Raw genomic sequence first — 121,896 nt, 5'->3', positions numbered from 1 at the left:
AGGAGATCAGGTAAGGTTTCTTGTAAAAGGTGAGGTTGTAGATGGAGTTGGAAGAAAACCAGAAAAGTCAAGAGGCAGAGATGATGAAGAAAAACATTTCAGGTGTGGCGAACCTTTGGCCTCAAGACCACATATGGCCCTTTTGGTCCTCAAGTGTAGCCTTTTGACTGAATCTGTAAATTCTGTGAAGTTTGTACTCAGTGACCTTGAGGCTGCAGGTTCCCCACCATTGGGCAATGGAATACCACCTGGTAAAAATATCTAGAGTCAGCGGATGAAGTATCTTTTTTGAGTAAGAACAAGGAGACCAGCATCACTGAATTGTAGAAGATGTTGTAAGGAGTAAGTTATAAGAATATTGAATGCCAAATGGAGAATTTTGTATTTGATCCTGAAGATTACTGTAGCTCATTGTCATTTACTGAATACAAGGTGACATGGTCATATCTGTATTAAGGGAGATTAATTTGACAGCTGAATGGAGGATGGAGTGGATTTAAGTGACAGTTAAGGCAGAGAATTTAAGAATAGGACTATTATAAAAGTCCAGGTGTAAGGTGCTGAAGGCCTGTACCACTATGACAGCAGTGTCAGAGGAGAGAAGGAAGCAAATACAAGAGATACTAGAAGGTAAAATTGACAGAACTTGGTAAAAGATTGGATACAGGTAGTGAAAGAGGGAAGCTTAGAATGGGGGGAGTGTTTGGAGGACAAGGTAGTGATTTTAATTTTGGAAATGTTGAACTTTATATGCCTACAGGACATCCATTTCAAGATGTCTACTAGGTAGTTAGAAATTAGAGAGTGGAGGCCAGAGAGACTATGGCTGAATAAGTACATCAGAATTATCAGCACAGAGATAATAATTGAATTCATGGAAGTTGATGAGATAATGAAGTAAAATAATATGGAAGGAGAAGAGAAGAGGACACAGAACAGAGGCCTGTGGAATGTTCACGGTTAGGGTATATGACCGGCATGAAGATCGGACATAGTAGATTGAGATGGAGCTGTTAGACATATAGGAGAAGACTGAGAGAGAGTGATGTCATGAAAACCTAGAGAGAGAAAAATATCACAAAAGAGTAATCAGCAGTGTCAAAGTCTGATGAAAAGTCAAGTAGGACACGAACTGAGAAAATATCATCACAATGGGCAACTGAGAGACCATTCGTGACTTTGGGGAGAGCAGTTTCAGTTGAATACTGAAGTCCAAAATTGGATCGTAGAGTGACAGGATTGTCACAGTGTGGATGAAGACAAAGGTTTGATTAACGAGGCCTAAAGAATGGTGAAAAAACAATAGACTGATCAGATGAGAGCATTTCTGAGTTTATAAACGTGGAAATGGAACATTGGGAGTGATGGAAAAATCAAGAGGATGAGCATTTCTAAGTGTGGTTGAGATGGGGTGTGGGAGTAGGTCATGAAAAGTTGAGGAACTGGGAAGCAGGACTGTTTGAAGAAGTCATAATGTGTATGGTGAAGTCTTCTAGTTAAGAAGAAAAAACTATGAGCCAGGCACTAAATTCTGATGAAAGGAAAAAATGTCTTGGAGGTTGATAGACAACAACTACCATGATTTTTATGGGATAGTAGGTATGGATTCGGTTAACCTGAAAGAAAGAGAGGTGACTGAGTGATGATGGTAGAAAGTGAGTTTGGAAGTGGCAATGGGATCAAGGATTCCAATTCCCACACCTGGACCAGTAATCAGGGGAGTCAAGGAAAGTGCAACCAGTGCTGAAAAGGGTGGCTAGAAACTGTTTATCAGGAGGGGAGTCATTTCAGAGTGAGAATCAGAAGAAATAAGTGGGAAAGAAAAAGATTAAAATGAAAGTCAATTTGGAACCTACGGAGGACATTATTTCACTGAACACAGTGGAAAGGGTGAGCACCTTTAGAATGTGACAGTGGGAAGGTAGTGCTGAGGGGGATGAAGCTAGGGAATGGGCACTGGGGGATGGAGAATAGGATTTCTATAGCATCCAGAGCATCAGCATCTGAGATTTTGGCTGGGAGCGTTTTAATTATTGCTGAATAAAATCAGGAATGTTATTAACATCACTAGGGGTTCAGTCTCAAGGTGGTGTCCTCCCTTTATGTTTGGAAGTTCAGACAATGAGATGAGTACTGGATAGAGGAAATGAAATAGGATTTCTCTCCCATCCTTGCAGGTAGCCCAGACCAGGCCAGAAGACAGGCAGAGAAAGAAGGAAGGAATAACATCTCTCTGATCATCTGCTGGCAGGAAGAGGTCAGACTAACACAATAAAGTTCAGTCAGAACTAAACAGTGAAAACCAAGTGAATGAAAATGTTTTTACAGTACAAGACCCTTGAATGATAGTGTGTCCTTAATGAAGAAATACAACACATTTACCTAAATGAAAATTCCATGAAGTGTTCAACCAGTATACTGCTACCATGGTGAATGCATGGTGCCTGTGATATAGTAGACAGACAGCTGACCTCCAAGTGGGGAAAGGTTGGTGTAAAGTTGTTCCTTTGATCTAGACTGGTTTTGTGAGCCTGGACAAGGCTCTGCAGTGTTCTGAGAACTATGTGTTGCAGAAACAAGGCCCATTTGCATGAAGAGAGGTACTCTCCTCATCTGGGAATTCCGTATAGTAACATTATCCCGGGTCCAGTTCCTATTACTGCTAATTATGGCAATAAAGCCTAGAGCTAATATACAAGAGAGAGATTTATTTTAAAGTTCAATTGTTCCCAACTACTTGTAGAGATTCAATGACTTCAATCTTTATCGTTTCCTACATAGAATAACTATGAAGCACAGTTCTTCCCAATTTTGTAAAGTTATTTGGTATTGGCCATGCCCAGCTATTCGCAATGATGTATTCCAATGGTATAAGAATACATCTGTTTGTATGTATGGGTAGTGAACTGAATAAAGGAATCTAACCTTTTGCCATTTCACAGGGATGCCATGAAATTTTCACTTATGAGATCATAGATTTAGAGCAGGAAGTACATGAAGGAATGAATAGATGACTGGATAAATAAATGGATAGATAGATGGATAGTTGGATGAATAAATGACTGGAACAGCATTTATTAAATCTTTTTATGTGCCAGATATTGTGGTAAGCCCTAGGGATTCAAATAGGAGTTTGCATTCTAAAAAGGGAGACAATATTATAAGTTTCAGAATCAAGTTATGTGGAAGGGCCCCATAGTCTTTAGTGTGAACTTAGTCCCCTCATATAATTATTTCCCCATTTTAAAGATGAGAGAAGTGAGCCTAAGAGAATTTAAATGACTTGCCTATAATTACAAAGTTAGTATGAGAGGCAGGATTTGCAACTGAGACTTCTGATTCTGTCAATTACTATATGCACTGTGCCATGTTGTCTCCCAGTCAAATTAACACTGTTATTGATTTTTTAAGGTTGATTGACCAGTCAAATGAGTGAAAACAGTCAAATACATTTTGTGTCTATACAAAATAACTGGTAGCAAAGACCACTGGGGGGCTAACCTATGTTGTAGTAGTTAGATGTTGGGCATCGGGTCAGGAAGACCTGAGTTCAAATTCTGCCTTAGACATTTATTGTGTGACCCAAAGCAAGTCACATCCCTTTTATGCCTCTCAGAGAGGCTGGAAGTCATTCAGAGTCTCTCTTAGTGTCCTTATCTGTAAAGTGGGTATAGTAATAACAACTATTTTACAGGGTTATTGTGGAGATCAAGTAAGATAATAGATATAAAGTGCTGTGCAAACCTTAAAGAACTATATTAATTCCTAATGTTGTTTTTACATTGATTCTGCAAATGGATTCTCTGCTCCATTATCATGGAGTGAGGACTGGGGGCTTGAGTTTCATTAGAAAACTATATCATAAACTCATGTTTACAGTGTATATCAGTGAAGGGAAGCAATGGAGTAAACGGGGATAACCCACTTTAAACCTAAGGAGAAATATTGACTATTGGACTAAAGCATATGACCAATGGGAACCAGACTCCCCCAGGTAGTGCCTGCTCTTTTATATTATGCACGCACATGAATAACTATGTTGTGTTGTTCCAGTTCACCATTACTTGGTTAGGATAAAGACCCCAAGCAAGATCTGCAGTCTTCTTCCATTCCAAGTATTCACCAATTTGTAGCCTTCTTATTCCTATATTTAAGTAAGACACTTTGGTTTCCCTCTTCTTGGAATGTTCTTTCTTTTTCCTTTTACCTTGGGGATTTTGATTTGAGCATTAAAGAAACTCTTTTAATGCGTACATTCTTCTTATGTTTCCTGAGTTATCAGAATTTACTATTTACATTTGTCTGTCTGCTTACACAATTCCTTGTGGAATCAGGTGCTCTGTTCGAACAGGTGGGCTTTTGCATATTCATATTGCAAGAAAATATGGTGCTAAGTTAAATATACTTTCCTGTTTTGTTTATTTTTTTCATATAAAATGATTAGGCTGAGTATATGACCATTGCCTAAAACATTTTTGTTCTTATCAATCAAGAGAAATGCCATGATATTTTAAAGCAATATATTATAAATGTGAGTATATATGAATATATAGTTATATATGTATAGACATGTAATGTATACATACATGTGTTCTTACATGTACATACATGTGAGTAGTGTATATACATATGTACATACATATGCATTCATATATATAAATATAAATATATATATATAAAATCAAAGTGATGGCATGATCAAGTATCAGATGGAAGTCTAGACAATGATAGTTCAAATCCTTCCTCAGAAATTTACTTATATTGCAAGTGCAACTCATAAACCCTCTGTCAATGAGCTTTATCATCTGTAAAATGAGGGGGTAATAATATCTATAGCAAGTATATCACAGGGTTGTGTGACAGTCCCATGAGATAATGTATATAAAGTGCTTTTAGAAACTTTTAAGTGCTATGCCAATAAATTATTTACATGTGTTTATACAGATGAACATTTACACATATTTAAATATACATGGTACATATATACATATACATATATACATACATTCATATATACTTTCTATATATATATATACATATATACATGTATTTCACATGACCCAACTGTGTACATGGGGAGGAAAACTTTAGGTTAAATAAGCATCACCTTATTTTTATGAAAATTTCTTGTGTTTTAAATATTAAGTTCACGTGATCTAGATTTTCAATTTCTATTTTATTCAATATGGTATAACATGGGAAGCCTGGGAAAGATACAAATGAGTATATGGTGTTTTTATCTATAAGAAAAAAAATTATTCAAAACTATTATATTTCCCACACCATTTGGCTCCAATTAAGAAATTATCTCATCCAATGTAGCAATTGGTGCTTTAGTGCCAGTCAGAATTAATGTACTCCCCAAAGTGAGTAATAATGCCGCGTTCCAGACACAATCAACATTCAGTGAATGCTAATGAGTTGACTTTCTCAGACGCAGTGATAGACTCAACTGGTGTAGATGGACTATTTAAACACAAAAATCAAGAATTTAGTAGCCCCAACTGATGAATACCATATTTGTAGGAATTTGGAACCACATAAAAATATAAGAATTGTATTTCTATTTTTCCTGCATGTTTAAGTGAAAGATGCAATGAAGTCTGAGGAATTAAAAAAAACAAACAAACATCTTTCAGGAATTAGAAATTACAATAAATTGTCATGATGTGTTTATGAAATCTAAACGTACATTAATACCATAATCTTCAAAAAATCTGTGTAACAATATTATTTTCATAGAATAAATCATTTCCATTTTTAGCACTTCTCTTTCTAGAGTCATAGGATAATAGAATCACACATTTAGAACTAAAAAGGAACTAAGAAATCATCTAGTCCAACACCTTCATTTTATAAATGGCAAAACTGAAGCCTAGGGAAGTTCATTGACTTGCCTAACGTCACCCAAATACTAAGTGGCAGAACTGGATCCAAACCCAGTTCTCCTGACTTCAGATCCACTAGACTTTAGAGTTTTCATTTCACTCTGGAAAAAAAGAAGAAAGTGAACCACTTAAACAGGAAACACTTTTCCATCTCCAAAGCTCTTTCACATTTGAGGCTCTTTTTTAAAGTTGTGGTGCTATCCAGATTCGGCATGCTTTCTTTTAGTGGATATAATTAGTCTACTCCCCATCAACCCTCACCCTCAAAGAAATATTCCCCAGAGGATCACTAAAGTGCCATGTAATTTGAAAGCCTAATGAATTTCCCCTTCAGATTCCCTGGGTCAGGTGACAGACTGGAAAGCAATTCTTTAGTCAAAACAGGACCTATAGATAGATGATTGGAGAGACAGTTTGGGACTTCTGCATAGTACTCTTCTCACACTGTGTATTTGGCCTACAGCTGTGCAACTGGTTGTAATATTTTATTTTTAAAGAATAAACTGATTATCCAACAATTCAACATGGGGAGTGGAATAAGTTCTGAGAGTAAGGAATCAGCCAAAAGATCAAAGGAACTTGAGAAAAAACTTCAGGAAGATGCAGAGCGAGATGCCCGAACTGTAAAGCTTCTCCTATTGGGTAATATTTCTCTTAATTCATATTAAGAATAATTTCCATGTTTTAAACTTAGTCTCAAAGGTAAACATTTTGCAAAGTTTTATATAAAATATTAATGCAGATCTTCAACTATATATCACATGCTTTGTGAAATATGAAAAATCATATTTTCTATTATTTTATTTATGGGACTTTATCAAAATACAGCCTAAATTGTCTAGAAAGCTAAAATAGTAAAGCTAGAATAGCTTAAATGTTTTTCTCATGTCTCTTTAAGGTCTTTAGATGGCATATGTGAGTTTTTATTTTTGAACAAATATTAACAGACCAACAATAAACGCAGCCAGAGTTAAGAGTATCTATCCACTGAATAACATACTGTCACAATTTTCACTTTGAGAATTTCCCCTCATTCACCTCATTCTCTATTGGTCAGATTTTAGAAGTTGAAAATTAAATGAACAAACATATTGCGTTATGGGGTGTGTGTGTGTGTGTGTGTGTGTGTGTGTGTGTGTGTGTGTGTTCATAATACTCTAATAATTCAAATGTTGATCTTTTTAAAGATATTATTGAACACGTAGACATGAAAAACAAAAGACATAAAAAACAAACATTTATTAGGACTATGTACTTCCTTAGTGAAAACTGAATTTTGTAGGGAAAATATAGTGTTACCTAACTATTCTCTCTAATAATTAATAATAGCATTAATATTGTACTTCAAGATTTGAAAAACAGTGTATGTTATCTTATTTGATCATTTCAATCTATGATGCTCTATAAGTAATAATATATCTTTTAAATTCATTTTTGTTACATTCAAAATGTCTTTAATTAAATGCCATAAATAGAATGTGTAATTTAATGGAAGTTTGAACCAAAATTCTTGCAGAGAACGAGCTAAGAAGCATCAAAATGAACGCATTTTAAATTCATCTCTTCTCACAGATATCCTGGGTTAATTGTCTTACAAAATAACAAAGTCATTTTATTACTCTTTATTTACTACCCAGGCCTTGAAAGAAAGAACAAATAAGAAAGTCTTACATGTATGAGCTATATGCTGTTTAACTTTTTGCCTGAATCTTGCACTTTTCACTTCAATGGTCACTTGTGACAAATGCTTGGTATTAAACATGTATGATGAAAAGATTTCCAAAATTGGAATTCTGATGTAAGAAGTGGATTTGATTCATCCCTTTTCAAGACATGTATTAAAAGAAGCAGGGGGCATGGGGGCAGGAAGGCAATAGAGATGGAAAGGAGTAAAATACTACTTCTTGGTGAGATTTTAGGAAATAGAACATTGGATTTTTCATTTAAATTTAAGAATTGGGATGTTTCACACTAAAAATGCTATATGTATATGTGTATGTATGTATGTGAGTGTGTGTATATATATATATATAAATATTTTATTTGTGCATATTTATATACAACATTCACGAATGTATACCCCCCCATATATATATGTCTATACCAGTATAAAAATCATGTGTGTATATTTATAATTATGACCAGTTTTATCCCTGACTAATGAGGCTACTTTTTAAACTCACCTTGGGATCCACAAAAACTGTGGTTTGTAAAGTCAAAGAAATCATTTTCTTTTTCTCTCAATGTAGATTCTTTGATTGTGAGCATGATCACAACACTCCTCTGTATTCGCGCCTTCATTTAATCAATATTTATGAAAGGCCTGTTTTGTTCAAGGCTGCAGTATTTTTTAATAGTCTACTATGAAGTCCCATCTGGACTGGTGGAGAGAAAGCTGGCCCAAGAAGAAGGAAAACCTATGTCTAAGCTCCCCTTTCATCACCCGTTGACCATACATACATACATACATATGTACACACACAGAGCTAACTATACATACATACACACATACACATACACACACAAATATCAGAGTAGAATAGAAGACCAGTCATCTCATGCTCACCAGGGTATTTTTAGAGGTAGCTCTGCCTCAATTTTTACAGCTATAGGATGGGGGTAATAATACCTACCTTCCAGGGTTCTTCTGATTATCACATTAAATATGATTGAAAAAGGCTTAGTATAGTGCCTGACACATAGTAGGTGCTTAACAAATGTTTTTCCTTTCTTGTGCTTTTCTTTCACACTGAACAAATAATATGCACGAAACCTATATTTATAATTATTTCTAAAAGCTAAATCTCTGCTATTCCTTTTGTAGCCATAATTCTTCTCACCTGTGAAAAATCTTACCAAAGAGCTGAATTAATCAGGACAAAATCCAATTCTTTTAAAGAAAGTGGACAAATGAAAATTCTACAGAGCTAAATAATCTCTCCTCTTTCTGTGTGTGTGTGTGTGTGTGTGTGTGTGTGTGTGTGTGTGTGTGTGTGTGTGTGACTAGAGCTCAGGGCTTGGATTCAGAAAGATCTGAGTTTGAATCTAGCCTCAGACACTTACTAGCTTGGCAAATTGTTAAACTCTCTGGTTCTCAAATTTTCTCATCCACAAAAGGATAGGACTGGACTCAATTGCATTTAAGGTCGTGCATAGCTCTAAATTTATGATCCTATTTTTAAAAGCCTCTGCTCAATATTCTCCTTTCTAAAAATCAAACAGTCCAAGTGCTTGCTGTGTGCAAAGTAGTATGTTTGGGGCTATGGAACAAACAAAAATAAATCAGATATAGTTCTTGCCTACTGAACTAAATGAACCCAGTTCCTTTATTCATAGTGGCTCTTCACCCTAACACAATGGATTGTAATGTATTATATTGCTCTCCTCTGGATCCGATCTGGGTTCTTTTTGTCATGCTTCTGTAGTCAAGAGCAAATTAGCAAAGTATTCTAAGAAAGTTCTTAAGTGATGTCAAGTACGGACAGAGAATTATCTTTGTTTCACATGTACAAGTACTATGATTCCTATTCTACATTGTCCATTTGTGTGTGTGTGTGTGTGTGTGTGTGTGTGTGTGTGTGTGCTCTTGGGGGGCAGGGGTGGGCTAAAGTGATGAGAGGAGTGTGGAGGTAGGACACAAATATTACTCAAGATGGTTTGTCCTTCTTGCCAATCTTATTCTACCAAAGGCATAGTTGTGCAACTGATTTATATCACTTAATTAAGTTGAACTGAATGTTTATATCCATATACTTTACATTCTTGGACTGTTCATTTTGAATTGGGTTCTAATTCTTCGTGATCTAACTGTTCCACATGATTTGGGGTAAGCATTCAATGTTAGGTGTCTTCTCTCTATAATGATCAAATACATCATGTAAACATGACACGTTTACAATGCACCCTTATGGGGATCTGTTCAACTTGCCCCCATCATGCTTATGCTGAATCATGAACAGTGAATGAGCACTCTTATGTGACCTAGACCCCTTCCTTCAGGTTTCTGATTGTATCACGAGGAATGGATGGTCAGACTTACTCATGTTGAAAGACATTATTCTGTCCTTTCTGCTCATAGCTACGAATCATATGAACTTTTGCAAGAGTGTATTTTTCCCAGCACTATGTCTACACAAAGTCCTCAGACATTTAAAAATCTTCATCTGCTGACTCTTCCCTTTCTCTCTGCTCTTCCTGCACTCTACCTGCCTCTTATGCATTCAGTGATGATCCAAGTAGAGCGGTCTCTTTTCTGTTTCTTGCATGTGCTACCCCATCTTCAGTCCCTGTGCCTTTTAACAGTTTGCCTCCCCTGCCTGGAAAACTCTCTCCTCCCCACCACCTCATAGTTTCCTTGGCTTCTTTAGAGTCTCACCTTCAACAGGAGGCCTCTCCTGGGCCCCATAGGCAATAATGCTTTTCCTCTGAGATCATGTCTCTTCCATTTACTCTTGTACGTACATATGAGTATATACACATACATGTATGTAAGTAAACACACATATACACACACTGTCACTTACATATATTATGTACTCAATAAATATGTGAACTCTTTAGAGGCAGGGACTTTTTTATTTTGTTTTGTTTTATTTTTTTGGTATCTCCAATTCTTACCACAGTATCTGATACAAAATATGCTCTTAATAAATTTGGTTTTATTCATATTATCCTAAGTAGCTTACGATCATCTAGGTGTTTAAATTATAGGGTATGTCCAACACTTCACTTATAACAGACACCGAGATATGTAGCTATTGCTTCAAGGACATGTACCATTCAGCAATATTGAACACCATCTTCATGTTTGCCATAAAATTTTATTATTATAAATTATCTTGCATACAGGTACTTGTTTATCTCTTTTATAGATTGTCTACAGTATTATGAAAGATGTCACTTTCTTCAGTAAAAGATAGTTTGCTAGTAAATGCTAAACAAGAAATTGATATTTTTATAGCACTTTATAACTGCCATTAAATCTCTAATGTCACTTGATTAAAAATTCACCTACAGCATGCCATGAGCAAAGATATATTTGAGGAATATACGTGATGTCAAATACACAAGTTGTTCCAAATGTGGTTTGGGGAAGAAGGTGATTGTCAAATTTAAAAGAATTCATGCATTTCCTTTTTTGTTTGCTTGAAGTTCTATCTACTAACAAATTACTTACATTGTTTATCCAAGGGTTATTTGGATGAGTTTCACTGTACCTATAGATTTTGCATAAGGCCCATCTTTTTGCTTATCCTGCTTTGAATTTCATATAGAAGCTGGTCCCATCCCTATCCAGCTAGTCATTCTTTGTAATACAGAACAGCAACAATAATAATGAAAAAAAAGCAGTTCAAGAAAACCAATGAATATATCCATTAAAGCTGATGGCCTATTCAGTATTCCCAATGTAGCATCCTACCTCTGTAAAGAAGGAAGGGAAGTGCATTCCTTCATTTTTTTATTTGAGACCAACTTTACTCATTATAATGATACAAAGTTCTCTCCACCCTGCCTTCCTCCCTCCCCTCATCCTCTCTCATTCTTTCAATATACATTATTGCACTCACTGAGTATATTGTTTTTCTGAATTCTGCTTGCTTTGTGCCAATTCATATGTCTTTTCAGGTATTGATTTTCAATAAGATCATAGGACCCTCATCGATGGTATTCTGGTTCTCTTTTTCTGTAAATTATGAGGGGTTTTTATCCTATTTTGTCATTTTATGAAGCTGAAGTTGCAGAGATAGAAAATAAAGGAAGACCCTTAGAGTTCTGGAATAATTTGAACTGATTTCTTTAAAGATTTGGTTCTAGTTATTTAGAAAATAGAGTCATGATTCAGTGTATTTTATAAGAATGAAAAAAAACCATATGTGATCAATCCTTTGTTACTTTAAACATCTGTGATTTTTATCAGTATGGATATTACCTTTTTTGAAATAGGTCACAATCCATCTGTGTCAATTGTCATTGAGAGATACTTTGGAAAGATGTTTTGTCATGTTATAACTTACCTGGTTGGTGAACTTCTCCATGCTTAGCTACTGCCCCTTGGACAGTAGACCACAGTTTATAACTGTACCTATGCCCAAAGTGTTTCCATAAAATAGGTGCTACCTCAAGTTGAGGTCCAACAGCATTGCTTTTAAGACATTTAAGTAATATTTTAGTGGAAGACATGATAAATAGATTTATTGAATTAGAATCATAAAAGACACCAAAAGTCATCAAATCCAACCCTCTCATTTTGTAGTTGAGAAAATGAAATCCTAAAGGGATTCAATGACTCACCCAAGATCACACAGGCAGTAATTGGCAGAGTTGAAATTAGAACCCAGATCCTTTGTCTCAGAATTCCATGCTCTTTCCAATGTACCTACCACTCAAATATATTATCAAATCTATATCTTATCATCATTTTAAATTTTCTAAACTATTCCTTTGGAAATAATCTCTCTAAATCTGATTATAAATATTCAGAAGTATATGAATGTTCATTCAAGTGCCAAAGTATATGTTTCTACCTGTCAGCTGAGATTATACAGAGAAGTACCTTCTTACTCATAGTATATTTCAGCATCCAACGGTTACCTGTCCAACATTGTAGGTTGGTACCTTCAGAGGGGATACAAAACTAAGGTGAACCACAAAAATGCACTAGCCCGTGGTTTTGCCCTCAAGTATACTTTGGAATTATGCAAGGAAAGTTACAAAATTCTTCTTACCCTTTCGCCCAGGCTGCCTCTATGTATCTGATCTTTATCCCTGAAGGGGATAATTGAAAACAAGAAAAGAACCATCTACATTCACATGTTTATAGCAACACTAATTGAAATAGCAAAAAGTTGGAAAGGAACTATGCCAAATGATTGAAAAAAACATGGAATATGAATTGTTATGTCTTAAGGAACAATGAATATGATGAATTCAGAAAAATAGGGGAAGATTTGTAAAATGTGATGCAGGGTGAACAAAGCAGAACCAAATGAACTATGTACATGATTATAAAAATAATATTAACAAAGAATTTTTAATGGTTAACAAAATTATATAAAAATATTAGATGATGCCTGCATTGACTTAGAACAGTGCCTGGCACATAGACAGTACTTGATAAATGTTGACTTCATGACTTTAACTTAGCTGTTTTCAGGGATTCAATCATTGTACTTGAGTTTTTGAATGAAATGTCAGAAAAAAATTCCAGTGAAAAGAAATATTTAATAGATGGGGAGAATATCATTTTGGCTCTAAAAGTCCAAGATACTATCAAATTAAAAAATATTTCCCAGAATCCCTTGTAGTACACCTAGAGAGAGGCAGAGTCTCTCTCTCATATCACCTTTCCAAGAATACTGAAGTTTCAGCTGAGATCCAAAACTTCAGATATTCCCAAACTAGACTTTCTAACCTGGAGTTTAAACCCTTGAAGGGGGTAAAGAATGAGAGCAAACATGAAAGACACCTGTGTAAAAACAATGACACAAAATATCATTTGTAGCTTGTGAAAATGAATCTAAATACAATGTTTCTAGATAGTTCAAATGTCAAAAATATAATTTAAAATCATTGCTAGATTTTACAATGCCAATTAGAATTTTTGTGGTTTTATCCTTCCCCAGATACCATAATCCATATTAAAAGTAAAATAAAATAAATGCCCTTCACCTCTAATTCAAGTGCTAATTTATAAGTAAATAATTTATAAGTAAATAAATTTATTAATCTAATTTATAAGTAAATAAATTAACAGATTTCTAGTTTGACAACAATTAATAGATTCAGTCATTTATTGGAAAAATATTTATGTTGAGCGTCTTATATAGATAGATGAAACGTTCTCTGGGCTCAAAGTGTTTGTAGAAAAAAGTACAGATCCTGGCACTTGGTAAGTGCTTAATAAATGTTAATTGATTAAAATAATATATTTTAATATATTTATCTCGATACACAAATTATAAATTAATGCTTTCAAATATTAAATAATTTAAATAACATTTTATAAAAAACATTAATGTATGACTATTAAAGAAAGCTTAAATTCTAATACTATTTATTGTTTATTGTGATAACTTCCATCCAAGCAGATCTATACATGGAATTCTACACAAATGGAACTCCAGAAATAGATATGACACATGAAAATGCAATTGGGAATGTGGGACATGGGAACTAGGCCTAGAAAGGTTCAAATGGATAATGCCCTGAAAAGGTCTAAAATTAAGGCCTAATTGACTGCCAAAGACTAATCGCAGTAAAACTGAAAAGAAGTGTTTGGGCCAAATAGTGGAGGAAGTGGAAAAGAAATGATATCTTACCCCTCTGGCACTTACTCAAAGATGCATAGAAATGAGCTTGACAGCAAAAAAAAAAAAACAAAATTAAACAAAAAATCTAGATATGAAAGTCCACTGATAATAGGAGCTGTACTCACGATAGTCACATGATACAGACACAGAGCATCATTGCTCCCATTTTAAAGATGAAAAAACTGTTATTCACAGAGGTTAAGGGCTTTACCTGGGATTACACAGCTTTTAAGTGTCAGAGGCCTAGATTTCATTTTATTCCAAGCATAGCACTAATTCCATTCTATTGCCTCAATGCCCCTAGAAACATAGTTAAAATCTTCATTTATTTCTTCTTGCTTTCTGGTCTTACAGGGAACATAGAATGTTTGCATGGGGCATTGGACACAGTGAGAAAATAGTGGAGTGACTGATAATACTCCTCTTTCCCCTATCTCGAAAATTTTATTCTTAATCATTATATCTATCTCTAAGTAATATAATTTTTGCTTCTGACTCTGATTGTGACAAATATTTGATGAAATAATCCCCTCAATGCTAGAGAACACATATTCCTGAGGGGGAGAAGGAAAAAGAGCTTCCTCAGCTCTCTCCTTGGAATTATCCACCTGGATAATATTGATAATCTTCTTTATGTTCCAGCATTTGTGAATTAGTGCCTGGCACATTGTCACTATTTAATAAATGTTTGTTGAATTAACTTGAATGGTACCCAGCCTGCTGGTACAAGCAATCAGGGAGGATAATCCAAAGAATCAAGAGCTCCTATAATCTCTAGCCCAGGTCCTGCTATTCCTATCCACGTTACTTTTGACTGATGCAGTCTGAGACAGCATTGCCTTGATTTGTATCTTCTTGGTAGGGGAGGAGGAAAGATTATGAATTGAATTCAACAAGCACTGGTTGAAATCCTGCTGTGAACAAGTTGCTGAGCTAGATTCTGGGAATACCAAGGGAAAAAGGAATGTTTAGTTCCTGACCTCAGTGAGCTTACAAGCACAAGAAAGTAGATATGACACACATACAAAAAATTATGATACAAAATAGAATGTGAAAAGGCAAAGGATTGACTCAGACCAAATAAATGCCTTAAAAATATTTGAGGAGGAGAAATTATTTTCAGTTGTGGGGTGAGTAGGTGGAAAGGTTCTTAGAGGAGATGGGACTTGGTTCAGGCCTTGAAATTTGAAAAACATCTTAACATCTAGGTAACAATAAGTTGAAAAAATGTGCTTAGTTATCTGCAGAATATTATGTACTGTATTGTGAAAAATGTAAATTTCTTTTTAAGTTGTGAAATATAATTTCCATGCTTTTCAATTAACGCCAACAATCTCTGAATCAAAAATTTGCATTTCATGATCTGTTGGAGTATATTTTATTTGAAAAGTTTTGTTAAAAGTATCCTTTACAACAAATCAGACTGTCTTGGAGAGTTAAATGATGTGATTTGTCATACTTATAAGGGATACTACTTGTATTTTTGCATTGCTATTATGAGATTACTTTAAAAATCACCTAAGGAATTGAGTTTTTCCCTCTGGATATAGGTTTTTCCCAAGGGTATTTCCTCCTCCTTCTCATCTCACTCTTTATTCTCTCTCCTGGTAATCTCATCAACTTCTATGGATTTAAAGAGGGGCTACCCCTTGCAGATGACTCCCTAATCTATACATCCAATCCTTGTCTTTCTCTTAAACTTCACTTTTGAATCACCAAGTGCTTATCAGATGGTTCAAAATGGATGTCCCAAAGACATCTTAACCTCCACGTCTAAAACTGAACTCATCATCATTCTTCCTGAACCACCCTCTCTTCCATATTTGCCCATTTCTTTTAAACATCGCCGTTCTTATTTGTACATCTTGGCAATATCCTTGACCCTCTCTATGTCTCTCTCCACACATCTGCTCAGTTGACAAATCTTGTTATTTCTACGTTCATAAAGTGTCTTACATCTCACCCCTTCTCTAGTCTCACTTTCTGCCATTTACGTTCAGGCTCATTACTTCTTGCCTAGATTATTTCAACATCCTTCTGTTTTGTCTTCTGCCTCAAGTCTCTCCCTCCTCCAGTCCATCCTACACACTGCTGCTAAAATAATTTTCCTTAAGGGCAGATTTAACCACATGATTCTTACTCAAATAACTTCCATTAGTTTCCTGTTCTCTCTGGGTTACCATATAAACTACTATGTGTAACTTTTAAGGCTCTACAGAACCTGGCTGCAACCTATCTTTCCAGCCTCATTGAACATTCCTCTTCTTCCCACACTTAATTCAGGTAAAGTGACCATCTTACTTTTCCTGACCTAGGATACTCCATCCCTGTCTCCATAACTTTGCACTGGGTACTCTGGCCCTGGAATGCTCAGAATTCTCTTCCTTAAAGATGCAGTTCACTTTTGTCCATGTTAATTAACTTATCATAATTTCTAGATTAAAAAGTCATTTAAATCAGCTGCTTGATCTTATCTAGTACATGGTGCTATTGCCTACTTATCTAAACTATCATCTCATTAAGGAAGATAACTTTCAAAATCATGTTACATGAAGCCAAATACCTCCACTGGACTGTATTTTCTTTTTTACTTTTTCTCACCTACATGCTTTACTGCAAAATGAGAACAGTATATTAGATAAACTCTGACATCTCTTACAATTAGAGATTTATATTCTTTTCACTCCCTTTTGAAGGAATTGCAATTGTGATTCTCTAGTTTCATAACTTAAAGCCATCTAGCATTAACAGGAAAATAATGGTAACAAGACATATTTTAATGATAGAGGTAAAGATGGAATCATTAAAAGCACTGCACAATTTCTCAAACACAATTCAGTCAACTCACCTCCTTTTATTCAATATGGGGCCCAGAGATTATCTATCTGCAGTCTATATTACAAAAGATAATATGTCACAATATGAGCAGTTTGCATTCTTCACCCATACTTCCCCCTACCCTTTATTTGGACAGCTAGGCTGTTATTTTTTTTTTCAGTGACCATTGGTCTCATGGAGGAATGCTATAACATCCTTACCTGAAAGTATGTGCATATGGAGAATCTCATCATCTATCTATTAAGAAACATTCTTCCATTTTAACTTTCATAACAGTGTCAAAACATGTTTGATAATCATATGTCCCTAATCTATGCCTTAGTTAATAATGTTCATCAGAAGATCACTGAACAAATTCATATCTGTTGTTGCAGCTACTAATAACAATGCTTTAATGACTAAAGTGAAAATATATTTAATATGAATGTATAAGTAAAACCTATATCAGATCTTGGGGACGAGGGAGAAGAGGAAGGGGGAGAAAATTTGAAACTCAAAATCTTATGGAAGTGAATGTTGAAATCTAAAAATAAATAAATTATATTTTTAAAAAATAACAGGCTTTTTTGATTCTGAGTGACATGAAAAGTATCTTCTTAGCAACATGAACATTCATCATAACGACACCAACATTCATCAACCTTCTTGCTTGTTTTTCAGAATTTCAAAGGAATATTTTCTTTTAAAATTATTCTTTCTTCTAGTATCATAAATGTTTCAGCCTTTTGCCAAATTCTTGGCAGTCGATTTCTTTTTAATACAAATAGCTTTATTTAAACTGTTCTTTGTTTTAGAGTAAGACAGATGCAGATAATAGCACTGAGAGCCAACTACTTGCAGAATTTCACACTATCCCGTAGTGTCATGGCAGTATTTGCAACATACTCATTTGCAAGTTCCAGATGCAAAACTAATTATTTACAAAGTTGCAATTATTTACAAAGGATACCAGATGGCAGCATCAAATAGCTTTGCATAATGTCTGGTATTTTTTTTAACCTAAACTGGTAAAGGCATAATGTTTTCTAAAACTAACATAATGGAATTCAGAGAACTGTTTTGCATAAATTTTGGTGTTTGTTTTGATTCATTTGTTTAAATTAATCAGTGCCACTTACATAATATTAGCTTAACAAAATGCATTCTGAGCTGAGGTGGAATCCATGGATTATGGTAAATATCATGCCTACTTCAATAGGTCCTATTAAGGTTTGCCATGTTAAAAGACTGCAATTTTATAGAGTAATTTACATATTTTCAGTGAAAATGTTTATGTTCCTCTGTTCACCCCAAAGACAGAAGTAAGTTGGTTGTGATTTGCCACTTTACAGATTTACAATTTCTTACTGTATATACAAACCATAGGTATAAGTGGATATCGCCAACTTTTTAAGAAAATTAAGAGGGAGGAAGTAGAGTGAGGAGGTTTGGGGGGGAAGAACCTAGAGAAGAGTGTTGTTGCTGTTGAGTTGTTTCAGTCATGTCCAGTTTTTTTGTGACCCTATTTTGGGTTTCATTGAGGAAAACACTGAAAGTGTTTTGCCATTTCCTTCCCTAGCTTCTTTTACAAATGAGGAAACTGAGACAAACAGGATGAAATAATTTGCTCAGGGTCTGAGGTTAGATTTGAACACAGGAAGAGAAATATTTCTGACTCCAGGCCCAACACCCCATTCACTGTACCACCTAGTTGTTCCTCCAGGGGATATTAATTGATGTAATTACTAAATAGTAATTATTTCTCTTTCACCCAGGAACACTGAGGGTCTTTCCTTCCCAGTTTGATTTTTTTTTTTTTATTAAAGGGGACATCTCATGAGTAACTACTTAAAAAAACCTATTCATTTAATGGGTGTGTCTCACTCAAAGTGAGAATGTGATAAGACAGTAGCCTGAGAAGGCCAGGGTCTCCCATTGTATCCTGGGCCATCTCCAGTCCTGATAAATATCAGGCCAGTGGACCCAGATGACTCAGGAGAAGATAGTGAGGTTGGTGACCTTGCAAAGCCCTCCCTCACTCAAATCAAAGTCAACTGCAAGTCATATCATCATTTGATGTCATGTCCCTCTTTGAGAACAAAGGACAAACATACATAACAACACAGGGAAGAATATTAACACATTCATATGTTTGAATGGATCTCTGATCTCTGATTCCATCAATATAGGCAGCTCTTAGAATGATAGAAATTTAAACTCATCTATGCCTCCCAATTTTGTACAACTCTTCCCAAGTCTTCCCAAAGCCATAGATTATGATGAGAGGTTGACATTAAGAAAATACCAATAAAACACATTGGCAGTCATCCCTGTCTCTTCTGACATGTTAAGTCCATGCAATAAATGAAAGAAAGAAAAAAATAATAATAAATAAATAAATAATTAAAAGATGAAATTTAAAAATACTAATAACCATTGACATTTATTTAATGATTTACAATTTTCAGATTGCTTTTATATACAATTCATGTGATCCTCATGACATTCCTGTGAATTAAGCAAGACCTCGTAGAATACACCAGCTTTTGGCCATGGTCAAAGTTTAAATTTGATCTTATGATTCCAAAGGTGTATTTTATTATCCTCCAAATATTGACATATATATATATATATATATATATATATATATATATATATATATATATATATATATATATATATATATATATATATATATATATATATATATATATATATATACACATACACACACATACATATATACATATATATTGTGTGTCTTATACCTGTATAATTATTGTTTATGAATGCCATCTGAACACAAATTCTGGTAGGTTCTACCAAGCACACAGATTTGAATATGGATGTAGCGATTGGTTGCGTATATTGTCCAATGATTATCCTCTATATATTTAGAAAGGCTCATGAGGAGTTTTGTAGCCAGAATACAGATGAATTTATTTGGGTGAAAGTAGTTTATAAAACTGTATATTAGTAGATAAAAAAAGATGCAGTCTGCATGATAAAGTACCAGGCCTAGAATCATATGATCAAGAATCATAGCTTTGGGTTTATATATGTGTGTGTGTCTATGTGTGTGTGTGTGTGTGTGTGTGTGTGTATGAGAGACTGACTTATTTCAAAAATATATTTGAACTCTAGATCTTCATGAACCGTATTCTAGTTCATTTAATTGTTGGCATTTCAAGTTCTTTAAAATACCCAATGTATATTACATATGTGTACATTCATGGCATTTTATTTAGAATATATATATATATATATACATATATATATATATAATGTCATGATATACCTCATAATATATATACACACCAGGATGATTCACTTTTTAAAGGCTTCTCACAGATAATTTTGTTTGTTTCCTTTTAACATAGTGTCATTACTTGAAGTTTTCTCAGAAAATACCAAAATTTGGTTGGTTTCTAGGTGTTCAAAGATGAAAAGGGGTCTCAGGTCTATTTAGAGGTTTTTTACTGGATAGAATGTAGGAAGACCTAAGTTCAAATCTAGCTTCAGCTACTAATTGTAACCTCGTTTGTCTCAATTTCCTCATCTGCAAAATGAGGTGAAGAAGGATATAGCAAACCACTTCACTATCTTTACCAAACAAACAAACAAAATGTGGTCACGAAGACTCAGACACAACTGCAGTGACCCAACAACAACTAAATCCATCATCACCTTGTGCTGGGATTGAGAGGCAGCTGTATTGTACCTTGTATTTGCATCTTATATATCCTGGATTTATGACCTATGGTCTAAGAAAGTCATGTCACTACCTTAAATTTTCCCTGAAAAATGAGAGATTAAGACCAGGTTACTTCAAAAATGTATTTGAACCCTAGATCTTCATGAACCTTATTCTATCATTTAATTGTTGGTGTGTCAAGTTCTTTAAAATACCCAATGTATATTACATATGTGTACATTCATGACATTTTATTTATAATATATACATATATTTATAATAATGTCATGATATTCTTTATAATATATAATCATTTTAGCCTGTAAAATCAATTTCCATTCATCAGCACTCATTACATAATTACAAATATCTAAGGATGTGCCTTTAAAAGATTAAAATAGAGTCTGATAGCTACATAAAGACAACATGTAACAACAGAGAATTTACTAAGATCAAAGAGACCAATATACTTTCTCAGCACTGCCTTCTTTTGGACTATTCTAGTTCTCTCTCTTTTCTTTGCTCCCTCTCTATCTTTTCCTTCCTTTTTTTTTTCCTTCCTTCTTTCCTTTCCAAATATTTATTGAACAATTATTATGAGTAGAATGAAATAACTATAACACGCTCTAAATTCTATTTAGGCTTTGTTTCTAATGACAAAACAAAGAGTTGGGTCATTAATACCAATAATAAAGTGACCATTAACTAGAGAATATGAGAGGCTTGAGCCTAGAATGACTCATTTTGGCTTTTTGCCTAGATCAGACTCACAAGATGATTGCTCAACTCTTTCCTATACTTTGCTCTTTTGGACGTCTATGACAACATGCTAACAAATGAACATTGGAAGATGAAAATACCCAAGTCAAATTTCACTTGTCTGACATAAAAACCAATTCTATACTTTATTTTCATCTGATCAAAATAGTGCTAGTTCACCCAACTGAGTGATTATCCAGCTTTGTCAATAACAGCCCCTCAAAGGGAGCAGAAACCTATCTGGCCACTTTTGCTCTCAAAGTCATTTGTTCCAGTTATTGACTTAAAGGCAGCAGTGTGATAAAAATCATTCCTGCTGGAAGCTGGTTTATCGCTCTTTGCTTTTGTGGGGTTTATTTGATTTTAGCTGGAGGGAAGAATGCTTTCCCCCTCTGGATTTATTTGTTTTGAAGTCAATGCTTCAAAGAGAGATAGGATACTGATTATTTATTGATTTGCCTGGCTTGGACATATAAGTAGATCGTCTTTCACCATCCTTTAGGGAAAAAAAAATGAGAATTTGTTTATCAATTAGGCATGGTGCCATGCGTTGCTAAATCCTCAGAGAAGGGATCTAAAACACCAGGAATAGTTCCATCTGTCTGTCCTGCATCAGTTTGAAAGCTCACACAGTGGCTCACTTGTTTTCATTTTCATTGTTGTACAGTCATTTCAGTTGTGTCCAACTCTTTGTGACCTGATTTGGGCTTTTCTTGGCAAGGATACTAGAGTAGTTTGCCATTTCCTTCTCTAACTTATTTTACAGATGAGGAAACTGACACAAATTGGCTTAAATGGCTTGCCCAAGGTCACAAAGTTAGTGCCTAAGACTAGATTTGAACTTAAGAAGATGAGTCTTCATGACTCCAGGCCTAGCACTCTATCCACTGTGCCATCTAGCTTGGAACTTGGACAATTTAATTTTAAAAAGTGCCAACTCTATATCTGTCAGCATTCTGCCAAGATCCAAATTAGGTGCCATCTCCATGAAATTTTAAATAATTATTCATACCTTTTGAAAGTAATATCATTTTCAAATTTATCATATCACTTTCACTGGACCTCTTAGCATATATTCTATGTTATTAGTATTATTTGTGCATATATGTTTCTCTCAACTAGACTGCAATCTTCCTTATATTACTTAGCATAAATGTTTATTGACTTAATTGAAAATTCAAAGTAAATTTAAAAAAAACCTATGAAGTCTGTTCATATTTTTTGTGGATAGTTATATCAGCCTATTGAAAAGATTAGCAGCCATGCCACCAGTTGAACAAAAAATGCTCATCATAGATTTGTTACCAATATGGTGAGATGTATTTAGTGCTATGGGGGTTGGGAGAGGAGAGTCTTTTTGTGGCCCTGTCCAGTTCAACATTTTTATTGCAAACACTGGATGACATGGAATAAGCCACAAAAAATATAAATTAAATTTGTAGGTAGGCCTAAGGCTATTGAGGATAGATAATGTCAGTAAATCGAATTTATATTTATCTCCTCAGACTAGCAATTCATGAAGTGAAAAAGATCTGGGAATTTAAGCATATCAAATTAGTATAATTTGAAAGAAATGGGAATATTTAATGTAAAAAAAAGAGAGGAATTGTAGAGGGCAGAAGAGATGTCTCCAGATATCTAAAGAATTTACATTTGAAAGAGTACATAGATTTACACTGTGTGGCTCCATAAGAGAACTAGGACCATTGAGTTTAAGTCACAGGAAGACTGCTAACTGATCGATGTATTTAGATAACAATGGATTTGCCTTATGAGGTATTCTCATTGCCACAGCAGTGGTATGACTATTTATAGCCAAACAAAGTCTCAGTTTAAAAAGGAGGTGAGATTAGACAGGTTCTAAGGTCATTGTCAATTCTAAAAATATGTTATTTACACAGGAAATCTGAATAATCTGTTCATCTTTCAAATAATTCAATCAATCCCTTTGCCCTTTGAAAAAAGAGAAAAAAAAAGAAAACAACCCTATATGATGAAAATGTCTTGGGAAAAATCAAAGATTATTCATGATGGTCTATAATTATTGTTGATAAAAAATATTAAAACTAATTATTTCTTTATTTTAAAGGGAGACTTTATATTCTCAAAAATTTAAAACAAATTATCCAACTGGTAAAATGATATTTAAAATTATTAAATATTTCAAATATTGAAAACTTGTGGATATTTTAATAGTATGAGGCACAAGCCATACATATATAGCCTATGACACATATTAGCTATGTGACCCTAAATGAATCACTTGCACTTAGTCTTAATGAACCTCTAAGACTGAAAGTACTGCACTGATTGAGGAAGTTCCTGATGTCAGAGTTTTCCAAAAAGAAGATGCTAGTCTCTGCATAAGCAATTAAGTATAATGGCCTGAAAGCCTTAATTATTTTAATTGGAAAAGAACCCCAAAAAATGTAAATAGACCACAAATCATTGGATTGCATAAATTCTAATTTATTGTTTTTTGAAACTTGAGTATTTTGTCTGAGATCCTCATAAATTTTCCATAGTATTTTGGATCTAGAAGAGACCATTGAGAGCATCTGGTGCAATGCAGATGAGGAAAGTAGGAACCTGAAATGTTAGATGGCCTGCTACTGAAAGGAACAGAGCTAAATAGTAGCAGATTCAGGAAAAAGAAACCAGTCCTCCTGATTCCCAATCTGGTTGTCTTTCTACTACAGCATATTGAAGGATGTTTTGATTCACCCTCCTGCCCATGTTAAAGAAGGATTGAAATTTAAGAACACTCCCAAGACCAAGCTACATAAATTGACACAGTGATTTTTTTTTTCCTAAGGGAAAGAAAATAGAGATAGCATAATGATTTTTTTTTATTTCAGTGTAAAATTATATCTCCTTGTAATTATTTGTAACATTTGCACAAAAGGAGAAACTCCAGTGACATAGTAAAATTATTATTTAAAAATTTGTGTCAACTGATATGTCTGGTCTTTCCAGTACTTACGTGCCAAATAAGAACTGAATACTGAATTATATAGATATATAGATACATATTTTTGTTGGTTTTTTAGTTGTTCTAATTGTGTCTGACTCTCCGTGACCCCATTTGGGATTTACTTGGCAAAGACACTTGAGTGGTTTGCCATTTCCTTTTCCAGTTGATTTTATAGATAAGGAAATTGAAGCAAACTAGGTGAAGTGACTTGCCCAGGATCACACAGCTAGTTAAGTGTTTGAGGTCAGCTTTGACCTCAGAAAGATAAGTCTTCCTGATTCTAGGTCTGGCACACTATCTCTGTATCACCTAACTGCCCATATACATACATGAGTATATACGCATGAATCTGTATAATCATGTACAACATAAAGGTATGTATATATACCTATTGTGTAGTCACAGTCATGCGTGTATGTATATACATATATATATATATATATATATGGAGACAGACTGACAGAATTAGAGACAGAGGTTCTGAGACAGATACAATAGAAAGAGATAGAGACAGAAACACAAAGAAGATATATCAAGCTACTTTAGAAGTAATTTTCTGTTTCTCCACATGGAAATTGGAATGAAAATTCCTGTCTTGCAGCTATGTAAATATATAACAATACAGGAGAGATCTTTTGAGTTCTTTAAAAAAATGAATTCATGATATAATATATAATAGTTGGCAAAAATCACATAAATGAACATGATAAGTGGATGCAATGCTAAAATATTCCATGTTCTCTGACCCAGAAAATTTTTTTTAGCAAGGAATTCATAATTTGACAGGGCAGGGGGTATCTCAGGACATTCTTGTGTACATGTGATCACACCGCTTAGCAGCTATATTTGACCTAGTAACATGATCTAATGCTTCAAGAATGGAACTGTCCCTGTGAACTAAGCCCTATGGTTACTGAAGAAAGGCAGTCATTTTCACTCTCAAATCTATTCAAAATGGAATTCCAGACTACAAACTAATCTGTCTTTTAGAAACATGATTTTGCTTTTCTTCAGGGTTTGTCTTTTGATGACATTATTGAACACCTTACTTATTCAAATAGAAAATTAATGTAATTTATTTTAAGCAAGTTCCCTCTGTATGGCTTTTATTTTTTTTCCCCTAAAGAGAATTTCACATACAATAAATTCCATATCATTATCTAGCAGGATTATTCGATTGTGTTAAGGGTAAATGAGAAATATTTGTACCATTCAGGAAGATTTATTTTCAAAGAATTGTAGTGCCAAAAAATAGGATTAACACTCAGTCCACACTGAGTGTGATTTCTACTTCCATGCCTCATAAGGCATTTTAGGATTTTGCCTTTCTTTAAGTTTTCAGTATCACTATTCATCTCCGGCTACCACCTCACACTTAGCAGGGCTGTCTGGATCTTTATATTCACTCTTTCCCAATTCCAATACACTGATTATACTGCCCCCAATTTAATTGTCTCAAGTCACAGATCTAACCCATTCCTCAATATTTACCCTCTATATCTGTCTCTATTGATAGAAAAATGATATACAAACATGCTTATGTATACACATATATTTACGTCTATACATGTGTATAACATCGTACTTTTCTTCAGTTGTCCCATATTCTAACCCAACTAGACTACTTTCATAGAGGGTGAAGTGCTGCACCTGGGCTCAGGAAGAAATAGATTACTGTCATGCCACCACTACCACCATGCCCCAACACTCGAGAGATTATGGGCAAATCACTTAGAGCTTCAGTTTTTCTCTACTTTAAAAATGAAGATAACACATAATGAAACTACTTGACAGAATTGTTATCTCTATTGCAATAGAGATAATGTATTATCATACATTTTATGCTGTAAAATCATTACATCAGTAGTTAATATATAACTTCCTATACCCAACATGCTTATCCTCTTTTAATCACATCTTGGCGCACACTATTCCTCTGACTCCTAGTAAATGATATGTGGACATTCAAGTTTCTCTGAAGCTCCAATAAACCTCACACTGGAAGGGGAGTGGCCAAAGGTAAGGGACTCAATTAGAATTAAAGTTCTTATAGGAAGGTCCAAGGCCTCCTTCCATAAATTCATATGCACATAAAAAGAGCACATCTTTAGAATATCATTGAAATCTTTCCCATTCAAAATGACTGCACCAGGGATTACGCTAATAACACAGTTATTCAATGTCCAAAAAAAAGCTGAATATGGTACAGATTTCACTGATTTGTCTTTTTCAGCTCTCACAATAATCATATCACTCTGCCATTCACAAGAATAGTTAGTTGCTCTTTGGAAATGAGCAAAATAGTATTCCATTTGTTTGAGGAGCATTTCATACTTAGAACTTGGCATCTTCTTGTATGTTGGTTTTGACAGTGAAATAATGAGATGGAGAAGTTGTCATTGGCCCATTATGAAACAAAAGCTCAGGGCTGATTTTACTTTTAAAAATTAAATATGGTGCAGCATATTGAGGAGTTTTATATCTTCTTACCCTATCCAGGGATATGCTGTTGTTGTTGAGGCATTTCATTCGTGTCTGATTCTTTGTGATTTCACTTGGGGTTTTCTTGGCAAAGATGTCATTTCTTTCTCTAGCTTTTCTTACAGGTGAGAAACTAAGCAAACAGGAGTAAATGACTTGCCCAGAGTGGCGCAGCTAGTAAATGTCTGAGGCTAGATTTGAACTCAAGAAGGGTCTTCCTAATGTCAGGTCCAATACCCAATCCACTGAGCCACTATATACAATAGGCAATTATAAACTTGGAGTCCCTAGTATTTCAGGAAGAAAAAGAGATTACTTATCACCTCCAGGCAGAAGCAAAGCATCTCTCTTCAGAGCTGTCCTACTCACAGTACAGTTCATAGAAGGATTCTTATTTCACAGAATTCTAAAATATGAGCTTCAAGAGGTCTGTAGGATCATCTAGTCAGGAACCTGGGGTAAGTCTAGTAAGTGTTTCTGAGTAGGGAGGTGTAAAGGCAACTGCACTGGCATTCCTAGGATGGCTGTTAGTACAGGTTCTTAGTTCTGCTTTACTAGGGAAGATATCTTTTGAAGAGGTCAATAATCTTTTTTAATCACATTCACTGATTCAGGGGAAAAGTCAGCACCCCGAACTTCAGAGAAAATATAAGTAGAGAAATAAAAACCAACAGACAGACCTCTACTGCCTGAATCCAAGCAACATTGCTATACACTTTGCATACATCCATGGATCGAGAGAACCTTTATATCTGAACAGTCAGGGGGAGGGGAGCTCTGACCATATGGCTACTCAGTCTTAACCAGGGAACCTCAAGGTCATTCTCATGAGTGAGCCCCAAAGCAAAACACCAACTCAATCTCTCAGAGCCAGAAGGCATCAGGACCCTCATGACTCAGTGTCTAATTAGAAATTAGCAAAAGGTGTGAAAGCCTTCCTACAAGCAAGCCTCTCCTAAGCAAGTTGCCCTTAATAGGCTCCATTGAGCCAATAAGGCTGGGTGGAGAAGATCTTTAACATTACAGGAGGCCACATTATACCTGGGCCTCATAAGAACCCACCACTGTAATGATCATATTAAGGGTAGGAGGATGGGTTGGTAGAGTTGTTCCTTCTTTTATCCTCAATCTAATTTTTTAAATGAAATCATATGGTATCATAAATACTATTGTTCTCCAGAAAGAGGATAATCTGTCATTTAAGGAAAGTAAATAAAATTTCTCTTTCCTTCTCCAGCTCATTTTATAGATGAGGAATTGAGACAAACAGAGTTAAATGACTTTAGCTAGTAAGTGTCTGAGACTGGATTTGAAGTCACAAAGATGATTCCACGTCCAGCACTCCATCCACTGCACCATTTAGCTCCCTTAGGATAGGTGTTGAAGCACCTCTTAGTCCAAAGTCCAACAATTTATCTTTTGGGAGACTGAGGCAATTGCCTTAAACATAACTTATACTTAAATGTTTGTCTTATTTGAAAGTTCATTATTCCTTTTCCTCTTACATACATTAAAAATACTCAAAGTATATGACAAATAAATCTAAGGTTTATGTGATGTCCTAATGGAAAATCATGCAAAGGTAATGAGTTGTATGTTACTGTCTTTCCCCTTGAGAGTCCCAAGAGATGACAAGTCATCTCCCATTTACTGCATTAAAAGCAAGTGATGCATTTATGGCTCTTCCATTCTTTAGTATGAACATAGCATGAAAGTCTTCAGTTTTATTATTTAGGGCAGCTAGATGGTGCAGTGGATAGAGCACCAGTGCAGGAGTCAGGAGGACCTGAGTTCAAATCTCACCTCAGACACTTGACACTCACTAGCTGTGTGACCTTGGACAAGTCACTTAACCCCAACTGCCTCATCCTGGGTCATCTCCAATCATCCTGATGAATGTCTGGTCACTGGATTCAGGTGGCTCTGGAGCAGTGAGGCTGGTGACCTGCACAGCCCTCCCTCACTCAAAACAAAGTCAAGTGCAAGTCATTATTTCTCTGATGGCATGGTCTTCTTTGGCAATGAAGGACAAACACACACACACACACACACACACACACACACACACACACACACGGTTTTATTACTTATCTGGAGATCATGTTCAGAAAGAAGGAAAAAATGTTTTCTAATGATGTTGATAGCAAACAACCTTTATTTTCTAAAGTATCTAAAATTAAATTTCTGAGCTCTTTTTGAATAGATTTGCTCCTACATATAATGGGGGAAAAAACATCACCTAGTTAAACATTTCCTTTTGCTGATGAGGAAATTGAAGCTTAGGGTAAAAATTGCCTAAAATCCTGTCGTTTGCAAATCAAGACAATTGTCAAAGATGAGCTAGTGAGGGCGTAGCCTGCTCTCAAACCCAGATCCATGTCTGAGTGGGTCCTTTCCCAATCCTGATCAGCACAGAAGCTTTAAGTTGCACTGTTTTACCAAGGCAGGCAGATTTGCCCCTCTTAGGTATTGTGGTGGTGCTCTGCTCACAGAGGCTCATCATATTGAAACTGAAGTTGGTGGGGACTCCCAATCACCTTTATCCCTGATGCATCTCCTTAGGCTGGAATTACACTGAGGCTCCTTCCACTGATTGGTGCTATTCTAAGAACGTTCACTTTCTCTCCCACGTCATAAGAGCTTCCTCACCCTGGAAGTTCGCTTCATGCCTGGTCTTCTCACCCAGGAATTAAACTCCACGATTCTGCCTCCTTGCTCTAATAGTTCAATTCCTTTTAAAGGAAAATGCCCAGGCCAACCATGCCTTCATTTCTCTCCAGGCTCCATTCCTGACTCTCTGAGCTATCTCCACCACCCCTGCTTACATTTCACTTTCTTATGTGCCTTCTTCCTAATATTAATGGTAGTATGTAAGCTTCATGAAGGCAGGAAATCTCATTCTGCTTGCATTTGTATTCCAGCACATAACAGTATGCCTGTGATTTAGTAAATAATACTTACTGATTTGGCTTGACAATGGCTCAGAATTCCCAAACTCCTGATCCACCAAACTATGAATAGCACTTCCAGACCTGTATTCTTTCTGAAAAATCTAGAAAGTAGCTCTATTTAGACAAGTCTGATAAAATCAGAATTTCCTATAAAAAGTGCTGAAATTAGCCATACCTAGATATGTCCACTTAAATTTTAAAAATATATCACAAGATATTCAATAAAACAATGTTGAGGGATTTCCTGACAAGATAACTATGTGAATAGTAAGGAGCTGGCCCATATCTACTTAAGCAAAATATTGAGGTGCAAACCAGACCAAATGATGATTAAGAAATCCAGTGAAAATTTACAATGACTTCGTTCACCCCAGAATCATACCAAGAGTCAGCCACAAATTCCTGGGCCATAAGAAAGGGGTGCCTTAAGCAAAGCAGATACCAGAGTGACCAGAAAAAAGTCACATGTAGCTTTCAAGGATCTTTGTGCTCAAGCAGAAAGAGTGATGAGCTCCTTTGAGAAATCTCTAGGGTATTCATAATGCTCCACGATGATAAGAAGGTTATATAGGAAGCAACTTGCAACCCATGCAGTGTCAGCAAATAATGACCATATTTACTATCCAACAAGTGCTGGCCAGCTCAGTGACACAGATCTCAGACTGAGTCAGCCCAGGCCTGTAATTTTCTGTCCTGAAATAGCACAGAGAGCCCTGAAGATCCAGTGCTCTGGAACTCAAAGATCCAAGGAGTTCTAATCCCTGGAGAAGGAGGACAGTACAAGAACCCATGAAACTCAGGGTGAGACCAAAGAGTGTTGGCCATTTCACTCAAAAAGTGAAGAAAATAGAGCTTGGCGCTAATAGAGCCCTAATTCAGGAACTGAAGCTGGAGAGATGAGTAAATCAAAGAAAAAAATTGACCAGTATAAAAAATTTATTGTAATATAGGAATAACTGAAAAACAAGTAGAAAAGAAAAATTGGTTTACCCTACATGACTATATAAATACCTGGGGAAAAAAATGAAGCAAGAGATTAAAAAGAAATGAAAACTCTGGAAGAAATAAATAGAAGAAGAATAAACACCTTATGCAAGAAATGAAATCTAAAAACTCAAATAGGCTACATAGAAATCTGCAAGTCCACAAGGACAACAGTAAACATAGGATAGCAAAAGTAAGTGACCAAGAAAATTAGGAAAAAAGAGATTACTTAAAAATTATTGGACTCTCTGACAAGTATGATTTAAAAAAAATACTGGACATAGCAGTTCTATTTTTTTTCCTTCTTTTTATTTTTTAATTTTATTTATCTTATTCTGAACTTAAGAAATGAAACATATTTCTGAGCAAGAAATAAAACGGTAGAATAGAAAAAAGATTGCCCATGAAACTGCAAATCTATTTGATACACAACTTGTTATTCCTTTTTAAAATATGTTATCTTGTAACTTTTTTCTTTTTTCCTTCTTTTTCTTCCCCCAAAACCTAGAGATGGCTACCATTAGATACAAATATGTTCATGGATATGTGTGTGTGTATATATGTGTATATATATATATATGTCTGTACACACACAATCACTCTACATACACTTCTCTTTGTCAGTTCTTTCTCTGAATACAGATAGCAAATCCCTTCATATATCCTTTATAGCTAAATTGAGTATTTATCTTAGTCAAAATGACTTCGTCACAAGAAATTAAATGAAAATTTCCCAGACCTATTAGAATAAGAGAGTGAAGTAATGATAGAATGAATCTACCAATCACCCATTAAAAGAAACTGCAAAAGGAAAAGTTCTAACAATTGCGTAGCCCAAATTCAAAGTTCCCACACTGAAGAAAAAAAGGTGCTACTTGCATCTAGAAAGAGGCAGCTGCTGGGTATCAAGGAAACAGTCAGAATCATACAGGAAATGACATCTTCTATATAAATGAGAGGAGATAGTTTAATATAATATCCAAAAGCATAAAGGGTTGACTTTCAATGAAAAAACTTATTGTACAAAGTTGAGTATGATCTGACAAAAGGGTGGGGACTTTAAAGCAATATTTTTTAAATTTTATAAAATCATAAAACAAATGGGACAAAGCATTCTTTAACATCATGTAGGATAACTATTGGATTGAGAGTGAGAAAAATATGTTCTAGTCCTTTTTTGCTAGTAGTAGTTACCTGGTCTTAGGCCAGCTAAAACTAAAAACTAAAAACTAAACTAAAAACCTCTGAATCACATTTTCCTTATTGGTGAAATAGGGCAGCTAGGCAGTGTAATGAATAGAGCACCAGTGCAGGAGTTAGGAGGACCTGAGTTCAAATCTCACCTCAGACACTTGACACTCTCTAGCTGTGTGACCTTGGGTAAGTCACTTAACCCCAATTGCCTCATCCTGAGTCATCTCCAGTCATCCTGATGAATATCTGGTCACTGGATTCAGGTGGCTCTGGAGGAGAAGTGAGGCTGGTGACCTGCACAGCCCTCCCTCACTCAAAACAAAGTCAAGTGCAAGTCATGTCATTATTTCTCTAACGGCATGATCTTCTTCAGCGACGAAGGATGAACATACATACAAGGTTGATCTATAGGGACTTCAGCTCAAGAAATCTATTATTCTAAACAAAATGTGTCTTTTGGGAACCCAATGTTTTACCAAAACCTTGATGGACTAAAAAAATAGGTAAAATTATTTAAGAAAATTCCTATATTCAATTATTTTTTTTAAAAAAATCAACCACTTTAAAAAAGCTTAGATTTGCCTTAAGTCATATCTTCTACAAAATCAAGACAATTGTTATTTTTTTAAATTACTTTTATAGTATTGGTAAGTTAAGATCCTGAGTTAAAGTGAGGATTTCTCAATGCATCTGAATTTAATTGAACACATAAATCTTCCTAGTCAAAATCATTGCTTTAAATAGAATTTATCAAAAATGAATGTTCACATCTAAATTTGCAGGGGGCCATCATATGTCTGAAATTCTGGATTTTTTTTCTAGCAACATATATATTTATCTAAATGTAATATCTAAAAATTTATCTAAAAATAATCAACAGAATAAATTGGCATTTTGTAGAGTTTCTGATATTCTTTCCTCTGAGAAAAAGAATCACACAATGGATAGAGTACCAACCTTAGGGTAAGGAAGACTTTAATTCAAATTTCTGCTTCTCACATACTAAGTGTGTCACCTTGGACAGTCAATTAACCTCTCAGTATCTCAGCTGATTCTGTAAGACTTCAAATTACATATAAATTGATAATCTATAATACAGCAGAGATTCCCTACTCAGATGATATCACAAATTGAGAATCCAACTCACTTCCCCCAGCCAAAAATAATTAAATGCTTATAGAGCTTCACCAAAAGATATTTTATGGGTTCTCTTCCTTGATATTTTTCCTAAATGACCCATTAGAAAATAATCTAAGACCTTATGACAAATTATTTTATACAATTTAGTATATTAGGACACAAGATTTAGAGTTGAGAAAGATCTTTAAAGACCAATTAATCCAATCTCCCTATTTTTTGTGGAAGAAGAAATGGGCCAAATTAATTCTTACTTTGTAGTTGCTGAGTTATTTTTCAGTCCTGCCTGACTTCATGAACCCATTAGCAATTTTTGTGGCGACAGATACTGAAGTGGCTCACCATTTCCTTCTCCAGCTCATTTTACAGATGAGCAACTAAAGCAAACAGGGTAAATGATTAGACCAGGGTCACATGAGTGGTAAGTGTCTGAGGCCAGATTTGAACTCAAGAAGATGAGTCTTCCTAACTCCAGACCTGGTAGTCTATGCACTACAGCTTCACCTAGAGACCCTTCAGTTCTCACTATAGATGTCAAGTTTAAGTTAAACAGAGGGATTATATTTTATTTTAGAAACCATAGGAAGCCACTTGAGTTTTCTGAGTAGGGAAGTCACCTACTGAGGGCTGAAAATCATTCAGGCAGTAAGGTGTAGAATGGACCATACTGGTAAAGGCTTGAGGAAGAAGGATCAATGAAAAGACTGATGCACCAATCTAGAGGAAATATGCTGAGAATCTGAACTGAAGTGGTACTGGCGCAAGTGCAGAGTCGTGCAATAATACAAAATGTTGCAAATGATGAAATGGCAAGATCTGGCAATTGATTAAATTTAAGGATGAGGAGGGAACAATGCCAAGGTTAATAACCTGGGAGACTGGAAGGATAGTAGTCCTTTTGATAAAAACAGGGAATTTTGAAAGAAGCCAGGGTATGGGGGGAAGATAACAAAGCAGTTCAATTTTGGATCTATTGATTTTGAGTTATCTCTAGGACATCTAGTCTGAAATGTCCATGGACAATTCAATTAGTTTCTCTTCATCACAGCACCTCATAATAAAACATATTGCATTTTATAATGTACTTGCATTAACTCCTCTATGCCCCACTTTGTTTTTTGTTACCCCTGAGACCTGGCACAGTTCCTTGAAAGAATTGTGTTCATTACATTTTTGTTGAATTATCTTTTAACTTAATACTTTAATGTCTGTGATCTCACTGATAGTGAAATTATCTGCAAAGCAATCGCAACTCAAGAAAATCCTTTCACATTGTGAAAAGCTTTATAATATCTTCCTGTAAACAACAGGATCATAGATTTAGAATGGTAACCAACTTTAGAGCCAATCTAGCTTAACCCTTCCATTTTTAATAGGAGGGAACTGAGTCAGAATCATAAACTTTTCATTAATCACTTTCTATGTGCCAAATATATACGTACATGTGTGTATGTATAAATATGCATGTGTGTACATACACATACAGATATACACATAACGTGTTTCACCATATAATCATCACACCCTGTTTTTTCAGTGCAAAATTGGTTTATAACCTTTCATTCTGTAATCATCGCATGATGTAATTCTGTTTATCAAGTCACTTAAAAGGTAAACAAACCAGAAAATGTATTCACCGGGGGCAGATAGGCATGCATTTATCTTGTGAGCATTGTGATCCTCAAGTCATGAATTCTTAGCTCATACACATTGTCAGTATATTTCTGAAAGGCGAATTCCGTGGTTTGTTTAGAGGGATGCAGTACTAATGGTACTAATGGGGAGCTGCCGGGCAGGAACAGCTGCCATGAGTAAGTTATCTGATGTGATAAGACTTGCATCTTTCCAATGGCAAGATATATTCATGAGTATTCTGGGCATCCTAATCTTTCACCAAAGATAGCTTAGTAATAAATGATTTTTAAGTAATACCAGCACATTTTTTTAAAAAGCTTCATATAATGTTTGCACCACATTTTTTACAAAAAAAATCTAGCATAAAATCAGTGATGATTATGTAGTAAAATATAGTAATACACTTAAATGTATGTTTTTATGTACACACACACATACACACATATACACACACAAAATAAATACATGCTAAATTTATGGGTAGGGGTGGAGGCAATAGTTCATGGGCAGCTAGGTGGCACAGTGGATAGAGTTCGGCGTCTGAAGTCAGGAAGACTCATCTTTCTGAGTTCAAATCTGGCCTCAGATACTTACTAGCTGTGTGACCCTGGAAAAGTTACTTCACCCTGTATGCCTCAGTTTCCTCATCTGTAAAATGTGTTGGAGAAGAAAATGGCAAACCACTTCAGTATCTTAGACAAGAAAACCCTTAATAGCCTCATGAAGAGTTGGACATGCCTGAAATGATTGAACAACAGGCTGCTGAAAGGACTGGGAAAAGCATCACATAAAGGTTATCACTGAAGCAGATTTTTGAACAAAATAAAGGATTCACATAGTGTCAATCTGCTGTTTTCCTGGGTTGCCCACAATTCTGGTTCTTTTAAGACTCTGATGTCCCATTCCATGCAACCTTTAAAGAGTACAGGAAATTTTTTTTTTCTCAATTCTCCAGGGCCAAGCTTCATCATAATAACTATATAATGTTGTTTCTTTTTATTGCTTCTGTCTTTGTGTTGATGTAGTTTTTAAGTATATAATTTTTATGATTCTGCTTCCTTGATTCTACATCAGTCTTTATAAATCTTTCCATATTTCTTTGCATTCTTACTATTTCTGGGGTGTTTCTTATAGAAAAGTAATTTTCACTATATATACATACTTAAATTTATTTAGCCAGTCACCAAGCTGACAACTTTGTTTCCAGTTCTTTGCTACTATAAAAAAGGACTAACATCCGGACATATGTGAGAATTTTGTTTTCTTTTAAGAAAAATCTTGATTTTATTGATTGATATCTTTTCATTTTTTTCAACATCTGTATTATTACAATAAATCTCTCCTCCATTCAGAAGGCCATCTCTTCTGACAAAAATGGGAGGGGTGGCCAAATGGCAGAGTAAAAGCAGGGACTTCCTTGAGTTCTCCCCCAAAATTTTCCAAATACCTGTAAATATGACTCTAAACAAATTCTAGAGCTACAAAACCTACAAAATGGCAGTGAAACAAATCCCCAGGTCAAGATAGCCTGGAAAATTGACAGGTAGGGTCTTTTGCACTGGGAGTGGAGTACAAGTTGGCATGGGCCTCACCAGCACAGAAAGATCAGAGCAGGGCACTAAATCATTGGCAGCTGTGGCAGTTTCCAGACTTCTTAATTCACAAACACTAAAAAAAATCAGTGGGAAAACTGTGGAACCTGGGTGAAAGAGGAGCATGTGGTCTGGCCAGCATGGTGGGCAGTACCAGCAGCATCAGGGGCTGCTTTTATAGCTCTGGTCCTACAGACAGTGGGGGATCAAGCTGCTGATACAAAATCCCTGAAGCCTGGGATGGTATACCCACCCCCACCCTTACCCCCAGTGGAAGCAGGGAAGAGTTAGAAAGTCAAGTGGTTGGCTGGGAAGGTCAATAAACATGAGAAAAGGACTCAGAGTATAAAATCTTACTTTGGTGACAAGGAAGAACAGGGCATACAACCAAAGGATAGAAGAGTCAAAGCTCCTACATCAAGAGCATCCAAGAGGATTATGAATTGATCACAGATCATGGAGGAGCTCAAAAGGGATTTTTGAAAATCAAGTAAGAGAAGTAGAGGAAAAATTGGAAAGAGAAATGAGAACACTGCAAGAAAATAATAAAAAATGAGTCAACAGCTTGCTAAAGGAGACCCTAAAAAATACTGAAGAAAATAACACCTTAAAAAATAGACTAACTCAAATGGCAAAAGAAATCCAAAAAAATACTGAGGAGAAGAATTTTTTAAAAAGCAGGAGTGGCCAAATGGAAAAGGAGGTTCAAAAACTCACTGAAGAAAATAATTCCTTCAAAATTAGAATGGAGCAAATGGAAGCTAGTAACTTTATGAGAAATCAAGATATTATCAAACAGAACCATGAGAATGAAAAAAAAACAGAAGACAATGTGAAATATCTCATTAGAAAAACCACTGACCTGGAAAATAGATCCACGGCAGATCATTTAAAAATTATTGGACTTCCTGAAAGCCATGATCTAAAAAAGAGTTTAAACATCATCTTTCAAGAAATTATCAAGGAAAACTGTCCTGATATTCTAGAAACAGAGTGTAAAATTGAAATTGAAAGAATCCCCAGATTGCCTCTGGAAAGAGATCCCAAAAGAAAAACTCCTAGGAATATTGTAGTCAAATTCCACAGTTACCAGGTCAAGGAGTAAATAATGGAAATAAAATCAGGATAGCACAAGATTTAGCAGCTTCTGCATTAAGGTATTGAAGGGTTTGGAATATGACATCAGAGGAATTAGAATTAAAATCAATAATGACCTACCCAGTAAAACTGAGTACAATCCTTCAAGGGAAAAAATGAAAATGGAAAAATAGAGGACTTTCAAGCATTCCTGATGAAAAGACCAGAGCTGAATAGAAAACTTGACTTTCAAATACAAGAATCAAGAGAAGCATGAAAAGGTATACACTAAAGAAAAATCATTAGAGTCTTATCAAAGTTGAACTGTTTACATTCCTACACGGAAAGATGATATTTGTAAATTATGAGACCTTTCTCTGTATTAGGGTAGTTGGAGGAAATAGACAGATACATAGATATATAGAGCATATAGGGTAAGTTGAATATAAAGGGATGATATCTAAAAAATAAAATTAAGGGGTAAGAGATGGATATTTTGGGAGAGTGGGAAAGTGAGAGAGATGGAATGGGGCAAACTATCTCACATAAAAGAGGCAAGAAAAAGATTTCACAATGGAGGAGAAGAGGGGGGAGGTGAGAAGAAATGAGTAAACCTTACTCCAATTGGACTTGGTTTAAGGAGGGAATAAAATACACACTCAATTGAGTACCTTATCCTACAGGAATATAGGGAAGAAGGAGAGAAGGGGAGGGGAGAAATATAGAAGGGAGGGCAGATTGGGGGGGGCATAGTCAGAAGCAAACACTTTAGAAAAGGGACAAGGTCAAAGGAGAAAACAAAATAACTGTGAGGTGGGATAGGATGGAGGTAAATATAGTCTTTCACTATGTTATTATTATGATGGTGTCTTACATAACTACACATGCATAACCTATATTGAATTGCTTGCCTTCTTAATGTGGTGGGGGGGAAGCAGGGAGAGAATTTGGAACTCAAAGTTTTAAAAACAAATATTAAAAAATTGATTTTACATGCAACTGGGAAATAAGACATACAGGCATTGGGGTATAGAAATCTATCTTGCCTTTCAAGAAAGTAAAGGGGAGAGAGATAAAAGGGGGGATTATAAAAGGGAGGGCAGATTAGGGGAAAGGGGGTAATCAGAATCTATGCCATTTTACGGTGGGGGGAGGAGGGAGATGGGGAGAAAATTTGGAACACAAAATCTTGTGGAAATGAATGTTGAAAACTAAAAATAAATTTAAATCTTAACAAAAAAGAATACAATTCTGACAGCATTAGCACAGATAATCCCAGGGAGGAAGAAAAAGGGAAACACTTTACTGACTTCTTAAGTCACCAGACCAGGGTGAATGACATCTCACAGCACTAATAGGACTGATTAGTGAATGGGGTTGCTGAGTGATCTCTGAAAAGTCATGAAGAATAGATGGGTCATTATCCCGGGAAACATTAAGACTTTCAGGAAAGAGAGGAGGTTTTGTCAGACTATAAGACAGTGACCTTTTCTGGCAAATTTTTTATAATGTTTTATCAAGGGATTGTTAATAAACTTTTAGAAAGGGAACCAATGCTTATTATGAGACAGTATAAGTTCTTCAAGAACTGGTCACACTAGGCTAACCTAATTTCCTTTTCTGTCAGGATTAATAGACTAATCTGGGGAATGCCAGGGACATATCATACTTGAATTTTAGTGATTCATTTGACACAAGAATCTCAGGATATCCTTCCTGAAAAGACAGAGAAATGTATGGAAGATGACAGTACTATTAAGGAAACTGAGAACTTGTTAAGTGAAGGGTAGTCATTAATGGACTTATGTCCATTTAGAGACATGTTTTTCTGTAGAAGCATCCTAGAGAATATTTCTATGAATATGTGCTTTTCAACATTTGATCACCTTAGATGAAGGTATAGATAGATAGAGAGATAGATAAAGCATTTATTATTTACTGTGTTCCAGGCTCTATGTTATCACTAGGAATACAAATACAAACCAGATATCCTTTGCCCTCATGTTACTTACCTTCTAAGAGAGCAAGGAAATACATAAGGAGGGGAGTGGAGGAGAGGGAAGCACAATGGCATGGCTAAGGTTCAGGCCGAAGTCATGGGAAAGCTGGGGTCCTGAAAGATAAGGTAAAACTTCCTAAATCAGAACTGAGAGTCCCAGCCTAGGATACTGGTACAGAAGAGGAAAAGGTGATAGGATGGCATACTTAATGAATTTTCAGAAAATGGAAAGCTAATGTTTTGGACCACAACATTGGGATTCATATAAAAAAACTGACATGACAAAATGATGAGGTGAATCTAATAAAGATTTTTTTAAAAATAAGGTAATATATAGTAAAATTAACCAATACATTAAAATTATCTGAAATTAACAGCGGTCTTCTAAACTCAAAGTCTGCCATCTCTGTAAAGAAGGCAGGGAAGTAGCTTCTTATATCTATTTTGGGGGCCAAATAGTCAATATAATTTTGCAGTATTTGAGGTTTTTTTAATGGTTTTGCAGTTTTTAAACTCTACATTGTTGTCATTGGGCACGTTGTCTTCCTAGTTCTGCTAATATCACTTTGCATCATTTCACATACTCTTCCCATACTTCTCTACATTCATGATATTCATCATTTCTTATAGTATAATAATATTTCATTAAATCTGTGTACTGCCATTTGGTCAGCTATTCCACAATTAAAGGATCTCTACTTTGTAATTCTTTGCTATTGCAAAAGTGCAGCTCAGTATTTTGGTGTAAAAAGGACTTTCATTTTTTCAATGACATAGCTGGGCTCTAGCAGTTGGATCTCAAGGTCCCAAGGTATGGATACTAAAGATGGTTTCTGAGCATAATTCTAAATTATTTTACAGAACGCCTGGGTCATTTCACTATTCTACTAATAATGCATTAGTATGCCTAACTCCCTACTACCTTTCCTACTGTATTTCTACTTTATGTCATCTTTGCCAATTTATTGGATATGTGGTAAAATGTATGAGTTATCTTAACATTCCTTTCCTTTGTTACGAGTGATATGGGACAATATGTCACATGACTGTTCAAGAATTGCAATTGTTGCTTTGAAAACAGTTTCTTCTCCATTCTGTATTAACAAATGGCAAACAGAACTTCAAATAGCAAACTAGGTAGACTCACACCTTGATTTTGTATGAGAGTGAAGAACCATTTTCTACTTTACTTCTATTAATTGGTCTCCTGATATTTTGTTGGCTTTTTTAGTCATGGTGCAAGTTCTACAAGTGAATCTACAAACCAAGACATTTTCTACAAGTGAATTTTGGGTTCCTTTCCAATGTTACAATGGATATTTTGGAGCCTACCTTCTTGCAATCTCTCTCCAACACTTTACTATCCAGAATTACTTAATTGCAAAGGCAAACAGAAATTTCATCACAGTCATCACAAGAACATTTCCTCATACATAAACAGATATAGACAATGAAATTAAACTTAGAGCTTGGGATAGGCTGTGGGATAAAATCAAGAAGACAAATAAAGTTTCTCTCTTATTTTTTCAGGGAATTAATTTTTCTTTCAGGGTAGATTTGAATCACACTTGAATTTTTTGGTCCACTCATTCTAAAGCATCTGGAATAAGAATTTTGATTACTCATTAATTTTGTATTTGAAGAAGTAACATGCTTTTTTCAGTGGTAATTGTCTTGGACTTCTGGTCAAGGAGGTGAGGGGTGTGCATGCGTGTGCATGTGTGTGTGCGTGCGTGCGTGCGTGCGTGCGTGTGTGTGTGTGTGTGTGTGTAGAGTTCCAGGCCTAGAGTCAGGAAGACCTGAGTTCATATCTAGACTCAGACGTACTTAGTAGTTGTGTGACCCTTAATGCTATTTCCTTCAGTTTCCTTATTTGTATAATTCGAGAAGGAAACGGAAAACCACTCCAATATCTTTGCCAAGAAAATCACAAATGAGGTAACAGAGAGGTCAGAAACGACTAAAACAACTGAACAGTAGAGAACAGAAGAAGGGCAAATTCCTTTCCCAAATATCCAGGAGAGCAAATACCAGGAAATTTTTCAAACTTGTAGAAGTGAATCTTCTTCATTAATAATAGAACATGTTTATTAAATTATGAAAAACATATTTTTTTTCTTTTAGCTCTTTTAATACTTACAGGCATCTATATTTCCAAATTGTTAACTATGAGTGGTCTGGTCTTCTTTTCAGGTGCTGGCGAATCTGGAAAAAGCACAATTGTTAAACAGATGAAGTAAGTACCTCTCTCTCTTAGAGAAGCCTGTGCACATCTTTGATTGCTGGTCAAGATAAAGAGCTAGAGAAAAAATAATGACTAAACTAGAACTTCATTTTTTTGTTGCTTCATACTGTTTTGGCCTGTAGCAGAAACTTTTATAGTTCCTTTACAAATATGCTGATCCACAAATGTAATGGATAAGTAATCATTCTTAAAAAAAAAAAAAAAAAGGAAGCCAATAGATGCAAATGGAATGTTATCTGGGTACAGAGCCTGATGGTTCAGGTGAGGAGATATGCACATTTGTAATGAGGTATTATAATAATATTATTATTTTATATTACTTGCAGGGCTACAAAACATTTTAACATTTGTTATCTCACTTCATCTCCAAATAACCCTGTGAAGCAGGTAGCCTGGGAGGTGTTCACTAACTTTTCCTTGATCAAAGCTAATCAATGTCCAAAGCAGGATTTGCACTCAGTTCTCCCTACATCCAGGTAGTACACCTCCTGAACCACCCATCTGTCTCTGATTCATCCTGATCTCAATTAATTTCCAGCAGGAGAATGTATTTTATAATACTAAGATAATAGCTTTAATACCATAAGGAACTTTAAGATTATCTAATGCAATATATTAATTTTTTAGATAAGGAATCTGAGGCCAAGAAAAGTTAAGCAATAGAACCAAGCCCAGGTCCCAGGGTATCAAATTCAAATCTCTTTTCAGTATATCATAGTACTGCCTCTCCTACATTATAAATGTAGTTTAGGAGAGTTACACAACAAAGTAGAGAGTATTTCATTGCAGAGTTTGGGGATTTAGGGTGTAGCATGTTGTATATGCTGTTAGACTGGTTGTACAGGTTAATTTTACTTTCTTTCCCCCTTTGCTACTAGGAAGAGGTGTGTAGTAGTATATAGTGATAATGATAATAGTAAATAATGCATCTAGCGTTCATATAGCTCTTAAAGGTTTGAAAAGCATTCTACCATTATTATCTCACTTGACACTCACAGATCAGATAGATGGTAGGTATAACCCCAGGTACCTGGGGTGGGAGGTATAACTACTATCTCCATTTTATAGATGAGGAAACTGAAGCCAAAAGAGGTTAAATGACTTGTCTAAGGTCACATAGTGTATAAGTATATAATGCTGAATTTTGAACTCAGGTATTCCTGACTCTAGATATAGCCTCCATCCAATGGATCACATGGGAAAATGACTATTACGTAAAAATGATGGAAATTCTTTTTTTTTTTTTAAGATTTAGTTCATAGAAGGAAAATAACTACATTTTCAACACAAGGCAATCAGGGAAAAGATGCCACCTCTGTAAGTCTTTAAAGTATGAGTAGGAACTCAACAGGCCAAACCAGAGATGGGGGACATACCAGTCTGTAGCAGCAAACACCCAGACACATTCAGGATGGTCTGCTAGTACAGGTTCTTAGATCTGTTTTTCTAAAAGTAAAACAACTTTTGAGGAGTTTCCTTAACAGCTACCCAAAGTCTCATCTGGCACATGAACCTTCTTCCAAACCCCCAAAGCAAAACCAGAGCTCAGGGTATATGTGTGTTTGTCCTTTGTTGCAGAAGAAGACCATGCCATCAGAGAAATGATGACATGACTTGCACTTGACTTTTTTTGTTTTTTTGAGTGAGGGAGGGCTGTACAGGTTACCAGCCTCACTTCTCCTCCAGAGCCATCTGAATCCAGGGACCAGATATTCATCAGGATGACTGGAGGTGACCCAGGATGAGGCAGTTGGGGTTAAGTGACTTGCCCAAGGTCATACAGCTAGTGAATATCAAGTATCAGAGGTGAGATTTGAACTCAGGTCCTCTTGACTCCTGCACTGTTGCTCTATCCACTGCACCACCTAGCTGCCACTCTGGACCCAGTGCTTCATTAGAAATTAGTAAAAGGTGTGGGCCTTTCTACAAAGCAAGCCTTCTCTAATTAAATTTGCCTTAATGGGCCCCACCTAAGGCCTATTAGTGGGTGGGGAAGAAGTTTCATGAACATAAATCTCATTAACATTACTCAGGTGTAGGGAGTCTATTATGCAAAGAGGTGAAAATGGAAAAAAAAAACATTATAAATTTTTGGGTTTTGTTTGTTTTGTTCTTGTGTTGGAGAGACAAGTGCAAAGAGTTGTCTGATTTGACTGGAGAGCAAAGAATAAGCAGTTGAGTAAAAAACAGATGATAAAAGGTAGGGAGGGACCAAGTAGCAAGTATTTACCTTTACTTCTTATGTAACAGAGAGAGCCACTAAAGATTTTTTGACAATTGTGGTGGCATAACCTGATCTGCGTATTTGGAAACATATTCTTGCAGCAGAACAATGGATTACAGTAGGGAGAGAAGAAGAGATAGCATCTTTCAAAAGGCTTTAATAGTCAGATGCGTGTGTAGTAATCAGGACACATGTGAGGCTGGTAAGTGTTTAGAAAGGAGGGAAGCAGTTTCAAAGATATTACAGAGATGACCAGGACAGGTTTCAAGAGAGAGGTAAATGAAAGTTTAGAACTGAGATGAAGTCAATTTCTTAAAATTAAGAAAGGTTCTCCTTTCTTTGTGTTTAGAAATAAACCCTCACTTTTGATTACTTTGTTCAGTCAGTGAATCTACAAATATTTAGGAATACCTACTGCTTATAAAGTATTACCCTACATTTTACGGAGCATAAAAGAAGATGCCAAACAATTTTGAGACTTGAAGATGCTTACTATTTAATTTAGGCGACCGTGTGTGTGTGTGTGTGTGTGTGTGTGTGTATGTGTGTGTGTGTGTGTGTGTGTGTATGTATACGTATATACACACATATGTGTATGTATGCATATATATACAATTAAAATACAAAAATATACATAAACATTTAACTAACAATGCAAAACAGCTCAAAGGAAACTTGGGTTTGGAATCAAAAAATAAGACTCTCACTTATTAGCAGTGTGGAAAGTCGGTTAATCTTTCTAAACCTTAGTTTCTTTATATGTAAAATGGGGATAAAAATATACTATTTTCACTGTGGAATTATTATAAAAGAAAAGCGTTATGTAAGCCATAATGTCTTGGGGTGATTCAATTGAACAGATATTGACTATGGACAAAGCACATTGATTGACGCTAAAAGAACAAAGGTTCCTGTACTTGCTGTCAAGAATCTTCCCTTATATATGATAAAACCCAAGTATACAAATAAGAATGACAAAAAAGACAGTAAAACAAAGGCAAAAGTCTAGGCAAAGTGTTAGGAGAAATTTGACAAAGGAGGGATCATTTCCAGCTTTGGAAGTCAGGGAAGATATCAGGTAATGGTAACTGATTTGGACCTTGATGAAAGAGAAGGGGTTTTTGATGAGTAGAGAGGAAGGCCCTCATGGCAGGGGGCATGAACAAAAGCACTTGGATAGGTAGGAGAGAGTAGCCAAAAAATAAAGAGAGAATACCTTGTCTGGCTGAGACAGAGCAATCATGAAAGGGAGTGATTAAAAATTCAGCCATCTGCCATTATTGTTATTATAATGTTATTATTCTGGTACTCATAGAGTGCTATGTAAGTGTCAGTTATTATCATCATCATATTATTGTGTATGACAAAAGAGTGGGACCAAATAAGCTCATTATAAGCAATGAGGAGGAAAAATAAACTAGGAGCTTTGGTGGCCAAAGAATAACTCTTGGCAGATATGTTGCCAGAATACAATCTTGAAGGATGAATGTTATATCAACGGATAGGGAAGCCTGCTGGATAGAGAGATCATGTGAGTTAATCTACTATTTTAGATATTTATTTTTCAGCTATATTCAATTATTGATCATTAACATGATTAATATGGCTGTCAATGCAAGTCAGATTTTGTAATGGTATCAAATATCAAACTAACTGATCTTGATCTGATGGTTTTCATTGGATAACTGCAACTTCAATCTTACAGGAAACTCACAACTGCTGTCTGATTTATGGTATGCTCATAATTACAAGGGAGCAGGCAGGGGTTTAATTTCTACTTGTAATATGTATAAATGCTCATGGAAATACACTGTACTATCTTTGCCCAAATACACTTAAAATCATTGCACCTTTGTGTTGCAAAGCAACCTTTTTTGCTGCAGCTTAATTTGGTTCAGATTGGTTCAGAAATGACACAGAGTCTCAAGTTTGATATATATACTACATTATAATATTTATTAAGGAAACACTAATAATAATAAAGGTCTTAATCAGTAAGTAAACAATAATATAGGTCTCAATCAATAAATCCCAATACTTATTTAACGATCAGAAATCCCAAGTTATGTCACAATCAGTAAGTCTCAACAGGTATCCAATATTACCATAATTGATCAGCACCGATGGGGGAATTATCTACATCTGGATCACTCATCTGGGGAGTCCTGGGTCAGCTTCCATAGTTCCAACTGGAAGGTCCCAGTCTACACGTCTGTAGTACAGTCCTGAAGATGGCTCAGGACTATCCGCCTTTAGTAGTTCTAAGTAAGAAGGGATTTTGCCAATTAAATGTGTGATTGATGGAAAAGGAGTCGTTCTCAAAACATCTTGGAGAGCATTTCAGTTTAGGAATGTCTGATTCCAAGATTCCCATAGCAGACATCATGAACAGCCCTTCAGCTTCTAGCTAGGAATAAGATTAGTTAGAGTCAGATTGCAGGCATATTGAGTGAGGTCAGAATGTCCTAATGAATTCATGCATCGTAACCTCCCTACTGGCACAGCATTTGGATATGAGTTTGTTGTTGTTATGTTATAGGTTTACTATATGTCTCAGGGCACTGACTTCTACGAAGTCCAGAAATACTGTGGTTGTAATTTTATTATTATCAATTTAAAACACATTACTCTGATAAATCTTTTAAACTGGTCATTAGTTTCCCACATTCCAATAAATGTTACTGTAAATCTGTCCCATCTTTACAGAATATCATTTTAATATCAATGCTGCTTTTATAGAATGAAAGTGAAATTAGGAATTGACGGTTTTAATTTTGTCTGTTGCCTGGACAGTGCCTCTGCAAATTTCTGCAAGCTAAATCATGCTTTGAATATATTAGCTTTCTTTAATGAATTGCTTTCATAGGATTATGAGAACTTTAGGGGTCAAAGGAAGGTCTTCTCATCCAACCCCCCTCACTTTGCACACAAGGAAACTGGAGTAAAGAAAAGTTAAATCACTTAGTCCAAGGTCTTATAGGTAGTAAATGACATAGGTAAGCCATGTGACTACAAATCCATTACACTTTCCAGTGAACCACGCTGCTCTTCCCTTTAAATACAGGCCACACATCATGATAAAAAACATCACCATAACATCCACTTTGCTATAGCACTCTATGTCTATGTGATCTATTGCAGAGTGGTATAAAAGCTGAAGTATCCTAGGATGCCTTTTGCTGCATCACCCCTGTGCCCCTGGAGAAAATTCCAGGGTCTTAGCTGAATATGAAGCATTTGCAACATGCTATCAATGACAATGAGTGACAGTAGCCTATCATCTCAACAAGTTTTGAATTAGAGCAACACCCAAAATATCTCAGTTTTTTAAAAGCTAGGTTGATCTTTTCTAGAGTCTGTCTAGGGGTATTTCAGTAGGTTTCAGCAATTTGTCTTGGAAACAAAAAGTAACAAAGTACTCAGGACAACCTCTTAAAATCAATATCACATTACACTACATTTCTATGACCAGAGACTAGTCCTTCTTTGTTCCTTAAATGACTTCTCTCTTCTATATAACTTTTGCTCTGTGATCAATGCATAAAGAGTATCAATTATGACGAACTACAGACTAGTATTAGGAGGCAAATTTGACTTTGTGGACACCCTATGACTTGATGAGATGCTACTCATGACTAAAACATATTCTCATGACAGGAATATGACTCCAGAAAGGCATATTTTATTTTAAAGAAAAAAAAAGAAACAAAGATGATAGATTAAGAACCAGTCAGTAAATAAACCTTTACTAAGCATCATGTGTCTGTCAGGCACTGAGGATACAATAGAAAAGTAAAGCATTATTTTCTCCTCAAAAAGCATAAATTGTATCAGTAATATATGCATGTGTGTATGTATATTATGCACATGTGTATATATATGCATATGTATATATATGTGTGTGTATGCACAAGCATAGATATGATATGTGAATTTATGCACGTCTATAAGTATAGATTAAATGAATGCGAAATAAATTCACAGTAATTTAGGTGGGGGGAAAGAATGAAAGAATTAGTAGTTAAAGGGGAGAGATCAAGAAAGGCCTCATAAAGAAGGTGAATGAGCTCAGTCTTAAAATAAACTGTGCATTATAAGAAGTAGAAGTGAGGAAAAACATTCCAGGCATCAGAGATAGATGATACAAAGACATTATGACAGATGGGAGATAGAACGTTGCATGTGAAGAATATGTAGGTCAACTTGGCAGGACCAAAGGATAGTAATGTGGAATAAGGCCAAAAAGGTAGACTGGGGTCAGATTGTGAAGAGCTTTAACTGACAAAGAGTGAAGCTGATTTTTGATCCTAGGAATTACAGGGATCCACTGGAGTTTATTGAGTCAAGAAGTACCTTAGTTAGATCTACTCTTTAAAACACCACTTTGGCTTCTGTGTAAGGATGAATTAGAGTGGAGAGAGATTAGAGGCATAGAGAACCATCAGGAGTCTATTGCAATAGTTCTGATATAAGGGTACGAGAGTTACGCTTGTGTGAGTAGAGAGAAAAGTGCAAGTATCATTGCACATTGAAAAGATATACTTACCTGAGGAAATTTAGGAACCAGAATGGGGAGCTACAATATTTGAGTGTGTCTGGATGTGGACAGAAAAAAACCAATCTTATCATTCGGAATCTATTACAGACAATCTGGGGCGGAGGTGAAGGAGTAAATTCAGAAAGAGTTTGGGAAACAGGCCACAAGAAAGGCCAAGTGGTATGATGGAATAGTGAGTAGGAAATTCACTTATCTAGACTTCTGCTGGAGCTCTCTCTTCCAAAAGCAGAACAGCTAAGACTTTTCTTGATTTGCTCTAATGGTAAATTTAACATTCAAAAGACAGAAAAAGTCATGAGGGGGGCAATTATTCTGGTCATGATCCTTACCAATAAGAAGGTTGGTGGGATGAAAATTTCTTTGGAGAAAGATCACTACAAATTTAGAGTTTGTAGGAAAGCTGGTTATCATCTCATACATATCAAACAGTTCAAAGAAGGAAAAATTACATACTGTGGATGAAAATTCTACAGAAATTCCCAAGGAATTAAATTCTGAAGCGTGTAAAGGGGGAATATGGGAGATTCCTAAAGAGATGGATGTGGATGCACAGGGAACTCATACATGACAAAGGACTTTACAAAGACATGAAAGCATGTAAAAATAGTATCTAGTATCAAGTTTAAAATGAACTGCAAATGTCAAGCAAAGTTCAGGACAAACAAAAGCTGGGTAATGAGGGGGAATTAAAGAAGAGATAGGACTACTGCTACAATAGGTATCTGAGGTGGAATACTAATCATAGATGGGGCAACTACATGACTCAGTGGATAGAGCAATAGACCTGGGGTCATAATGACCCGAGTTCAAAACTGGGCTCAGACACTTAGTAGCTGTGTGATCTTGGACAAATCACTAAATATTGTTTGCCTCAGTTTCCTCATCTGTAATATGAACTGGAGAAGGAAAGGGAAAGCCATTTCATTATCTTTGCCAAGAAAACCCCAAATGGAGTCATGAAGGGTTGGACACAACTAAAACGACTGAACAAAACAAAAAATAACAATAGATACCAGGAAGAAAGTAGAACCACAAAATTTGGCAAGAGGATTCTAGATAAATTTAAAAGGGACTTCAGAATCATCTGGCACAGTCATCTAATTGTATAGATGAGTAAACTGAGAACATTAACTGATTTGATCATTTTTTTTTTATTATTATCTCTAACAAGGAAAATGGCAGAGAACTATGAAGGGTAGAGGAAAAATGACTGGTAGGGACCTGAATCTTATTGTAAATAAAAAGATAGTAAAAGATAACCTTGAGCCCCAGACTTGGAGTCAGAAACACTCATCATTCTGAGGTCAAATCTGGCCCCACAAACTTACTAGCTATGTGATTCCTGGCAAATCACTTAACGCTGTTTGCCTCATTTCCTCATATGTAAAACGAGCTGGAGAAGGAAATGGCAAAACACTCCAGTATCCTTGCCAAGAAAACCCCAGATGGGGTCAGGAAGTGTTGGGCAAGACTGAAAGGACTGAGCAACAACAACGAAAGACAACGTAGCTCTCTTTGGTGACTTAAAGTCACCAGGCTCAGGTGAGTAACATGCCAGGTTACCAAATGACAGGGCAAAGGTGATTTACCAAGTGTTTGTCGGTGATACTTGAAAAATCATGAAGAAAAGAAGACTAGAGTAAATGTGGCCCTGATTTTTAGAGTAACAGAATAAAGTATGAAAATGTAAGTCAGTGACCTGAAGTTTGATTCCTGGAAAAATTCTACAGTTCAGTACCGAATGAATGGTTATAACCATACTGAAAGGGAATAAGTAACTAGAAAGGGGCAACACGGCACTATCAAAAACAGTTCAGGCCCAGGGGACTTCATTTCCTTTACTTTTGACAAGGTTACTAGATGAATGAACCAGAACAATTGGGTCAACATAGTATCCTTAGATTTTAACAAAGGATCATATGATATTCTTGGGGGCAAGAGAGAGAGTTTTGAACTAGATGATCAATAATACAAAAATGGTTGACTGCTAAGAGTTCTAGAATAATCATTAATGTTTGCATGTCAGCTTAGAATGAGACTGCAAATGAAATACACTAGATACCTGTGCTTGACACTGGGCTATTTAGCATTTTTATCAGTGATCTGGCAGTGACATAGATGGCATGCTTATTTAATTTCCAGATAACACAACCCTAGGAGATGTTGTTAATGCCTTGGATCTTAGATTCAATGATTAAAAACAAAAAAAGGACAAAAAAACTGAAATTAAATCTATTAATTTAGAATTTAGCATGAATTTAACTTATTTATATCTATATTAACTTATTTATATCTATAACCTGCTAATGTGTCTGTGAAATGTATATTGATAATTATGAATATTATATCATTTGTTTCCCATGACAACCCTGGAAGGTCATACTATTATCCCATTTTATAGCTGAGGAAATTGAAACAGAGATTAAATGATTTACTTCAAGCTTAATATGAATCAACAATTCAACATAGAAGCCTAAAACCCTAATGTGGTCTTCATTATAAAGCCATAATATCCTAAAAAAAGAAAATGGTCAGACTATATCTGGCACATGATTCAGATATTGTCACTGCATTTTAAGAAGGGGTCTAATATGTTGGAAATCATCTAGTGACTAAGGCAGTGAGGGCCTTAAGATCATGGATTATGAGAAATGGATGAAGGAACTCAGAATGTTTAGCATAAAGTGGGGGCAATATGATAGTGATCTCGTATGGAAAGATAGCCTAAAGAAGGAATACAGTTGTTCCATTTGGCCCTAGATGGCAGAACAAAAACCAGTGGGTAGAAAGATTTAGGATCCTTATAAGGAAAAACTTCTCCAAAATAAAAGTTACCTGAAAATGAAATAGGCTTGAATTCTTCCCCCATCTACAGATCCAAAAGGAAATTTCATCCTGGCTCCTGTTAAGTTGTATATGATATGGATATGTATGCATGTTTGTATGCATGTACGTATGTGTATCTATATGTATGTCTCTGTACACACACACATATTCCATTTGGAGTTTTCTTGGAATACAATATGAGGTGTTGGCCTATACCTCATTTCTGCCAGTAACTTTCAAGATTTCACAGCAATTTTTATTCAATTTTAAGCCCTTTCTACAATTGGGGTCTTTAGTCAATGTGGGAATTCATTTTGTTTGACTATGCTTATTACTTATGAGGGTTTTTTTTTTCATTTTTTACAATTGGTAGAGGTAGGTGGGAGAGAGAAAGTAATTGCTTCCTAATTGAAAGAAATAACTTTAAAAAGAGGACAAAGTACATAAATGGGTTTTTTCAGGAGAAATTGAATTCACCCTCAGGCTAATTAATTATTCTTGGGAATGCTGTCCAGGTATGGTTTAGGCTATACAATCTCTGACTCTCAGCTTTGAGATGCTATAATCCACTTTTTCCAGAAGTCAAAATTCATTCTACTTTGAGAATTTAAGTATCCTTGAATTTGTTCCCACCCTCATAGATTGGCTTGCAGCAAATGACCAAGTTGTATTTTTTATTGACAATATTTGTTTATGGAATGCCCATGTTCACAGCCTATTCTATAAAAAGAAGAATCTGTTATAACCTGGGGAAACTAAATCACTGCTTTGGATTGCTTTAATCATTTGCTTCAGTCACATTTCTTCAGCCACATTCTTCCTTGTGCCAAGGCCACTCCATTTGTATAAACAATTGCAGTATAGTTTGAACTCAAGCATCTCTTAGGAGAGCTCAATATAGTCAGTAGATTAAAAAATGCCACTTTATTCAAAACTATTCCTCTAAATCTATGGATACAATAAACTTCAATAAATTCGAGTAAACTAATTTCTTTTCAATAGACTTATCTATTGAAATAGATAGATGAGAGATAGATAGATAAACAGATGACAGGTAGATAGATAAATAGATAGATAGATAGATAGATAGATAGATAGATAGATAGATAGATAGAGAGAGAGATAGATAGATAGACAGACAGACAGATGACCTAACCCTGCACACCTACTAGTAAAACACAATTTGGTTCCTTTCTGAACAATGATTTAAATGGAAGGAATGGACATATTAAGCAAAACACAAATTAAAATATACTGGCACATAATCGTACTAAGGAATAACAATAATTCAAACTCAAGACAATTACTAAAATCAAAAATGATACTTTTTTCCTGCCACTGGAAATAAGCATCATGTAATACTGAAAATAGAAAACAGACCTTCCTATTTTTCCCTGTATCTTAAGTGATCTGAAGAGGCATGTGTTTCCTAGCTACTGTCCCTATTTCCTGTAGAAATTGTTCAATATTTTATTAAAAATTTCACTGTACCATATATGTTTACATTTTGAGAATCTGGATATTATCCTCTTGAGAGGGAGTAGATTTTCCAAGCAAAATGTCCATGATTTTCCAAAAGTAAATGGATGATGTGTTCTAAGAGAATTCCAGGGTCTCCAAGCAGTCTAGTAGTTTTTCCTGATTAGATAATCAAGATCACAAATTTAAAAAAACATTTTAAAGATAGAAAAGAAATCAAATCTGAAGACAAAAAGTATTTCAGTTTTATTTCATGTTTTACACTGCCATTCTGGAATATTTGTTTTTGTTCTTTTTAATGTTTATGAAACTGTTTCTTGATAAGTTTGTATCAAACTTATCAAACAAAGCAATCTTTGTTGATTCTTCTGAGATGTGTGACTGAAGCAAATGATTAAAGAGGAGAAAAATCCAAAATATCAAAATGTTTATCAAACTGTGGCTCAGAGACCCTTGGAGTCTCAAGACTAATTCAGGGGGTCAGCAAGTTCAAAACTATTTTCAGAATAATGCTAAGACATTTTATTTCTGATAGGGTAAATATAAATAAATTTAACCCATGTAAGAAAAATAAAGCTCTGGGGGGTGGGGGTGGGGTCCACGCTAATTTTAAGAATAGAAAGGAGTCTTTTTCAGAATTATATCCTTAGAGTTCCAAGTCAGCCAAGCCTTGAAGTACTGAAGTAGTCTTGTTTCTAATGCATACTGTGTGACCTGGGCAAAATCTCTTAATTTGGTACGTGCCAAGTAATGTTCCATGACTGAGCTATAGATCAGTTGTCTATCTGCACTAGAGAGAGAACTTTTCGTATTTAGGAATTCTCTGTATCACTGAATTTAGTGGTCCAGAGCTCCGACAAGCATCCTACTCAAATCCCTTAAAGTCAGTGATTTTTGCCCAAACCCATAAACTATTCTGGTATGATTTGGTATTGCCAAACAGCCAAATATTAAACTCACTTTTCTATGTTTCAATTACAGGATTATCCACAAGAATGGCTACACAGAGCAAGAATGCATGGAGTTCAAAGCTGTCGTTTACAGTAACACCCTACAATCCATTCTGGCTATTGTGAAGGCTATGACAGTTCTGGGAATTGATTATGTAAATCCCCAAAGTACAGTAAGTTTGAAACCAATGACATTTGACAGTGAGATCCTAAAACAAAACAATAACATTGGATCATTTTGTGACAACAGCTACTTGGTGCAGTAGATGGAGAACTAGACTTGGACTCAGGAAATTTTGAGTTCAAATCTTGCTTCAGACACTTATCAATAGTATGATCTTGGACAGATCACTTGATCTCTCTCTTAGCCTGAGATTCTTTATAAAATGGCGATAAAAATAGAACCTACTTCACAAGGCTGTTGTGAAGATCAAATGAAATAATAGCTAGGAAGCACTTTGGAAACTCAGACTTTAGCCAGTACTACTGTTGTTACTACTATAATGAACTAAATACAGTACCCCAAATCCCAAATATGCTTCTATTTAGGCCACAAATTCTTTAATAGCCAAGGTTTCTATGAGCTAAATTTAATATTCAAGCAAAATATTACCTCCTCCTCTTGCCATCATATACTTGTTCACATTTTTAAAGAAAGATTATTTTCTCTATTTCCTGGATTGAAACATTATAAAGAACTGTATAGGAAATTCATTTGTCTGTTCAATAAGTACTCTTAAGTGCCTACTATATGCCAGATACTATGCACCGTGCTTTATGACTGGAAAATATCAGGTGACTAGAGTGAAGGGTAGCAAGTGAACAGACTGTATGTTGTACTGGTACACATGTAAAATTAAAATACTTAAATCAATGACTCTAGTATGTTTAGTAGACCTACTCCTTCATAAGTGATTCATAGGAGAATACGGATAAAGGTAATAAGTTGAGAAGGAATGTTATAACCTACATCACTGAAGCGAATAATTCCACTGATAAGATCCCAGATTTATTGGAGTATTTTGACTTCACAAATATAAAGGATATGAAGTTTTACAAAAATCCAATTTACAAGGTAAGCAATTATTTTTTTTCAAAAACAGAAATTAGAGAGATGGAATTATAGAAATTATAAAGATATTTGGTTTAACTCTCAAACTTCATGAATGAAAAAGAGACCCTCAGAGGAAACATGGTGTCCAATGTGGTGCTATTATTCAATTGGCAAAGCCAGGATTCATATTCATGTCTTCTTACTCCAAATTTGTCTCCAGTCATTATATCCAGCATCTCTCAGAAACAGAACTTTAACGCAGCTCTTCCTGACTCTAAGGCTGGTCCATTACCCGCAATTCACTATGGTCTCTCATGAATTCATTAATAGAAGAAATATAAGATATAGTAGCTTTCATGTTGGAAATAATATGCTATCATTAGAGCCATTGTTTTTTTGGTTTGGTTTTTGTTTGTTTGGACTGGACCTGTGTCCTTTGTATAGAGAACTCCTAACAATCTAAACTGGCAAATTTTCTGCATCTAATAATATTAGAATTGCCTGGGATGGTTAGATAATTATTCAGCTTCCCCAGGTTCACATAACTAGTCTAAGTCAGAAATATTTCTTAAACCTAGTGTTTCTGATTTTAATGCTGTCTCTCTACTATACCAAGCTATCTCTCAACCTATATTCTTCCCCACTCTTCCTGTCAGAGAAAGCTTTGACAAAATAAGTGACAAAAATATGAGAATTCACTCAGAGCATAGCATCATACACTATACGATTATAAGATCATGAATCTCAAGCTAGCTAGGAAGAATACGAGAAGTCCTCACCCAATTCCTCATTCATGATAAGGAAAAAGAGACCAAAGTCTGTTTAGTGATTTACCCAAGGTCACACAGGTATTAAGTAGTAATAGCGTAGTTCAAACATTGATTGAAATCACTAAGGGAGATCCTAGAGAAGACATGAGGGCCGAAGGCAAAGGTCTTAGAAAACCATTCTTATCCAGAAATAAATTCTCATTCAATGGACCATAAAAGTATCTGCTCCCAATGTTTATTTCACTGTTAGTGGAGTTAATATAATAGTTTATATCACTGTTAACGGAGTTAATATAAAATAAATATCAATACAGTAACAAAGTAAATAGAGAAGGCATTTATAGGCAGCTTGCTGCAGTGGATAGAGCACCAGTGCAGGAGTCAGGAGAACCTGAGTCCAAATCTCACCTCAGACACTTGACACTCACTAGCCGTGTGACCTTGGGCAAGTCACTTAACCCCAACTGCCTCATCCTGGGTCATCTCCAGTCATCCTGGTGAATATCTGGTCACTGGATTCAGATGGCTCTGGAGGAGAAGTGAGGCTGGTGACCTGCACAGCCCTCCCTCACTCAAAACAAAGTCAGGTCTTCTTTGGCAATGAAGGATGAACGTACACTTACGGCATCCTTCAAAAGAAATGTCATGAGAAATTCATATGGGACAAACTGAAATTCATTGAGAACTATCTAATAAGTGACTACATAGTGCATTCATGTGACTGTTTAGAAGAAAAAACAGCAATAATCTCCTTTTTTCACCACATATTTTTTAAAATTTTATTTGATACATTTTTTTTTATTTTAGAGACTTTATTTTATTTTTAATTTCTGGAATAAAACATTTTAATGACATAGTATAATAAAAAAAGATAATGATTGCACATGAAACTGCAAATAAAATACGTACAACTTGCTATTTCTTTTAAATATACAGCAAAATTAGCATATAAATTTCCTTTTTGTCTTCTCTCTCCTCTTATCTCACATTTTAAAAATGCAACTCATATAACTTTAGACAGTTGCTATATATGCATCTAAACCATTACTTGTCTACACAGATGCCACAAATTTCCTTACCTAATTCATGCATTAATTAAGTTTTGTTCAGTTGACTGGACACATGTAATAGCCATTCATATAACTACAACTTGTTCCAGACTGTGAAGTCTGAGAATTAAGCGACTACGTCTGTAGCTTCATGGTGTGAACATTCTAGCATAGAGTCATACTAAAAGAACTATGTCATGACTAAAGCTGGCCTCCGTGTAGGTTTTTCTGTGGTTCAGATAAAGAATGTTTCTGCGGATAATGTATTTTGTGTGTGAAAGTATTTTCTATTTTTTTCTTGCAGCCTGAGAATTTAACTTGGATAAAAAAAAATAGAACTTTCTTCAAAAATTAACATTTTACAGATGAGAAAAATGAGGGTCAGAAAGGTTAAGAACAATTAATATTTATATATGGCTGCAAAGTTTACCTGAGCCTTTCCTTACCATAACCTTCTAGTTTATGTAGAACAAGTATTATTGTCCCCATCTGAAAGATGAGCAAATTGAGACTAATAACCTCTAATTTAATAATAAGTATTTATTTGGGGTCCAGACCTGAGATTCCATTGGTAGCATGGTAGCATGGAAAAACTAGCAGTGGGTTTAGAGTCACAGGACACTGGTTCAAATTCTGTCTCTGTCCAAGTGAATGTATAGCTGGATATGGAGTCAGAAAGACCTGAGTTCAATCAAATACTGCCTCAGATAAGTGTTAGCTTTGTGGCCCCACGCAAATCAAATCAAACCTCTCAAACTTAGTTTTCTCATCTGTAAAACACCATCTACCCCTCAGAGAGAAACTTTGTAAAGCGCTTTGCAAACCTTTAAGTGATATATGTATGCTAGTTCGCTAGCTATTATCCAGGTGGCCTTGGGCAAGTTTCTTAACTTTTCTAGCCTTGGCTTCCCTACATGGAAAATGAACAAGTTAGACTACAGCACTTCAAGGCTCACAAAGTACTTTTCATACTCCTTTGACCCTTAGACCAACCCTACTAGATAAGTGCTATTATTTTTCCCATGTTACAAATGAAGAAAGTGAGACAGAGAATTTAAGACTTACCTAGGTTAATAGAGCTATTAAGTGTTTATGCAGGATTAGAACTCAGGTCTTCTTGACTCCAAGCTATCCATTATGCCATGCTCTCTTTCTTAGTAAAAGAGTTTGAATAATCTGGTCTGGCATAGTTGATATGTTTCACTATTAAAATAATTAGCAACAAGTTTATTTCTTAATATCTACACATATTATATATGTATACATGTTTTATAATGAAAAAAAGTGCTTCAGATCATTCACTATTTGGGCCCTTATCTTTTAGGGTGAGTCCTTATCACTTAATTCTCTAAGTGTCTTCATTTAGCATAGACATTGGCCATTCCATGTCTAGCTCTTGCCCATTCCATGTGTTTATCCCCCTTTGCTTTTTTCTGACGCATTTTCCCTTAACGATCAACATTATAAAGGCAACACATCTTTTTACTTTATCATTTAAAAGATCTGTCATTCTATTAGTATATGTATTTCCTACACTGATGCTACACTGATCCTTAGACAATGACACACACTTCACCACCAGGGTCAAATATAAAGAGATCTTATCACTAGAATTTATTTAATCACTTCATTGAATGGTTTGAAGAGTGAAGCTAGGTACCCTGAGTCTTGTCAAATGCCTCACAATTCATAGCCTAACAGGAACAACGTGGCCCAGTTGTTAAGCACCAAGCCTTTATTATATATTGACATGATTCCTTGACATGAGCCAAATAACTTCAATGCCAAGACATATTACATAGTATTAGGTATTACTATTAGCATACAACTTGATGAATTGCTGTTTATTCAGATGATTTCAAGCTAACACTTTATTTTCTTTGGTTTTGGTGGGTTGAAAGATTAATTTTTTTAATTTAGTCTTTACTTTACATATTTGCATGCATTTATACCTCTCTAGACTAGAAGATCTTCACATATGTGAATCTGTGTAATGGATCCCCTAATAGTCTGGTGAAAACTGTGGAACCCTTTTCAGAATAAAATTGTTAAATGCATAAAATAAAATACAAATATTTCAAAAGAAACTAATTATATTGGAATTTCATTATCAACATCATTTTTAAAAAGCTCATGGACCCCAGGCTAAGAACTTTCCTCTAGGCAGTAGTTTATTTCTACACACCCACAAATGAGAACACCTATGGGAAGGAGTAACAACCAAGATAAAGATAGAATGTTTTCTGGCAACATAAACACACAATAATTATTAATAATAATAATTGCACACAATACTTTCAAGTTTACAGTTTACTTATAGTGTCTCCTTTGAGTATCTTTTAAAACTCTGAGATATGTAGTATAAATAATATTATTTCTATTTCTAAATGACTTCTCCATGGCCACACTGCTAGTAAGTGTCAGAAGTATGTGTGAATCTAGGTCTTCCTGAAAGAAAGTTCATTATGTCATCTGATGCACTCTAGAAATTTACCAAAAAATTAAAAATTAAAAGATCACTGAGAACCTACTATAAGCAATAGATTTGAGGAGGTCCTATGAGACTACAAAGCTAAATGAGCCATAATACAGCTCTGAAAGAGTTTATAGTCCAAATATACAAAAAGAAATCACGCAACTAAGTAGAATGATGTATGTCATAAGGAATTGGGAAAGGTAAAGGGATGGGGTTAGAGCTATTATTTCAAAGATATAGGGAGGTCTCAGATGAGGAAAGTCCCTCCATGATAGCAGGCAACCACATCCTCCGCATGGTAAAGCCTTGAGAGTTACTTGAAGCACTGGGAAGTTTAGTAAGTAGCCCAAGGTCACATAGACAGTATAACAAAGGAGGATCAATATTTAACACAACAAAAGAAAAATATGTGAAAATGCAGAGGAAAGAGATAAAATTGTCATAAATTTTGAATATAACTGTATCAAGGACATTGGACAGTATGTCAGATGCAAAATGAGAAATATTTAGCATATTCAGCAATTTTATGCTCATCCTGGATATTCAACGTTACTGTCAATGACATGGACATAGTTGGTGTTCTCCAGGGAATGTACTGTCACTCAAGCTTTGGGTCCCATAAGAGTAGTAATCTCCATTGTAAATTACTTACATGCCTATACCAGTACTCTCTGACCGGCCCTCCTACCCTTGGGCAACTTCACACAATTCTAAAAACACTTGAGAGTACTGGAATGGAGAAAGGAACTTTGAATGATCTTTAGGGGGCAATAAATCAACCACTTCCTTCTCATCCAAGTTCTCAGGCCATGAAACTTCCTATGGGATGAGCAGTTTCTGACTCTTCTAACATCTCTGACCATTCCAAAGGAGTATTGAGGGAACCAGATTATTTTGAATCCATCACAGTCTCACCTCCCCATACAGTTTATTGAGATTCCAGATAGGTTTCTGGAAGGTGTGGACAGGCTAAAGACTCTTCACAACTCCAGGGCTGGGCCACACAGGAAGCAAACATCTCCTAGTGGTCAGGAACCAAATATGGTTATCCAGATTTGTTTTCCCCTATTATTTTGTTTTGTTTCTATTAAATCACCTCCCTGGGCAGTCTCCAAAATTCCTGGAAGGGCCCCTTAGGACTGTAATTGGAAGGTACTTTGTAATTGCCACGGACTCTAGTTGAGGCACTTGAATATAGGAAATGATAGCATAGTACAAAATTGATAGTTTAGAATGCTGTTTGTCATTTCAGAAGACCTAGGTTCAGATCTTCGCTCTGCTTTCTGCCACTGGTGTGAATTAGGGCAAGTTAAGGATTGAACCACAGGATCTCCTTTCCAGTTCAGAATCAATGATTTTTTTGACAGTCCTTTAGTTTTTGACAAACTATCACAGCAGTGCTTCAATACAAGGGTCAAGGACATAGGGAGCCATTAAATAGGGATTCCATTCTTTGTTAGACACATAAAATTGTAAAGAATAACAGTAGAACCCTATTAAATTGCAGATCTGGTGATAATGTAGATTTTTATCTTTTGGTGAAATAATAACTGGTACTTACATAATATTTTAAGGTGTGCAAAACACTTTTCATGCATGAACTCATTTAAAACTCACAGCTGTGTGAGCTAAGTGTCACAGTTACCACTAATTGACATATGAGGACACTGAGACTAAGAGAAGTTAAGGTATTATCTCAGGATCTCACTGCCAGTGAGAAATTGTCTGATCTGGGATGTGAACCAAGGTCATCCAGCACTTTAACCACTGCCCCCTAAAGAGGGGGCACATATTACTGTATACAGGGGGACAGGATCTGATCTGCAACATAAATAAGTTCATGAGCAGTGCTTTTCCCAGACATAGTAGACTTGGGGAAAATAATGATTCTGTGAGAAATTTCAAATTTTAACACATAGAAAAAAAGTATAGGATCATGTATTTCAAACTGAAAAGGATCTTAAATATTAAGTCCAACTGCTTCATTTTGAAGAGAAAGAAACTAAAACCAGAGGTGTAGTCAAAAGTTACAGAGAGAATGACTGGCAAATCCAGCTTTGTACCAAGTACCCTCTGTCTTTAGAGGCAGCGGTCTTTCCACTGTTTCCTCCCAAGACTGCCTAATGTAATAAGCAAAGACTCCACTTGTAAAAAGTTATCTTTAGTCTTACGTTAAATTATGCTATCTCAAAACTCATTTCTTTTCATGTTATATCCTCTCTTTTCAAATTCATTTTTTTTCTTTACTTGGAACAAGCATTTCAGCTGCAAATCACATGTAAGCAATTCAAGTTAGGAGCTGATCAGCATGCATTTGCTTCATTTCTAAGACAGATACAAAAAAATTTCCATTTTCATATAAATTTCTACTGTCATGACTTTTTATCACATAACAGCAAAATAAGGAGAAATTACTTGAAATAATTTTATTAGTATTTTCAGAAAGGAACTGTTTTCAGTTGTTTGTATAAAAAAATGATGCCTTCCTCCCTCTCTACCCCATCTATCTGCCCCCTTACCCTGTAGTATCTTTCCAAATGCCTTTCTATATTTTGCTAAAATAAGCAACTAAATTCTCCATTAGGAAATGTCTTCATGTCTTGAAATCCAGTAAGTCTTTGGTTTAGGAAGCTAAAACTGACTTACTTGATTAAAATTCTTACTCTAGATTCAAGGGTATGTGACCAGCTGTCTTACCATATAAAATGCTCCAGATTATACTTTCACAGGGGGAGGTTTTATGTAAACTATCAGTAAAAGCGACAGGGTTTGCAGTTCTCATTCACATTCAACCAATCAGGAAGGAAAGTTGTCTATACAAGAAATGAATCGACAGTGACATGGTCCAGCTGGAGATTTCAGCTGCTTAGTAATTAAATTAGGTCAGTGAATGATCAGCTGGGCTGTGGCATTTGGGACTGATTGTGATGGTACTAAAAACAAATTGAAGGTCTACCATATTAAGGTCTCTGATTTGTTTCCAGTGAAATCCTGACTATCGCCATGACCCCAGATAAATGCATAAATGCATGAAACGTATCCTGTAATGAGGTCATAACTTATTTTGTGAAAAACAGTGAACATCTCTAAGAAAAGGCTGTAAGCCTCAAGGGAATTATTGTCAATGAAAGGTAATTTTGTCATGACAGAGTTCAATAGGAAGCTATGAATAGTGGAAAGACCTCTAGACTTGGAATAAAGAAATCTGAAACAGAGTCTGACACTAACTAGCTCTGTGAATGTAGTCATGTCAATCAAGTCCTCTGAGACTCAGTTTGTTTTTGTGAAAATGAGGATAGTCTCTACTTCACAAGGTTTTGCTAATCAAGTGTGATAATGTAAGTTATCCACTTTGTGGAGGGCTTTAAAAAATATCAGATATTATTAATATTCTCTGTAGTCTCCTCTAAGATTCATTGCAAAACTTTCAATATTAAACTTTTTTTCTTGTGCAACTGAATTCCCATCAAAACTAATTCCACTTTTATATGCTACTAAATGAGGAAATAACACTTCTAGTGGATACAGAAATATTGTTTAAATGTCTTTCTGTCCACGTACAACATATGCATCAGAGGAGCTCGCTTTGCCATTCCTTATCACCCTCAAAAAAGTAAAATAGAGAGGAAGTCAAGAATGGTATATTGAGAGTCTGTGTTGGTCTCTGACACATACTAGTTGTGTGACCCCAGTCAAATCATGTAAATTCTCTATGCTTTTAAGAATTTCTCTAATATTTTAATATGCAGAATTGATTGTTCCTGCATTGCAGAAATGAGTATTTCTACTCTGTGGTGCCTAACAATAATGAAATCACAAGAAACCAAAATCAACCAAATAAATAAAAATAAGAAACAATTTAAGAAATATAATTATAGAGCTTCTGCCTATTTCTTCCACTTAATTTAAATTTCAAGTTGTCTGATTCTTAATTTCTTGATAAATCAGGTGTCTGCTTTAAAAGATACAGGAACATGAGATTTGCCATAAGGAGTCATACTCAATATCCATTAAGAACAGTAGGAGGGAATATAGAAATAAATGCTTGTCTTTATTTTACGAAAAAATTAGAGAAGTACACTCATAAACATGCTACTTTCTGTTAGCAACTTATTATGACTTGGAAATGTACATGAGAAAGCTCTTAGGCAACTTTGAGTTATGTTTCTTCCGGGCAACTGAGTATTGTTCTAGTAATGATATTAAGGAAGATGTTGTCATCAAAAGGAACAGGGTAAAGATCCCCCAAATAAAACCTGCTACTTTAAAAAAAAGTGTTAGTTGATTCCAAGTGAAAACATTTTCATTCTTCTGACTAAAACCTTTTTAGGAAGACCAAAAACAACTTTGCATGATAGCGAGTGGATTAGAAGATGGTACCATGACTTCCGAACTGGCTGAGGTAATAAAACGACTGTGGAAAGACCCAGGAATCCAGGCCTGCTTTGAAAGGGCATCAGAATATCAACTCAATGACTCAGCAGCTTAGTAAGTAAATTCATTCTAGTAAGTATTTTCAATGAAATATATTAAAAGTCAAATAGTATAATCAAATTGTAAACAGTAATAGAGGGAAAAATTCTATGCGCATTTATAACATTGAAAGTACTAAAGACATGGCACAAATAGAATGAAGTAAAAAAAAATTCAAGGTAAGATAAATTAGACTTGAAAATAAATACCAGATATGTTTTCACATAACTGTTTATCCAGCTATTGTACTTGAAAAGATAATGTGATGTATTTGCCAGGTTAAATACACAACAAGACCCAGTCATATTAAAATCAGAATGCTAATGTTTGAAGGACTCAACACAAAAATTTAGTATTTTTCAAAGAAGGCAATGACTGAGGGTCCTTCCATGTATATACTTGTGTGTGTATGCAAACATACATATATTTCTCTGATACATACTAGCTCTGAGACCTTGAAAAGTCAATTAATCTCTCAGTTTCCAGGGTAACTCTCTAAGACAGCAAGTTGTAAGACAGCTACTAGTCTGCATCAGGAGGAAGCACTGCTTGCTTCCTACAACAATGAAATCACACAGATAGATGACAAATGGATAGATACATAGATACCTAGGTACATGGAGGTAAAGAGATAGATGAGGATTAGAACTGTGGGTTCAGTGATATACAAAACTCAACACTTAGAAAACTCCCTTTTTGCTGATCCAAGTTGGACATTTTCTACAGCTTAGAATGTTAAAATGTTGCACTGAAGGGAATATGAAGTTTTGTCTGAAAAGCAAAGCAGAACCAGATAATTCAGGTTTTCCTTTATCTTTCAAAATGAAAATGCTGACTTCATTGGGTTGGCCCTTAAATCTAAAAAAGCAAAAAAATCTAAAGTTAAAAATCTAAAAATTGGCAAACCAAAATATTGTCTAATATCAGAGAAACTGGTTGCACTTGTATAGTCCAGGACAAATACACACACACATGCATACATACATACATATATTATTTGAAATAATATATGTATGTGTGTGACCTATTTCATAGTACCACATATTTACCACATAGTAAGTCTCAGAATTAGAAATGCTCAAAGAAACCGAAATAATGTAATATAAATAAATAGTTGACCAGTCATAAAAGAAATATAAAATTTCTCATAATACAGAATTGTGTCCACACCAAGGCCTAAAGTAAGAGAACAGTAATAAAGACTGCATATATAAATGCCTCTTACACATGTACTGATGAAAAGCATTTCAGGGCAGGAGTCATTAACTATTGTGAATCAAAGAGCTATTTTAATTTCCATTTTGTCTTAAAGTCTCTGGGAGCTGCTTTACCAGAGAACTCCTTAACCAAACAGGTAAAGAGCTATTGCTGGCAAAATGAGAAGAGCTAGGCATGACACAATAGTAGATATAGGTGGATATGTCAGCTTGGGGGGCTGCTGGGTAAAGGTTAGTTGGAGCCTCTGGTTTAGAATTAAAATGGAAAACCATACACACACACACACACACACACACACACATATTCTATGATCTTAATAGACATAAGCAAGCATGATTATTTAAAGAAAAACAGAAGATGGTGTATGAAATGGCAGACATTATATGGAGTTTGGATTTTGTGTATATTAAATTTAATATTATAGTAACAAAACTGCCTTGCTTGCATCCCCATTTGAACTTCCTTCTCAATGCAGGATATTTTCTTGACACATTTTTCTTTCTTGTCTTCTTTTTATTGTATTTCTATCTCACATGTAACAAACAAGTACATTCAAAAATAAATCACTGCATTCACTATGCCTGAATATGCATATCTCTTTTGGCACCTGCTCACCTCTCTGCCAAGGGGTAGAAAATATGGTATATCATCAGTCTTAAGGAGCTATGATTAGTCACTAAGAGTTCTGAAGTCTTTGGAGTTTTCTTTTAAATTTCTTTTGGTCTTTGAACCATTTTTTGTCTTGGTTCTATTTGATTTATGTTGTATTAGTTCACAGAAGTTTTAATAAGAATCTTTGAATCTATAATATTTATTTCTTACTCTCTAATGATGTTACATTAACCTTCGTACTTCATAATTCATTCCCCCTTTTCTCTTTTGATGAATATCTCCCTTTTTTAGCTTTTTGTTAAAATGAAAAATGCAGCTATATATGTTTTTCTATATAAGCTTTTTCTCTATGTTTGACTGCTTTGGGATGTAAACCTTTGACATTTGCATTTTGCGACCCAGTATCACTCAGTCAAAAAGTTTGAGTTTGGTGACTTTTGGCATGTAGTTCTAAATTATTTTCCAGAATAGTTGAACCAATTCATAGCTCCACTAACAATTCATCAGCACATGCCATTTTCTTGTTCTGCTATCTTTGCCAATACAAAAGATATTAGGTTGAAACTTATAGTTGTCTAAATTTGCATTCCTTTTGTTATTATTTATTTTAGAATTTTTTTATATGATTAATAAAGATTTACATTTCTTCCTTTGAAAACAGCCTATTCATATCCTTTAACCAGCTATCTTTTGGGAAATCAAGTGGCAAATTCATTGGATGGTCCAATCATAGATTACTAACTGTATGAGACCTTAGAGATCATCTGGTGAAGTCCAACCCTCCTCATTTTATAGATGAGATACAGATGGGAGAAATGAACTACCCAAAGTCACACAGGTAGCAAGTAGCAGAGCTAGAATTTGAGGTCTTCTAACTTTCAGAAATTCTTCCACAGTAACCTATGTTTATATATGTGTGTGTGTGTGTGTGTGTGTGTGTGTGTGTGAGAGAGAGAGAGAGAGATATGTATGTATGTATATATATAATTAGAAATATATAGAAATAGTATTTTTAAACAGATATAGGAAATAACCAGGTCTTTCAAAACAATTACACCAAATTCTCAAATGGTTCCTATTTTTTTCCAGTTTTACAAGATAGGCATCCACAACCAAATCCTGAGTTTGCATATTAAAACATTATTTTCACATTCAAATAAGCTCCATCATGAATGTTTTTTCCACCATCTAACAGGTATAGTTTCTAAATTATCTTAATTCTGACAAGTATGTTTATTTTTTGAATGACTGCATGATTTAGCAGACTAATACTTTTCCTGGTTCATATGCATATTCAGGTAAATAGCCAACTCTGCATGTATCATACATCATTAAAGTTCATGGAAACTGAGAAGCATATGCTCTTAATTCTTTCTGCAGAAGCATTTATTTCATATATTAGGAGTAACTTTCAAAAAATCACTTTATCAACTATTATCGTTTGTTGTTCAGTCATTTCAGTCATGTCCAACTCTTTGTGACCCCATTTGGGCTTTTCTTGGCAAAGATTTTGGAGTGGTTTGCCATGTTCTTCTCCAGCTTATTTTCTAGATGAGGAAACTGAGGCAAATAGGGTTAAGTGACTTCCCCAGGGTCACACAATAAGTGTCTGAGGTCACATTTGAACTCAGGTCTTCCTGACTTCAGGCTTAGTGTTTGATCTACTCTTGCATCTAGGTGCCTCCCCCTGGCCTCACCTATTATCTTAGCTTTACTAAACTGAAAAGATATTACTACTGTAGAAAAAGAAAGAGAAATTATAGGTTTACATATATACAAAAGGGAAGTCATTATTTTCCCTCATTAAAACCTCCAACCCCACACCCTCACATATATACACTTAGAGAAAGGGGTCTTCTTCAAATCTTTCTGTTTCTGTTGAGGATCCTCTCATTCTTCCATTTACATAGGCTTGACACCCCAGTCATCCTGCTTTACCCTCCTTCACCTCCTATATCTTATTACTTATGAAGTCACACTGATTGTGTGTCCACCACAGAGCTCTCATTCTTTGTTCCTCTTAAATAATCACCATTCTAGCTCCTCTTGTCTGCTCCCTTCATCACATTATCTGGATTATTGCAGCAATCTCGTAATTGATCTCTGCGGTTCTAGTCTCCTCACCTTCCAATCTATCCTTTGCACTGCAGCAAAAATAATTTATTTAAACTACGTGTCTCTTCATGTCCCTCCTTTACTCCAAAACTTTCAGTGGCTCCCCTTTTGCCTACAGGTTAAAATGCAAACTTTTCCATCTGGCATTTTAAACCCTCTACAATCTGGCTCCCACCTACTTTTCTTTTATTGTATATCATTCTCTTTTACACACTCTGTGTTCCCACAAAATTTGCCTTCTGCCCGTGACCAGTATGGCATTTTTCAGTACTTTTTCACAGGCTTGATCCCAGGCTTACGACACCATCCTTTCTGATAACCTTTGTCTGCCTTCAAAGTTCAGCTTGGGTACCATGTCCTGTGAGAAACTTTTCCTGATTCTCCCAAATATTAAGTTCTCTCGCCTTCAAACTTCAATGCCTTATGAATCCATCTACATGTTGTGATCACACACATACACACACACACGCACATCCCATAGAACATAAGCTCACTGAGGGCAAGAACTGCTTCATTTTTGTCTTTTCATCACCACATGTGGCCCTCTAGGTCCTCAAGTGTGTCCCTTTGACTGAATCCAAACATCACAGAACAAATCCTTTTATTAAGGGAATCTATTACTAATACAACACTTGTAAGCAACAGGCACTTAATACAGCCAGGCAGCCTGTTGTATTGGAAGGAATGCTGAAGATTCTGATCCAAATCTCAGCTCTGCCATTTATTAGCAGTGACTCTTGGCAAGTCACTTAAACTTTTTTGAGCCTCCTCTTTCTCTTCTGTCAAATGAGTATAAATACCTGTGGTGAAGGAGTTTGAAAGACTCAAAATATGTACAACACTTGGCAAACTTCAAGGCACTATATAAATCTCTCAATGTCATAGGTTTAAAACTAGGGGATGGGAGGGTATGTACCCTTATGTGTAAGACTAGGTATTAAAGCTAATCTCTATGGTTCCTTAGAATAGTAATAAAGGCAATGATTTTAAATCTAGGTTTGAAACACAGTTCTGTCATTTTCTATCTATGTAACACTGGACAAATCACTAATGTTTCTGGGACTATTTCCTCACTAGGACAACTTTTTGTAGATGAACAAATTAAGTTCCATATACCTTAATTGATCTGATCAGTGTCACATAAGAAGTAACCGACAGCATCAGGTTTCAAACTCAGATTCTCTGATTCCAAATGCATTACCCTTTCCAGTATTCAAAGGGGCTTTGAGGATTTTCTCATACAGACTCTTCAATTCATATATAAGAAAACTGAGGTAGGTATAGAGGTATAGCCACTTGGCCAGGTTATCCATGACACTAAGTTATGGAGCAGGGAGTAAAACCTACTAGTCCTTTGAGCACAAAGCCATTATCATCCGTGACAAAATTACATTAAAGCAATTGTCAATTCTTATGTTCTCCTGATTCTGAGACTGTGTTACTGTTTGAATAGTTTAAATGCATGAGGGAAACTTGTGATATCTGGTGGATCTCAGGCTGTAATTTTGAACTGCTAAGGAGATAAGAGCAGCTGCTAAATTGCCTGCATATTTAATGTTTGAATTTAAGGGCACATCATCCAGAAAGGACTAGCCGTTTAAAAACCTTTCTGTGTTGCTCATTTATCAGATCCAGTGGGCTGAAATTTATAGCATGGTAAATAAGTTAGTAGTTTTCCCTGATCTAGAGTGCTGCGAGACAGGAAATAGTAAATACTGAACCTGATTCTCCAACTAAAAGGTTGACTGTTGTGGTGGTGTGATCCTCCACAGTGATATCCTCCTCAGATTTAAATGGGGGGGGTGAAACTTGGGCTCCCCCTGCAGGAGACTGAAAGTGAAAGATTTTCAAGGAGATATTATTCCAAAATACAATTGTAAATCTGGCAGATTGTCAGTAACAATATCCTCTATAAACAATAAGTCTTTCAGATAATGTTATGGGAAATTTCCTGATAGCATTTCATCATGTTGATTGAAACCCCCTGGGATTTTGTAGTGGTTTGAACATTATGGTTAAGGCTCTGAGGTAGTTTCAGCCGAGACACACAGGATTATAGGATAATAGGTCTAGTGCAGGAAAGGATCTCATAAGCAAGCTAATCCAGCCCACTTGTTCCGCAGATTAAAAACAAAGGCCTAAGGAGGTTAAGAGACTTCCTCTTGGTCACAAATATTGCTACCAAGCCCTGATCCTTTAGCTCCAGAACCTTGAGAAACATGAAGAGATTAGACTATGATCTGTAAGAAAACAAACTGGATCTGGGAAGAATGGCAGAGATTAGATAGCCTGATGCACTGGAAATTAACACCCAAAGAGGTGAAAGACTTGCCTTAGTTCCCAAAGGTAAGTTAAGAATCAGGAACAGGATTTAAAACCTGGACTTCTAAGTCTAGAGGCTTTGAGAACCTGACAAATTAATCTATGACATATAGAAATTTAGGCTTAAAAGGGATTTTAGAGATTATCTAGTACAGTCTTTCCAAAACTAGGGTTTATAAACATGTATTCTTCAAAAAATAGTATATTGATTACTGCATTTCAATAATGCTTCTCCTTATAATCTTATATATTTTGTTTTATGCATTTAAAAACATTTTTCTAAGAACAGGCCTATAAATTTCACCTCTCTGTCTTTCTCTTTGTCTCTCTCTGTTTCTGTCTCTTTCAAATACTTGCAGACACAAGCACAAAGATTAAGAATGTGATATCTGATCAAACCCTTCTCTTAGGTCAAGAGAAGTTAAGTAACCTTCCCAAGGTTGCTTGTGATAGAGCTAAGATTTAAACACAGATCCTTTGATTTCGAATATAGGTCTGTTTCTGCATCATAACAATACTTTGGATTCCCTCTCCTACTAATTGGATCCAGTCTCCTAGTAATGTTCATGATGAAGTAAGACCCATACTTGTCTTATACCTGCCCCAACCACCTAGATTAAAGATGCCCTACCTTGATTACTATATTGGTGTATCTGTAAATAAGAAAATCATTTTGTTATGGGGATAAAGGGCTGTTCTCAGAGCCAGGAAAAACTATGTTTAAATCCGATCCTTGGCACTGACTAGCTTTGTAACTTTGAACAAGTGATTTAACCTGTCAATGCTTTAGGCAACTCTCTAAGACTATAAGCTGCAGAGAAGGTACTGGCCTGGGCCAGTAAGAGGAATCCTCTTACCTGGGAATTCCCTTTGCAAAATGAAATTACAGGTCCATTTTCTAACACTATATTACAAAAGTTTGCTTTTGCTTCAAACACAAAATTTATCTCTAACTTCCTCCCCCCCAAGAAAACAACACCTCCTGCCAATTTGTTTTTAACTTTTTGCTACACTGGGAGAAACAAAAGCTTTTTACAAAGCATGAATGTCAAAAGGTCTAGGAAGCAATTTTAATGGGATCTCCACTAGAAGTGCACTTGCACTGTTATCCAGGCTAGCATCCTTCAAATGTTCAAAGGTACAGGCCAAACTTTTTGTTTGTTTCCCTCCTTCTAGCTATCTCAATGACCTTGACAGAATAGCAGCTCCTGGGTATGTTCCAAATGAACAAGATGTCTTGCACTCCAGGGTGAAGACTACTGGCATTATTGAAACACAATTCTCCTTCAAGGATTTGCACTTCAGGTAGGATCCTTTGGCTTTCCTATCTCTAAGCAGAAGTGTATAGCTTTACAATGGATTCAGCTGGTTAATACTCAATGAAGTCAAGGTAACAGGACAGTTGGGTCTTCTATGGAGGAGGCTGGATCTACTCAAAACCACTTAAGCATGCAAACTTTATATTCTGCATCTCTGTCACAGTGAAGTCTGTGCTGACCTTTGGCATCCCAGGGTTCCCCCCTGTGATTATTTTATTTTATTGAAGCCTACTTGGACAGGTATACAAATCGAGAATTCTTCCTTCTTCTAAAGATTTGTCTCTTCACTTAACAGGATGACAGCTGACTATCATCTGAAAAAGATGAACATGTAAGCTAATGTGTTAGGGTGCTTAATGTGCTCCCTATTCTCACACATCATGCTTACCCATTAAAATAGTCCTCTTAGAGACACCAAGAAGAGGACTTACTACAATTATAGTTACAGTAAATTAGAGAGGTAACAGATATCTTTTGGCACTACTGAGAATAGGCTGCTGCCTTTGGTTACCATGCTTAAGGACATATCTGGCCAGAGGGAGCACTGTGATAGTACTCTGAGGCAGCTAGGTGGCTCAATGCATAGACTGATGGGCCTGAAATCAGGAAGACCTGAGTTTAAATATGGCTTCGGACACTTAGTACCTGTGTAAACCTGGGCACAGGCACTTAAACTCCATTTCCTTTAATCTGCATGAGAGGGAAATCGCAAATCATTCCAGTACCTTTGCCAAGAAAATCCCACTGACAGTATGGTTCACAGGGTTACAAAGAGTGTTACTGATGCTAAAAGGAGAAAGAAAGACTTGACTGAAAGAATCCAAATACCTCAGTACAACTCAACTTCACAACTAGGAAAACCCGATTGACAGCTGAAAGCATTATTTTATCTTTCCCAGTATTCTTTTGACTATAGCATTGTTGTGTTTGTCCTTCATTCTCAAAGAGGACCATGACATCAAGATGATGACATGTCTTTGATCTGAGTGAGGGAGGGATGTGCAAGGTTGCCAACCTCACTTTCTCCTCCAGAGCCATATCCAATATTCAGCCAGGAATTCTCCTGATCAGCCATGTCTAGCAATTCTGAAAGAAAAGAAAAGAGAGTTAGTCTTGTGTGATGCATTTTTAAGGAACCCATGCTCTCTACTATGTGGAATAGTAGTTCTAGGCAGTGGGGTGAAATGGGGGAGATTTAAGAAAAAGATCTGAGGGTTTTAGTGGATTACCAACTCAATATCAATAAGGTGATATTGCAGCCACAAAAACTGATTCAGTTTTAGGTTGCTTTAACAGAAGGACAGTATTCAGAAAGAGATATCAGTCCCACTGTACTCTACCCTGGACAGATCCAGCATTGAGTTCTAGCTACCATATTGTGGCAAGGGAGCAGGAGAAGGAAAATGATAAGCTAGAGAATATCCATAAAAATGTGACCCCTACTGTGAAGACCCTCAGGGTCATACAATATTTGAATTCGTTGAAGGAACTGTGCGTGTTTAACCTGAAGAGATTGAGTTTAAATAAAACTTAAAAAACTATGATAGCTCCCTTCAAGGATGTGAAGATCAGCTGTGTTGAAAAGAATTCTGACTTTCACTGTTGCCTTCGGAGACTCAATAAAATCGATGGTATAAATTTTAGATCGTCCCCTTCTGGTGTGATATAAAGAAAAATATTGCTAGCAAATGAGACTATCCCAAAATGGAATTACTTTTGGCAATCTGGAATCTAGTTTGTCTGGGTCTGTTGACTTGAATTCTGTTACACGCAGCTGGGTACTCTCTTACCAGAGGCAACTAGATGGTACAGAGGATAGAACACTAGGCCTGAAGTAAGAAAAATTCATCTTCCTGAGTTTAAATCTGTCTTTAGACACACATTAGCTGTGTAGCCTTGGACAAGTCACTTAACCCTGTTTACCTCAGTTTCCTCATCTATAAAATGAACTGGAGAAGGGAATACAAATCACTCCAGTATCTTTGCCAAGAAAACCTCAAATGAGGTCACAAAGCATCAGACGCAACTGAACTAACTAAACAACACTTTTTAACTGTCTCTTCATTTATCTTAGGTCTCAGCTCTCATTTAATCATTTCTGTTTTATGTTTTCCGGTATTAACCTTATTTTTGTGAGTAAATAAAATTAAAGCTGCTGTTACTTGCAGCAGTATTTTTATGTATTATGAAACCAAGAAAGTTAGATTTCTAATGGATTTTAATATTTTGGATTTTTTTACAAAGCTATATTTATAGCTATATTAGCATCATTGTCATATCATTACATGAGATCAATCTAATTATTCATAAATAAACTTAACTGATCTCATTTAAAATAAAGATTTAATTTCTAAAATGAACAAATCAAATGCATAATTAGCAAACATTCATTAAGTGGCTACCATGTTCCCGGTACTGTGCTAGGCCCTTGAGATACAGATACAATAAGTGAAACAATTCCTTTTCACAAGGAACTTGCATTCTAATGGAGGAGACAAACAACAAAACAAAACAAAACAACAGAAACCACAACCAAGATTCATGTTTTGTCCCTTGGTTAATTAGGGTTAAATTAAAATTCTCATTCCGTTTTAGGAAAAAAAGAATGTCTTTAACGGGAAATCACTTAAAAAACACATTTGAAATTGTGAGTGCTAGGACTTCTACTCCCTGTGCATTCCTACCTTTCTACCTCTTCGAATTAATCACATAAAATTTGCTTGTTTTGTTTTGAAAATACATATCATGCAAATAATTTAGAAGAGACTCATTTGTTTATGGCAACATTTGCCAGCCTGACAAGTCATTTTTATTCTGTCATGGAGTTTATATATATGAATTTGGCATGAAAATGAGCCAATTCTACTTCTATTGCTGTTGCCTCCTGACAAAGCATTTTCTAAATCTGCAAGGAAAATGTTCATTGACATTTGAAAAATCTCATGCCACTTAAAGTACTAAAAACAAGTTCTCCAGGGACCCTGTAAAATTATTCAAAGTTAAATACATTTAATCAGATCATGATGAAATAGTTATAGAAAATGTTAAGAGCCGAGAAAATAGAGAAAAAGAAATTTGGTAGTTACTTGAATCCATTTTCTGAAAAAAATCTGAGATATAACTTCAAAAAGAGGTAGAGATTGACAAAGTAATAAAATAAATATTGAAATTTTTATTAAAGAGGAATGCAATATTTATACAATTAAGAAAAATTCCATCTTTCTGTGTCTATATATATCTATTCTTAGTACCCATACTGGAATTCAAACAAAAAGAGCTAGTTCTCTAAACTCAAGATAAGATGAAAAGAGCATTGACCAAGTACTGGGGAATTCAGGACCATAAGAAGAATTTTTTTTTTACAGGTGCTATTGTGGCATACATAAGTAGAACTCTAAATGAGGAAATTCTTTTCATCAAGGTATTTGCACAACCTAAAGTTGTTTTCACTTAGAGCTATTCTCCAACCTAAAGTTCTGGAGAGTTACCAGGTAGCACAGACAAGTTCAGTGACATGCCTAGGGTCACACAGCCACTAGTCAGAGGGAAGATTTGAATCATGGACAAGTGGCATCTCAAAGACTACTTTTTGGGGGACAGATATGAGAGTAGGAACTCTTTCCTCAAAAGACAGGACTAAATGTCATTTAAGTTTCCTTTGAATTAGAAGAGTCTGTAAGTGCATTCCATGCATTATAACAGTGATCACATTCCCATACTCATCTCCATTTCAATTCCCTCAGGTATAGGCTAATCTGTTTTTTTTTTTCCTTTGAGGACCTATTTATGTGAGTATAGCACTGTAGGCAGATGGGAAACACTTGCAAGGAGGGTAATGTTGAGATTTGTGGCTCTCTTTAAATCCCTCTGATAGGTTTTCTCCTTTACTATCTAGCTATGGACTTGGTCCAATAAGGTGGAAGGGATGGTGGGAAGAATCTCATGGCCTCCTACATTCCTGTACTAATTGGCCAAATAGCAGCCTAACATGTGGACGTAAATTCTCCACATAGCCAGATGTGGGAATGAGATTGGGGATAGACCAGTGTTGCAATGGTAGCAGTAGCCCACCTGGCCTGATGTCCTCCATGGTGCACACTGCTATCGTAGCAGTATACTACCCACTCCAGAAGCTCTTAAGCTGTTCTCAGAGCTAGGCAGGAAGCTTTTTGTGGGCCACGTATGAACAGCTGAACATAAATTCACTTTGAATTCAGAAGCAGAGAGGAGAGTAGATAGAGGCTTTTCTTTTACTCTGAGATCCAGAATGTGCATTGTTGACAAGCTTCTTTCAGCAAAAAGAAAGAAAAGATGGGGAGCCGGGAGGGGTAAAGCATGTACTTACATACATACATATATATATATATGTATGTATATGTATATGTATATATATATAAATATACACACATACATATATACACACATATGTATGTGTATGTGTGTTTGTATCGGTGTATATGCATGTATATACATACACATATGTGTAAATAAGTACACACATGCATTTTGTATACATATACATACATTCACATATATGTGTGTGTATATAAATATAATAATATACACTTAGTGTGTATGTATGTGTGTGCACACATGTGTGTATGTATGGAAAGACAGAGTGAGTGAGAGAGAGAACACAAGGTAATTTTGCCAGTGTTTTTATTTTCTACCAAGTGTCCAATATTTTAACGTATACAATTAAACCCTCCAAAATAATTGCCTTATAACCAAAGGTTGTAACAGATATATGTCTCTAAGTGCTTTTGTTGAGAATTATAGTGATGTGTCCAATGTCCCCAAAGTCTAAGTACAGATTTAAACTTCAAACTGTAATAAGGCTTTTCAGATATTCTGATATACATGCATATACAAACATATGTCTGTGCATTATACGTGTGTGGATGAGGATGTGCATGTGTGTATGTAGAATTATAGTTATAGATATGATGTATATGTGTGTGCATATGTAGCATTACCTATCTATCTATCTATCTATCTCTCTATCTATGTATCTATGTATCTATCTATCCATCCATCCATCTATCTAATCTATCTATCTATCTATCTATCTATCTATCTATCTATCTATCTATCTATCTATCTATCTATCTATCTATCTATCCATCCATCCATCCATCCATCCATCCATCCATCCATCCATCCATCCATCCATCCATCCATCCATCCATCCATCCATCCATCTATCTATCTATCTATCTATCTATCTATCTATCTATCTATCTATGTATCCATCTATCTATCCATCCATCCATCTATCTATCTATCTATCTATCTATCTATCTATCTATCTATCTATCTATCTATCTTTCTATCTAATTTATACGGATGTGTGTGTATCACCCCTATGATTTCATTATGATAGAAAGCTTCCAATGAAGAAATTCTCTCCAGCAAACCATATCTTATCCTTCTCTGAAACACAAAGAGTTGCCTAGAAGTCATTGTACAAAGTCATTCAGCCAGTATTTGTGAAATGCAGGACTTAAATCCCAGTTTTCTTGCTTCTAGGGCAGATTCTTTAACCACTATGACCAGGTGCATCTCTTCAATAATCCCTAAAAATCAATTACTTCTCCTTCTAAAGGTGAAATATTAAAAATATTTACCATATCAATAGTGGAAAGGAGAAGAGATCTTTTTTTTCCTTTTATAAACTGTAGCTAAATGACTCAGTGGATGGGGTGCTGGACCTGGAGAAAGAAACATGAGTTCAAATTCTGACTCACTGCCTGTGTGACCCTGGGCAAATCACTTAACCTCTATTTGCCTTAATTCACTGGAGAAGGAAATGGCAAACCACTTTAGTTTCTTTGCCAAGAAAATCCTATGAACAGTATGGTCCATGAGGTCACAAAAATTTGGACTTGACGGAATCAGCTGACCAGGAAAAAAGTAGTTCCAAACAGGCAGTGAAATGACATAGATCGTCCAAATATGCTCCACTAATTGTCCTGTTCTTTTGTCTATTGACTTCATTTTGTTACAAAGCTCCCTACAGTAATAAAAGCCTGATGTTGAAATGTTTAAAATCAGTACTGTTTCCTACTTAATTAGTAATTTCAAACTCAAATAGAAATGTTGCCCACTAAACCGTACATACACAAATGATTGCTGTAGGCCACATGCTCACTTAGAAAATCACATGGAGTATCTATGTTTTATTTTATTCATATTTATTATATTGCATAGCTTGTGGGTGATGAGTTTGACATCTCTGGACTATATCTCAAGTTCTGTAAGTCTATGAATTTTAAAGAACGATTTGCCTTAAATCAGTAAAAAAGCAGTTATTGAAGTTGAGGCACTTATTTTGCATATTCAGTAACAGAACTGAGGAATTTAAAATAGAGAAATACATTTCCTTTTGACAATGTGCTGTCATGTCTCTCCTGAATCATTTTTTTTTAAGTGTAAACCCTACCCATACAGTCAAAACTTTCAATCTTACATTCAAAATGATTTAAAAAACAACCACTTGGAATAAATAACTCAGAAACTGATTTGCATTACAGATGCACATTTTCATCAACTAATAAAGTATCGTCCATTCCAGGAAATGAAATACTATGATAAGTAATTCAATTTCAGGAAACAGGTGAATGAATAATAATTCTGACCCATATTATTGATTCTTTCTGTTACAAAATGTAGATATTGACTTACATACATATAATGTGTATATTACACATATATTTAAACTTCATTTTTTCTATTAACCCCTTTTCTCATTCATCGTGTGTGTGTGTGTGTGTGTGTGTGTGTGTGTGTGTGTGTGTGTATGTGTGTATTCTATAAATACAAAGGAGAATAAGCAAAGGTAAAATTAAGAAAAAAATCTATATGCTTTCTCTGGTCCTCAATGTTTCTTTTGTTTTAAAGTGATATACTGACTTATCACCAATTCTTTTTCACTATAGTCCAAGGTTGAAACATAACGTTTTCCCCAATATTCCCTCTAACCATTGTCTAATTTTATTTTGACACCCAACTACTTAAGGGCAAAAAATATGGTGAAGGTGATGTCATGAAGTTAGCTTCTCCAGGACTCAGGTTGCTCATCTACAAAATAAAGGAAATAAAATAGTTTACCTAAAAGGCCCCTTGGAGTTCTGAATCTTTTTTCCTGTAATCCTATGTGTATATAAAAGAGCAGAGCGGGGGGAAGGGTAAAAATATTAGGCTTACAGTAGCACAATCAGAGACAAGTTGATTTGGTCAACTCAATTCCTCTGTATTTCCCTAGGAATAGTGAAGAACCAGATATATCTCTTGGGTTGGTATTCATGAAACTATCTTAGAAGGATATGACAACTTAGAACAACCAATATTTGGTCTCATTTGGCACAAGCAGAGCCAGATAGAGAACGTTTCATACATAGTCTTACCTTTGTCATGTGCTGAATGTACATATGACCTTGAGCAAGTCATCTAGTTAGATCTCAGTTCCTCCTCTATAAATTGTTCAAGTTGGGCTGTGAAAATGAAATTTGTTGTTAAAGTACTAAATGGTCAACTCCACTGGCACAAGAACTTCTGTATATTTCCATCTTCCCATTATTACTGAGCCTGTCCTAAGATTTTTGACTGCTGTTATTACAAAGCCATTGTGGGAAGGGAGGATTGACAGAGAAGGGGAACCATGATATTTCCAGGGAATGGTATTATTTCTACGAAATATTTTATATAAATGTAATTGGTGACAGCTATTTGGCACAGCTCACCAGACCTAGAGTCACTGAAGACCTTAATTTAAATCCAGTCTTAGACACTTACTTGCTATGTGACCCTGGACAAGACACTTAACTGTTTGCCTCAGTTTCTTCATCTGTAAAATGATTTGGAGAAGAAAACAGCAAACCATTCCAGTATCTTTACCAAGAAAATTTCAAATGGCATAACACAGAGAATGTTTTTGCAGTTGAGTGCTTCACTTAAGCAATTTGAGTGGAGAAAGGGTATTCTAAATTCTGTGGTTCCAGAATATAACCCATTTGGAACATGTTTCATCCTAGATTTTCAATAGAATTCCAGGATATTATTAGATTAATAGAAGAAAGTAGACCTCTCTATATTGGGGTTCTCTTTAAACCCATGAATTTTAATAAATATTCACTGACAATAAATATTCATTTATTACTTTAATCCTTGACTGGATTCATAGGATGTTGCCTCAAGTGCATTGCCCATTTAACAATTAGACAAAATGATTAAAAAATTAATACATATCAAGCCAAAATTCTAAGAATGTCTTACCTTCTGAAGAGATAATGCCAAACTATATAAAAACTAGGAAACTCAATCCTGTTTATCTAAATCCCATTTCTTTATGTGGCCTGTAGCTATTATTTTATATTAATATTAGGGTTGTAATTTATTTCCCAAACTAAGAAAAGATAACAGTTATTCTCTATTAATATAAACTCCTAAGCTTACCAGAAGGATAGCCGGTCTTCATGTAGAGTTTCCAGAAATGCACATTTTCCCCTGAGTATTCCTGTGAACCCCAGCAGGCAAATGCCAACTGGTGTAATTCAAAGGAAAGGTTTGCACAGCTTTGTTGACACCCAGTCCCACTTAACCCAGATTGTACTGCTTAGGGAAATTGTTAGTTTTCTAACAGAAAAGGCTACTATTACTGAGTCTTCTTATCATGTTGTTGTCAAGGCTTCCATTCCTCTCACAAACACTAGATAATCATTAGAGAAATAGGATTTAAAAAAATATTCAATGCAAGGTACCCAATTCTGTTCAGCACCTAAAATAGAATCATGAGCCTTCAGGTGCTTAATAAATGCTTTTTTTTTTAATGGTATGTCTGTGTGTGACACACAGATGTAGTGTATATATATAATACATTTGTGTATACATATATAAATATATATTTATATACACACTGTGATTCTACCCCCAACTTGTCCTTTATTTATCTTGTTCGCACATAATTGTTTACATATTATCTTCTCCATTAGGCTCCTTGAAAGCAAGAACTCTTTTTTAAAATTTATTTTTGCTTTTCTTTGTATCCCCAGGGCTTAGCATAATGCCTTAAATATGATAGGTACTTATCAAATACTACATGATTGAATAACTGTAATTTTCTATAGTAGTCTATTGGCTAAAAGGAGAAAAAAATGATTGAATCTAAAGAATAAATTATATAAAGGAGACATCTAGAAGCCTCAGGCATTTTGAACCATTCTGTGTTCTGTGATGTTTTAGAAAACGTCATTTGGAACTGCATATCTTGAAATAGTATTTAATATTGTAGCAGGACAATGATCCTAGTGTGTGAATAACCCTTTATCCAACTGTTTAACATAAAATGATAAAACTCTGCTGCTTAGCCAACTGTTTAATACAAAACCATAAAGTCCTGGGCCGTGCCCTACATTTGAGTATTTTAACAAATAATCAATGCTCAGCTTTCACCTAAAATCTTGTGCGGTTAATCTATATCCAAATTTGTTATAGGACCGTCAGATTTTTGATGTATACTTATAAAAAAAGACTTTAATTTTAGGATTAATGAAGCACCATTCATGAAAATCTACAGGAAGAATGGAGTTTCTACAATGAAAGGGATGATATTTTACCCAAAGAAGGCAAAATACTCAAAACTTGTAAGGTTCTGGTTATTTTTAACTACTAAAATGCATGCCAGTGTGGGATTCATTTCTCATTTATCTGTCTTAAATTCTGTCATCTCTCTCAAAAGAATCCTGAAAAAAAATTCAGGATAGAGAGGTAAGAATGAAAGGAGATGAATTTAAAAGAAATCAAAAGAGCAACACATATTGAATGCTTTCTGAAAACTGTTTTAGGTAGCTAAGATGATGGGGGAAAAAAGAATCAATTACTCCTGCTCTCAGTCAGACCCGCATTTCACTTCTATAATAGCAGATAGCATGGAGAGCGAGACAGAGAGAGAGAGAGAGAGAGAGAGAGAGAGAGAGAGAGAGAGAGAGAGAGAGAGAGAGAGAGACATGTACAGTCATCTACCCAGAAAATGTGGACCTAAGCCACCCACATCAAGCTATATGTAGAGAAAATTGGTTCCTTGGTCTGTAACCATTAGTCATAGAATATAGAGATCATTTGTATTCCATTAGCCATTTTATCAATGTGCATAAAACCCTAGGGAGTAATCACTCTTATTTTTCTTTGTATATGGGGAGAAAAATACAAACAAATGAACAACTGGCATATGTATAAATTAGCATGGCTGTGTGTATGTGTATGTACATGCGTGTGTGTGAGCCTAGAGAAAACAGCTCTGTGCTGTATGGAAGAATTATGACACCATCCATAACTGCAGTACTTACAAATGAATATTATAACACATTCCTTCTCTTTCTACATTAAAAAAGCATGTATAGATATATATATATATATGTATATAATTTGTTTATTTTTCAGTTCTGAACATTCACTTGCAGAAGAAACTGAATTCAAAATTTTCTCCCTATGTCTCCCTGCCCCCCACCCCAGGGCAGCATGTATCCCATCCACCCCTTCCTCCAGTCTGTCCTCCCTTCTATTACCCACTCTTCTTCCATCCCCCTTCCCCTATATATTTCTGTAGGTCAAAATTGATGACTATATTCCATTGCCTGTGTATCTTAATTTTCAGTTGAATGTTAAAACAGTTTTTAACATTTATTCTTAAAGCTTTGAGTTCCACATTCTCTCCCTCCTTTCCACCCACACTCATGGAGAAAAGCAATTGAATATAGGTCACACATGTGCAACAATGCAAAGTACTTCCATAACAGTTATGTCATAAAAGACTAACCAGATTTCCTTCTGTCCTATCCCGCTCTTCCTTTATTTCATTCTCTTCTTTGACCTATCCTCCCACAATAGTGTTTGCTTCTGATTAACCCTTTCTCCAATTTGCTGTCCCTTCTATTATCTTCCCTCTCCTATCCCCTTCCCCCTGCCTTCCTGCAGGGTAAAATAGGTTTCCATATCCAATTGAGTGTGTGTTATTCCTCCTTAAACCAAATCCTATAAGAGTAAGGCTCACTTATTTCCTTTCATTTCTCTCATCTTCCCTTCCATTGTAAATGCTCTTTCTTCTCTCTTTTATGTGATATGATTTGCTACATTCCATCTCTCCCTTTCTCTTACTCCTAGTACATTCCATTCAACAGTAAATTTTATTTTTTTATGTATTCTCCCTTCATATTTAGCTCAACCTGTGCCCTCTGTCTATGTACACACATACATACACCCATGTACATATACATACCTATATACATATAACATACACACACATACATATCCATACACACCTACATATATACACATACATATCCATATATACACATAGAAATACATGTGTACACACATATATACATACATATATGTTACACATATAATATATTATATATTTATATGTTAGTATACACATATGTACATACATACATACATACATACATACATATTCCCTCTAACTACCCTAATACTGGAAAAAGATCTCATGAGTTACAAATAACATCTTTCTATGTAGGAATGTAAACAGTTCAACTTTAATGAGTTTCTTAAGACTTCTCTTTCCCATTTACCTTTTCATGTTTCTCTTGATTCTTGTATTTGAAAGTCAAATTTTCTACTCAGCTCTGGTCTTTTCAACAAGTATGTCTAGAAGTCCTCTCTTTCATTGAAATTCCACTTTTTTTGCCCTGAAGTATTACACTCAGTTTTGCTGGGTAGGTGATTTTCTTGGTTTTAATCCTATCTCCTTTGACTTCTGGAATATCATACTCTAAGCCCTTCGATTCCTTAGTGTAGAAACTGCTAAATCCTGTGTTTTCCTAATTGTATTTCCACAATACATGAATTGTTTCTTTCTGGTTGCTTGTAATATTTTCTCCTTGACCTGAGAACTCTGGAATTTGGCTACAATATTCCTAAGAGTTTTCCTTTTGGGTCTCTTTCAGGAGGCTAACAGTGAATTCTTTCCATTTCTATTTTACCCTCTAGTTCTAGACTATCAGGGCAGTTTTCCTTGATAATGTCTTGGAAGATGATGTCTAGGCTCTTTTTTTGATCATGATTTTCAGGTAGACCAATAATTTTAAAATTATTTCTCCTGCATCTATTTTACAGATCAGTTGTTTTTCCAATAAGATATTTCAAATTGTCTTCTATCTTTTCATTGTTTTTGTTTTGTAATGTAATTTCTTGATTTCTCATAAAGTCATTAGCTTCCATCTGCTCCATTCTAATTTTTAAAGAACTGTTTTCTCCTTTTCCATTTGACCAGTTCTACTTTTTAAAGCCTTCTTCTCCTCATTGGCTTTTTGGGCCTCTTTTGCCATTTGAGTCAGTCTATTTTGCTATTTGAGTCAGATGTTATTTTCTTCAGCATTTCTTTGGGTCTCCTGTAGCAAGCTGTGACTTGATTTTCATGATTTTCTCAAATCACTCTCATTTCTCTTCCCAATTTTTCCTCCACCTCTCTTACTTGATTTTCAAAATCTTTTTTTGAATTCTTCTATGTCAGAGACCATTCCTTTTTTTTTTTGGATGTAGAAACCTTGACTTTGACGTCTTCCTCTGATGGTGTGCTTTGTTCTTCCTCATCCCAAAGGATGGAAGAAAATACCTTTTCATTGTGAAAGTAACCTTCTGTAGTCTTATTTTCCTTCTTTTTGGGCATTTTCCCAGCCAGCTACTTGACTTTTGAGTCTTTTGTCAAGTGGGGGGTATACTATCTTAGGCTTCAGATTGCGTAGCTGTTTTTCTGAGATATCTCTAGGAATCTGTAAGTTCTCAGTTCCTCCAAGGTGGCGCAATCAAAGGAGAGGAGTTTACTCCTCTCCTGGCCTGCACTCTGGTCTGTAAGCACCCTTTTCTGCCCTGGAACTGCAAGCAGAATTCCTTCTTCACAGCCACCACCAACTCCAACACAACAGTACTCCTTCTCACCCCAGGACTGCAATTCTGGACTGAGATGCAGATCAGCTGCTCAGTTCCCCTAGGGCCTTTAGGTTGAGGGCTCCAAAAGTCAACTCTGCTGCTGCAGTGGCTGAAGCTGTGGCTGCTGCTGCCCTGGGACCAGGGCTGGTGCCAGGCCACCTCCCTTCTTACCCAAGTGAAAGAGCTTTCTTACTAACCTTTGAAGCTGTCTTTGGTGCTTGTGGTTGAGAACTTTGGGAACTGAAGAAGCTACCGGTGATTCTGCACCCTGAAGCCTCCTCAAGTTCTGTCTGTGCTGCGTGGCTCATGCAGGGGTGTGCTCTACTCCAAGTTCAGTCTGATAGATCTTTCCTGTTGATCTTTCAGGCTGTTTGGGCTGGAAATCTGTTTCATTCTGTCATTTTGTGGCTTATGCTGCTCTAGAATTTTAGAGACTTTTTTCCACATATTTTATAGGTTTTGGGGGGAGAGCTGGAGTAAATCAGTCCTTCTACTCTGCCATCTTGGCTCCACTCCCCCCTTTTTCTAAATTTTTAACAGATTAAATTTATTCTTATTAAATTTTTTTTGCCATTGGCATTAAATGAATTCACCATGGTCACACAAGTAGTAAGTGTCAGATTTTGAACCCTTTTTTTCTGATATCACTATTCATTCTACCACAGTATGCCTTCTTGCTTGGTCACATGAGATTTACATAAACACCAAATAATATTCAGTAGCATTATCAACTATTAGAATCATAGAAATGGAAAATAGGAGAGTTAGAGAGCACATTACACAGCATTAAGGCATCCAGGCAGTATATATTTCATGTATATTCTTATGAACATGCTATTTACCCCAATAGAGTTTAACTTTTTTGAAGAAAGAGACTTGCTTCTTTTTGTGTCCCCAGTTGGGAGAAGAAAGGGAATACTCAGTAGATGCTTGATGATTAATTGAATCAGAGAGTAGAAATTGAGTGTCCAAGGTCACACAAGTAAAATTCAACACCAACTCTTCCATAGGCAACATTTAACTTTCATTTCCCTAAGATCTTCATTTCACTGGAATAGAGGGATTTGAAGGAAGGGTTTGAGGATGATTTAGTTACTGAAGTACCTAGGCAAAGTAAAAAAGGAGGAGGGAGCAGAGGGGAATGCCATAATTTGCTGTATTCATCTTTTCACTCGAAATTCACCCTCTATAATAGGGAGTGAGGCATAATTAGAACAGAATCTTACAATGGAAACTGGTTAGATCTACTAGTATATACTCTGGCATTCTCATTGGGGATCTCTGTCCTAAGGAAACCAGAGAGATTTCCATTTCATCCATTGATAATATTCCCTAAATACCACTCATGTTGAGAACACCATGAGAATGTTGTCAGGAATTACATAGGAAATTCAAACAATAATTGCTGCTAGATTCTTAGCCCAATTCACAGTGAATACAGCTTCTTTAAAAGATACCCTCAGTTATAGGTCTCACTGTTTTTCTAACTAAAAAAAAGAGACACAAAGCTGGACTTCTGGGATCCCAAATGGTGGAGTAAGCAGTAAGTCACTCTCATTCTCCCTTACTAACCTTGAAAAACCCAGAAAATACCACCCCAGGAAAAATCCTAGATCATTGGAACCAGTGGAAAGATGGAATGCAGTGGGTTTTAGATGCTTATGCCAGGGAGATTAATGAAAAAGGTCCTTCTTGCTGTGGTTAAAGGGGACTAGTACAGGACTGAAAGCATCCCAACAAGCCAACAGCATGCTTCACCTCAGCAAAACAGTGGGAAATCCTGAGCCCAAGGGTATTGGAGCAGGCAAGCATGAGCACCAGGACCCTCCACATGCCTTTCACAGATCAAAGAACTGGTAAACATGAGCATGGGGAACCTACAAGATACCAGTGAGGAGATCCACCACTTGTGTGAGGGACAGATATCTACCAGTGACTGAACCTACCCATGCTCTAGTGCAGCCCCCAGTAAGGAAGCAACTTCTAGTGGCCTGGCCAAACTCCTCCCCACACCTCAACCCACAAGCTTCAGTGTAACCCAGGGGAAATTCAGTAAAACCCCATGTGGCTTCTGCACAGACAAGCCAACACCACCAACTCTAACTCAGAACCAGGTAAGCTACAGGCTCTATAGACTCCATCTGCTAGAACCTGAGGCCCCAGTGCATAAAGTCAATAACCAGGACCATAGCTCTCAGTCCAAGAAGTATGTCTCAGTACCCCCTCTCCCCCAGCAGCAGAGATCAACTTTAAAAGCCAGCAAAAAGGCAAGCACAATGAGCAAGAAGCAACATAGAAAATCATAGACCATAGACTCTTATTATGGAGAAAGGGAAGATCCAAATACAAATTCAGAAGATGACAGAACTGTCACGGTACCCACATCTGAAACCTTAAAAGGGAATAAGAACTGGTCTTAAGCCCAAAAAGCCTTCTTGGAAGAGTTCAAGAAGGATTTTAAAAATTAAATTAGAGTTAGAAGAAAAATTGACAAATTCCTTTAAAAAACACATTTGACAAAAAGGGGAAAAAAAGTATACTAAAGAAAACAACTCCTTAAAAAGTAGAATTGATCAAATGGAAAAGAAGGTACAAAAGGTAACTGAAGAAAATAATTCATTAAAAATTGGAATGGGACAAGTAGAAGCTAATGACTCTATGAGACATCAAGAATCAGTCAAGTAAAACAAGAAGAATGAAATAATAGAAAAAATGTAAAATCCTTCATTAGAAAAACAAATGATGTGGAAAACAGATCCAGGAGAGATAATTTAAGAATTATTCATCTACCAGAAAGTCATGATGAAAAAAAGAGCCTGAATAGCATTTTCCAAGTAATCATCAAGGAAAATTTCCCTGAGGTCCTAGAACCAAAGGGAAAAATTATCACCAAAAGAAACCATTGATAACCTCCTCAAAGAGATCCTAAATTGAAAATGCCAAGGAATATTGTAGCCAAATTACAGAACTATCAGATCAAGGAGAAAAAAATGCAAGCAGCCAGAAAGAAACAATTCAAACATTGAGGAACTATAGTCAAGATCACACAGGACCTTAAAGTTTCTACTTTAAAAGATTGGAAGACCTGGAATATGAACTTCCATAAAGCAAAAGAGTTTGAATTACAACCAACGATCAACTACCCAGCAAAATTGAGCATAATGTTTCAGACAAAGCAATGAATATTCAATGAAATAAGGGACTTCCAGACCTTCCTGAAGAAAAGACCACAGCTCACTGGAAAATACAAGACACAAGAGAGGCATAAAAAAGGTAAAAAGGACAGGAAAACAAACAAACAAGCATGTTATTCAATAAGGACAAACTGTTTACATCCCTATATGGGAAGATGATACTTTTAAATCTTGAGAATTGTATCTGTATTATGACATTTAAAAGGGATATACAAAGACAGAGGTGGTGGGTATAAATGAACTGATGTGATGATAGAAAAAACCTAATTAAGAGGTGAAAAGGGATTGTAATGAAAGAGGAGGAAAGGAGGAGGCAGAAAAGGAAAAATTACATTACACGAAGAGGCACAAAAATATATTACAGTACAGGGAAATAAGGGATGTGAGCATTGTTTAGACTTTACTGTCATTGAACTTGTTTCAAGGAGGGAATAGCATACTCAGGCAAAGGAATCTAACTTACCCTACAAGAAGTAAGAGCAGAAAGGGGAAAGAAAAGAGATGGGATTATTAGAAGGGAGGGAAGAAGTAGTAAGGGAAAAGGGGGAAAAAGGGGGATAGAGCTGAAGGAAGGGAGAGAAGATTGAGGGAGCTGGTGGTCAAAAGCAGAATTTTTTGAGGAGGGAAAGGGAGAAGGGAGAAATAAAAGCATAAACAGGGGGAGAAATAAAAGGGGAAGAAATAGGATGGAGTGAAAGACACAGATACTAATCATAACTGAATGTGAATGGGATGAATTCTCCCATAAAATCAAAGCTAACAGCAGAATGGATTAACAACATAATCCTACAATATGTTGTTTATAAGAAATGCATTTGAAACAGGAGGGTCATGACAAAAGGCAGGAATAGTATACATTATGCCTCAGATGAAGTAAAAAAAAGAAGGGGTAAAAATCCTAATCTTAGACAAAGCAAAAGCAACAACAGATCTAATTAAAAGAGATAAGGAAGAAAACTCTATCTTGTTAAAAACCATAAAAAATGAAGGAATATCATTATTATTAACTATATGTGCCAAGTGGTATAGCATTCAAATTCTTGGAGAAGTTAAGGGAGTTACAGGAAGAAATAGACAGCAACATTATACTAGTGGGAGACCTCAATCTTCCCCTCTATGAACTTGATAAATCTAAGCTCAAAATAGAAAAGAAAGAAGTTAAGGAGGTGATTAAAATTTTAGAAAAGCTAGATATAGTGGACCTCTTGGAAAAACTGAATGGGGATAGAAAGGAATATACATTTGTTCTCAGTGGTTCATGGCATCTACACAAAAACTGACCATGTACTAGGGCACAAAAACCTCACAATCCAATGCAGAAAGGCAGAAAAATTAAATGCATCCTTTTCAGGTCATGATGCAATAAAATTGTATGTAATAAAAGGCCATGGAAAGATAGACTAAAAATCAATTGGAAACTAAATAAACTAATCCTAGAGAAGAGTGGGGCAAAAAACAAATCATAGAAACAATCAATAACTTCATCCAGGAAAATAATAATAATGAGACAGCATAACAAAACTTATGGGACATAGTGAAAGTGGTTCCTATGGGAAGTTTTCTATCTCTGAATGTTTACATGAATAAAATAGAGAAAGAGGAGATCAATAAATTGGGCATGCAACTAAAAACCTAGAAAAAAACAAATTGAAAATTGCCAGGCCTAGAGGCCTGTGGGCTACCCGAGTCTTTCCTTACCTCTATCGGAGGTCTTCGGTTGGCCAAACTGCATGCTCGTATGAGAGAAAGGACGTTCCAGAGTCGAACAAGGGTTGAGCTTTATTTCAGGGTCTAGTTACAAGTGCAGGGGAATTCTTCCTTAGGAGGGAGCGAAGAATCTCCCAAGGAGGCAAAGATCTTACAATAAGAGATTGGAAGTAGAAGTGTAAGTGGGGAGAGAGGGGGAGGGGAGAGAGGAGAGAGGAAAAGTGGAGCCTTGTTGTCCTGTCCGCTCCGCGCCCCTCCGCCCAAGAGAACTTTCAGGCTTTCCTGATCCTACTTAAACTCTCCAGCAGCATAGTTTGCATCTGAATACCGTGCTGTTAGATAACAATAGTGTGCCCAGATCCAGGACAATCTCGAGGGTGGGGAGAGCTCTCTCCCATCACGTTTCTCACGGGAAGAGGCGGAAATACACGAGATAGCTTGGTTTACCTCGATTCCCAGTCGTTTCCTGAGGGGTCTCGTGAGAACTCTAAGATTTAGAAGTTCCCACCTTTACCTGCCCGAGACTGTCCACCTGGAATTGAGCTTCCATCCCCAGCAGAAAATCCCCAATTAAATAGCAAATTAGAAATACTGAAAACCAAAGGAGAGATTAGTAAGATTGACATTAAAAAAGCTACTGAAGTAATAGGTAAAACTAAGAGCTGGTTTTATGAAAAAAAAAAAAAAACAATATAATAGATAAACCTTTGGTTAATTTGATTAAAAAAAAGAAAGAGGGAAACCAAATTACCAGTATAAAAAATGAAAAGGGTAAATTCACCACCAATGAAGAGGAAATTAAAACAATAATTAGGAATTATTTTGCCCAGCTGTATGCCAATAAATTTGACAATCTTAATGAAATGGATAGACATTTACACAAATATAAATTGCCCAGATTAATAGAAGAGGAATTAAAATAATTAAAAAATAAATAATTAAATTAAATAGTTTAAATGATTTATTTAAATTGAATAATTTAATCATGTATCCACCCAATTATGTATTCATTTACCCTCTCATTCATGTAATTATTTATTTAGATGGGATGATTTAAATAAATTATTAATTCATTTACTTATTGTTTATTTAATTATTTGTTTAAATTAAGTAATTTAAATAAATTAAATTAAATAACCCCATCTCAGAAAAATTGAATAAGTCATCAGTGAGCTACCTAGGAAAAAACTGCCAAGGTCAGATGGACTTACAATCTAATTCTATCAAACATTTAAAGAATAATTAATTCCCATATCATATAGACTACTTGGGAAAATGTGTGAAGGAATCCTACAAAATTATTTTTATTATACAAATATGGTTACTGACACCTAAACTGAGAAGAGTCAAAACAGAAAAACAAAATTATACACCAATTCTCCTAATGGATATAAATACAAAAAAATTTGAATAAAATACTAGCAAAAAGATTGCAGCAACTTATCACAAGAAAAATCGCTCCAAGTATGATTTATAGCAAGAAGGTGGGGCTGCTTCAATATTAGGAAAACTATCAGTATAATCAATCATATCAACAGCAAAACTAACAGAAACAATGTGATTATTTCAATAGATGCAGAAAAAGCTTTTGACAAAATAACAGCACCCAGTCCTGTTAAAAAACACTAGAGTGTATAGCAATAAGCAGAGCCTTCCTTAAAATGATAAGTAGCATCTACCTAAAACCATCAACAAGCATTATATGTAATGGAGTTATGCTAGATGTATTTCCAATAAGATCAAGGTGAAATAAGGATGTCCATTATCACCACTGTTATTCAACATGGTACTAGAAATGTTACCTTTAGCAGGAAGATAAGAAAAAGAAATCAAAGGAATTAGAATAGGCAAAGAAGAAACTAACCTATCACTCTTTGCAGATAATGTGATAATATACTTAGAGAATCCTAGAGAATCCATTAAATAACTACTGGAAATAATAAAACAACTTTCACAGTTGCGGGATGTAAAATAAGCCCATGTAAATAATCTGCATTTCTATATATTACTCATAAAAGTCAACAGCAAGAGAGAGAAAGAGAAATTCCATTTAAAGTTACTGCATACATTAGAAAATATTTGGGAGTCTACCTGCCAAAACAAAGCCAGCAACCATATGAACACAATTACAAAATATTTTTTTTTAATTTATTTATTTAACTTTTAACATTCATTTCCACAAAATTTTGGAGTCCAAATTTTCTTCCCATTTCTCCCCTCCCCCCACCCCAAAATGTTGAGCATTCTAATTGCCCCTATTACTGATCTGCCCTCTCTTCTAACATCCCTCCCTTCCCTTGTCCTCATCTTCTCTTTTGTCCTGTAGGGCCAGATAACTTTCTATACCCTATTACCTGTATTTCTTATTTCCTAGTAGTAAGAACAATACTCGACAGTTGTTCCTAAAACTGTGACATCCAACTTCTCTTCATCCCTCCCTCCCCACCTATTCCCTTTGGGAAGCAAGCAATTCAATATAGGCCATATCTGTGTAGTTTTGCAAATGACTTCCATAATACTCGTATTGTGTAAGACTATATTTCCCTCCATCTTATCCTGTCCCCCATTGCTTCTGTTCTCTCTTTGGATCCTGTCCCTCCCCAAGAGTGATGACTTCAAATTGCTGCCTCCTCCCACTGCCTTCCCTTCCATCATCCCCCCCACTCTGCTTATCCCCTTCTCCCCCACTTTCCTGTATTGTAAGATAGGTTTTCATACCAAAATGAGTGTGCATTTTATTCCTTCCTTTAGTCAAATGTGATGAGAGTAAGCTTCATGTTTTTCTCTCACCTCCCCACTTTTTCCCTCCACTGAAAAGTCTTTTGTTTGCCTCTTTTATGAGAGATAATTTGCCCCATTCATTTCTCCCTTTCTCCTCCCAATATATTTCTCTCTCACCACTTAATTTCATTTTTTTAAGATATGATCCCATCCTATTCCATTCACTCTGTGCTCTCTGTCTGCCCATGTGTGTATGTGTGTGTGTGTGTGTGTGTGTGTGTGTGTGTGTGTGTGTGTGTGTAATCCCACCAACTACCCAGACACTGAAAAGTTTCAAGAGTTACAAATATTGTCTTTCCAGGAAGGAATGTAAACAGTTCAACTTTAGTAAGTCCCTTATGACTTCTCTCTGCTGTTTACCTTTTCATGCTTCTCTTCATTCTTGTGTTTGAAAGTCAAATTTTCTTTTCAGCTCTGCAGTTTTGCTGGGTAGGTGATTCTTGGTTTTAGTCCTAGTTCCTTTGGCTTCTGGAATATCATATTCCATACCCTTCTATCCCTTAATGTAGAAGCTGCTAGATCTTGTGTTATCCTGATTGTACTTCCATGATACTTGAATTGTTTCTTTCTAGCTATTTGTAATATTTTCTCCTTGACCAGGGAACTCTGGAATTTGGCCACAATGTTCCTAGGCGTTTCTCTTTTTGGATCTCTTTCAGGAGGTGATCGGTGGATTCTTTCAATATTTATTTTGCCCTCTAGTTCTAGAATATCAGGGCAGTTTTCCTTGATAATTTCATGAAAGATGATGTCTAGGCTCTTTTTTTGATCATGGCTTTCAGGTAGTCCCATTATTTTTACATTGTCTCTCCTGGATCTATTTTCCAGGTCAGTTGTTTTTCCAATGAGATATTTCACATTATCTTCCATTTTTTCATTCTTTTGGTTTTGTTTTGTGATTTCTTGGTTTCTCATAAAGTCATTAGCCTCCATCTGTTCTATTCTTATTTTGAAAGAACTATTTTCTTCAGTGAGCTTTTGGACCTCCTTTTCCATTTGGCTAATTCTTTTTTTTAAAGCATTCTTCTCCTCATTGGCTTTTTGAACCTCTTTTGCCAATTGAGTTAGCCTATTTTTCAAGGTGTTATTTTCTTCAGCATTTTTTTGGGTCTGCTTTAGCAAGGTGTTGACCTGCTTTTTATGCTTTTCTTGCATCTCTCTCATTTCTCTTCCCAGTTTTTCCTCCACCTCTCTAACTTGATTTTCAAAATCTTTTTTGCGCTCTTCCATGGCCTGAGCCCATTGAATATTTATTTTGGATGTTTGGGATGCAGAAGCTTTGACTTTTATGTCTTTCCCTGATGGTAAGCATTGTTCTTCCTCATCTGAAAGGATGGGAGGAGATATCTGTTCACCAAGAAAGTAACCTTCTATGATCTTATTTTTTTTTCCCTTTTTTGGGCATTTTCCCAACCAGTTGCTTGACTTTTGGGTCCTTTGTAAAGAGTAGGGTATACTCTGGTAATCTGTAATATCTCAGTTCCTCCAAGGTGGCGCAATCAAACGTGTACTGGTCTGGACTCAGAGAGAGATTTTTATGCCCAGAATTTTAGCAGTTACCTCTCCACAGCCACATGGCCTCCAGTTCCCAAGTCAGCACTGGGGGCTGATTTTTAGATAAGCTGGATGGGCAGGGCCACCATTCTGTTTGAGACAAAGACTAGCTAGGCTAGGGCCTCTACCCAGGGCTGAAGTAAGACTCAACTCTTCAATGCCCCCAGGGGTTTTTACTCTCCAACAATGGGGCTTCCATAAGGGCTACTGTGCAGGCTCTGTGACCACTGCCTGCTGCCGGAGCTATGGGAAGGCCCTTCTCCCTTCCTGGCCAGCTGATAAAACCCCATCACTGACCTCTGGTGCCTGTGGGCGGAGGGATCTGAGGACCCCCTACTGTGACTGGAGATTCCTCCCCCCAAGGTGTCCTCCTCCCAGCGTCTTGTCACGACGCGCTGCTGGGCCAAGGCTGGGCTTGGTTCTGACCCGGCCTCCGCATACAGTGCAACCAGCATTTCTGTGGGCCTTTCAGGTCACTGTGGGCTGGAAATCTCCTCCACTCTGTTGTTCTCCACTTCTGCTGCTCCAAAATTTGTTGAGAGACCCTCTCTACAGGTATTTTATGGGCTGTGGGGAGGACCCTGCCTAAGTGTATCTTTCTAGTCCACCATCTTGGCTCCTCCTCCATTACAAAACATTTTTAAACAAATAAAGTAAGATCTAAATAACTGGAAAAAAAAAACATCCATTGCTCATTGGTAGGCCAAAATATATGATAAAAAAATGACAGTTCTACCTAAATTAATTTATTTATTTAATGCTGTACCAATCAAACTACCAAAAAGTTGTTTTATAGAGTTAGAAAAAAATAAAAACAAAATTCATCTGGGAGAACAAAAGGTCCAGAATATGAAGGGAATTAATGAAAAGAAATGTTAGGGAAGGTGGCTTACACAAGATCTTCAATTGTATTATAAAGTAACAACCATCAAAATTACAGAGTCAGTGTAATGGGTTAGATACAGAAGGCACAGTAGCCAATGACTATAGTAATCTACTGTTTAGTAAACCCAAAGATCCGACCTTGTGGGTTAAGAACTCACTACATGATAAATACTGCTGTGGAAACTGGAAAATAGTATGGCAGAAACTGGGCATAGACTAACATCTTACACCATATACCAAAATAAAGTCCAAATGGGTACACAGTTTAGATAAAAATGCTGATACTATAAGGAAGTTAGGAGAGCAAGGAATAGTTTGCCTGTCAGATTGATGGACAATAGAAAAATTTATTATCAATCAAGAGTTAGAGAACATTATGAAATACAAAATGAAATGCAAAAAAAATATTGATTGTATTAAATTGAAAAGGTTTTGTGCAAACAAAGTCAATGCAGTGAAAATTAAGAGGGAAGCAGAAAATAGGAAAAGAATTTTTACAAGCAGTATCTCTGATAAAGGCCTAATTTCTAAAATATATAGAGAACTGTGTCAAATTTGTAAAAATATAAGTCATATCCCAATTGATAAATGGTCGAAGGATATGAACAGGCACTTTTCAGAGGAAGTAATTAAAGTTATCTATAGTCATATGAAAAAATGTTCTAAATCACTAATGATTAGAAAAATATAAATCAAAACAACTCTTAGGTACCACATCACTCCTATGAGATTGGCTCCCATAATGACATGAAAATTATAAATGCTGGAAAAGATGTGGAAAATTGGAATATTCATGACTCCATTGTTGGTAGATTTGTGAACTCATTCAACCATTCTGGAGAGCAATTTGGAACTATGGAAAAGGTCTATAAAAATGTGCACACCCTTTGACCCAGAAATACCACTTCTAGAACTGTATCCCAAAGAGATCATAAAAATAGGGAAAGGACCCACATGTACAAACATATTTATAGCAGCTCTTTTTGTGGTGGCCAAGAACTGGAAATTGAGGGGATGTCCATCAATTGGGGAATGGCTGAACAAGTTGTGGTAAATCAATGTAATGGAATATTATTGTGCTATAAGAAATGACCAGGCAGACTTCAGAAAAATTTGGAAAGAAGTATATGAACTCATGCTGAGAGAGAGAGAGAGAGAGAGAGAGAGAGAGAGAGAGAGAAGAAAACTGAGACTTCCAATAACAGTGTAGTAGCCTGAAAGAGGAATGTAAATGCCCCACCATATTCTGCCCAGGTCAAATGATATGGAGGATTTCATTATTTATGGTTGCCATGTTGTGGGAAGAAGGTCAAAAAATTACAATGGGTCCAGAGGAGGGCAAACAGGATAGTGAGGGAAATGAAGAATGATATTTGCTGATGGACTTGGGGGTGTTTACTGACAGAATAGAAGACCCAACAAGAGTGCTAAGGGAAGAACCAGGAACAATGGATAGAAATCGAAAACATCAAATTTCAGTTTATTCTAAGGTAGTATTCCCAATATTTATAACTCTTAAGAATGAAGCAGGACATGCCTTGGGAGATGGTTTCTCCTTACCAGAAGTATGCAACCCTTCAAGTATAAGCAGAATGACTACTAGCCATGGATTTTGTAAAGGGGCTTCCTATACAGGCACTGGCTGGACTAGAGGACTTCCAAATGAGTCCTAACTCTGGAACTAGAAAGCACCTGGATGTCAAGTCACTTGACCTCCCTTGACCTCTTGTTTCCTAATCTGTAAGATGAGTGGTTGGACTAGAATCCCTCTGAGTTTCATTCCAGCTCTAAGTCTACGATCCTATGATTCCATCAACTGTCAACTCCAGGTTGATATGCGAAGAATTCAAAGCCAAACTCTTGTTTCCATGACGCCAAATAATAATTTTCATTGATCAATGATTTCTAAAAAAAAGGACAATTTATTTATGAAGATCATTAATTTAAATGAATGATTTCACTAATTGATGGTTTTTCATTAACAGTAATAATTTTCTCACCCTTGCTAAGTTCATTTTCTAATATTAATGGTGAAGAACAATAGAGCTCTTTATCTCGTTCGCCAGCCAAATCCTCCAGTCATGGAGATTATTCATTTTGCTGAATCTATGAATCTAATGAGGCTTTAGTCAAATCATAGAGTCTTAGGATACTGGAAGGGACACTTTCTGATCCATTCCAGTCATGTAACCTCTGCCCTCTCAACTCCCCACTTCCCTGACAGCACCCTGGATTTCACCTCCTGGGTCCCTATATGCTGGTAGGTCAACTTTTACCTTATCTCACAGCGGACTCAGTCTTCCATACTATTTCCAGCCAACTTTACCACCATGCAGCCCAGTGTGTTGTTTTTCAATTCCCCTTCCAATTCCCTCTTATGTGCTGACCTTCCTTGCTGGAATGTAAACTGCTTGAAAACAAAGACGCTATTGCTACTTTTTAAAAATCCCCAGCACTACTTAGATAAGTGCCTAGCACATAGTAAATGTCTAATAGTCGTTTCTCTCTCTCTCTCTCTCTCTCTCTCTCTCTCTCTCTCTCTCTCTCTCTCTCTCTCTTTTTCTCTGTCTCTGTCACTCTCTCTCTCCCTCTTTATCTCTCTTATCATATCATTCAAACCACTCATCTTCAATAGCATATGCAGATAAGGAAATGGAATTTTAGAAAGGTGAATTTATTTGCACAAAGTCAAGTAGGAAGTTAGTGGTAAAGCTAAGATTCTAAGGTAGATCTTCTTGGCTCCCAGTTGGGTGTTTTAGTGACCATCAGATTAAAGTGGATGGAGAGAGGGAGAAAACAGTATTACTCCAACTCCAGTTCCTTTTCCATTGCTTATAGGTATAAATACTGCTCAAGTAGGCCACACATCAGAAGATTATTGGATGCATAGTTTATTTTATTATTAATAAAGGAAAAGGGAGGGTGGAGGCAAATATTTATTAAATGCCTATTATATGCCTGGTAATATGATAATTGCTTTACAAGTTTTATCTGATTTCATCATCAAAACAACCCTATGGGACAGTGCTATTATTTTTCCCATTTTACAGTTGTGGAAATTAAAGCATATAAAGGATAAATGATTTGCCTGGTGATACAGACCTAGGAAGTGTTTGAGACCACATTTGAATTCAGGTCTTTCTGACTCCAGATCCATAGCTCCATGCATTGGGCCACTACTTGTCTTTTTGCCTTAATAGTACTTTAAATTTTAAGTGTACTAATTGCACTCATTATTTGAGAATGTATTTTTTTAAGGATGTTTGATGTAGGTGGCCAGCGGTCAGAGAGAAAGAAATGGATTCACTGCTTTGAAGGAGTTACCTGTATAATATTCTGTGCAGCACTTAGTGCCTATGATATGGTCCTGGTGGAAGATGAAGAAGTGGTAAGTCCAGATATAAAACATGATTTAATTTGAATAGAAAACAAAGAATGGTAGGGTGTACATAAGACCTATTTCTTCATCCATTCTTTCAACCTTCTTGTTTATCATACCCAAGTAAATGTGACCCTTTGTAGAAAATGGAATGTCTATTTACTCTTCTCATCACCTCTATTCAACAGAACCGAATGCATGAAAGCCTTCACCTGTTCAACAGCATCTGTAATCACAAGTACTTTGCTAGTACTTCCATTGTCCTGTTTCTCAACAAAAAAGACCTCTTTCAAGAAAAAGTAGCTAAGGTTCATCTTAGTATCTGTTTTCCAGAATACACTGGTAAGATTTGTTATGCAAACCCTACAGCCATTCATTCAATACCCATGCACTTAGGTCCCCTAATATATTTGAATATTTATAAATCTTTGACTTTAACAGAGATCATTAGGATGTTTTTTCATGTGTACTAGCATAAAAAGAAAAGGTGAATTTTAGACCAGCAGGTGTTTCTATACTGCATACAATAAGAAAAGAACAAAACAAAACTTCCATTGAATGAAACCAGAATTTAATTGAATTGAAACATAATTGAATAAAAGCAGACCACTGAGACACTGACACTGATTAAGTGGAAGTATTCATTTCTGCATTATTAAATATACATTGTTGAATCACTATGCAGTGTCAAAAAAGCTAATTAGTGTCCTGCGTTAGAACTATCATTCCTTAAAGGAATCTTTAAATGTCACCAAAATTTTGGGGACTCTCTAGGAAGAAAACTGATTTACCAGAGAACACTGTGTATTTCTAATCCAATTCACATTTCTTAAAACCTTTGCCCAGGGTCACACAGTTAGTAAGTGTCTGGGGCCAAATTTGAACTCACAAAAGTGAGTCTTTCTCATTCAAAGCCCAGTGTTCTATCTACTATGCCACCTAACTGGCAAGTCACTTAACCCTGTTTGCCACAGTTTCTTCATCTGTAATATGACCTAGAAAAGGAAATGGCAAACCACTCCAGTAGTTCTGCCAAGAAAACCCCAAATGGGGTCATGAAGAGGGAAACATTATCATGGTTAAAATACAAATGCTACTTCGGTAGCTTCTGCTCTAGCATCTGGATTAGCATAGATGTCACAGCAAACAAGGCAATTTATCTGCATAGATGTTTGTCGGTTTGCAATTAAACTTACTTTTTATATCACTCAAATTATTGAATTTCAATGGCCATATATTATGTATGGAACAATTTGCTAAGTACCAAGAGAAGTATGTGGTTTCATCAGACCTGTGTAGAGACCTCTTAAAATCATAGATTTAGGCCTGAAAAGGATCTTAGAGACAGCTAGAACCAACTCTTTTATTTTTAGAGATATTTTAGAGATACAAAGAGGTAAGGCGACTTTCCCAGGCATACACAGACAGTGCATATGTCAGAAATGGCACTTGAACGTCAGTCAACCTGATTCTGAGGCCATGCTGTCTGGAAGAGGTGTAAAGATTAAATAAGACATCACTTGTTATAGAACAAGTGTTTTAAACTATATCGTACATGTAATTAAATCATCATGGTTATGATAATGCATTACTCTCCAATTTGAAGCATGACACATATATTTTCTACCAAGTCACAGAAGATGAAAAAAATCCATCCTCATAATCAAATCCCAGTAACCTTATCCTATTCAGTACCAAGTTTATGCTAAATAAAATTCCATTTTTAAAGACAAACAAATTAAATTTCTTGAACTGTTCTTTTTTTAAATAGAATCAGATTCCCTGACTTGAATCCATCTTGTGCATTGCTACTAACAGGGGTGGGGAACCTAAGGCCTCAAGGCCACATGTAGCCCTCTAGTCTTCAAGTGTGGCCCTTTAATCCAAACTTCACAAAGAGCCATATTTGAGGACCTAGAGGGCCATATGTAGTCTCAAAGCCTTCCCCATTGGACTAATCTTTTAAAATATTATTTTCACTGTCACTCATCTGCTCAAAAATCTAAAGTGGCTCCCTAATGCCAATCACATTAAGTTCTGTTTGACCTCTAACACTTTCTATAATCTTCCCTCCCCCCAACAATCTAACTTTATCTCTTATTACACTCCAAAATGAAGATTCCATTCTATTTGGGCCAATCTCCTTGCTAGCCTCTATGATTATTGTACCTTTTATCATGTTTCATTTGTTGCTAATGCCTACCCAACACATTCCCAAATTCTACCCATCCTTTAAAATCCATTTTGATTTTTACCTCCTTGTCCAAGTCTCTTACGTTTATTTGCCTCACCAGTCTTCCTCTTCCTCAGAATTCCTACAGCCTCTATCCTCCAGACATCATTTAGTGCCTGATCACATGCTGCCATATAGTGTTTATTATTTTTTCAAGTGCATTAGTTTTGCCTTTAGGCTACACAGAAGTTGATTAATTGATGACAGCCTCCCTGCGTTAGGCTTAGACAAGTTCTGGTCACTAAATACAGAGCACACCTGGTGTATTTTAATCACTATATGTGCCAATAGCAAGATTTAATTTTTAAAAAAGGATTTAATTAAAGGAAAGGATGTGTGATGGTGTTATTTATAATTTTGACTGTGAAATAACTATTAGCTTCTTCTTTCAAGTTCTCAGTATTTGAAGTTTTTAATAATACAACGTGTTGATTGTTTCTGTCTCTTTCAATCCAGGACCAAATACATTTGAAGATGCAGGGAACTATATCAAGAACCAGTTCCTAGACCTGAATTTAAAAAAGGAAGATAAAGAGATTTATTCCCACATGACCTGTGCTACTGACACCCAAAATGTCAAATTTGTTTTTAATGCAGTGACAGATATAATCATCAAAGAAAACTTGAAAGACTGTGGGCTCTTTTAATTGCTGCTTCTAAATGTGCCTTGCTTCTGTGTTATTTTTGTGGCATATAGGAAGGTATACTGGGTGTTCTGCTGTGTTTTGGCCAAGTTTTAACTGACTTAGAATTAGAGTTAGAATACTATTGCAAGGTGTTGGTGCCCAAATGTTGAAACATGTGACCCATTGTTTTTAGAATCACAGATAACTGAACTTACCGTGGAGTCTAATGTGAATGTAGGAAAGTATGTGACTACATATAATGCCTTTGACTTAGATTTTAGCTTGTGAAATATCTTTGAACTCAAAAATAGGGCACACTGGTGACATTTAAAATTTGCCTTCTGTGTTATGGCCTAGATTCTCTAAGCAGAGAAAGTATGGGAAATGCGGAGCAGTAGAATAGTTTTCAAAGGTCAACAATTTTTTTTATGTTGATTTTGATTAGGAATTGAATTGAGAGATTTTATTCACAAATGAGCAGGATTTATTTTGGACTAGTTGGGCCAATTTCACACGGCACAAATATTTGGCATATATGTTATCAATGTTTAAAAATTTACAAACAAAGAATTAACCCAATAACATTAATCCAGTACTTTATTTTCATTTTTTTAATCATCTGAATAATACATAATTTCAGCAGTATGGGCAAGTCTGACATGGATACAGAAAACAATCCCTTCTAAGTTCTATAGGCTCTCCATGGCCAAATAAAAAATCTTAATGATTAACATTCTGGTGATGAGACTCTATGCTTAGTAAGACTGGTCTTCAGATGATAAAGTTTATCTCTGAAGTCCTGCTTAAAGATGTTAATACAGCATCATCTGGGTTTCTCTGAATGGGCCAACATACCCAGCAAGCTTATTCTCAAACTCAAAATCTTTCAGACTTATCAGAGTTTATGTACTGCAGAAATAGTCTCTAAGAATCCAGAGCCCTCTACAGGCTATGATGAGGCATGGGAGTAGGATTTTAGTTGAGATTTTTTTTTTTTCATTTTATGACATTAATTTTGAGTTATCTATTGGATCTTATATGGTACAAATAATGCTCTGCTTCCATCCTCTTTGGTCAAGATGAATAGAGGGAATCACCTTTTGCCCCATTTGAGGATTCCCCAAGTAACTTTGGCATTAAAATTTTCCAATTGTTCCCATTGTTGATTTCCTCAGAATTGAAGGAATCCAGCAAATTTTTATTCAATGTCAAGAGCCACATTTAGAGAACCATGCAACATGATAGTGGAAGGAACAATTCCCCCTGTATGAGGGTGCCCTAGAGAGAAAGCATGGTATAGTGAACTGAGAGCTAACCAGAAAGATCTCACTTAAATGTTCTCTCACTAAGATATACTGGTCGTGTGACCCTGGACAAGTCAATGTGCTCTAAGACACTGAGTTGCAACCAGTCAATAAACTGGTATTTATTAAGAGACTACTATGTTCCACACACTGCTGTAAGACCTGGGAAAATAAGGGAAAGTTAAAAGAAACAACTTAAACAATAACAAAGATATTTCCTTAGTTCAAGGAATTCTCAATCTAATGAAGAAAATAACATGCAAAAAATATGCAAAAATATAGTACATATAGGGTAAAGGGATGGTAGGAAAATCTCATAGAGAAGGTACTAAGACTAGAGGACTGGGAAAGGCTTCTAGCAAAAGGTGACACTAGCTAACATGAAGGACTCCAGGGAAATTAAGAGACAGAAAGGAGGAAAGAGAGTCTTTTAGACGCAGGAGACAGCCAGTGAAAGTGTTTAGAGTCAGGAGATGGACAGTTGTAGGTGAAGGACAGCAGGGAGACAAAACTCCCTAGATCATGGAGTTGCAGAAAAGATGCCAACATACACTGGTAAAGGCAGTTTCTTCTCCCAAGAGGTTTTGATAGCAATTAAATCACAGGTCTCTCTCCTATCCCTATTGGGTTACATTGGTCATACCCATAAAGACGCAGTGAAAATCATGCTAGGTGAAGTCATGCTAAGTTTTTAACCAAAAGCAGTAGAAATCATTGTTGTAGCCATACATCACATCAAGTCATGCTTCCTTAGCAACCATCCTCTAATTAAAGTATAGAGAAGGGGATCCTGAGGAGGTAAGCAGTGAGCTTACTTACAGGTGCTCATTCAGCAGCCTATTTTAAATGTTGTGTGTTTCTATCTCAGAAAACGTGTAAATTTTAAAAACTAATTCAGTGCCTTGCAGACTGACTTATTCTACTTATGTAGAAGAAACAGCATGCACCGCCTTTTAAAAAAATTTTGCATTTGTGTGTCATTTAGTAAAATAACACTTTGTAGTTGTTCTTCAAATAAACTTCTCAAGGGAACTGATTATATAGACATTTCCTATATGGAGCCTGAAGAAATAGTAACCAACAATGTTACATAACAACTATTCTTTAAAGTGAGTTAATTATATTTTTTTCTTTTGGACAAATAGAGATAGGCATAATTTACTAAAGGATTTTCCCAGTAGTTATTCATTTCATTGACTTATTCATTGATTTTACAACTTCATTTTATTGTATATATATTAAATTTGTGGGGAAAATTAGGGGGATTTTCATTAATTTCATCACTTTGACTAGTATGTCTGTGGTTTTATTTGTAAAATTATACAATACATTACCCAGAGAGCAAGCAGATGGAGAACAGTACCTATTTGAAAAAGAACACATTTAACATCGTATCCTAAAAATGGGAATGTTTCAGTAGTGGCCATGCAGTAATGGGAGGCAATGTTGTGGAAGTATTCTTGGTCAGGTACAAGTAGGATGACATAGCTTTGGGGGTCTATTCCAACTTATAAGAATATGGATTTAAAAATACTACAAAAAAACCAATTTATCCATTAAGGAAACTTCTCAGGCAGGAAACACTTAGCCATATAAGGCAATTCAACATCTTGCCACTAATAAAAATGATTTAACTGGGAGTGGATTTCTACCATCAGGAGAATTTCCCAAGAAAAACCTTGACTGATTCTCAGAGAACCAAGTTTTCATTCTGCTATCCCCAGACTACAGAGTAGTGAAAAGCTGAACTGTGCAAATACTTGCCTAAGTGACATAATGGTTGTCTGGATATAATGAATGGCTGAAACAAATAAATTGAATTAATGGAGTTGCAACCATTGAAGGTATTTAAGGACCAGTTCAATGACTACATCCCAATACTTTTTTATGTGCAGTCCTAACTGAAAGAATAGTTTGGCTCAGTGTCAATAAACACTAGAAAAATATTCCAGTCTCAATAATATATCATTAGTCACTTTATTTCACCATTAATCTTGGTTCAAATCAAGTTCAGATCAGGATCAGTGACTTATTTAAAAGAAAAGATTGTTGACCAAAAAAAAAAGGGAAATGTTATGCCATTTATATTGTTTTTCCTTTGAGAAGGCTTAATGTTTTAACTTCTTTGTATTGTAACTGAAACAATATTAATAACCAACCTAATAAAAGATGAATTGTTTTCTGTGACTGGCTTTACTAAGATAAATATGCTTTTCTCAAAACTTTATCCCTGATTTAAATAGAAATGAATGGGAAGGTTCTCTGTGTACTATTTGGTTGTACTTAAATATTAATTCCTTCTCTGAACTGTTATTCAGACACATTTATTCTGATATGTACATAAAGAAAAAATATACAGTAGGGAATGGAATCACACATCATAACATAACAATCCATTCTACAGGTATGTTTATTGGAACTGTGTGCAGTAAACATTTTTAAAAATGGAATTTTTCACCATGGCAAACTCTAGAAGAGAAAGAAAATCTTCTGTAAGACTGTGGTTTTCAAAGTTTGGTATTCTAGTTCAAGTATCTCCAAGCTTTTTAAGTACAGGAATTTATTTTTCATATCTGTAAAGTCTTAAGTTTGAGGGTATGATAGTGACTCTATAAATACAAGGTGAGAGGATTCCTCTTCTGACTGATATTTGAAGATCTTCACCACCTACCCCTTCCTACTCTTCCACCATTCTTATACTTAGAGTTGTCCAGTACTTTCCACACTGGCCTATTCCTCAAAAATAAAGTTAAATTTCTCATCTCAGTACCTTCTTACTGTCTGTTCCCCATGCCTGGAATGTACTCCCTTCTTACCTCCTCCTCCTCCTCTTGGATTTCTTGATTTCTTTCAAGACTCATTTCAAGTGCTATTGTCTCTATCATACTTGATCCTACTTACCCTCCTCCCACTACCCCCACACAGTGTGGGCACTGTTCCATAACCATTTTGAATTCATTTTGTATGTATCACGTGTACACATGCACAAAAGGAAATATGGTTCAGTAGTTAGGGAGTTATCCTAAAACTGATGACTCAGTTTCCCCAAAGATGAAATATGCATTTGTATAACGGATTTGCTGTACCAGTGAAATTACAGTTTGAGTCCTTTTCTTATCCATAAATGTTGTCTCTCACATCAGAATGTAAGCTTGCTGAAGACAGGAACTGTTTCACTTTTGTCTTTGTACACACACCATTTAACATAATGGTAAGTGACACATAGTAAGTGATTAATAAGTCTGTTTTGATTGGTTTCTAAATACAGACTCTATAGTCACATAGTCAATAGAGCTACAAAGATGAATGTAAACTCCCATTATATCAGTGAAGACATATACAGAGATAGATATGTAGATAGATATAGATGTGCATATATGTATATCTATATATACATAGATACATATGTGCATATGTGTATATCTACATACATAATTTAAATAGATATATAGATTTACACATAAATAGATATCTATCAAAACAGATATCACTATTGATATCTATATATATAGGTAGCTATATATATGTAGAAAGCTATAAATCTATATCAATTATATGTGTGTAGGTAGATAGACAGACACATATACAGACACACATACATACATACACTGATTCACACACACACACACACACACACACACACACACACACACACACGCACAAGATGACTGGGAAACAGAAGATCCCAGAATCTAGGGGATCAGGAAGCAGCTAATATAGAAGTTAGTCCTTGAGGGAACTTTGAACAACAGTAGGAAATCTAAGAGGTGGAGGAAAAAAGGGAAAACATTTCAAGTATTGAGGGCTGCCAGGAAAAAGCCATAAGGTAAGAATTGGAGTTCTGTCTGCATGTGGAATAGTTTTTATTTTTTCCAAAAGGCCAGTTCAACTAGACAGTAATATGTGTCAATGGAGAATAACGTGTAATAGAGATCAAAATGTTGGTTGAAGGATTTAGTATTGATAGGCTCCCTGGAATTGTCAGCATGCTTTCTAGATAATGTTTCATTGAATTTTAGTAATAAATTCATCATCAAATAATATATTCCCATTTTCATAGTGTTAGAGAAGATCTTAAATATCTCAGGACTGGCTTAGCACAATTTTTTTTTTAACCACCTCCACTATTCTCCACATCACCTCACTACTAGTGAGCAGATTTCATTTTCAAACTCCAATTGAAAATTTATCTATAGGTATAGAATATGCATGTTTTCTAGAAGGAGAAGGAAAAAAAAAACCTTAACTTTAAATTGTGTGTCATGTTCTATGTTACTTCAAGATTGAAGTAGAAAATTTGATTATGTTATAAGGGCATATAAGCTCATTACCAAAAAAAAATCAACCTCTAAGTAATGAAATTTTGGTCATTGCAATGTTAATGAAGACCAGCTAAAACCTGGAAGCATTCTGCTTCATGTCAATAAGAGGCAGTAGGTGCAATGATTAGATCATACATAATTTAAAATATGAATCTTATGATCGCAAATGCCTCCAGAAGAGGGAGAGTTTTATTCTTTGCATTTATATTCCTAGTCCCTATGTGCCTGGGACATAGATTAGTAAGTGTTTGTTAATTGAGCTAAATATTTATAAGACTCTCACATACAATCATAGGTATATTATGCACATGTATGTAAATGCATACACATACATACAAATGCACATATATACATATATGAACTTGATTGCAAGGAATGATAAACATGGGATAAATGGTGGGAGGATGTCTGGAATATCTATCTCTAAGAATTTAAAAAAAAATCCAACACACCCACCTTTCTACCATAATGTAATTTTTAGTCCTCCACAGACCTCAATGGATCTTCCTGTGTTGAACCATTATTGGCACAGACTGTACAAAGTTATAGCCACATGGGGGCAGGATCACATCAATTTTTTTTCTCTCTAATGTCTAACCTCATATTTAGCAGGCTACTAAAAACTTTATAGAACAAATTATTAGGTATTAGAAGTTATAGAACAACTTCTGCTCCCAGTTCAGAAGCATATTGCAGTTTTTGGCAATCATCTTTGGCAATTAAATTAATACTTATTGGCAATATCAATTAATATTAAGTCAACAGACATACCATAGAGATATAATTGGAGAATTTCCAAGTTATCATAGAGTATAAGACATCTAAATGGAAACAGTTTTCTTATTGTTGTTCAATTTTGTCTGATTCTTTGTGACCCCATTTGGAGTTTTTCTTGGTAAACCACTGGAGTAGTTTGCCATGGTCTTTTCCAGCTCATTGTTTTTGTTTTTGTTTCATTGTTTATCGTTCAGATAAAGAACTGAGGCAAACAGGGTTGAGACTTGTCACACAGCTAGTATATGTCTGAGGCCAGATTTGAAATCCTGAAACTGAGTCTTCCTGATTCCAAGGCCAGTTCTCTCTCCACTGTGCCAACTAGGCAGCCCAAATATAAAAACATATGATATTATTAGGTCTTTTGTTGTTTTTATTTTCATTGTATTTGCTGCTATTTTTATCTGTCCTTATTTTTACCTGATCTATGATTTCCTCTCTTATAGCGCAGATTAATTCCTTTTATGCAAGGTTTAGAGTGTTTCTTAGGTTGCTGAGAGATTAAGTAACTTGATCAGTCACAAAACCATTTTTTTTCAGAAGTAGGATTTAAACTCAGGTTGTTCTAATTCTGATGTCAACTAACTATATATCCTAGGCTATACTTACTAGCTCTGTATTTTTTTCCTTTCACCTTTTCTATATTATAATTAGATGTTGAAATCAGTACAACCTTTAAATTTCTAATGGTTGTATTTCTACTGTTTATTGTGGGCTAAATTCTTAATTAGCATTTAGAGAAAAGTAAATGATCAAAGGTTATTAACAGAGGACAAAGATCTTGGATGTTATAAGTTCAAACTCTCCCTCCCCTTTTTTTATGGATTAGGAAACTGAGAACTTGGGAGGCTAAGCGATTTGATCATAGTCACAAAGGTAGGAAGTATAAGAGACATTTGAACCTAGGCCCTTTGACTTCAAATCCAGCACTTACTACACTATATTTCTTCCCAGGTGAAGAAAAATAATTTGCATGCCAAAGTATGACTATTGTATGTGATTGAATAATAAGTATATTTAAATATACAGCTATTCAGTAAGTCAAAGGAAAATTTCATCCCACTGCAACATTAATCACTGCACTCACCATTTTCCCTTCAAATACTTACTCCACCAAATCAAGAAATGAGTGATCTGCGGCCTTTTCTTATTTCCACCACTACTATTTCCACCATTTTTTTATCCTTAACTGTAGCACCCTTTTAGTTCTAAATCACATCTTGTCACACTTGAAAAAGAAAAAGTTACATGAAAGTGAAAGAAATAAAAAGTGGCTGTATTTCATTCTGCAAAGGCTGTAATGGCCTTTAATTATGACACTTCAGATAAAGAATAATATGTTACCTACTGAGATAAAGGCAATCATTCCATCTGAATGGCATTTATGTTTTCCAAAATAACAGTATACTAACTGTACTACGGATTTGAGTCTGTCAGAAAATCAGGTCCCTAAAATACTGGACCTTTCTTTTTCTTGCTTACAAATGAAAAGGTCAAATATCTACTGTTTGTTCATTAGGGGGAAGAATGGAGGGTATGTAAATGCTAATAAAATAAATGACGTGTACCACAGGAACCAATTACAGCAGGAAGGCCTAAAGCTATAATGGATGAACATGTTTGTTGTATCAAATTTCTGCCAATCACCCCCATCAAACATTCTAATGAGTTATAGAAACTCTTTCACCGCACTTGTACAGTTTGAATATCAATATTATATTAGGCAGGAATTTAAAACTTTCCTTTGGTATTTCCCTACATAATATGGGACATTTCAATTCAATGTATTTATTAAGTGCTTAATATGTATCATTTATTCACATTCTCAATACTAGGAATACAATGAAACAATTTCTTTCCTTAAGAGGATGGTATTCTATTATGGTAAACCAATATAAATAAATACAAAATAGATGCAAAGTCTTGGGGGACGCTGAGGAGGGCAACAAGGAAGGGAACAGAGAGATAATGTGCTAATATGATAAAAAAAATCTGTAGATTGAATTGTCCCAACTGACAGGTGTCTTCTTAATTTCCTGGAATATTTCTACTTCAGTGACTCAATGTGGCATACTAGAAAGAATGTTGGGTTTGAAGTCAAGAAGACCTAATTTTACCACCCACCTTTGCCCATGACCACGACTAATTCTCTTCCCTTGGGCGAGTCACTTACACTCTAACAGCCACAGACAACTTCTTAGAATTTATTTCTTAAGTCAAAAACATTATACTTATATCAGTGGATATTCCTGGCACTTCCTAGAATTTTACCATGCCAAAGAAATCACAGATCCTTTATTTAGATTTCTATATAATATGCTTGTATCTCCCTCCCCCTCCCTGTCTCCCTTCCTAAGTGTTTGAGTCCTGGCCCATTACAATCCTTGTGATCTGCCTATCACTGCTTTCTCCCCACTTAAAATAGTACATTTTGTACCTGACTCAGGGAAGCAGTTAACCCCCTCTGCCTTTGGAACTCCCTCAGCCTTGGGGCTGAGCTTTCTGATTGGTCAGTAATGGAGTGAACACATACTCAACTCTGCAGGGCCCTAGAACATGCTTCTTTCATGCCCTACATCCCCTAATTTCCAACTCTTGCTCTGCAAACAGAATCAATCATATCAATACTACCATTACTTATGAAAAGACCAGAATGATCAATTTCAATGGCTCTACTCAACAAAATTCCTCTCCTTGGCCCTCACTCCTCTATATACCAAGAGTCCCAAAAGGCTCAGCATAGCTTCAAACATTATAACTTTAATAGCTTAAAACTGCACTAAGACTTTTAAGATATCCAATATTTTATCTTCTCATATTAGCATGAATATTCCTTGAGAGTAGGAGCTATCCTACTTTATATTTTTATGCCCAGTATCTTGCACTGTGCCTGGCAAAGAGTAGATATCTTTTATTCATTCAATCATTTATTCATAGATGATAAGTTGGGTCTTATACTATACATTTCTTTATTCCTCAGGAAGTTGTTTCTTTTTAATTTATCAGAAGCAACACGGGGTAACAAGTAAAGAGCTAGCCTTAGAACCAGGAAGACCTTGATTCAAGTCTAATCTGTGTCACATATGGGCTCAGTGACCTAGCACAAATCATTTAACTGTACTGGAGCTCTGGCAATTCAAAGACTACAAATTGCAGAGAAAGTAAGAGTTTCTTCATCCATTGAATTTTATATAATGATGACACCATAGATTTCATCCTTATCTGAAAAGTGCTGGTGAAGTCTCCCTAACCCTAATCCTAATGCTTCCAATGTCGCCTCTATTGTATTTTGCTTTTTAAAGTATAATTTATAAATGATTGAAAGGCTGAGTAGACACTTAAGATTTCCTTAATTTTTGAGTCTTATACTGGAGTCTCTAAGTTATTTTGATCCAAAGGGAAGAAAGGATGAAAAGTGAAGAATCTCATGATATACCAGGTTACTATGCCTGCTTCTTCTCTAGATTGTAAGAGCACTAGTAAAGGTCTGGTATTCTTACTCAGTTAATAAACATTTATTAACTATCTTCCAGGAACTATGCTAAGCACTGGGGATACAGAGAAAGGCAAAACAGTCCTGTCAAGGGAGTCTCAATCTAAAGGGGAGAGAGAAGACTGTAATCTCTGCCCCAATTCACCTTTTTTTTCTCATTTTATGATATACATCACAATTTACTGGTTTAATAAAAATAGTCTTCCTGACACTGATCTGCCCATTATCTGAGCTGACCCTTATCTATTTGGGTCACATGAATACTTCCCTGTATATTTGGATGAGTGGGGAAAACGAACACTTTTGTTTGTTTAAAAACAACTTCCTGGTGCCTGAAATGTTTATGGTAACTAAAAGGAACCATCTTAGATGCAGCAATCTCTTCTGCAGCAGGAGCCTAAAATAAAATCACTGATCAGCCTACGTAATGATTCACCTATGTTGAGCAAATCAACAGGAGAGAAGAGAAAGCCAGCAGAAGTTATGGTTGTCCCTATAGATAATTCGCAAGGCAGACAATTTACAGGATAAATACCATGATCTATCATTTTAATATCTTTAGTCCTGGCTTAAATTGATTGGTGGAAAGAGAAAAATGAGAGAAGAACCTACAAAGATTAGATAAAGGGAAGTATGAAGAAAAAAATGACAGAGATTGGATTGTTGGGACACAAAGTAACACTAGAAAGAACTATGTAGAGACAGAGGTCTAAAAGATAAACTAGATTACAACTGCAGGCAATAGGTTTCCAAAAGGAAGTAAATAGTGGTGAGCTCAGGTGAATATGGACAAAGCATCTGTGTTGCCTACCAGGCATTCCATTTAAATTCACAATATTATTGATATTGAATAGCATTAGTTTCCCTTGGTTATTTGTAGACACTTCATCTCTTTTGGTAAATGAACATATGACTTGCATCCCTAAACCCACTTCAATATTGCTGCATTTAATATTCAAAAGAGTCTATGACTCTACTTTCCCAAGAGAGAGAGAAGAGAGAGAGAGAGAGAGAGAGAGAGAGAGAGAGAGAGAGAGAGAGAGAGAGAGAGAGAGAGAGAGGCGGTAAAGGATGTCTTCCTGACTCCAATTCGAGCATACTGTCCCTTGTCCCATTTATTCTCCAAGCCTATTGGAAGAACTAAAAATATTTATTGATTAATTATTGGTTAAAAGGGAGTTGGATTAAGAGAAAGTATCCTCAGTAAGAATGTTTTTTCCTAGAAAAGATGAGAATCAAGCTCATCTACTTAGGAGAAGCATAGCATGATACAAAAACCCCTTTGAGTATAAATTACCTAGATGGCCTGGCACTATTTGTGGGCCAGTTAGCCTGCAGTAGGTAGACTAAGCCTCATCTGCTACTGGGCTTGCCAGTTAAATACTCATTGCCTTTTCTCAGATTTAACATCAGCCTTAAGAAAGCAAATCTCAGTCTGTGGATAAGAGACACAAAGTTTTGGTGCTTTTAATCTTCTCTGGGCTGGGAAAACAGACAGATAGCCATAAGACACAGCAGTAACTGAAATATTGGTTCTGATGGTTGCACACTGTTAAGATAATGGATTGAGTCAACAAATGATAATAAATTCAACTCCTTTGATTAACCAATAGTTGTGTAGAAATAGTCTGAAGAGATAAGTCCAATGTTTTCTCCTGTGAATAAACTGGGTAAAATAAATTAAAAATTAAGGGAATAAAAGAACCAAAATAGCTAAGAGGGCTTCTTCATTCTTAGATTTAATATTCTATTAAAAGAAAATATTTCACATTCTAATAAAAAATCAAGTTATGAAAAATAACAGAGGAAAAGAACAAGGGACATAAAAAAAAACCCAAAGCATTGCAAAGCAAGTCACAGGATTTATCTGTGCAGTGGACCTTCCTGACCATTTAGTGACAAACTTTCATTTTTTTTCTTGAGTTTTAGATTATTTTTGCCCCTATCACACAGGTATCAAAACCAGTATTTGGACTTGGGTACTTCAGCTGTATAGCCACTCTTTTTTCTTTTATACAAAAGAAAACCTAAGTTCTAAGCCTGTCTTTATCATGCATCCTTGTGCATATTATTAGCTCTCTGACGCTCAGCTTTCTTATATGTTAAAAGAAAGAAAGTTCCTTAAGCGACCCTTAAGATTTTCTTCTGGCTTCAAGTTTAGAGGTTAACCATTATGGAACAAAGAAATTCAAAAAGTAAGAAAGAGACACACTTACTGGGGTAAGTAGGCTGCAGAAAGTACTGGCAGAAGAAAAATGATCCATAAAACTTACTACTAAAAAAGGAGTTTGCCTAGTGGCTTCTCTTGAGTCTTTTATTTGAATGTCAAATTTTCTACTTATCTTTGATAATTTCATCAGAAATGCTTGGAAGTCCTCTATTTCTTTGAATATCCCTTTCCCACAAAGGATTAAACTCAGTTTATCTAGGCAGGGGATTCTTGGTTATAATCCTATCTCTTTTCCCTTCTAGAATATCATAATTGCATGTCTTCCACCACTTTATTGTGGAAAATGATAAATCATGGTCAGTCCTCACTATGGTTCCATTATATTTGATATTTGAATTGCTTTTTTCTGCTACTTGAAATATTTTGTCTTTGACCCAGCAGCTTTGGAATTTGATTATGATATTATTATGAGTTATCATTTGAGGATTTCTTTTTTTATGGTTATTTATTTATTTTTAGTTTACAACGTTCATTTCCATAAAATTTTGAGTTCCAAATTTTCTCCCCATCCCTCCCCTCTCCTCACCCCAAAATACCATGCATTCTGATTACCCTTTCCCCCAATCTGTCCTCCCTTCTATCACACTCCTCCCTTCCCTTATCCCCATCTTCTCTCTTTTCTTGTAGGGCAAGATAGATTTCAATACCCCATTACCTGTATATCTTATTTTCCAGTTGTATGCAAAAACAATTCTCAACATTCGTGCCTAAAACTTTGAGTTTCAACTTCTCTCCCTTCCTCTCTTCCCACCCAACCCCACTGAGAAGATCAGCAATTCAATATAGGCTATGGGTGTGCAGTACTGCAAAAGATTTCCATAATAGTCATGTTGTATAAGACTAACTATATTACCATTCATCCTCCCCTGCCCCCCATTTATTCTATTCTCTCTTTTGACCTTGTTCCTCCCCAAAAGTGTTTAGTTCTAATTACTCCCTCCTCCCATTTGAAGTATCTATCACGCTCCCACCCCACTTATCCCCTTCTCCCCTACTTTCCTGTAGTGGAAGATAGATTTTCATAACAAACTGAGTGAGCATGTTATTCCCTCCTTAAGCCAGATGTGATGAGAGCAAGCTTCATTATTTCCCTCTCACCTCCCCCCTTTTCTGCTCCATTGAAAAAACTTTTTTTTTGCCCCTTTTATGAGAGATAATTTGCTCCATTCCATTTCTGCCTTTCTCCTCCCAATATATTCCTTTCTCATCTTTAATTTTGTTTTTTTAGACATCATCTCTTCTTATTCAGAGCACCCTGTGCTCTCTGTCTATGTGTGTGCGTGCATGCGTGCGTGTGTGTGTGTGTGTGTGTGTGTGTGTGTGTGTGTATGGTTTGTATGTAAAATCCCTCCAACTACCCAAATAATGAGGAAAGTCTCAAGAGTTACAAATATTGTCTTTTCATGTGGGAAAGTAAGCAGTTCAACTTTAGAAAGTCCTTAATGATTTCTCTTTCCTGTTTACCTTTTCACTCTTCTCTTGATTCTTGTGTTTGAAAATCAAATCTTCTCTTCAGCTCGGGTCTTTTCATCAAGAATGACTGAAAGTCCTCTCTTTCCTTGAATATTTTTTTCCACTGAATTATTATATTCAGTTTTGCTGGGTAGGTGATTCTTGGTTTTAATCCTAGTTCCTTTGACTTCTAGAATATCATATTTTAAGTCCTTTGATCTCTTAATACAGAAGCTGCCAGATCTTGTGTTATCCTGATTGTGTTTCCACAATACTCAAATTGTTTCTTTCTGACTGCTTACAATATTTTCTCATTGACCTGGGAACTCTGGAATTTGACTACAGTATTCCTAGGAGTTTCTCTTTTCAGATCTCTTTCAGGAGGTTGTTGGTAGGTTCTTTCAATATTTATTTTGCCCTCTGGTTCTAGAATATCAGGGCAGTATTCCTTAATAATTTCATGGAAGATGATGTCTAGGCTCTTTTTTTGATCATGACTTTCAGGTAGTTCCATAATTTTTAAATTGTCTCTGCTGGATCTATTTTCCAGGTCCTTTGTTTTTCCAATGAGATATTTCACATTATCTTCTATTTTGTGATTCTTTTGGTTTTCCTTTGTGATTTCTTGGTTTCTCATAAAGTCATTAGCTTCTACTTCCTCCATTCTAATTTTTAAAGAACTATTTTCTTCAGTGAGTTTTTGAACCTCCTTTTCCATTTCACTAATTCTGCTTTTCAAAGCATTCTTCTTCTCATTGGCTTCTTGGACCCCTTTTGCCAGTTGAGTTAACCTATTTTTAATGATGTCATTTTCTTCAGCAATTTTTTGGGTCTCCTTTAGCAATCTGTTGACTCACTTTACATGATTTTCTTGCATCGTTCTCATTTATCTTCCCAATTTTTCCTCCACCTCTCTTAGAGTGGGGAGAGAATTAAAGCAGTGAGACCAAACAGCAGGCTATTGCAATAGTCCAGGCATGAGGTGATTATTAGGGCATGTGTCAGGTTTGTGAGTGTCAGAGAAGAAAGCAATGCATGTAAGAAAATCTTACAAAGGTAGAAATGACAAAAAAGAGGTGTCATATTTGCTTGGTTTGTGGGTTAGTTTTTCTTGGATGTCATGGCCAAATAATTCCTACCCTAATGGATCTTACCCTGTTTTTATCATGATCCGTTTTTCAATATTTAACGTGGTTGGTCTGTCATTACGTTATAGTCAAATCCTTCCAGTATGAGAGGACCTGTCAGCACTGATGGTTTGATGATGTAGCCTTCAAGAACCCATGGTATCATCTACACCATAATGAAACACCAACCTGGGAAATTACAGAGCAGAATTTTATATGTGTACTTAACAACATCCCAATATAAAAGTTTGACATTTTAATCTGGGCTAGCAAGAGACAAAATTAAGAAGTTAATGAATTGACTAGTAACTCCATTTTTTCCCTTTCTTTGTTCTTTTTTTCCTTCTTCTTCTCATCATGTCCACTCTTATGAATCTTTTGTCACTCATGGAGAGAGGAAAATGATTTAACAAGCTCATTCACTTTGAGGTAGTAGGAACTCAGATTAACACTCTCCTTAAGAGCATTTGCCATATAGAGAGGGACTGACTATATCCAAAGAAATAAATCACTAATGAGGAGAAGTCTAACCATCATCATTGTCATATATTTAGCTCAAGGAGTGGAAGTCACCCTCTGTAATCCTATATTTTAAGCAACTGGCTATTCTGCACTTGTAAAAGGTTGGCCCTAAGAATAATTATAATATCTTATATCTCCTGTCCATTTTACTCCAACCTGATTAGGTATACACTTTTTTTTGGAACCAAACGTGATTTAATTAATATGAGGGAATTCCAGTGAGGAAATTTCTTCTACCAAGGTAGATTGGCATCTGCTGTGCAAATTTTAGAGAATGAGAGGATGGCACTGAGAGATTAAACCACTTTCTTATGGTTTCATGACCAACATGGATTTTAAACATGAATCTTCTTGACTCAGCCAACTCTTTACCCATTAGTGTTTTTCAGTATGCATTTTAACCCCATTATTTTTTTTGTTATTGTTCTCAGTTGCTTTCCAAACTGCAAACTGGAAATGTACTGGTTCTATTTTTAAAGACAATTTTTTCTTCTACTCCTAGTTACTGAACTGAGTGACAATCGGTTTCTAACCTATTAGTCTATGGTAACGCTTGCAGAGTGAACATAAACCATTAGATTTTCTGGTGTTTTTGTGATATTCCATAAAGTATTTTTTAATATTTACTTGCTAAAAATATTTTCTCTCTGAAGAGCTTTGCTCCTCTAAATAAAATCTTACTACATGAGAGCCCCAGTCCTAAATCTCATCTCAGTTGTACGTCAGCAGATGTCTGATTATATTACCTCTGCCATCTATGGCAATGAAAGGCCCAGCTGAGCCCATGCTGTTTTACAAGTGTTCTGAACCCAGGAGGTTGGTGTAGCAAATATCCACATGCTAATTGTGGCATTAATCTCCAACCATCCACTGCCTAGAGATATTAGTAGTGTATCAAAAGCATGTTGTCATTTAAAAGCACTCTATCAATCTCACATAGTTCCACATTTCATTGTTATTCCAATAGTAATTAGTAAGAAGCTAAGAAAATGCCTCTATGGATTTTAAAAGAATACTATAAATGAATGAATGGAGAGACAATGAAAAAATATTTATTAAGTGTTCATTATGTGCCAGGCATTGTGTTGAGAGCTAAGCATATAAATACATAAGACAGTCTTTGCTCTTATTGAGCTGACATTCTAATGGTTGGGAGGAGAAAGAAAAAATACACATAGCTAGTGGTGAACAAATAAGGGAATTTTGATCTGGGAATTTACCAGGATAATGAGCTGGTCCATAGGCAGTTCATTGACATGCCCTTTCCAGAAGCAAAGGTATTATTAATTTGTTTATTATATCTAAAGCAAGAAGATAAAAACAAGGACTGAAGTATTAGAAAGATCTTACTAATAAATGTGAAAAGCATATGATCAACTTCTCTTCTAATTGTAATAGTATGAACTTTAATATTTACTTGTCATTTTTGTTATTTTTAATGTTTACCTATCTATTTTGACTTTATTGTGTAATACAATGTAAGATGTTGATGTAAGGCAAATTCCTGCCAGATGGATCCTACTTTTCCCAATAGTTCTTATCAAATAGGGAGTTTTTTCTTAAAGAATTCATGCTTTGGGATAATTAAACAGTGAATTATTGAATTCCATTATTTCTTATTCTCCCTTGACTTCCTTAAACTCAGTCCATGATTTATCATTTACTGCTCTGACCAAAAATTATTAATTGATTCATTTGGCAAAAAATGAAACTCAGACTCTTAGACGTTGCATCTAAGACCCTTAACAATATAGCCTGATGCTACCTTTATCTATTTCTATTCACCTACATGTAATTTATTCTCTGGTCAAATTAGACTACTTATTGCTTTTTCAACATTTCCTGAGCTTTTCCACCTATATATCTTCTTTTACTGACATTCCCTTCTGATAATGTTTTCCTTCTCCAGCTTACTCTTTCTTGGGGCCTAGCTCAAATATTACCCTCTCTATGAAGACATTTCTGTTATCAGTGACATGTATCTTCCACCTTCTCTGACTCCCTCACATCAGCCTATCCCACTACTTCTTATATTTTTCCTTGTATTTCCAACATTTATATATTTGATTTATGGAAAATGTAAGCTCTTGGAAAACAAGGTTATTATCCCTTTCTTTGCATTCTTCATGGCAACCGTAGTAATGTTATAATCATAAAATGAGAGAAAAATATCTCTTTTTTGAGGTAGACAGCAATAATCTGAGTGGAGCTATAGCAATGATGGGTAAAAGTCACCAGCTCTACCTGAACTCTTTAGGGTTACTGAAGTAATTTGTCTACAGGCTTGTTATTGCCAACAAATTTATTACCTTACTTGATCTTAACATGCATGAGAGAAAGATTGTAGGAGTTTTAAGCTTTCATTTTGCTCTCTTAAGTTAAATTATGATTTATAATCAACAAATAATAAACACAGTAGAAATTTATATTTTCTATACTCTTGATTTAATTATGTGACTAGAATAAAATAATCTGCCATAGAAAATAATCTGGGAAAGACCTCCTCCTCATGACTTAAATGTTTTTATTTTTGTCTATATCTACAAATATTTATGTATGTTTACATGTATATTTATATATTCATGCATAATATATACATATATGTAAATCTATATAGATTTAATTAATGTGTGATCATTATGGTAAATATCTTAAAGGAACAAGAGGGAACAGCCAACCTACTGGTATATATAAGTATATATGATGAGTCCCTGTATACTTAGTTAGGCTCATCCTCAGGCGACTAACAGATTCCAAGCTATGATGAAGATTTGGAGATTGTGACATATTGAAGTAACTGAAAGAAGAGAAAATATTTCTAAAGGCAGCATAGTAAAACAGAAAGAGCATATAGAGTCAGAAGATTTGTATTCAAATCCTGACTTTGTTGCTTATGAATTACGAGACCTTAAAGATGTCTCTCTCCTTGGGGTCTCATGATCCTCATTTGGAAAAGGCAGGAATTGGACTAGATAATAGCTACCATCCCTTTTTGCTCTCCCCTATCTAGAATTCTATTTAAGTCAAGGTTTCAAGTGTTTATGATTAAACCCAGGCCTTACCTGTAAGAAATCAATTGTCAAATCTTGTCAGTTCTACCTTCATTTCCCTGGTTCAGATCTATATCATCTTTTGCCTAGATTATTGTAATTGCCTACCTGCCTGAAACGCTGCCCCTCTCCAAATCAACTTGCCAAAGTAATATTCCAGTTCTGACAATGTTATTTCTTAACTTGATAAATTTGAGGGTACCCTTTTGCATTTAGAATCAAATTCAAACTTCTCATTTAACATTTCAAGTCCTCACAACCTAGATCCAAGCAATCTTTCCAGCCTCTTTATACATGACTTACCCTTCATATGCTCTTGATTTCAGCAGTACTGGTTTTTATACAGTTCTTTACACATGCTCCTGCCTCTCAGATCTTGTAATGGTAATTTAAATGAGAAGATCTTTCCCATTCATTAATAGGCACATATGACTTGCCTGGGTCACATGGAAGCCTGAATCACATGGAGCCTGTGGTAGGAGGAGTTTTCTGAATGGGTGGAACAGGAAGAGGGGGAGCTAGAGCAGAGCTGAAAGGAAATTGGTCAGAGTTTAGTCAGAGCTAGGAAGGATGCAGGCAAACAAGTAGCTGGCTAGCATGATTGAAAGAGCTTGTTTGTCATTTTGTTTAATGGAGCTGGTTCGTAGGAAGGCTAGTAGAGGGAAGACTTGTTGTCCTCTCTGTTGTTATTTTGTATAGATTATGAAGGATTTGACTTTCTGGTGTCTGAATAAATGTTTTGGTTCAGTCTTCTATGTGAAGAGTCTGTTATATTTCACTATTCAGAATTGTGCCAGGATATTCATGACCGCTGTAGGTGCTGTGAATATCATGTTGGTGCTAGAAGTCTACTTGCCTTTTTTGGTCCTACTTTCCCTTTTGCTTCAAATTTTCTTTCCTCTCACCTCCATCTCTGAGAATGTTGCTTTTCTCCAAAACAGCTTAATAGTGATCTTTCTTTCAAATATTCCTCTAATTCTTTTCTCCCTCTCTCTCTCTTTCTCTCTCTCTCTCATCTCTCTCTCATCTCTCATGCACATACACAAAAACACGTACACACACTGTATCAGTAAGCACCCCAACATATAAGGGTGTGGGGGGCTGCTCTCACAGCTTCTTAGATCTGAATTCATATAAGGAAAGCAACTTTCAAGGGGTTAACAATCACTTTAATCAAGCACATGTATCATTCCTTTAACCAAGTACATATAGCATTCACCTAGTTTAGGGGAGTCAGCACCCTGAACTTCAAAGAAAATACAGAGAAATCAAAGATTAACAGATATGGCTTCCTCTGTCTGACCACCAAGGGACAGATTTAACAGTCTGACCATAGTTACCCAAGAGGGAAGCACCAACATCTGGATTTTCAAAGCCCTGGGGGGAGAGGGGCTCCTTAGAGGCTTCCCAGAGTCCTCCTTTGACCAAACAAGCACTTCTAGTCAGTAAGCTACAAAGTAAAACCTCACTCTCAGAGTATTTATACCTTTCTTTTTAGAGCCAGAGGGCATCCCAGTCCCTGAAAACCAGTGCCTCATTAACAAAAGGTGTGGGCCTTCCTCCAAATCTTCCCAAATCAAACTCCCCTTAATGGGTAGGCCCATTAATGGGTGGGGAAGATCTTTAACCACGTTAGCAGTATAAATATATATACTATTTCTAGTTAAAGAAACTCTTGTTTCTGTACTTTATTCCTAGTAAAGACTCCTGGTTGATCAAAGCAAGACTCAATCAGAGACATTTGATTATAATAAAAAAAAAACAGCAAAAGATCCTACTTTTCTTGCCATCACACACACACACAAATGCTTGATAATTGATGGATTGGGGTGCAGAATTTCATCTAAATTTTAACATTTTATAGCTTCTAAAAGAAAGGTGAAATTCTACTATTTGAAGGAAACAATTTGTACTTTAGCGTAAAGCCTCCAAAACTATTAGTCTCAGCAAAATTCTTACCTGACACCATGATTTTCTTTCACTGACAGTGCTGTTGTAAGAATTTTAACATGGCTTTGTCAGTCTGGCTATTTTCCAGGCAATTTAACTAACACAGTAACACAGTTTAACCCGGAGAAATGCTGGCACTTACAGTAAGATTTCCCAAAAGAATGTGTAGAATAAAGAACAAAAAAAGACTTATTCACTAGACAGATGAGGAAAAACTATGAATTCTAAGACATGATGATAGAATTAGTTTTTTAATGCTGATTTTAAACCCCCTAAAGAAAAACAATAATTTTCCAGAACATGGAAGAATAAGTATGCTTTTTCCTCATCATAAAAAAAAGTGGAGTAGATGAAAAAATAATGTATAAACCCCCAGAAAAAAAAAAAGTGCCAGGAATTCAAGATGCAAAATTTAAATACTGATGCAATCTGTTACTATAGCTACAAGAGAGGCAATGTTGCTGCATGGAAGATACATAGAGGGCTGGCCCCAGAGGGAAGCTGACCTGATTTAATTCTCAGCTCTTTCAAATAACAGTTCTCTGACTCTGTGCAAATCATTTACTCTCTCAGTGACCTAAGCAAATTTCTAAGGCAACAAGCTGCAGAGAAGATAGTAAATCCAGAAGATCCTATATCAATGAAATCACAGGTTTAGTTCCAATATACACATACAATAAAAAAAAATGAATTAAAAAGAAACCACAATTCAAAACTTTTATCAAAGTAAAGACTTTGACTTCACTGGTTTTTTTAAACCCATTTTCTTCAGTTTGTAGTCTCTGCCATTCTGCTAATGCCTTTGAGGTTATATCTGACTGAATTAGAGTACATTAATATCAGTAGTTTGATAGAATAGTAGATAGTAGATTGAAAGATCTTATACTGTACTGATCTTTATATTTTAGAGGGTAGAATGCAAATAAGAACATTGAAGTTAAAGACTATTTATCACTTCAGAATATTATTTTTCCAGAGATTTCTTCTATTCCCCACTACTAGATTTCCTGTAATCTATTCATCTAGTATCCTTGTCAAATAAAAACAAAACAAACAAACAACTAAAAAAATAAAAGGAAATGAAGTTAGTTTGGCACAAACCATTGTCATTGAGACCATGCTACTTAGTTTTTTGTGATAAGTGCTTTCTTTTCTGTATGTTCACCCATTTAATATTATGTTCTAGA

The 121,896-nt window shown here is 35.7% G+C and overlaps 1 protein-coding gene across 1 annotated transcript; it reads left to right on the top strand.

Annotated features, from left to right (window-relative positions):
- Nucleotides 1-6,359: 6,359 nt before the first annotated feature.
- On the top strand, nt 6,360-100,593 carry GNAT3 (G protein subunit alpha transducin 3). The gene is made up of 8 exons (XM_072653200.1): nt 6,360-6,530; nt 41,685-41,727; nt 53,805-53,946; nt 63,453-63,610; nt 71,039-71,167; nt 97,506-97,635; nt 97,815-97,968; nt 100,316-100,593. The coding sequence occupies exons 1-8, from the start codon at nt 6,413-6,415 to the stop codon at nt 100,504-100,506; spliced, it is 1,065 nt and encodes a 354-aa protein (XP_072509301.1). The 5' UTR covers nt 6,360-6,412; the 3' UTR covers nt 100,507-100,593.
- Nucleotides 100,594-121,896: the final 21,303 nt, after the last annotated feature.

The sequence above is a fragment of the Notamacropus eugenii genome, chromosome 3 (assembly GCF_028372415.1).
Source record: "Notamacropus eugenii isolate mMacEug1 chromosome 3, mMacEug1.pri_v2, whole genome shotgun sequence".
Taxonomy (NCBI): domain Eukaryota; kingdom Metazoa; phylum Chordata; class Mammalia; order Diprotodontia; family Macropodidae; genus Notamacropus; species Notamacropus eugenii.
The sequence above is the reverse complement of the archived record's forward strand: the minus strand, read 5'-3'. Positions and strand labels throughout refer to the sequence as shown.

Bases quoted from the DNA above. Each gene is read 5' to 3' on its own strand.
- GNAT3 (XM_072653200.1), top strand. From the start codon at position 6,413: ATGGGGAGTGGAATAAGTTCTGAGAGTAAGGAATCAGCCAAAAGATCA. The intron at 71,168-97,505 runs GTAGGATCCTTT...TATTTTTTTAAG, and splicing joins TTCAAGGATTTGCACTTCAG to GATGTTTGATGTAGGTGGCC. The intron at 97,636-97,814 runs GTAAGTCCAGAT...TCTATTCAACAG, and splicing joins TGGTGGAAGATGAAGAAGTG to AACCGAATGCATGAAAGCCT.